General features: G+C 40.4%; 2 protein-coding genes and 1 pseudogene across 6 annotated transcripts; 1 reads left to right on the plus strand and 2 right to left on the minus strand.

Moving 5' to 3' along the window:
- Positions 1–14041: 14041 nt before the first annotated feature.
- On the minus strand, positions 14042–30359 carry LOC142448181 (iron-sulfur cluster assembly 1 homolog, mitochondrial). Its single transcript, XM_075549779.1, has 4 exons — positions 30182–30359; positions 20757–20810; positions 17993–18098; positions 14042–15700 (listed from the first exon to the last, which is right to left on the minus strand). Exons 1-4 carry the CDS (start codon positions 30260–30262, stop codon positions 15552–15554), a joined length of 390 nt encoding a protein of 129 aa, XP_075405894.1. The 5' UTR covers positions 30263–30359; the 3' UTR covers positions 14042–15551.
- Positions 30360–35373: 5014 nt separating this feature from the next.
- On the plus strand, positions 35374–36131 carry LOC142448870 (cbp/p300-interacting transactivator 1 pseudogene; annotated as a pseudogene).
- Positions 36132–36907: 776 nt separating this feature from the next.
- On the minus strand, positions 36908–108519 carry TUT7 (terminal uridylyl transferase 7). Of its 5 annotated transcripts, none has more exons than XM_075549780.1 (29): positions 108395–108519; positions 106777–107327; positions 103265–103446; positions 102805–102921; positions 101939–102116; positions 92444–92532; positions 89984–90035; positions 87923–87992; positions 87186–87312; positions 84664–84783; positions 80216–80377; positions 76735–76915; positions 74056–75113; positions 73557–73707; positions 71990–72076; positions 71340–71440; positions 62479–62536; positions 59855–59958; positions 59325–59414; positions 58170–58283; positions 57929–58006; positions 56752–56929; positions 55121–55168; positions 54947–55038; positions 54363–54478; positions 50029–50354; positions 47933–48009; positions 47487–47550; positions 36908–37918 (listed from the first exon to the last, which is right to left on the minus strand). In XM_075549780.1, exons 2-29 carry the CDS (start codon positions 107294–107296, stop codon positions 37851–37853), a joined length of 4608 nt encoding a protein of 1535 aa, XP_075405895.1. In that variant the 5' UTR covers positions 107297–107327; positions 108395–108519; the 3' UTR covers positions 36908–37850. The 5 variants fall into 5 exon arrangements, with proteins under 5 accessions (XP_075405895.1, XP_075405896.1, XP_075405897.1 ...); XM_075549781.1 differs by having other exon boundaries at positions 108285–108416; XM_075549782.1 differs by lacking the exon at positions 108395–108519 and adding an exon at positions 107854–108000.
- Positions 108520–144179: the final 35660 nt, after the last annotated feature.

The following is a 144179-nucleotide window of genomic DNA, read 5'->3' on the forward strand; positions in this document are numbered from 1 at the left end:
AGCCAGGGGGTGACCTAGAATAAAGGCAGGGAACACTTTCTGGCCCCTGAGCTCTTTACCCTGTTACTGGTCAGTGGCAGGTCAGAGGGTGGGGGTGCATACATGCTACCTGGGTGTGCCCCCTCAGACTCACAGCCTCTCTTGCCCCTTGGTCCCTCCATCCCTGAGTCCCTGGGATTCCCTCCCCACCCCCCAGTTCCTCATGTGTGGGTGCTCTTTTCCACGAGGTTGCTCATGCCCACTTGTTTGAGACTGTAAAACCTGAAACTTGTCCTGTCCTTCACAAAAACCCACTTGGATTACAAAATGGGCTTCAGCGTTAATTCTTTCATCCTGCGAAACCAAGAACTGAAGTATTACCCACTCGAGAAACCGAACAGAATCTTCATTCCAGTTGGAAATTTGAGTATCTGAAGCCATAAGGAAATCAGACAACACACCAAGGTTGGCCTTCTTTTTGCTGACAATTTGAGCTTCTGCATTATCTCTTTCCATCATCTCTCTTGGGATGCTGTTATTTCAGAGTTCAACCTTTATCGGCATTGGTAGTCTAGGCTAGTTTTTCTCCTGAGCAGTGGTATTTCATTCTGTATCAGAGCTATTGAAATTACTAAGCAGACCGTTGTTTGCTCACTGATGTATAGAAGTACGGGAACCCAACGCTACTTCTGCTACACGTGTATTCAATTCCTGTGTGTTTCACGTGATGATGTCCAGGGGTATCGTCACCATTTAGGTTGTTGAAGAGGTATAGGCAGTGAAGAAGTCACTGCTTTTGCAAAGTTCTGTAATGCAATCTGCAGCTTCTTTTCTATCCAAGGACATATCTTCCAACTACTGTTTCATTTTCTTTATTGCCACCTTTTTCATTCCAATCTTAATTGCATGTATTATCAATGTCAGACTGAAGAAATTAGTAGAATTCTTCAATATCTTCATTACTGGCTTGAGAGGCTGGTGTGTAATTCTGAGAAACAGTTAATACAACTGGGTATATTTGTAGGTGTATTGATATTATCTCAGACAGCATTGTACTTCAAAATAAATCTTGAAACGTTCTTTTTTACAATGAATGCTATGCCATTCCTCTTGCATTTGTCATTCCTGTGATTGCAAACCACATAATATCCAACTCAAAATGACCCTTATCAGTCCATTTAAGCTCAGTAATGCATAGTGTATTCATCTTTATGAGTTCCATTTCATTTTTCACAATTTCCGATTTTCCTATGTTCATACTTGACACATTCCATGTTCTGATAATTAATGGACATCTGCATTCTCATTTTGAGTCCTGAAGGTGCCCAAAGCTTTACTCCATTCATGTCATTAAAGTTAGCTCTACTCTGAGGAGGCAGCTCTTCCTTGGTCACATTTTGAGTGCTTTCCAAACTGAGGGCTCATTTTCAAGCACTATATCTGACAATATCCTGTTGCTATTCATAAGATTTTTGAGGGGGGAGTTAATCCTTCAAAATTGGACAACCTATTCCTTCTCTGTAATCTGTTGTTAGTCTGGAAGTTCCAGTGAAACCTGTCCACCACCACCCCGGGTGATCCTGCTGGCATTTGAAATACCAGTGGTATCATCATAGCCTCATAGAAACATGCAAGCCACTAAAGAGTACAACAAAGTGATAGATGACTGGTTGAGTATAAACCATGTTCAACACCTAGGAGATAAGCCTGTGCTCCCCACATGTGCCTGGAAAAACAGAGGTAGAAGAAGACTTGATAGAAAAGTGTGAAGAAATCAGATGGTGCGTGGCTATCAGAAAGAATAGTGTCTGAAGTCTTAAAGGCCTGTCTTAAAACAAGCAATAACTTAAGCGAGGTGACAACTAAGTTCACACCAAAGGAGCACAGCAGCCTGTGTGATCCAAAGGTTGTAAATAATAAAAGCCAAGACTGGAGGAGCCTATTTGAGCTTAAATTCTGAACACCTGGTTGTCAGAAGGTTGTGGATGACAGTGCAGGCACATAATCCATTGGTAGCATATCCACATATTGAAGCCTCTGTAGTCCCCTCTGTGGTAGTTACATAATCTGGTGTCAATTTGGGACTTGGAGGGTTAAGAGTGAAGCGGTGTAGTCTAGTCTGTCAATCAGGTCATAGCCAATGAGGGTTCTGTGTGGGCATGGCCTTCTGAGAATTCCTGTATTTCCTCCTTGGAGGCAGGAGACTGTCTCTCTTTGCTCGCTCCCTGAGAGATGCTCCAATGACAAGACACATGGCGCTATGCGCTGGGATTTGGAGAAGCCACATGGACCTACTCTGATGCAACCAGAGCTCTGGTGCCGGAGAAGCCATGTAGACACCCCTGCCAGAGCTGAGGTGCTTACGCCACTGGAGCCATAAGACTTCTAACCCACTCGCCTGTGATCCTCCTGCATTCGGCATCACTGCATGTGTTTCATCAGTCTGAAGAGGACTTTGTAGATGGGTATTGGACATATGGGCTAGTATTGGACTTATGGACTTGATCTGGACTGGGATGTTTTCTCAATATTCAATTGAACATTGTATATAAACATCTTTCTTATATACACATGAATGTCTATGAATTTGTTTCTTTTTTCATTTTCAAAATCTTTTTTTAATAAATCATTTTATTGGGGCTCATACAACTCTTATCACAATCCATACACACATCAATTGAGTAAAGCACCCTTATACATTCGTTGCCCTCATCATTCTCAAAATTTGCCTTCCACTTGGGTTCCTGGAATCAGCTCATTTTCCCTTTTTTCCCTTCCCCTCCCTCCCCGCTTCCCCCTGAACTTGTTTCTTTAGTCTACCCGGACTAACACACCTCTGACCATTGACCAGGGATGTAATAGCCTTGCTATTTGACAGAATACATAGAAAAGTGGATTAAGGCTGGTGTTAGGTTAAAATATAACACTGTATCATTTGTTTTCCATTCTGACACATCTTAAAATTGTGCTAATATTTGTTTTCTTTCTTTTGGTTTGATGACTGCATTTTATTTTATAATTGGTGGGGAAGGTGTGTGTGTGGGGGGGAGGCATTTATGTGAAATACAGGATACATAAATCTAGAGATACAGGAACTGGGCAAAGTGTTCCTTAGAGTTGTGGTGGGGAAGTTTGGGAGGAGATGAAGAGCTAATAATAAGCACAAGAATGAAAAACAGATTCTAAAATTGATTGTGGTGATGATTACATACACAACTCTTTAATTTGCTTAAATCACTGAAATGTATGGCATCGGAATATGTCAAAAGTGAAAGGAAAAACATTCCTGATAAATTCAATATTAAAGACAGGTTGGGGTTGCATGGCCATTAGCATTTTCTACCTTGAGCTGTGCAGCCACCTCTGGAATCTCAGGAATCCTTGCAGCAATCACAGAAACCTTTGCTGAAGCAACCCTTTCTCTAGAATGGAACCTGGGTAATTGAGAACTCCTATTTTTAAATAGAATCCAGCAGATACAGGAAATCTTGTATGCATGTTGATAATGATGCAGTTTTCAGAAGGGTTGCCATACAATTTATCGGCTAAATGAAGCCACTTCTTTTAAAAGATATAGCATCTGGGGTCTTAAAGGCTGGAAGTTAAACAAGCGACCATCTAACAGTGAAGCAACAAGCCCACATAGAAGAAACACACCAGTCAGTGGAATCATGAGGTGTCTTCGGGACTGGGCAATGGGCATCAGAAGATTCACAACAAACAACAAACAAAAATGCAGTGGTGAGAATGAGGGGGGTTGGAGCGGAGACCCAAAACCCATCTGTGGCCAATGGAACATCCTCCTACAGAGGGGTTGCAGGGAGGGGGTGAGTCAATCAGAGTGCAGTAGAGAGCACCAATGGATCATGCAATAGATCTCTGACCCCTTGAGGCTTCCTCACCCCCACTATCATGACCCCAGCGCTGCTTCCCACTCTAGACTAGACAGGAGCATGTACATAGGTGTAGGTAAGAGACAAAACTCATCACCCAGGACAGGAATGGGAGTATCGATACCAAATAGGGGGTAAGGTGAGAGAGGTGGGGAGGGAAGGGGTACTGATTGTAATGAAAGGCAATTAGCCACACACCCCCATCCAGGGGGAAGAACAACCGAAACCAGAGGGGAAGGGAGACAGCTGTCGGGTGAGATATAAAAATAATAATCTATAATCTATCAAGGGGCCACAAGGGGTGTGTGTGGAAAGAGGAACTGATTCCAAGGGCTCAATGGAAAGTAAATGTCTAGAAAAGGACGGCAATATATGTACTAATATGTCAGATACAATTGATGTGTGGATTGTAACAAGAGTTGTAAGAGCCCCCAATGATCTGAATTTTAAAAAAATGAAGACACTTGTGAGCCACTGTGAACAATTTATCTTGTATATAAACCTCTTTCTTAGTCCCTGTTGGGACTAAGATTCTGAATGACAACAAAGACTCATCCTCACTTATTGGGATGCAGAGGACACATTTTGGTTCTCAATAGTGAAATATAGTCATTAGGCTACAGGCAAGAATGTGCTGGATACAAGTGGTCTTTCCATTTGTGTGGATATGCCTAAGTTGTTATTATGGAATTTTAGTTTTCATTGTGATAAGATATATAACAAAACAGCTCAACTATTTTAATGTATAATTTATTACTATTAATTACTATGACTAGCAATTATCTTTTTTTCCCAGTATCGAGTTGACACATTGTTTTCCTCTAAAAGGTGGGGAAAATACCTGTCTCTTGAATTTTTGTCGTATTTTTTAGTATAAGACATAAAAATTAGCTATGTTGTAAGTAAAGCAGCATACATTCCAAAAACAACCTAGATTTCTATCCCTGAGATAACTGAATGGTAAGTTGCTTTGTTTTTAATACACGCTATCTTTCTCTACCCTGAAAAAATTATCTTTTTAAAAATCATTTTATTGGGGGCTCATACAACCCTTATCACAATCCATACATATATCCATTGTGTCAAGCACATTTGTACATTTGTTGCCATCGCCATTCTCAAAACATTTTCTTTCTACTTAGGTCTTTGGTATCAAATTCCTATTTTTTCTCCTCCCTCCCCGGTCCTTCCCTCACAAACTCTTGATAATTTATAAATTATTATTATTTTGTCATGGCTTACACGGACCAACCTCTCCCTTCACCCACTTTTCTGTTGTCTGTCCCCCAGGGAGGGGGTTATATGTAGATCCTTGTGATTGGTTCCCCCTTTCTACACCACCTTCCCCATCCCTTCTAGTATTGTTACTCTCATTATTGGTCTTGAGGGGTTTATCTGTCCTGGATTCCCTGTCTCCAGTTCTATTTTTAAACTTAATTTTAGCGGCTTTATTGACATATAATTCATATATCATACAATTCAATGGTTTAAGCGTATTAAAAAGAATTGTGCAATCATCACCGTGAACCACTTTAGAACATTTTCTTCCTTTTTAAAAAATTAGGTGTTTTCTTTAAAAAATCATTTTATTGGGGACTCATATAACTCTTTTTAAAAATTTTTTATTAGGGGCTCGTTTCTAGTTCTTATCTGTACCAGTGTACATTCTCTGGTCTAGCCAGATTTGTAAGGTAGAATTGGAATCATGATATTTAGGAGGAAGCATTAAAGAACTAGAGGAAAGTTGTTTGTTTCATCAGTGCTAAACTGCACCCTGACTGACTCACCTCCTCCCTGCGACCCTTCTGTAAGTGAATGTCCAATGGCCTACAGATGGGCTTTGGGTCTCCTCTCCACACTTTCTCCTCATTCACAATGATAAGAATTTTTGTTCTTTGATGCCTGAAACCTGATCCCATTGACACTTTGTGATCACACAGGCTGGTGTGCTTCTTCCATGTGGGCTTTGTCGCTTCTCAGCTAGCTGCCCGCTTGTTTATCTTCAAGCCTTTAAGACCCCAGACGCTATATCTTTTGATAGCTTGGCATCATCGGCTTTCTTCACCATATTTGCTTATGCACGCACTTTGCCTCCAGCGATCATGTTCAGAAGGTGAGCATCATGGAATGCCAGTTTAACAGAACATGGTGTTCTTGCATTGAGGGAGTCCTTGAGTGGAGGCCCAATGTCCATCTGCTACCTTAATACTAAACCTATAAATATATGCACATAGATCTATTTCCCCATCGTCATATATATTTTCATATGTACATGCCTGCATTTAGACCTCTATAAATGCCTTTCCCCTCCTAGTGCTTTCCTCTATTTCCTTTTACTTTCCTCTTGTCCCACTATCATGTTCAGCCTTCATTTGGGTTTCAGTAATTCCTCTCAGTTATATTGCCTTTGATCAAGCCCCACCAGGCCTCCTTTCCTATCTCTTGTTGTTCCCTTGTACCTGGGTTTGTTAACATCCACTTCCTTTCCACCGCCTCCCCCTCACTCATGTCCCCCCAGAACCATCGGGTCCTGTTGTTTTCTACTCCAGATTGTTTATCTCACCTATCTTATCTAGAAAGATCTGCAGAGATAGTAATATGCACAAAAATCAAGAATGAGAAAAACAACTAACACCAAAAAGCCAATGACCCCAAAAAAAGAGAAAAAGCCTGTAAATAGTTCAGGGTTTGTTTGTTGACCTTTAGGAGGAGTGTTTTCCCAGTGAATCTGATGGCGTACCATGCCCTGGCCCCAAAGCCTATCCTTGCTCTGCTCCCCTTGCTGCTGTGTTACACACCCTTAATGTTTTGCCTCGGTGTGGTGGGGTCAGAGTGGGCACAATTCCCACAGTCTCTCCAGTGTTGTCCCCCATAGGGCTATGGGTCAGTGAGGGATATCATGTCTCACTGTGGGGCCAGCCATATGGGGGGCCTCTCTGTGCATTGGCTGCTCTAAGCAGGGATATCGTCTTCTAGGCTTGATGGTCCAGGATGTGCTCCACTCTCTCTTCCTCCTCCTTAATTTGCTCCCGTGTGCTCTGATCAGACATGTCCCTCTCCCTGAGCTGTCCTCTGAGGTAACTTCTTCTGGGGGGAGAAAATTATCTTTTAAACCGGAAATTTCCAAATAATTAAAAAATGATAGGATTGGTAAAATCTTACCCTGCTTTCATTATGTATCAATTTCTTCTGAAATAGCTGCTAAGTCCACTCAATCACTGCTTGAAATGCCTCTGAGATTCATCTGGCGACCAACCTAACTTACTGCAAATGTTTTAATCTGCTTTCAAAGGATTGAGAATTATGAGCGCAAGAAGGCTAACATTAACTTCTCATCACATTGTTTTTGTTGTTGCTGATTTTTAGTAAATCCCACTTGTGGAATCCAAAAACCTTAGTGCTTTCATCAACTCTTGAATCTCCAGAGTTTCAAGAAGCTCTAGCACAAAGTAATCATGGAATGAGTTAGGATGAATGGAAGATTGTTAGGATGAATGGAAGATTGGATTAAGTATTGGAAAATGAGGGAATAAGAAAAATCTGTTGTAGTACCAAAGTAGTGAGCTTGCCTTACCATTCTGTCAAGAAAGTTGGTGAAAAGATGTTCCTAAAAATATTGTGTATATCCAAGAGAAATAAAATCTGTGACAATATGTGCACACCTGTGTTCACAGCAGCATCATTCACAATAACAAAAACAGGGGAACAATCTAAATGCCCACCAATGGAAGAACGAATATATAAAGGACATGTAAAATGGAATGTTATGCAACATTAATGAATAATGATGAATAACGACTTGGATGAACCTGGAGGACATTCTGCTGAATGAAATAAGTCAATCACAAAAGGGCAAATATTGCATGGCTTCACTTTTATGACAAGGCAAATACAGAAAGGCCAAAGTTTATTAGTAGTTATCAGAGGCTGGAGGGAGAAGGCAAAAGAAGGGGCTACTGCTATGGAGTACTAAGTTTCAGTTTACAGCGATGGGAAAAATCACATGGATAAGTGGAAGGGTACAGTCAATTATTGTAAGCACCCTTAACCAGTTATATACCTAAAAAAAGTTGAACTGGCCAATGTTGTGTGAGGTACCTATTTTCAACAACAAGGGCAGCTGAGGTTGCTAATAGTCAACCAAGTGGTTGCTTGGTTTGGAGATTTAAGTTCAGTTTATTGGAACATCCCTAATGGCTCTCATAATGTGCTCAGTGCCACTCTTATACTTCCTAGAATGTTGTGTAGTATCTGGGGTCTTAAAAGCTTTCAAACAGGTGCCTAAAGCTCACCATCAGTCTCTATTCATTTGGACTATTTTAAGAAAGGAAGAAGAGTCAGAAACAGTTAAAGGGTATGGAATGTGTGGCTAAGTCCCTCGACTTGCCACTTTTGCCAAGAGACCTGAGTGATTGGAATAGCATCAACCTACCATTGCTACATTTGCCATGAGACCAGTATTGGATGCTGCTTGCTATTACTGAATATTTTCATCAAAGATTCTATAGAAAAATCCTGATCAAAGGGGGAAATATAGAACAGAAATTCAAGTTTTCAGATTACAGACATCCTGGAGTAACAAAGGTGGGTGGAAACCCTGAAACTATTGCCTGAGATAATCTTTAAACGATAAACATATACCAGGGATAAAGGAACAACAAGCGAACTAAAATCAATGGAAGGAAGGTCGTAGGATGCCTAGTGAGGCTTAATCAAGGGCAATGTAACAGCAAGAAATTACTAAACCCGATTGAAGGCAGAACATGATGGTGGGACAAGATGGAAGTAAAACGGAAATAGAGGAAAGAACCAGGAGACAAAGAACATTTATAGAGGCCTAAATACAGGCATGTGCATATGTAAATACATATATAATGAGAGGGAAATAGAACTATGTACTCATACCTATATATTAAGAATCCCCTCATAGAGGGGTTTAGGAGAGGAGATGGGTTAATTAGGGTGTGAGGTAGTATCGATGAAGAACACAGCTTTCCCCCAGATCCTGGATGCTTCCTCCCCCCAACTACCATGATCCGAATTCTACCTTGCAGGGCTGGATAGGACAGAGGCTGTACACTGGTACATATGAGGGCTGGAGGTACAGGGAATCCAGGGTGGATGATACCTTCAGGACCAAGGGTGTGAGGGACGATGCTGGGAGAGTGGAGGGTGAGTGGGTTGGAAAGGGGGAACTGATTACAAGGATCCACATGTGACCTCTTCCCTGGGAGAGGGACAGCAGAGAAGGGGGGAAGGGAGACTCCGGATAGGGCAAGATATGACAAAATAACGATGTATAAATTACCAAGGGCATATGAGGGAGGGGGGAATGGGGAGGGAGGGGGGAAAAAAAGAGGACCTGATGCAAGGGGCTTAAGTGGAGAGCAAATGCCTTGAGAATGATTGGGGCAGGGAATGTATGGATGTGCTTTATACAATTGATGTATGTATATGTATGGATTGTGGTAAGAGCTGTATGAGTCCCTAATAAAATGTAAACGAAGAAAAGAGAAAAAAAATGATTAGGGCAAAGACTGTACAGATGTGCTTTATACAATTGATGTATGTATATGTATGAACTGTGAAAAGAATTGTATCAGCCCCAATAAATTGTTAAAATAAATAAATAAATTTTAAAAAAAGAAGAAAAAAAAAAGAATTGAGGTTGCAGATGGATATTGCCCCTCAATTCAAGTACTCCCTTACCACAAGAATACTTTTTTTTCTAACAATCTGGCATTCTGTGATGCTCACCTTCCAGACACAATCACTGAAGACAAAATGGGTGCATAAGCAAATGTGGTGAAGAAAGCTGTTGGTGCCTGGCTATCAAGAGATATTGCATCTAGGGTCTTAAAGGCTTGAAGATAAACAAGCAGCCAGCCAACTGAGAAGCAACAAAACCCAAATGGAAGAAGCACACCAGCCTGTGTATACATGAAGTGTCAATGGGATCAGGTATCAGGCATCTAAGACCCAGAATAAAACCACACCCAAGGTGAATGGGGGGGGGGGCGGGTACGGAGAGGAGACCCAATGCCCATATGTACACAATTGGACATCCCCTCACAGAGGGGTCACAGGAAAGAGATGAGCCAGTCAGGGTGCAGTATAGTACTGATGAAACATATAACTTTCCTCTAGCTCTTTGGTCCTTCCTTCACCCCACTATCATGACCTCAATTCTACCTTACAAATTGGATTAGACCAGAACATGCACAGTGCTACAGATAAGAACCTGCAACACAGGGAATCCAGGAGAGATAAATCCCACAGGGCCAACAAGGAGAGTATAGATACCAGGATTAGGAGAGGGTTGGCGAAGAAAGGAGGAATTGATCACAAGGATCAACCCAGAACCTCCTCTCAGTGGGACAAATCACAGAAAAGTGGGTGAGGCGCGACGGAGGAAGATATGGAAAAAAGTATCTGTAACTTATCGACGGTTTGTGAGGGAGGGCGGGCAGGGGAGGGAAGGGAGAAGAAATGGGGAGCTGATATCAGCAGCTCAAGTGGGAAGAGAATGCTTTGAAAATGATGATGCTGGCCTATATGCAAATGTGCTTGACACATCGGAGGGATATATGTATGGATTGTGATGAGATGTAAGAGCTCCCAATAAAAGTATTTTAAAAAATAGTAAAAATAAAAATAAGGATGCAAAAAAAAAAATCCCAAACTCCATCCCATAAACCTAATATCCCTGAAGCCATCTTATAACATAACAATAGTTTAGCTAAATGAGTGAAAAATGTCTACCTTGTGGATTGTTTTAAGAACTGCATGGGATAAAACACATCAGCAACTTGAAAGATTAAATCCCAAATTTAGGAGGCAGTGAGTTTATATTAATAGGGGAGAAACAATATGAAAAAGATGGTGAGAATCATTGCACAATTTGAAGAATGTGATCAATGCCATTGAATCGTATGGGCAGAGACAGCTAAATTACTGTCTGTTTTTCTGGGCATTCTCCACAACACAAACAATCCATTAATGTGGATTCAACCCAAGTGTTGATGGCAACAGATGAGTGAATAAATGAAACACAAACAATGGAACATTACTCAGTCATAAAAAACGAAGCTCTGATATATGTTATGCTATGGATGAGCCCCGAAAACATGCTGAGCGATCAAGGCAGATACAAAAGGGTAAATATTGTTGGATGGCAATGACCAGAGCAAGTATAAAAAGTAATTTTATAAAATACAGAAAGCTTTATTAAGCAAAATTATCAAAATGTGATGTTGTTTCTCAACATAGCTTCTAGTCAGGACTATAGTGTTCTGAAGGCATGTTTCCAGTTAACCTTTCCCCCACAGAATCCTGCTCTCTTCAATTTCAACATCAAAACACCAGTTGTGACCTCCTCGGGAGATTCAGACTGTGTTCTTTTTAAAACTCTCTGAGGTTGGGGAACTAAAGAAGTCTGCAGGAGCAAAGCGGGGACTGTAGGGTGAATGGAGGAGGTGTCCAGTGAAACTCTCATAGGACGGTCCTCTCTTGTCTTTGAAGGATAAGCAGGTGCTTTGTCTGATGGGAAAAACAAACAAACCAAAAAACATTCCTCAGCACAATTTTGTTGGCCTTTCCTCACCAAAGGAGTTCTCAATTTTGTTAACATTTCTTCCTAATACACTCTGTGTCCTTCATGAAAACCTGTCTAGTTTGACCCTTCTGGATTCCCCCCAGAAATTAACCTGGCTGACCTCTGTGCTTTGACTATTCACTACCCTAGCAGACCTCAGAACGTCACCGTCTTAGACCTCTTTGTAGGAAGGCACTCTATAGTGAGACGGAGGCAAGCATACGAGAGGGAATGTCTGCAGCCATCCCGATTGGGACACACTTAAATACTTTTTGATTGGACTAAATCGATTCATGTGTGAACTGGCTCTAGTAGCAACATTTTTCACTTACCCTTGTAAGGGTTGTTAGCTCATCAAACTTCCCCAAATTCTGATTGTTCCTCAGAAGGGAAAAGGAGCTCAGAGAAATCCCTAACCTACACTAGAGCAGAGGAGTATACAATGAGCATCAGGATTTCGATCTTCAAATCTTGGCACTCAAGCACCACCACAGCGTCTTGCAGACCATGCCATGTCTTGTCTGAGGCTCAAAGCGGCCAGAGTGAGAGAATTTGGGGACTAGGAAGGCCCTTTCAGCTGTTAGATGGTGTGGGAACTTTTAGGCAGCCTAACATCACACACTTGTGTTTCCTGAAATCTCAGGCTCAAAATGTTTAGTTTTGTTTTAGACATTTCCTGTTGAATGAACCCAGGAAACACTAGTAGTCTTGTAGGAATATTTGATCTTGTAGGGAGTTTTCCAAGGCCAATCCTACTTCCTGTTTAAGGATAAACTCATTTGCACTTGTCCAATGGCTGACAAGCTGAAGCATGGCAGGCTTCCTCAAATTCTCCGAGGAGTATTTGCAATCATCTCAAGTCAAGCCATTCATCTTCATGTGGAATGATGGGCTTCTAAGCTTCATATGAACAAGCAGATGTGACTCTGCTGTTGGCCCCTTTGAGGTGGGACATGCCTCCGTAACACACAGAAACCTCATGCACACTTTGGGTGTGGGAGCATAGCTTGAAGGAGTCTGGGGCAGCATGGATCAAACCTTCCTAGCTGTGGCTCCAGCTTGTATAACACAGCACTGATAGAGATTCAGGAGAGACAATTTGCCAAAACCTCTTATAAAATGCTCAGTGCTATGCAAGCAGAGATGCCTTAGAACTAGTACCCTAAGAAACTGTTGTGGAGACAAATACCCAAGAACCTCTGCATGCAAATACTATGGGGGGCGGGGCGCTATTAGCCCAAGCTGCACAAGAAACCTGTTTCAGGTCAGTCTGCTTTTCAGTCCAGCCAATTTCACCTAATAAGTCAACCTCTCACTGTCTCCTTCCTTCCTTATGACCAATGAGAAGTTCTTCAGGTTTCCTCCCGTTCTTATTATCCCAGCTACTCCACAGTTCATAGTGCAGCCAAGTTAGCAACCCCTCTATGCTATCATTTCCTAGGGACTCCTTTAAGGACAAGAATGACTCAGCCACAGCGGGACCTCCACACAGAACTGAAGCACTGTTTTGTGTTGATCTTCCCACTTCAGATTTCAGCTCCATATCCTGTATTGTCTCAAACCTCTGCGGACTCATCTCCCCTATTCCCACACTTTTTGGATGTGCACTTCTCTGCATGCCCAGCTGTTCTTGGGGTGTGTAGGATGGCAGAACCACTGAGAACATGGGGCCTGGGATTCAACCTTGGTCACATTGTGAGAACTTTGGCAACATATTTCCCCAGGCTGTACTTGGGTGTTCTGATTTAGAAAAGATAGCAGTCAGACCAACTTGCTAAGATTGTTGTGATGATTGACTCTTCAAGAGTTCCTGGCACAGAGTAAGTATTCAGCAAGTGCTATTAAACACCACACACCACATCGATAATCTCCTTCGATGTCTCATCTGCCACCCTCAGCTCTCTGCTGTCAAGGAGCCCCAGATACGGTGTAGGACAGGCTGTTTGAGCCCTGAGAGCTTGGAGGGATCAACTTGATAAATCTGGGTCTGGCTGGTTCACAAGAACCAGGAGGTATGAAAACCAGGAAGACAGCTGGGGCAGGGTGGGAGGCCAGAGGAAGCAGGCAGGATGGATAAAGCTTGCAGTGAAACAAGGGAAAGCGAATGTGGAAGGATGCAAGGACAACTCTGAAGGCAGAAACTAAAAAGCCCTGCATGCAACAGAACTGGGTGGGTGACTGGCTAGAATAATAAAGCAATCAGTCAAAAGGTTGTCTTTCAAACCCACCAGTCACCCCACAGATGGGAATCCTAAGCGGTGGTTGCATTCTGTCCTTTACGGTCTGAGTCAGAATCCACTAGACAGACATAGATTAATAGCTGCTCCTGAGAGTTCCTAAGTGGTGCAAAAGGTTAAGTATTCAGCTACTGTGATAGGTAGGTTTATTTGCATCCACTTGAGGGCACCTTGGAATTGAGGCCTAATTGGTGATCTACTTCTGAAAAGTCAGTGACTGAAAATGCAGTGGTGCACAGCTGTCCTGTCACACCTGGGATTGACATGAGACAGTTGTCCTCCTCCTACTTCTGCAATGGCTTGACTAGAAACCCTCTCCCCTCAAAAACAAAAGGCAATTTTACAATCACCAAGAAGCCACATTTCTTTTTTATTGATAACTCAATCTCTCCATGATAAGGTACTGCACCCATTTTAAGTGGGCCATACAATTACGTTCATGAAACCAACTCACGAGCAAACGTATAAAGCTGCTACACCCGTGCCAGGTACTAGAGTGAACAGTAGCAAACATGAAGGTTCACAACACGACTTCAATTCAGTGGAATCAATGCTCTAAAAAAGTATACTTGGCAATTCACAGTACGATTCTATGCCAATCTCAGGAAAATTAAGAACTAAATGACAAAATGAACTAAGTGAAAACTGTAAAGGAAAGTTGGGAACAAAAACGTTAGGTTTGAACTTTTGCAGTAGATGTTAAGCACGCTGCGAAGTTGTGGAAAGCACTCCACGTTCTGCTTTGTAATAATCGATACACTCCAAAAGAACTAACTGGACTGCTAGGTCTTGCTTGTGGCATAAACCGTTGCTTATAGTTCTAAAAAGAAGGCAATAATTCACATAAATGGGTTTTACAATAAAATCCTTCCAACTCGGAATAAAACAATTAATACAATCTATATCAAATTACTAAGAAATTTTATAAAAATGTGGACGAGAGCAAGCAGCCAGGCCATCCAATTAATTCCCTTACTTGCCTGAGAGCACAGGGCACAGGCACTTACAAGGGGATGTCTTGGAGAGTTGGCCTCTGGTCAGGACTTGCAACCCAAGGAAGGGTGGTCAAGCCCTCAGCTCCCTGGGCTTCAGTTTTTGCTATTGAACGAACTCCTAAAGGCCACCTTGCCCTGCCCTTGGTTTTTTGGTCAAGGAAGCCAATGGTGATGAGAGGAATGGATGAAAAGCAGACAAGTGGGGTGATGTTTTTTTCCTTTCAATACCAACACCCAGAACTATTTTGCACAACAGTTCTAGGAAGTCTTTGTCCAATGGTTCCATCTAACTGGCAATAAATGAGAAATCAGCAATTACATTTTTGATAAAAATGTAAAAAGGCTGGGCCAAGTTTGGGTAGAAAACAATTCCTTGTCACATTCAGACCTGCAGTCAGGAGAGTTCTTGCTCTTCAATCTTAAGGGCCACCAAACTGGTCAGGAAATGCTAAAAGGTTGCACATTTCATGTCATTCAAGAAAGGCCTAATGTGTGGACACAAAGCAAGAATGGGTTTCCAGAAATCCTACCATGAAGGCAACTCAGATGAAACTGGTTAACAGAAAGGATGCAAGAGTTAATTGTAGGGTAGGATTTCTTTTTTCCTTTCCTTTACAGAACAGAAAATTATCCCAAAAGAGTAATGACTTCTCATTCTCTGTCCCTTAAAAATGCAAGTATCTCTTCTTCTTGAATTCAGCACACTGGCTTCATTTTCAAAAGCATTACTTTTATTTTCCTTGTAAGGCAGCCAGACATTGTGAATCTACGCTCGTGACAGTCAGTGATTTCCTTCTCTGCCCGAGGTTCCCATGAACATCCCTGGAGCTCACAGACGCAGAGTCCTGAGGTTTCACATATTAAAGCTCTCTCCACAGCCACACGTTCCTTTGATGTTTGGGTTATTGAACACAAACTCACTGGATAATTTATCTTCTACAAAGTCCATTTCTGTTCCTAAAAGGGTGAGTTGTGCTTTCTTTTCGATGAACACTTTGACACCTTGGGAGAAAGAAAACACGCGTCAGATAAAGCCTGCATGCTTTATGGAGCTCCCCAGCCAAGTCAGGGTACAGGGGAACCAACTATCACCAAATGCTGCTCCATACAAGGCAGAAAGGAAGCTTCTGGATGTTTCGCCATTTCCTGTAAAGGATTAAGTGTTCAATTTAACACCTGCCCCTTTCTCACACCAATTTATTGTCCAGAACAATGAAAGTAGGGTAGGCAGTTTCACAAAAGTAAACTTCCATGCCAATTCTGTACAGAGCTTGACTTTTCCTTTTATTACAACTTATCCAGTTTTTCTAGTTTGCAACATGTTAGAAAACATTTATTTTTCAGTGACAAAGTTTCAAAGATGGAATGAACGAATATATGACAACCTTGTGACAGGTTCATATACACAAGCACACTATGCCAAGCCGAGAGGTATGCAAAGGACTGAGACACAATGAGGCCATTTTAATACAGCAAGTCAGTCAGTGCAGGGCACTAGTTCCTGCTGTGGCCCAGAAAACTGGTCACTATACTGTATCTTTGGAAACACAATCAGGCTAACTATAAAAGCAACAAGACGAAGTGCCTAAAGAGAGTTTTCTTCAAAGAAATTCAGCCATAATTTGAATACAAACTATTGACAATTCTTGGATGCCCTCTTCTTTGAGGGTAAAAATCTTAAGATACTTGATAGTTTGAGTTATTAGTTTAAAAATAACATCTTAAAAGGTCACTTCATCAGTCAGTATAAAACATAAAAAAATATTAACAAATTATAAATTATCAAGGGTTCATGAGGGAGGAAGGGGAAAAATGAGGAGCTGATACCAAAGGCTCAAGTATAAAGAAAATGTTTAGAAAATGAGGGCAACAAAAGTACAAATGTGCTTGCCACAATGGATGTATGTATGGATTTTGATAAGAGTTGTACGAGCCCCCAATAAAATGATTTTTAAAAATGTCTCTTTTAGCACATGATGGAGTGGTTATGCGTTGGGCTCCTAACCTCAAGGTCAGCAGTTTGAAATCACCAGCCTCTCCAAGGAAGAAAAAAGAGACTTTTTACTCCTGTAAGGAGTTAGTATTGGAGTTAGGTTGCTATGAGTCAAAATGTCTCGATGGCAGTGAATTTGGCTTTTTGTTGTTGATTTTGTCCTTGGTTGGTTACCTTTAGTTATTAACATGAAAGGACTTAAGACTCTCACAGCCCTCACAGAGGCAAGGGCTGCTAACTGGTCAGTATCCCACCTCACCTTTAAGGCAAACACTGGCCCTGCAAGACCACAAAGACCCTCTGATAACTGTTGTACCATGTGTCTTGTTTTAAATAGGTTTCTATCAGACTGAGAGGAAGTGGTTTGGCAAATAAGTAATTAAGGCACTGGCATTTTTATTAAAACTAGAAATACAAAATTCCTTAAAAGCATGTTACCATACCTTTTAAAAAATAGTTTTAATGGAAAACAATTCACATATCATGCAGTTTAACCACTCAGTCATATTAAGAAGAGCTCTGCCATCATCGTCACAATCAATTTCAGAACTTCTTCTTCTCCAACTCTTTGTTATAAGTCCTCCAATCCTTCCCAACCTACCCTCACCATGCTCCATAGGCAATTATCAACCCCCTTACTGTCTCCATGGATCTCCCTCTCCTGGATTTCATAGACAGAAAATCTCACAAAACATAAACTGGAAGCAAACATACATAACAAGGAAACAATAGTGATAAGCAAAACAAAGAACCTCCTCAAATGAAAACAAAGCAGAAAAAATTAAAAATCAAACCAACTTCAAAATGGAGACCAAATGATAAGGTATTAATTACATCTTAACCCACCTGCATTCTCCATGGCATTATTTTTTTTTGACAAAAATGTAAAACTGCTAATTTAAACAGAAATAATCGATTGGTTCATTTTAAAGTTTTAGCATCTTAAAAAACTTTCTGGGAAGGAAAAGGAACAAGATGACTTTTTTTTTTTTCAAGATGACTTTTTAAAATGAAAGCAAAACAAGCAAATTTGTCCAATAATCTATCACTAAGTTATAAGAAGCAGTTGCTGGGACCAACTTGGTTGGATTCAAATTTTTACTAGTTCCCTAACTGGCTGCAAGACCAAGGTAACATATGTCCTCTCTGTGCCTCAGTTTCTTCACCTGCAAAGTGGGGATAATACAATACCAACTCCACTCCTTTGGAGAGCCTAGCACAATGCCTTTCCAACTTTTACTGTGACCATTTTCTTCATGCCACGCAAAACAGTATCCTGGAAAAGTGTGCTAAATACTTACCATCTTGAACTACTTCTTCATCAGAATCTCCTTTGGTCTTTGTATATTCTAAAGTATAAGAAAGGCCATTGCAACCCCTGGTTCGAACACCAACTTTCAAACCTACCTGGAAGAGAATGTAAATATGCACTTACTTTTTCGGCGTTAAATAATAAACAATTGATATGATTAAAAATATATTTATCATTGTTCATGTTTCACATGCTTTATTAGGCATATAGTATTAGATTTCTGATTACAAATTGTCTCAGCAGGTATCTTTCACATCCCAGGAACCACATTTCAGCCAAACAACAGAGAGACTTATCAAGTAAACAATATGCCCCTAAGGAAGGCAATCCTCCGAACAAGCAACTGTAATAGATCAAAAGAGCATTATTTGCTTCAAAACAAAGCCCAGATGGCAGGAAGGGGCAGGAGGGACCCCAGGGAGGATGTCTGCATTGAGGGGGATTCACAACTCATGTCCCAAAACCAAATGCTGAATGGAAAATTATTTGCTCTGTCAATTTTCACCTACCAGGGGTCCTCAAACTTTTTAAACAGGGGGCCAGTTAGTTCACTATCCCTCAGATCCATTGAAGGGATGCTAACGACCTGCATTCTGAGCAGTATCTTCTGTCCTTATACAACAAGGAGCTAAATGGCAAATTATCAATATGCAATTTTATTTCACTCTGTAAACAGGAAGCCCTGAAGCAAGTCAAAAGTCCAAATATTAGGAATGGACATAAGTATTTAAAATGAACCTGAAATAAGGTTTACAAAAGTCTGGTAATGAGAACAGAGTAAACCTAAGAACAAAGGATAACAGCTTTCAGTAATTGGAGCCAACACTTCATGAGGCTTCCTTTATTACACAAGCAGTCCCCTTTCAAAGGAGCGTATCTCAAAATCTAAGAAGCTAAGTCTTACTTCATTTACTCAATTTACAGTCTACCGAAATTGAGTCAGAAGACTGATACCCCCTTTTAGGGAGGGAGGTGCTAGTACTTCTATTACAATATAATGTGCGTTATATTAAGTAGAACTTAGAAAGTGGTCAGCAGCCTAATCATTAAATATTAATAGTCTAATTATTACTCAGAGCAGTTTGTACGTACTCCACAGGCAAATAGGAGCCCTAAGAGTGCAGCAATTAAAATATTACCCGCTAAGGCAAAAGTTGGCAGTTCGAGTCCACTAGTCACTCTGTGAGGTGGGGGAATGACCACCTCTCTGAAGATTTACTGCCTTGGAAACTACGGGGCAGCTCTACCCAGCTCCATGGGGTCACGATGAGTAGGAACTAACTGATCAGAGAGCAGTGGAGTTTGTGGGGGTATGGATCCCCAACAGTCGAACAGGTCTCCTTATGGGCAACTTTGTGATTATGGAAAATAATAAAGGCAGACAGACGGACAGCGAGGTATATGGGTTCCTTGTCCCTATGTCAGGACCAAAACCATAAATGTAGTTGCCAAAAGGTATATAAAATGGGGCTTACAGATCTTTCAGAAAGCATACACATCATATGGTGAAAACCTAACATAATCAATGGGTAATCAAAGTGGCTAACATAATAAATAGGCAAAGCAATTGACTCAGCGGCTTGACCCAGTGCTAGTTTACCTCAAACTCCCCCGAGCCTTCCCCAGGGGAACAAGCTAGGATTCATATCAGAAGAGGATGTCAGAATAGAGTTTGACACATTTTACGGTGGGTTGGGTTATAGAACCTGTTTGCCTTTAGCTACAGATAACATTCAGGCACAGTGGACTACTAGACAGGAATGATTCATCTTTTATGGTAGCTCCTTTATGGAGACTATTTTGGGGGGCACATTTTCAGCCTAGAGAGTGTGTATTTGAAAACATTTCCATCCTGGAACAATGGAGCTCTTTCTCCAATTAGTGCCAGTTTTCCAGGCCTGTGGTTGCAAGTGCAGAAGTAAGGCCAAATATACTCATCCAAGTCCTCGGTTTACTTGTTTTGGGTTTCCAAAGGGAGCTCCTCTTCAGATCATGCCCACAACTCCACACCCAGACAAATGCCCAGGTAGGAGCATCGCCTCTGCAGTAGACACACTACGGCCTGCTCACAATCCATGATGACACGCCTGGCACACTGCAGACACTAACAGATGATGCTCATGGCCGCACTACACGGCACCTCAAAGGGGCTTTAAAATGAAAGATAGCTTAAACAATAAAACCTGCTCCTTAATGTCATGTCCTCAACTGCAGCATTCTGACAGATTTTAGGCAGCTTTCTGAACTAACATGGAAAAATACTTAAGATACATCATTAGAGGTAAAAGGTAAAGTAAAATAAGCACTGACCCCTGCTATGCCCTCCAATGAGCAGGAAATGGGCAACATGACACAGAAGCTGATTTCAGTTGTCACATTTGGTCTGGAGGACAAAGGCCAGAGATGCTGAAAAATACCAACAATTCACCCCCAACAAAGACTTCTCTGACCCCAAATGTCACTAGTCCCGAGGCTGAGCGGCCCTGGTCTGGACAAAGCTGGTACAAATGATCTCTGGAAGGGACCTGTGAGCTGCCACTTGGATGGAAGAATGAGGATGGAAAGTTCGGGGGGAGAAAGATTTCCCGTTTATTCAATACCCTTTTATAGTATTGGAACTTTTCAAAAAGCATGGGCATACATCACTTTAAAAAGTAAAACTCTCCAATTAATGAAAGTATACAATTTACCACAAGGTATATTTACTCTGATAATACAACTTTTTTTCATTATGAAATATTTGGTTTACTTACATGTTCAGGCTTATCTTTAAGAAGCTGTTTAATCTTGTGTACTGCTGAAGGTGTCTAAAAAAACAAACCACATCTCTTTTGTTACAAAAAATCTGCGTTCAAGTTCAAAGGCTGTTCAAGTATAGTGTTAGAACATTTATTTGACAAACTTATGTTCCAATCTTGCCAGATTACCTGAGGTTTCATAGAAAATCACACAATAATTTCTATTCAAGTCACACACACACACACACACACACACACACACACATTTTAAAGCATATGATAGCAAAGTCTTTTTAATCTTGCTTTTCAAGGCCCGGCTGAACTCAGCCATAACCTCTGCTACACTTCCCATCACAGGTATAATGTTTTCTTCTTGCATCATCTATTTTAAATGCCCTGCAACAGGTACACTGTCCGACATACATAAGGTCCCCCCAAATAATCAATAAATGAGCAAAACGCCTCATCAAAAAAGTGACCAGACAAGTTTTTACCTGGCTTAATATTTGAGAATAGCTGAGGGGCAGAATTTAGTGAGTCAACAACATAAACAGGCATCTTTTTCTTCTTTTTTTTCCTTCTTCCCCCGGGGTTTGCTTCTCCTACTTTGCTGGGAAGGAGGCTGCTAAAACCAGGATTTGTTTGCATTCCTGATCCACTTCTTCCCAGTGTCTCAAAGGCAGTCCTGCTTACTCCAGCCCGTTCCTTGTAAATGGCAACAATAGTCCTGATGATTCTTGCAGGGATGGAATAAACTAATTCCAAGAAGAGGGGTCAGAATTTACCAGCTACTACTGTTACTATGGAGACATGATAAGAGGACAAAAGAGAGAAGATACCTCTTCCTTTTATTTGCTCACTAACTCCTTCAAAGGGCAATGTGATGCTGGTCCTCCAGCTTCCTATGGTGACATTTTACAGGTTCAGGAAACCCTAGGGTTGGGAAGACTATGGACCATTACTTGGGAGTAGTTGTAACCACAACTCAAGTCAGCTGAGGGAGGTGAGATTAAACGTTTTAAAAAAGAGCCTGGACCCTTTTTAGAAATGTCATGAAGGAGAGAAAACACTAACACAGTGTACTTAACAAAGGTAAGCTCTGTTTACTCAAAGATTATTACTATATGGGGAGAGCCTACGGATATTTACTTACCGTATATACTCGAGTATAAGCCGTTTTCCAGCACATTTTAAACGCAGTTTCTGTGGTACAATTAGGTGCCTTGGCTGATATTTGGATTGGCTTATACTCAAATATATATGGTAATGTATGTCACCCTGAAAGAAAACAAAAAGGACACTGAAAGAACAATCAGTAGGTGAATGTGTCTCTCAAGGCCTTTACCCACAATTCTTTCAAAAAAGGAGTCCAACAGCCTGACAACACAGGGAAGGAAGAAATGTTGTAAAGCAGCATTCTGTGCCTTACCTTTTGAAATGACAGAGTATCATCCTCAAATAATGGAAATACAAAAACTTGTCCTGTAACATGTTCATTTACTCTTCTAAACGACAGTTTTAAAGTGTTTTGTTTTGAAACTAAACTTTAGGTTTCTTATTGCCAGTGGTAAACATTCCTAGTCACATTTTCTATGAATGCTGATGCGATTTAATGACAAAGAAAAAGATTTCTTCTAAGTTAAAAATCGGCAGAATTCTGTACCCCCCCACCAAAAAAAATAATAGACAGAACCATAGGAAAATTATTTGTAGGTTCAATTCTAGTGGGTTCAAAGCTGCAAATGGGGCCTGTGCAATGATCCAACCGAGTCAGGGCTGCACAGACATAGGTGCCACAGGGATATGACCTCTTCAAAGTGCAAGGATAGCAGAGAAATACTACCTTGGTCCGTTTTCTTACATATCCAGGCTGTTTTGTTGTTAAAATGGGAAAAGCATCACACATAAGTCTCAGTAATAACTACTTTAGAGCAACATACTTTTCCTTTATCCAAAAGACCATTCATTTCATCCTCAATAAGGTATTCCTTTACATAACTCCAAGTAAAGTACAAAGTTGTTATCTTGTTAATTCAATCATTTCTATGATTATATAGAATGGGTCAATAGCTACAGCCCATTTTCAATACAAAGCCAGCACTTTATTATTCTTAAGATGGTAGATGAATGAAAAGCTATAATACTATTTTCTCTAACTCTAAACAATCAGTACTGGCAATGTGTTTTCTTCAAACCTTGTACTTTCTTTCTCTCGCTCACACACACACATATCTGTAATCGCAGTGTATATACAGTATACACTTCCTTAAGAAATCTAGTTGTCATGCTTCTCATTTGATGTATGGGAATAAGTACACACCTATCATTTATTAAGCACCTTATTAGTAAAGGAGTCCTAGTGGTACAGGGTCGCTATGAGTTGTTAGCGAATTGATGACAGTGCTTTGTTGTTTTTTTAGTGGTGCTGTGGGTTAAATACTGGGATGCTAACTTAACTGCAAGTTCAGTGGCTCAGACCCAGCAACCTCTCTGTGGAAGAACACTGAGTCTGGTTGCTCCCATAAACATTTATACTCTTAGAAATCCAAAGGAACGTGAAGTTAGTCAATCACAAAACAACAAATACTTTATGAGTCTACTACTATAAGATGAAACATCAATTAAGCAAATCGTAAAGACTAATTCCCAAAGGGGTAGAAAGATTACCTACTGGCCAGAAACCATACATCACCCCCCCCTTAAGTGCACATCATGAGAACCACCTTAAAAGAGGAGACTTCACATTGCCTGTGGCCACTCCTTCAACAATGGGGGAAGGGGAGAAGACCTTCCATTTGATGCTACACAACATTGAGAGAAGGCTGTGCCGAACCAACAGGACCTCCACAGGAATGAGAAGAGAACCTTACTGGAAAATCAAGTTTTGACCAGGGAAGGGGAGTACCTACATTTCAGAGGCGGCACTGACATTTCTGTGGGTGGCATGGTAGATAAATGGGGAAGGGATGCTAAGCAATAATTGTAATAGGGAACCTAAGGAGAATAAATCCTATTTTATGTTCCTGAGTAGACACTAAGACTGTTTCTATCCAACCCATGGTGAACCACACCATGGACTATGATGGCCTTAGATGCTGGCCTTAAAGGCAACAACACAGCATCCAAGTACCACACCAGGATTCAACATGGAAGCCTGACTGGATAAACTGGGCCCTACTTTAAAACTACCTGTATGTACCCTTGGACTTAAGACTGGAATAATCTCTAATGGGAGTGTACGCAAAGGATGGCCACCCCAAGACTGTGGAAACGGCAGTCATTGGACCTTAGGTGGGACCCCTAGTTTAGTGGGTATCCAATGAAAGGGGACGCAGAACCATCATATATTTTAGTACCTCAATGCTCTCCTTTAATCTGATAGGCAAGGATCTGCACGTGTAAGAAATGATACAGGGCAAATTTCCCTAGAACCAACCCCCGTGTTTAGTGTGCAAAGAAATCAAGCTGTACAAAGCAAAAACTCATGGATTGCAGCTTGAAGTTGGAATATGCTCAAATAAATGCTTTAGGGCAACAGTATGTTAAATTCTTATGTCATTGGATAAATATTGATGTGATCATTGCAATTGCCTTATACACCAGGGGGATGACTGACAATGTTTTTCATTTTTGTTTTTCTGTCTTTTATATATATTTTTGCTCTTGTTGGTTCTTGTTTTTGTCCTATGACTGCCAAAGGAAACCAGTCATTCAAAACCCATGAACAAGCATATGGTTTCTGGGCTCCTATTTAATTCTAGCTCTAGACGAAGAACAGTTAGGTCTTATAACAGTGGTTCTCAACCTAATGCTGTGACCCTTTCCTACAGTTCCTCATGTTGTGGTGACCCTCCCCAGCCATAACATTATTTCTGTTCCTACTTCGTAACTGTAACTGTGCTACTGTTATGAATTGGGCGACCCCTGTGAAAGGGTTGTTCGACCCCCCCAAAGGGGTCTTGACCCACAGGCTGAGAACCACCGTCTTATAACATAGCCCTGCTCAACGCTCACCTTCCTGAAAATATCACAGAAGGGTATTATAGCAAAGTGAGAAAAAAGCAGACGGTCCCCCACTATCAATTGGAATAGTGCATGGAGTCTTAAAGGCTTGTATTCAAACAAACAGTCATCTAAGTGAGGCGTCAACTACAAAGAAGCACTGGCGCCTGTGTGTCATCCAAAGATAACGGGAACAGAATCCACATATGATGTAGGGGAAAGGATCAGCTTAAATTGGAAACATCCAATTTGTAAAAGGTTATGGAGAACAGTAGGCGCCCCAAATCCATCTGCAGATTATCTAGTAAGATCAAGCCTCAGGCAGATCCTTTCTAGCCACAGGTGAGGGACTCGAACAGCTTTACTGTCAGACAGATTATTGTATATTTGAATTTCTTAAGTGGAGAGCAAATGCCTTGAGAATGATTGGGGCAGGGAATGTATGGATGTGCTTTATACAATTGATGTATGTATATGTATGGATTGTGGTAAGAGTTGTTTGAGTCCCTAATAAAATGTAAAAGAAGAAAAGAGAAAAAAATGATTAGGGCAAAGACTGTACAGATGTGCTTTATACAATTGATGTATGTATATGTATGAACTGTGAAAAGAATTGTATCAGCCCCAATAAATTGTTAAAATAAAAATAAAAATTTGAATTTCGTAGGTCAAATCATGGTATGACACTTGGTCAGGTGACCTCCCTCTTGATCCAAACTGAATTTGCTCTGAGCCTTGTTCCATGACACATTTTTTTCTGTGGCTTTTTAAATATTGGTGGTGGTCTTTTCGTTCTTACTTAAACAAAACTATCTTTCTATAATTATTCTTTTCTTCTTGTTGTTTCACTGTTTCCTATTGTTTCTGTTGGGCTTCCCAGTTTGTGAAGCACAGGAGTGGATTTATAGACACAGTAAATATTGCAATGGTTTACCAGGGACATAGGGTGTGTGGAGGGTGAGTGGATTGGGGAAGCAAACAATGAATACAGAAGGGAACATTAGAACTGATTGTGATTTTATATATATGTATATATACACACACACATATATATATACATATATACAGCTTATTTTAAAACAATTTAACTACCTAAGTGTATGACGTAAATATTATATGAAGAAAATTACTGATAACAAGGATCTTCATATAATCCCCTCCCTGGGGTCGGACAACAGAAAAGTGAAGGGAGACGTTGGACAGTGCAAGACATGACAAAATAATAATTTATAAATTATCAAGGGTTTGTGAGGGAGGGGGGCAGGGAAGGAAAAATGAGGAACTAATACCAAGGGCTCAAGTAGAAAGCAAACGTTTTGAGAATGATGATGGCAACAAATATACAAATGTTCTTGCCACAATGGATGGATGTATGGATTGTGATAAGAGTTGTACGAGCCCCCAATAAAATGATTTGAAAAAGAAAAATAAAAGGAAAAAATTCAAATGAGTTCTACTTTGTTTAATACATGGGGTTTGCTGTCAGATCTGATGGCAGTAAGTAGGTGTTTACTCAGCAGTGCTAGCAGCCTACTGGTTAAATAGTGTGCAGCTGACCAAATGGCTATTGGTTGGAACCCACTTAGTTTGCTTCTTCAGGAAAAAGACACGGTGAACTTCTCTCTGTAAAAGGGTCAAGCCAAGAGAAATCCACAGGACAGCTTCTGGCTGTTGCAACTGTTGTTAGGAGCTGAAGTTGACACCATGATACAGAGAAAAGGACACCTGTAAAAGACCCCAAAACAAATGCTGAATGGCTGTTTTTAAAACTCTGCAATTTAGACATCGAAGTAATCTGCACAGGATAATTGATCTAATAAATGAAACAAGTCATGATTTCAAAATCTTAAATTATCTGCAATGATTACATAGTATCTCACTAACACAATTTACTTAACCAGTCCCTCCTTGTTAAGTCATTTAGTGGTGCAACTGGGTAGGTAAGTGTTCGCCTGCTAGTGGGTTGGCAGTTCAAATCCATTAAGAAGGCATCTCAGAAGACAGGCTGGTGATCTGCTTCTGAAAGTTAACAGCTTTGAAAACCCTATGGAGTTTAACTCTGCACAAGGGGGTTGGGGGGGGCGGGGGAGGAGGAATGGGTGTCACTCTGAGTTGGAACTGACTTGACCAAAACTGACAGCAATAACAGCAAGGTCGCCTTAGGTCCTTGGGTAGTTTGTGCTCAACTCCAACACAAAGCTTGGTGATCTGCTTCTGTAAAGATCATAGCTCTGAAAACCCTATGACGGCAATTCTCCTCTGTATTAGGTTGCTCTGAGTTTGGTTTTAGTTAGCAGCACCTTAAATTGCCTTCAGAGGCTTGGTAACACACTTTGGGACACTAGTCCAAAGGTTTTCTGGCACTGGCCTTTCTATGAATTCATTAATGGGCCTCATTGTATTTAACATTGTATTAAGCATTTCCTTCCTAGGCCTTCTCAACTGAGTTCCCCAAGACAGGTAAGCCCTCCTGCCCCAAGGCATCCTATGTACTTAAGAAGTAACTTCTCTGCAGTGCATTAGGATCAAACTGGGAATGATTGAAATAGTAACTCATTTTCTAGACTAAAGGGCTCAATTTTGTCACAGATCTTTGGTTGAGAAAGGCTGCATTAAAAAAAAATTTATTGGCACTTCATCTACATATCATACAATTTAATAGTTCAACCATATGAAGAAGAGTTGTATGCTAATTACCACAATCAATTTTAGAACACTTTTTCTTTCTTGTACTGATTGTTATTTGTGTACTTTAAATTGTGCCAAAAATGTTTGCCAATTCAACGACTTCTACATGTATAATTCAATGCCACTGATTATACTCTGTGCTGTACAACCATTATTGATATCCTTTTCCAAATTATTCTCCCACCATTAACATAAACTCACTGCTCCCTAAGCAAAGACTCTTCCTCCTTCACTCATGGTAACAGCGGTCAAGTTTGGTTTCTTTCTTTGTCAGGAGTTTTCTTGATATAATATTCACTTATCATACACTTTCATAGTTAATTACTTTTTAAAAGTTGTATATGCATCATCACCATCAGTTCTAATGCTCCCTCCTCTCAACTGCATTCAATGTTTACTCCTCAACCCCCCTCATCCTACCCATAAACCATTGTATCAGTTATTATTATCTCTGTGCATCCATTCCTTCTGTGCTGTGTAAACTGGGAAACCTAAAAGAAATGAATGAAAAGAAAATAATAATATGAAGATAAAAATAGTGTGAGAAAGAAAAGATCACCATTAGTATTCAAAAAGTCAGAGAGAAAATTTCTGTCAGGGAACAAGTGAGAAATATTTGAGCCTAGAGCAAATTCAGTTTGGGTCAAGAGGGCAGTCACCTGACCAAGTATCATATTATTCCATGGTTTGACACACCAAACTCAAGTTTGCAATAATCTCTGACAGTAAAGCTGTTCGAGTCCCTCACCTGTGGCTAGAAGGGATCTGCCAGGGGCTTAATCTGACTAGATAGCCTGCAGATGGATTGGGGACTCCCAATATGCTCCATAAACATCTACAAATTGGGTGCTCCCAGTTTAGCTGATACTTTTTCCTACATCATATTTGGATTGTTATCGTTATCTTTGGATCACACAGACTTGTGTGCTTCTTCCATGTGGACTTGGATAATGAGAAAGACTATGCTAGGGATTAAAAAACCACCACCACCACCAAAAAAGGTATAGTTGCTAGGTTACAAAAATGTTTACATGTGGACATTTCAAAGAGCAAGTGGTGCACAGTGCGTAGTAGTGAACTATAAATCAAATTGGGGGGAGGGGAGGATAGGAATTGACTTTGGTGAGAAATGAAATCAGAGTATATGCCTGTGAGAAATCATTTCCCATGTGAGGGATGAGAAAGAATAGCAGGGCCTTTATGTTTGGCATAACAACTTGAAGCAGATGCGATCATGAGGGTGAGTATCAACTCAATAGAAAACTTCCTTAATTTCACCTGTAGCCTAAAGTGACACTTTTTTAAAAAAATTACTAGGGTTAAAACATATATTAGTTCATGGAGAAGTCTAAGAGAATATTCTTTTAGACATGAAAAGGAATTTGCTGGCACAGAAAAGAGGGAGCAAAAGATATCAGGACATCCTTATTCTTGAAATAATAACAGTTATCCATTTTGCTGCAACTCGTTTTTTTCAGTTTTAGGTGCTAGATGCTTGCAGAAATTGTCTTCTCCCTGTGTGTGAAGAACGTTGATGACTTTCCTATGGAATACATTTTTCAAAATTACAACTACAAGTGGCTGTTTTAAGGGTATGAAGCTTCCTCTAGACGAAAATGCTTTAAAAGGAGGGAAAAGTGATGGTTGCACCACAGTATGCATGTACTACATGGCAACCACTGACGTGGATGTTAGTGGCTAGTTTTATGTTTACATGAGGCTTTCTACTGGGGTGGGGATGGGGGTTAAGTCTCTGAAACCCACAGGGCCAGTTCTACCAGGTCCTACTGGGTCGCTAAGAGTCGGAATCCACTGGATAGCAGTGAGGCTTTTTTGTTTTGGGGGTTCTTATAGAAATTATAACACAATAAAAACGAACATTGCAAATAAAAGTAGATTACCATGTGCCCTGCGCAGAGCTGACTTTTCACCTAGAAAACGCTGTCAATTCCCTCAGCGGAGCTCATCCTATTTTCCTTTGTCTTTTGGTGAGCCTGGCACAGACATTGGCTTACAAAGCATCGCAAGACAACGGGAAAGTAACCCTTAGGCACAGTACTGGGGGGTGGGGGTTGTTATCCTGAACTCCCTCCCCTTTGACACTCCCGCAACCCCAGGCTGTCATTAGAGGAGCTTCTCTCTTTAAGCACGCTAAGGGATGCCATTGGTTAGTCATGTGTCGCCAGACCAAGGCCACCCCACGTGCATACACAGCTGCTCTATTAAGTTCCCTAAGTGGTGACTTTCCGAAAGCAGATCTCCAGGTCCGTGTTCCAGGAGACTCAGGGAACGTTCAAACCACCAACTTAGGTCTAAGACAGCGATTAAGCGCGTCTGCGCCTCGCAGGAAGTCCTGTTATTCACCGAGCTATCCTTGGCACTTAGCACAGTCGCTACTTTAACGAAGCCAGACTTCAAGTAACTGCACCCAGCAAAAGGAGGAAGAAGTTTCCGGATTACTTCTGGGCCCTAAGTACGGTGCGGAGGGCGCAGCCCCCATCAAGAACTGGAGCACCGCCCTCCCCCACGTGACCTGGAGAGCGGTGGGCGCACAGCCTGCTGGGTAATGTAGTTCCCACTGCGCCCCGGGTTTACTCGTCCCCGCAGGGAGCCGAGAGAAACCTTGCTGACGGGCGTCCGGTCGCTAGGCCGCGCCCTCGGCGTCCCCACACTCCGTCGTCGTGGCCACTCTCGCCAGGGGCGGAGGTGAAACAATGTCATGGGCTGAGCCGAGCGGCCGGCGCACTCACCAGGGTGAGGGCGGCCCGGGTGGCCTGCAGTTTCCTCTTGCTCACAGCCCGGACGGTGGCTCGGACTAATGAAGCCGACATCTTCGCGGCCCTGGTGCCTCCGGCAGGAGATCGAACTGTTCAACCTCTCTCCATGGACACGGCCGCACGCACTGACGCCACAAGCTCCGGCGCACTGCGCACGGCGCCTAGGCCCCGCCCCACGAGTGCACGTCCCTGCGCCGCCCACCGACTCTATTGGCTAGGCCATGTGAGTGATGGCCGGTTGGTGAGCACAGGGCCCTGGAGGAATGGCTTCTGGAAGTCACGTGGGGGTAGCAGTTAGGGGACATGGAGTGACCTTCTGAACACTGACTGTGGTGTCTCTAGGGATGTTGTCACCCAGCGTGGTAACTCACAGCGTCACACTCCCTGGGATCTCCGTACCAAAGCATTCAGAACCCTTTAGTGATAATTACTATTGACTTTGACCACAGAATAAGTGATGGATTTGTAAATATCTTGAATGCAATATGAATACAACAGAATGGTTTTGTAAAGCCTTTCTAGATTGAAATACAACTTTTTATTTACAACGCTTAAAGCTGCAGAAAATTTACCCTTGATTATTATTGCCCTTATCTTAAAAATTATTGATAGTTCACAAATACTGCTTACTCCGATATTGTAGCTAAAACAGCAGGAAATTGGCAAATCAGTCTGTAAAAATACCAGCAACAACAAAAACAACAACCCATGTTTGTAGCACAGTGCAAATGAAACGATATGATTAAGCATCGTTGTAATTATTAATGACAACGCTGACAAGCAAGTATTACCCGTTTATCCAATCATTCTAACGCATCTGTCGCTTTTAAAACCATAGAATTATCCCATAGGAGTTCCAAGATTGTAATCTTTATTAGAATACTGACTTTTAATCGCTGTGTCACCAGGCTCCTTGACTAGAAAGGTTTTTAACATAGTATAGCATCATAGCATTGTAGCTATATTAATGCTTGTTAGACTTACAAAAATGTTTGTTGTTACAACTACCCCCAATTACCTCTATCATGTAATTTCAACTCAACAGTGACTCTAGAGGGGGTTTCCAAGACTATATTTTCCTAAGAGCAGACAGTCTCATCCTTCACTCACCGAACAGCTAGTGGTTTTGAAGAGCAGACTCTTTGGTTAGCAGTCCAACACCCAACACATAGCACTATCAGAGTTCTGTTACTTTGTGTCACCCTTTGACCAGTGTCACCAGAGCCCGCTCTGCAGCCCCCATCTCCTTGCTGATGCAGTGCTTTGCGACCTCCTGGCTCCAGAGGCACTGCTGTGCTTCAAGGCCTCAAGGAGGCAGGCAGGGGGCAGCGTGGTCTCCTCCTTTAATCTTCACAAAACCAAAAGCATTCATGGACGTGTAAAAGGTGACCTACTTCCAAAAATCAAGTCATGAAAATCCTATAGATCACAATATGAAAAACCTAGGGATCATAGCATTGATTAACTCCTCTTGAGGGGACAGAATTGAGAATTGTGAGTAGATATATTAGGTTATGTAAGAGATATCGATAAAACTCTTATTACCACAAAAAGAGAGACCAACCTGTAACTGGCCGTAGGGATGGCACAGGAGCAGGCAGCACTTTGTTCCGTTTCTGTGAATATGGGGTGGCTTGAGGGTATTTAAGAACAGAGGCTGAAGAACATAGAAGGGGGGATGGGGACTTAGCTGATACCAAGGACTCAAGTAGAAAGAAAATGTTTTGAAAATGATGTGATAAGAGCTATAAGAGCCCCCAATAAAATGAAAACAAAACAAAACAAAAAAACATTAGAAGTCAACCCAGCAAAGGAAGCTGGTAAAGCTCAAAGAACAAATGTTTCCAATGTCCAGACACCTACATATATGTCCATTCTTCCTTTCAGTTCAGCCAGCGAGTTTTCCAAAGGTTAGAAATGCCAGAGTTGTCAAACGAACAAATGCCTGCCTTCTCACCCAAACTGCAAGCATATTGTATTGCATGGGATGATGAAGGATTGGTTGTGATTCCAAAGCACTGAATACTCACATTGCTAGTGAGTGGCAGTGTGGGTTAAGCATCGAGCTGCTAAATGTAATGTCAATGGTTCAAACCAACCAGCTACTCCACAGGAGAAAGATGAAAATCATCTGTAATGATACAAAGCTATGGAAGCTCCAGGGAGCAGTTCTATCCACCCTAAAGGGTTCCTCTGAGTTGGAATCAACTTCATGAGCAGTGTGTTTGTGCATAAAAAAATGTCAGATCTTTTCCTGATTATTCTGGATACAAATAAAATGGGGGCTATTTTGTTAGTTCTGCAAATATTCCTGAGCACCCACTACCCACCAAGCACTGGCCACCAGGTTCAAGCAGAAGAGGAAGCCCAGCAAACCAGAGGATCCAGGGACAATTCAGAGGTCCAGCTGGGAGGCCAGAAGCACAGCAGGGTTAGCTGTTGGCAAGAACATCAGGGCAGGCAGCATTTCTTCTGGAAATTTGCAAGTTGAGAAAGGAAGCATGGGGTTCTGTGGAGATGACTTGCTTGGTGCTTTTGCTTTCACATCAAAACAGAACAAAGCCTGAAAGTTTTTAGTCTTTTTTTTCTTTCTTTCAGCCCGTCTACAAGGTTGGAAAGGGAAGTTCAAAATGCCTGTCAGCCTCTCTGGTAAGGTAACTGCATTTACATTGTCTGTGAAAGGATGGGTACTCCCATTCCAGCTGTACAGTAGGAAAAACTGTGGCACTGAGTTGGTAGCGTGCAGGTTTCTGTGTGATTCAGGACCAGGTATATTACTTCTCAAGCCATTCCTCACACAGTTACTGCGGAAGACAAAATACATGAAAAGCCCTGTATGGGACCTAGGGACCCTCAACAACACTGCTTCTAGTTAATGGCTGTTTAAAGATACTTTATGTCATTTCTTCAGTTATTAAAACAGTATATTCTAAAGGCTTCAAAAGAACCTTGAACTCAGTACATCACATTAGCTTCTTAGCCTTAAGGTAAACTTGGTAGGAGTATTAGCCTGGCTATTTTATAACAAAAACTCACTGCCATCAAGTAGGTTTTGATTCTCAGCAGCCTTCTAGGACAGAGTAGAGCTGCCCCTATGGGTTTCCGAGGATGTAATTCTTTACAGGAGCACCAGCTTTCTCTTACAAAACCACTGCTACCTTGGCTATTAGAAGCCCACTGACTTTACTCACTATAGCCACCAGGCCTCCCTGATTATTTTACAAATGAGGCTTAAATTTAAATGTCCTATCTTGGACAATGCTGCTAGAGATTTACCTCCTTGGTTTTCGAATTTAGCATCCGGTGTATTCTCAAAGAAATGAGTCAGAATCAGCTAGATGGTAGTGCCAGTGCCTAACACAAAACTTAAACTTGTTAACAGAACCTTGGTAGTATATTGGTTATGTCCTAGGGTGCTAACCACAAGGTGGGCAGTTCAAAGCCATTGCAACTTCTAGGGTGAAAGACTTCCTACTCCTGTAGTTAAGTCTCAGAAGCCCATGTTCTACCCTGTCCTGTACGGCTGCTGAGTCACAATTGACTCGGTGGCAGTGACTTTGAGCTTTTAAATTTGAAATTTGGCTAGTGGTTTTGCAGGTCCACAAAATTATGTGGTATGTTAAGGAGACAAGATTATCAAGCAATGCGTGTGCTCCTTTATCTCGGGGCAACAGCTGCCCTGTGGCATGGAAACGGGTTGGGCGGAGTTGTCCTTGAAGTTTGTAGGCTGTAACAGCTTTCAGATTCCTATTAATGTGGTTAAAAACTTAGCATAGGAAATGTCCAACACTCTACTTCAGGATTTAGTTTTAGTTCCAAACGTTTTTAAAAATGTGTTCTGACTTTTTAGAGCCTTGAAGTTGGATGGATTCCTGAAACTTTCCCTGCGGTAATCTGCAAACAATAAACCCAACATATGCCCTTATATCTTCTTAAAACCATTTTTAACGAGTAGAAAATACATGCCTTGTAAGATCTATGTAAAATCAACCTGACACAGCAAGGCCAAAGACTGGATAGGAACCTGGGGGGGCCATGAGTCTGTTAGTGGGGGAGAAAAAAACCCAGAGGTGAGGGTTGTGCCCCCAATGAATACAATCACGTCTCTGAACTGCACTTGTAGAAACTTCAAGTGGTGTATGCTTTGCTGTATTTTTCCTCAACAACAGAATTAATACAATTGTTTTCCTAGTAATACCTACCATGATTCTCATGACTCGGTGAAAGTACTGGTGTGATTACTATGTACAGACAAGAAACTGAACTGCCAAGAAGCTGCTTGCCACAAGCAGAGCTTGAAAATCAACAGCCAGAACCCTAAGTCTAAAATGTCACTCAGTGAAAAGTGTGCTCAAGTTCTTGACTGCCGCCGCCCAAACAGAACTCCTCTCAAAGGAAGATACTGAGGCACCTTTTTTTTTTTTTTTGGCAATATTAATGGGGTAGGTTAAATGCTTTATTTTAAACTTTCACTAAAGTCACCCGTGGAACACATTTCAAAATCAAAAAGCAAATGTGCATCTTGCTTGTACTGTACACACTGAGCAAGGGACTAAGAAGGTGTAGAATGGGGCCGCTAGCTAACCACTAGCTTGTTCCTGGAAGAGGAAGAACCTTGGCGGTGGGGCTCCAAGTTTCAGAAACACCAGCTGTATGTACAAGATAACAAAGTCCTGGAAATTGGACCAAGTGTAGAGTAGGCGTTGGCTAAGTGCGCGATGGGGCTTTGATCCATACCAAATGAAGGGAACAAGGAACCAAGGAAATCCATGGATGAGGTACACCAGAAAACACTGGTCATTTCCTGTTTGAGCCAATGGGAGAGAACTGAAAATCCAACAAAAACTCCCAATAGGCAGAAAGGCAGTAAGGAAAACTGATTTTGAAGGTTCAGAAGCTCATCTTAAAAAAAAAAAAATCTACTATCAAGAAAAGATTAAAATTTAATATTATCAAAAGAACACATTAAAATAGTTTCTATTAAAAGGAAGCAGATATAAAAAATAAGAAGGTGGCCGGAAAAGGAAAATTGGAAGTGCAAAACATTCCCATTAGAAACAGAGAAGACTGGAATAACACGCAAAAACTGAGCTAGTGAAGACTAGATTAAGAAAAGGAAAGCTACTGGGAGAAATCATGAGAAAAGACAAGGGGGGAGCCCAGTCCTTGCCTAGCGGAGTTCGTGTGCGGAACTTGGAGACCGAAGGCGTAATCCTGGACCCGCCACTTCCCACCGCTGTTGACCTTGCCCAACCGCTCCAGCGGGCGACATCACCACCCACCAGTTCATCCAACTTCTGCCAAGGCTCTGAAATGCCAACTATGTCGAGGCCTGCACTTGATGTAAATGGTGGCACCGCACCTGTGAAGGAGGATCCCAAGATGAGCTCTGTGGCTTACCCTAACCTGGGAGTGAAAGACCACAAAGCAGTGGCCACTCTGCAGTACCCTGGGGCAGCATCAAATGGAACCAAGGCCAGTGAGGCTCCCACTAGCTCCTCAGGATCTCCATCTCCAATAAGTTCTCTGACCACCCCTCTTCCTAATAAATCCCCATCCTTCAACCTGCACTCTGCCCCACACCTGCTGGCCAGTATGCAGCTGCAGAAGCTTAATAGCCAGTATCAAGGGATGGATACCACACCTCCAGGTCAACTGGAGGAAGCAGAGTCCCTGCCAAACTAGGGTTTGGGGGCTTTGGTGGGAGGGGTGGAGTCACTCTCTTCTTCTGTCATTGCCCAAAGCCCTGCTATCATCGATTCAGACCCAGTGGATGAGGAGGTGCTAATGTCGCTGGTGGTGGAGCTGGGCCTGGACCAGATCAGTGAGCTTCCAGAGCTGTGGCTTGGGCAGAATGAATTTGACTTCACAGCAGACTTCTCATCTGACTGTTGATGTCATGTATCCCTAAAGATGGAGGAATAAAGCCACCAATTGTATTGTAAATAAAGAAATTAATAAATGTTCATTGCAAAATATAAAAAAGACAAGGGGGTGGATTTATGCAGGAAAACACATTGGATCTCTTTTGTTCAGACAAAGTGACAGAGGAGATATAAGTTGAGAATGGCAATTTCTCCCCTTACTTAGAAAGACAGATACAAAACATCTGTATCTAGGCAGAAAATTGCATCTGTAAGGGAAGAAGAATCTAGGCAGAAAATTGACTTGTAAGGGAACAAAAATTAAGCTGGTCTCAGATGGTAGAAAACAAAACAGCATTATTAGACTGTTCAAAACAAGTGTGGCATTAAGTGTCTGCTTAGTCAAGGTTACACTCATGAAAAAATCCAGAGTAAATCTGGCAGAGCCAGATTTCAATCCAGGTTGCACAATTAAACTTGTGATTCATGTGTTTGTGTTCAAAGTGAGTAAAGGAAAAAAATCCCTTGCTTTAACATTTGATATTATTCCTTCTTTCGCTGGGATGTCCTCTTGTTATAAAAGGACAGATTGCTCTACACTTTGAGTCTTCATATCTAAGAGTTCTCACCTGGCTTGCCCCTTGGCAGCCCTCCCAGATCCCTCATCCTTTCCCGGCCCACAGGGCTACACACTATGGCTGTCTGTTGCCAAAGTGTGGGAACTCAAGAGCCCAAGGCACAGGGGCTGTGTGTGCACTGTCATTAAAGGGGGCAGACCTGTCCTGTCCTTACCCAGGGAATGTTGGACTCTCACTAGAAAAGAATGTGGATAAAATTACAGGCTGAAAATTTGATTTTATTTCAAAATGATAAATAAACCGAGGCAGCATTCTGGTCACATACACCTTCAGAAGGGAGCTGTGAAATTACAGAAACAGTTCCAGGAGGGCTCCCGCCACCCCAAAATGACTCCAACCAAACTTGAGATGGGCAGAGAGTCCTCTGTAATTTTCTGGGATTTGAAAAGTTCTCCACCCTAATTTGTGAATACATAAAAAATAAAAAGCACTTTTATGTTGTCATTTCTACATTGAGAAAAAGAGTAATTTTAGTGGTAAGCAGGACCACCTGTCCTCATTTCATTTTTTTTAATGGGCATAGTAGCTATGTTCAACTGACAAAATTAGAGAGGGAAAAAAAATCAAAAACCCTCATCCGTTGAAGGCTCACATAAATACGTACTCAAGTTCATGTTTCCACTTTTTCTACAAATAGCATTAAATTTTTTGTAAATATAGTCGTAGCAGTTCACACGTATTTGATACATGTCCACATAAGGATTCTGCAGACAATAAATATAATTTCCCCTCTTCTAAAGAAAAAAGGGATCTCTGCGGGGAAAGGTTAATTTACTGGGGTTCATCAGCACACATTTTAGTGTACTCTGAAGGAATTAAAAACCATCCAACTGTATTCACTGAATACCGGCGCATAGTTACATCCTAGTTTTCTTTCTTTCTTTCTTTTTTTTTTTTTTTTAAAAACCTGGCTTAAAGACATACATCATGACTTTCTATTAAAATCTTGAAATCTATGGGAATCTGTGGTAGATAAGGTCCTATTAAAAATTTTTTTCCTCATTAACAATTTCATTAAATTAAAAATAATTTTGACATTTTCCTTCAATGAAATTGAAGCCTGATCTATGTTGCTGTGTCCTGTGAAGTGAACCTAATTTTCAGATGCCTGAACAGTCAGAGTGCTTCATTTTCGGTCCCTCATGATTCCTGCTGGGTCCTCTTCGGTGAGGCTTTTCCCTGAGTCATATATTTACTGGAAAGGCTACCTAGAGGAAGGGAAAAAACAAAACAAAAAACCAAAAATAAATAAAATATGCCTGGCTTTATCTAGAAAGCTATGCAATTTATTCTTATTGTTAATTATAATGGAAACATTGTTACATGGTTGGTCATTTGTCAAATATTAGTCTAGATAGGAAAGTGAACAAGCTTGGTCAAAATTCTTTGTCAGTGTAGACCAGTTGCTGCACTAGTTATCAACCCAGCTATCAGTACATCTCTATGTTCACCCTTGCCACGTTAGGATTGACAGTGTGGCTGCAGCAATGGGCTTCACCACAGCAATGGCTGTCAGGATGGTGCAGGACTGCAAAGCATTCTGTGCTGTTGAAAATAAGCTTGCTATAAGTTGGAGCCAACGAGATGACACCCAGCTACATCTACTTCCATGGTGTGCTGTGGGCTGCTGAACCTGATTTTTCAAATTCTGCTTTGCATCGATCAGTATCTCACTGGCAACAACAGAGAACTGCTAAAAGAGTGTTTAGCTGGAAACTGCAGTGTAGCATCATTACTCTGCAGATATGGTGGGTGGTTACTCATTATAAGGGAAAAAAAGGAAATTTATTACATTTACGAGTGTAGGACATGAATGAGAGTTGCCAATTAGAGACATACTAGAGAACAATGCACAAATCTTGGCTCTGAATAGATCAATGAAAGTAGAAGAGCGTTGAGAAATTCTGAAGTGATTTTAGGAAAATGGAATATACAGGGATTTTACAAAGAATTTCTTCATCTTTTCATTCTATTTTTTCCCCATTAACTTTCTGAAGCTCCTCGTTATTATAAAGATGCCATTTCAAGGCAACGGATGAAAGTAGGAATAATGAATTATTCAATAACCCACATTATGTCGAATAACTAATTTGGGAGTGGTGGTAAAGTTTCCTTACTAAAACCCGACCTTTCTTGCCTAAGCAATTACCAAAAAAAATGACTGATTTAAATATAAGTGGAGCCATCGAAGTACAAGAAATAGTGAATCTTGGGGTGAGGAAGTTTCCTACGTACCTCAGAATGTGCTTTATTTGTTCAGTATACTCAGTATGTAAAACTTCACAATCAATGAAACAGAGAAGAATGGATAGCTATGTAAAGAAGGAGTAGACATAGAGAAAGGAAAATGGTGTGTCTGTGTAGATGAGAAAATGCTCACTATCAATGAGTAACCAAAGAAATTCAAACAAGTTATCAATTTTGTAGTGTTACGTTGTTAGAGAAAGATGATTCAGGACAGGGAGGAATCTAGAAACTTTGCTTAAGAAATATTCATATAAATCTTATTAACAATAATTTAAAAATGCAACTGGAAATGTCCAAAAAGTATTGCTGTTAAGTTTCAGTTCATATGTGCATGGGTTTATTCCCATGTTCAAACAGGTCTCTGTAATCAGATGGTGGCTGCAGACAAGTTCTCTCAGTAATATGTTTGACTCTGCCTCCTTTGGGTGCCCTCAGAAAACAGGTCCAATCAAAATTGTCTTCTGAAGGGATCTGCTGGGCCAGTTAAATTCAAGACAAAGATGTCAATTCAGAAGTCAATGACAACTATTTTTTGAAATCCAACAGGGTGATCCTGATACAATTCCTCAAAGGACACTGGATAATCATAGGGGTTTACTCGGAAGAGGTTGTTTGTTTGTTTTGTTAACATTGGGAAACTGCATTGGTAAGGAAAAGGCCAGGGAAGTTGCACTGAGCACATTTCTATCACAATCTATCTGCCTGCTCAGTGTTCGCAGACAGCAAAGGTTTTCCCATGAGAATTTCATTAAGAAACCTTACCACACCCACACTATACTCCTGATCTTGCCCCTTCAGATTTCTTTTTTTCCCCCAAATGCAACATTTTAAGCATTTCAAAGAAACATGATTTGGGTCCCTCACGGATGTCAACACTGCCTTTTTAAGTGAAATAATGCAGAATTCATTGGGGGAAGGGTGAGAGAGATAGAAATACTACCTTCCAAAGTGTACAGATGTACATGGAGGATATATGAAATAGTTTCACATTTTGGTATTTCTATTTAATGAAGGTTTCTATGATTTTATAGCAATACTTCTTGACTCACCCTCACATTAAAGGACCATATTGTTTGTACCTTTCTATAGTTTCTAATGGAAAGATAGTAAAATAGTACAAAGGCATAGAAGAATATTACAGAGTGAGTTATAAAACAATAGCAATTGAATTAGAAACCAATAATTAAGAACAAACAAAATATACTCCACTAATCATATTTTCCTCATCTGTAAAGTGAGGGCAATAATCATACTCCCTTGGAGCTATTGTGAGGATTAAATGAATTAATACACATACAGCAACTGGAACAGTAGCTGGCAGAGATTACCCAGTAAGTATTAATGATGATTATTACATTCATGTAAAAAGTCAGAAAGAAGTTATCTCCAAAACCTCAACAGTGGTTAATACTAGAATGTAGGAGTTGATGGATGGCGACTTTGGTTTTCATTTTAATTGCACTTTCTAAATTTTCTAAAACAAATGTATTAAGTAAATAAAGACCACCAATGCACCAAAAAACAAAAACATCACAATACTTTTCAAAGCAAAACATCTAATCAACTCATAGTTAAAAATGAGTGGTAAGAGCCAGGAAGAAACCCACCCATCTATGGTAATATTATGAGTACCTACAAGTTCACATCTTTGATATTCTGAGCTGAATCAACTATTGAGAATAGACTTTGGGGGACAAGGATTCAATTCCCACCTCATAATTCAACAGAAAAACAAAGCTTTAAAGCTTTTAAAGGAAAATAAAGAAGCACACTTTTATAACCTCAGGTTACATGGGGAGATGAAACCTGAATCATGCACACAATCATGAAAATTACCCATAAAAATGTCACTAATGGCTGAGTCCACATGGAAAAGTAAATTGTGGACATTCTATTTAGAAAGTATGATATGTAATTTAGTTAAAGAAATTCAAGGATACGTGTTAAGCAAAATATATATGTGTTAAGAGTTTATAAAAAGAATTGGAACATACTTGAACTGCCTGTAGGTTTGAGGGGGACAAGACTGGTCTAGATATGGTAGTGAAAGGGACACTTCTGCCATCATAAAGTGCCAATACATTGAGGAAACGGACAGACTGTGGGCCTCTGCTCAAACCTTCCCTCAACGCAAGAACACTTTGTTCTAACAACCTGACACTCTGTGATGCTCACCCTCCCGGCATGATCGCTGAAGACAATAGGGGGCGCATAAGCAAATGTGGTGAATAAAGCTGATGGCGTCCGTCTATCAAAAGATATAATGGCTGGAGTCTTAAAGGCTTGACGTTAAACAAGCAACCATCTAGCTGAGAAGCAACAAGCCCACATGGAAGAAGCACACCAGCCTGTGCAACCATGCATGAGGTGTCAATGGAATCAGGGAGCAGGCACCAGAAGAACCCCCCAAAACTAAAAACATACTGTTGAGAGTGAGGTGGCGGTCAAAGCAAAGACCCCAAATCCATCTATAGACAACAGGACATTCCCCCACAGAAGAGTCACAGGAAAGGATGACTTAACCAGGGTGCAATATAGCACAGATGAAACACACAATATTCCTTGGGTTCCTTGAGGCTTCCTAACCCCCCACTATCCTGACTCCAGTCCTGCCTTTCACTGCAGGCTAGACTGGAGCATGTGCACAGGTACGGCTAGGAGATAGGGTTCATGACACATGGAATCCAGTAACAGGATGAACAACCGAAACCATGGGAGAAGAGAGACAGAGGTTGGTGTAAAATATGGAAATAATAATAATTTATAAATTATCAAAGGGTCACAAGGGTGGTGTGGGTGGGGAGAGAGGAGCTGATACCAAGGGCTCAATAGGAAGTAAATGTTTAGAAAATAATGATGGCAACATATGTATAAATATGCTTGATACAACTGATGTATGGATTGTTAAAGAGCTGTAAGAGCCCCCAATAAAATGATCTTTCAATAATAAAAGAGTACGCAACCACAAAGTTTTAAAGATACTACTATAACAAATGAACAGAAGCACTGAAATTTCCACTTTGTAAGGATTGATTAAATAAATAACAGTGTACCTATTTACTAGAAGACCAAGAAAGTATCAGGAAGAATGATCTATTTAATTGACAATCAGATCTTGCCACGATGCCCCCATCCCCACCAATTGTTTTTGGTAGTGGGGTGATCAAGAGCATTTAACATTATGTACATATATGCCATAATGAGGGAGGGAAGACATCTACCGATCTCTTACAGCTTCACCAGCTTTTAAGATTTTAAGCTATGGAATTAAACAATAATGCATTTTTAACAGTAATTTACTTTGCTCAAAAAAAGGGGAGGATAATTAAAGGATGGGGAAAAAATCTAGGATTCTTATGCTAAATAAGTTACTGTATATAAAGCAGAATATTAGTTTATGCATAAAGACCAGTTATGACAATAGTAGTTTATATACATTCTAATTTCTATACACTTCCATTATGTATTTACCCTGTAAGGTAGAAGAAGTAGTAAGTTAGTTACAGCAAGGTTGGAAACCTTCTGTTAAGTACAATAAGGGTAGTGGATCATCTGTTCAGTGACAGTATATACCAGATGCTATGCTTTAAGTCTACGAAGTGAATTCTCTTACGAGCTCACATTATAAAGAAAGAAAATGATAGAGAAGTTAAATAACTTGATAGAGCTCACACAGCTAGTGAGTGGCTGGGCTGCAAGCAAAGCAGAGCTGATTCTATAGTTTTTGTTCTTGGGCATCCCCTTAGTCTTGATTCCTTCAAAGTACGTACACGTCTCATCAATGAAAGTTGAATGCACTGTGTTAGCTTGGCAGGAGAAGAGCAGGGAGGGATTAATGAAAAGGAAATTTATGGCATTGGAGTTTCTCCAAGTTGAAATAGAGTAAACAGACGACGATGGGTACTTGGTTATGATCTAGTTTGCAAGTTAAGGCTTGTATGTATCAGAAGTAGAGAGAGAATCTGTGTTTACTATGCTGGATGTTTTGATCCTCTCGGCACCCTATGACATGGATGTAGTCTTACCCATGTTCTCTGGAGGTTAGAGAAACCCATTCTTTAACCTAAGGCTGAGAGAGGGAATGTGTCAGTAGGGCTGTGCTTGTCCCTTAGGCTCTCTTTAGGGAGCTACCAGTGGGTCACAGACAAACTCAGTACTGCGGACAGAAAGGAAGAGCTCTGGAATTTTCAATATTGCTTATAACTGATACACAGTTCTCATTTAAAATAAATGGAAGGAAATATGGGGTGAATAAGCAATCACTTATTCTAAGTAAAGTGGACAGTCAGAACAACTGTCATATACTTACGTGAAAAGCTTAATTATTTGGTAAGGGTAGATTATAAGCACCCACAGATGCTTTCTTATTGTGTGTGTGTATGTGTGTAGGGGCGTGTTCCACTCTGTCCTATGGAGTTGCTATGAGTAAACATGACTTGACAACAACCAGTAATGACATGCCCAGGTTTATGTTAACATCATACCTTCCACCACCTTTTCTCGGTTCTCACGATTACATGCATAGATAATGTTAAATGCTTTTATGCGGATTTCTCAATAACCAAATATTAGGTATTATTAGTATCTCCTTTCTACATATGGGGAAGCTAAGGCATGTGGAGGATACGAATAAGGATCACAAATCTAGTCACGCCTGGGCAATCGGCCTTCAGAGCTCATGCTCTGAAGTATACATCCTATCTTGCCTTCCTTATCCTTGGCAATGGAACATTTCAATGAAGATGAGATGTTTTTCCCATATAAAATGTTACAGTTGCTCTCATTAGCAATCACCTCACGACAGTCTACTTTCTCTTCTATTTGATATGATTTCCCTAGTACAGCTTTTCTTAATTGTACATAATTTTCCACCCTTATTTGTTTACATTTTGGTTGCAGGCAGATTCAAAAGTTTTCTTCAATCACTTAACAAAATACCAACTATAAAATACACATACCATCAAAACAAATGCCTAGTTCTCATTAGATCATTTTTTGTGCTTGAGAATCCATCTCATTACTGACAAGGCGCTTAAATTCACTTGCTCTTCTCCTTTTACAATATTAAAAAGAGAGAAAAACAGATCTAGCTGGAAATTTTTGGTGTTTTAGCTTTCCCTGTTGAGGTACCTGAGACCTATGAACATAAAGATTTGGCTACATGAAAGTACAAATAGAGTTCTACTCCGGGATGTGGGAAGCGGCTTTGAATCCAAGACCGGTATTTTTCAGTAACTGACAATGAATAAAGAGAGATGGCAAGAGCACCTAGGATTGGGTATACTCTCTGACAGAAGACATTTCTCCAGTTGGAAGGAAAACAGTGGTCCTTCACTAGAAATACAATCAAAATGTGCAAAAGATGAGTGTAAGCTTACCTTAAATCAATACAATGAAATAGAATGAAGTTTCAAAATATCAAAATTTAACTCTTCTCAAACTACAGTAAAAAAAAAATACCCATATTCTATTTGCTTACATCATTTCCCTCCTAGAACTCCATTTTATTGAACATGGTTGAAAGAACAAAGGAGGGCAGGATAGGAGAGGAGAAGGGAGGGAGACAGATATATTGATTGGTTGAGAGATTTAGCAGGTATTAAGGGTGTCTGTAGACTAGCAAACAGATGTTCACATTTTACAGTTTCATTCCTAAAAAGAGTTTAAAAATTTACTTAATACATTGAAGTTTCCTGGCTCCCTTCCTCCCATTTCTCCATTCCCTTTCAGGACTGACAAGTGCTCAGCACACACCAGTAGAAAGTCTTCAGGACATCAATTCAGTCCCTATGGTTCTTCCTCTAGGCTCTAGCACTACACCTAAAAATGAAGTGATCCATATTTGCTCTCCTTTTATTTCCTGAACTCATGGCTATCAGGGTTTTCTTGGCTTCTACTCCGAGGAAACGGCTCTTTTCAGTCTCCAGTGACTTCTGCATTGCCCAATCCAATGTTTAATCTATCGTAACCTAAGGGCAACAATCCACAAAAGTTATATCCCTGTTCTTTGAAGCATTTTCTTCTTCATTTGGATTCCAAGATCCTATTCTGGATTCTTCTACCACACAAATCCTTTTTTCCATTTCCTTCCTTCACTCCCTCACCCACTCTCTAAATGTTTCTCTTTTCTCTCTGCACTTAAGGCCAATTGATCTCATCCCAGTGCAAAGCTTTGAATACACTCCACACATTGGTAACAGTCACATGTACACTGCTGGGTCAAGGTGGCGATTCTTTAATATACACTAGGCTTATATATTCAACTAGTTACTCATAATCTCTGCCTGGGTGTCTACCAGTTGTCTTAAACATTGTGTCTGAAACAGAACTTATATTAATCCCCAAGTTGTTCCTCCTAACTCTTCTCCCAGTCAAGTTAGTTTATCTCCATACTTCTCAGGACACCAATAATTGAGCTATCTTGAACTCACTTCTCTCTGCCTCATGCCTTCCCAGGCATCAAACAAATTTTGTTGACTCTTCAGGATAGCCTACTCGTTGCTTCCTTCACCACTTTCACTACATGCAGGTGGCTTAGGAGTGTCCAATCACACATCCATTGGTAGCCATACTCAGAATCCTCCAAGTAGCTTCCCATCTCACATAAAGAACACATTCCTTACCACTGAAACAAGGTGCTTCATGATTCAGGTCCAACCATGCCACCTTTTATCACTCCGCCCTTTGTTAATGCCAGTCCGGTTACACTGGTCTCAAGTGTTTGTGTGTGAGTGTTTGGGGGGGCGAGGGGAGCACAACAAACAGTTATTAGATCTGTGTACAATAGCCCAACAAACTTTCCCATTGGACATTTTGTATTATATACAACGAGGGGGAAATAGATCTATGTACATATACTTATAGGTTTAGTATTAAGAAAACAGATGGACAGTGGGACCCTGCACAAGTACTCCCTCAACACAAGAACACTTTGTTCTAACAATTCGGCAGTCTGAGATGCACCTTCCTGGCACAATAGGTGAAGACAATGGGTGCCCAAGCAAATGTGGAGAAAGCTAATGGTGCCCAGCTACCAAAAGATATAGCACCTGAAGTCGCTGAAGACAATGGGTGCACAAGCAAATGGGGTGAAGAAAGTTGAGGGTTCCCAGCTACCAAAAGATATAGCACCTGAAGTCTTTAGACCTGAAGATAAACAAGCAGCCATCTAGGTGAGAGACAACATACCCCACATGGAAGAAGCCCACACGGAAGAAGCACACCAGCCTGTGAGATCATAAGGCCTCAAAGGGACCAGGTATCAGGCATCAAAGACCAAAAAAAAAAAAAAAATAGCATTGTGAATGAGGGGGAGTGCGGAGTGGGGACCGAGGGCCCATCTGTGGGAAATTGGACATCCCCTTATAGAAGGGCTGTGGGGAGGAGACGAGTCAGTCAGAGTGCAGTGTAGCACGATGAAATATACAATCTTCCTCTAGTTCTTGAATGCTTCCTCCCCTCCCCACCCCCCACTATATATGATTCCAATTCTACCTTACAGATAGGAACTGGAAATACAGGGAATCCAGGACAGATGAACACCTCAGGACCAGTGGTGAGAGTGGTGATATTGGGAGGGTGGAGGGAAGGTGAGGGAGGAAGGGGCACAGATTACAAGGTCGACATATAATAAACTCCTCCCTGGGGAAGGGCAGTGGAGAAGTTGGTGAGGGAGATGTCCGATGGTGTAAGATATGATAAAATAATAATTATTTATAAATTATCAAGGGGGAGGGGGAAGCAGAGAGGGAGGGGAAAAATGAGAGGCTGATACCAAGGGCTCAAGTAGAAAGCAGGTGTTTTGAGAATGATGATGGCAACACATGTACGAATGTGCTGGACATACCTGATGTATGTATGGATTGTGAAAACAGTTGTATGAGCCCCTAATAAAATTATTTTAAAAAATGTTACTTTATCAAAGGCTTCATTCCATCCAACATTCTTTTCCTGCTTTATATTTCTTTAAAATACCTAGAGCCACATGACACATTTATATATCTTTCTTGTCTCTCTCTTCTGACTAGCATGCTGAGTAAACAAGAAAAGAAACTTTGCTTGTTCACAGCTATGTCCTCAGTATGTAGACTGGTAGCTAACACTTAGCAAGGAAGGCTTAATAAATACCTGCTGAATGAATGAATGAAGTGGCAAAGAAAGAAACAGAAGAGTTCAGGCTAATAATTATTTCTTTACTTTGGTGAATGGCAAATTCCCTGAAGAGAATACCTTGCTGGGGAGATGGTGGCAATTTCAAAGCAGAAACGAAAAACATGGTTGAGAAACAAATCTCTAATGACTATGACACGTACTCACGGGAGAATACAAATCATTTGAAGCATTAAAAAAAACTCAGCCTCATCCAAATTTAACTACTGATGAATCAGATTTATAAAATGAATGTGGGAACACATTTTAAAGCTTCTCAAGTGATTCTGATGCCCAATTACTAAGGACATGTGTCAAAGGCATGTGGTGAACGATGCAGCAACGATCATAACAACACATTTGCATTTAAAACCCACATACCTGACTGGGGACTCAAAAATATTGCTGTTTTTTGTTTCTTTTTTTCTTCCTGTAAAAGCACTGCCTAAAAAATGAAATAGACTGGTTTACAAAATCGAAAAGGATAGCATCTGAAACAGCCTTAAAATAGTAGCCATATCCAAGGACAGCTGAAGTTAGTGATCTCACTGAGTGGCAAAATTCTGCAAGCAAATTATAAGCAAGACTCAGACAGATGCCCAGGTACATGGAGAGCTGCCCTGCTGCCCAGTGCGCACCAAGCGTCGCCACCCAGCATCCAGGGAACACAGCGGGAAGGAGCAGTGAGGGCCAGCTGGAAGGAGTCGGGCTGCAGCTGCCCCTGCATCTATTGGAGGACCTGGCTCAGAACCACCAGCACGCAGTGAGGGTTTCCTGAGGAAACAAGTGACAGAAAGGCTTCTTTCTGGTTTTGGAGCTTATTTTACCTGAGAAAAGGTGCCAGCTGGCCTCAAAGAGCTAGGTGAAGAAGGGATTCCAAATACACAACCTGAATTTGACAAACCTAAAGAGAAAAATTAGCACTTTTTTGTTCTTACTTTAAATTGGAAGCAATAGCCCTGATTTCAAATTCTCACATATTACTAATGGCAGAAGCTCCACTTAGTAGAGATATTGTGTGGACAAAACAATTCATTTGAAGGAACAACAAGGAGCAGCATCATTTTGAAGGAAGAAGCTGATAGTTTCTACTAAATCAGTACTGAAAGAAATTCACTATGACATGAGTCCTCCTGTTCCCTTCTTTTGCTTTTGTGGTTTGATAATGACTTCCTGTGTAAACAGTGCATTTTGCGGTAATCAAGACTGCAGGTGAGCACTTTTCCTCAGGTCTGTGAGTCTAGAGGACACTTCTACCATAAAGCTGTTGGCCCTGAGCCCCTTAGCACCACTTTCTTAACTAGTTTGAGGACTTCTACTCATAAAAAACTTCAAATTTGCTCCCAGATAGCAAGAAAAAAAATATCCAAGAGGGGGAGTGCCCAGGGCCTTCTCTAACTGTTTTGTCTTCCTCTCAAAGCAAGACTATATCAGCTTCTTTTTTGCTACTCGCAGAGACCTTGAGCTCTGATGAAGGGTAGCCTATGAAAAAGAATTTTGATGAAAGGATATTAAATCTTATCTATACTGCAGTTTCCTCATCTGTAATCTAGGGCTAGTAATATTAACACTATGCTTTAAAGCACCATATGAATGCTGTGAAAATTAAGTGACATCATTCATGGAAAAGTGCTTACAAGAGTCCTTGACCATTGTAAATGCTCATTGAACTACTGCTTTTATTTTAACTTCTTTGAAGTAAAATCTCCTTTTATAATCATAAGAGAAAAATTTATGTTGGTATATGGCCCATGTAAGGGTAAAAAATATGAATTTACCCGAGTTCCTTAGAACTGTGTATTCCTTAGAAGTAATACACACTGTGATTTTTAAAGGAAATTGCTAAACAGCATTGACTTAAAATAAAAGTTTCACAAATATTTGAAAGTGAAGATGGCAATACAGTTACTATTTCAGTTCTGGGTTAATCTGAAGAATCAAAGAAAATGCCTTTCTAAGGATTCTTTTCTATGCTTATGAAATTTCATCCACTTGTATAGGTCCGTTCTGAGAAGAGTGTATGTAAATTGCTTTCTAAATTATACTTTATTAAATACCTATCAGGCCCATTACTTTTGATAATTTGTTTAAGATATGCCCATAATGTACACTCATCCATTCAACAGAAATGGCCAACTCATGTTCAACAATTCAGAATCAAGATTCATGAATTATTCTGAACTACTTACTGATACAATTTTCCCTCATAAGAAGTTATGCTCCCTGAAGAAACCTAATAAAATCCTCCATAAATCCCCCTGGAGTTAAGAACACTATTAATAGTATATTTCCAGGGTGGAACAATGTAAATATTCTCAGCTAACTGAAAAGTTAATGGTTCAAGCCCACTGAGGCACCTCAAAGGAAAACCTGGTTAAAAACCTTATGCGGCACACTCTACTCGGACACATATGGGATCCCTTGCATTAGGGTTGTCAACAATTTCCATCTGCTCCCTTTGCTATGCTTATGAAATATGTACTAGAACACCCAATCTGCTTATCTGCATACCAGGGATGGTGTCCTAAGTTCACTTCATCCCGTCTCTTATCTATGGCCCAGGAGAGCTATGGTATGTCTTCGCTAGGAAACTTGTCATTTCAGAATAATCTTAAAAAGTCAACCAAATGACTTTCTTTGGAGTCTAAACAAAAGTAGACGTATGTATTTAAGACATACAGATTCAGAATTAACGAGGGGCATTTTCTTAAAAACAAAATGTCCTTAAAAAAAAAAAAGTACACATGCACTCAAAAGCACAAGGCTCTTCAAAAAGTTCATGGAAAAACTCCGTTAGCTTTCAATTCCATTTTGTTTATCAACTTTGTGAAGCCCTCATATATTATCATCACTATAACACATTAAAGAGAAGATTTCCCTTAAGATGGGCATGCAAACAGCGAGGTGTGGTGGGTGTCCATACCTGAGGAGCCTTTAAGCTGTGGGCACTCTTTTTTAAGGTGCCCCTCTCTTCCACAAATAAAGCAACGCTTTTCTCTTAAGTCTCTGTCATCCTGTCTCTTCCACTTCTCTACTGGAGGTCTGAGAAGCTTCTCTCTCCCCATGTCCACGGTGGCCCTGACTGGCGCGGCTGTCTGAGGTACGCACTGCAAGGGCTTGTCTTCTTTTGCCGACACTTCCCTTTCTGTGCACTTGTTTTGGATTTCTTTGTCCTCTTTGCTTCTTTTCTCTTTGCTCTCAGGGTATCTTTGGTTGAGAGTGTCTTCCTGATCTCGCCGTCGTCTCACTCTAAGAGAAGACATAATATTTGTTAGAAAAGTCTAACGAGAAGCCTAACAAGATCTCAAGACACCTCTGGCTCCAGAACACGAGCACACACTGAAGGCATCAGAGGGAAAACAGGAATTTAAGACATGGACGTCATCATCTCAGCTCAGAAGATACATACCCAAGAGGCTAATGATAGCCTGTTTTGGTTTTTAAAATTCACATAATTGTTCTTGTGTTACAAAACCTGTTTTCCAATTTGTGGAACTCCTTGGTTAAATACTTAGGTTGATGGTGACATATCCAAACTCAAAATCACCCCAGCTTGTGTTGGTTTCTTTTAATTTTGTAAAAACCATTTTATTAGTGGCTCTTACAGCTCTTAGAACATTCCATACATCAATGTGTTGATTTCTTGAGTAATCTTGTCAGTGTTAGCAGTTTTCACAAGGCATTGGGACTTGAGGCATGAAATTTTAAGTTCCATAAAGTATAACAGTGGCTATAAGCAGATTTATGCTTTTAACACCACTTCTTCCTTGCATTATGTGGTAAGGGACTGCGACTTGAATAAACAAAAATAAAGTTCTAAAAAAAAGAGCTTGTCAAATTCCAGATGACATATTTTGAACATGCTTTTCATTAAGATACTACTGTAGACTGAATTATCTATTACCACCACCATCCCAAACAACAATAAACCACACAAAGCACACCCCACCCACAAAGAAATGTACAAAAGAAAACAAACTGACCAAAGTAAGCAATTACCCATTCACAGTATTTACTAAAAAACAAACAAACAGATGCTATTGGTAATCCCATGTACAACTGAGTGGGGCTGTCTCATGGGGTTTCTCTTTTTCTTTAAAATGTTTTTGTTGTTGTTGAAAACATGCACAGCAAAAACGTATACAATTCAAATTTCTACAAAAACTTTTCAGTGACACCCAGTGCAGTCTTCCAGTTGTACCGCCATTCTTACCTTCCTCTTCTCAGTTGCTCTTACCCTTTTAATAAAAACTCTCTCTCCTTCAACATTCCTATCTAATCTCTCGAGTTACTCTAGTCACATCTTCAAAGAGCCGGACGCTCAGGAAGTATATTCTTTTTTAAATTTTTAAAAATCATTTTATTGAGGGCTCGTACAACTCTTATCACAATGGATCCATCCATTGTGTCAACATTTGTTGCCATCATCGTTTCCAAAGCATTTTCTTTCTACTTGAGCCCTTGGTATCAGGCCCTCGTTCCCCCCCCCTCCCTTCCCTACTCATGAACCCTTGTTAATTTATAAATTATTTTCTCATGTCTTGCGCTGTCTAATGTCTCCCTTTACCCCCTTGTCTGTTGTCTATCCCCCTGGGAGGGGGTTATAGGTAGGTCATTGTGATCGGTTCCCCCTTTCTCCCTCACCTTCTCCCTACCCTCCTGGTATGGCTACTCTCAATATTGGTCCCGAGGAGTTTATCTGTCCTGTATTCCCTGTGTTTCGAGCTCTTATCTGTACCCATGTACATGCTCTGGTCTAGCCAGATTTAGGGTCATGATAGTGGTGGGGAGGAAGCTGAATGTTTCATTGATTCTATACTGCACCCTGACTGGCCCATCTTCTTCACACGACCCTTCTGTAAGGGGATGTCCAATTGCTTACAGACTGGCTTTGGGCCTCCACTCCACACTACCCCCACCTCATTCATATTATGATTTTTTGCCCTTGGTCTCTGATGCCTGATACCTGATCCATCGACACCTTGTGATCACACAGGCTGGTGTGCTACTTCCAAGTGGCCTTTGTTGCTTCTCAACTAGATGGATGCTTGTTTATCTTCAAGCCTTTAAGACCCCAGACACTATATCTTTTGAAAGTCGAGCACCATCAGCTTTCTTCACATTTGCTTATGCACCCACTTTGTATTCAGCGATCCTGTCGGGAAGGTGAGCATCTCAGAGTGCTAGATTATTATAACAAAGTGTTCTTGTGTTGAGGGAGTACTTGAGTAGAGGCCCAATAGTACAGACATTCTTTACTACTGGCTCAGACCACTTTAGGGGATATTTGGGGTTCAAAATAATCTTAGGACAATCGTTTCAGGGGTTTATCCATTCTCCATGTCTACAAAAAGTAGGGATTCCATTTGAATTTGAAAATCTGTTCTGCATTTCTCCCCTTTGCTCATGATTCTGTTATGGAATCTTTGATCAAAATACTCAGTAGTGTTTGTTGAGGACTGTCCAGTTCTTCTGGTCTCATGGCAGGGGAGGCAGTTGTTCATAGAGGCAACCAGCCACATATTATGTACCTTCCTCCTATTGCTGACTGGCTTCCTCCCTCTGTTGCTCCAGGCAAGTACAGACCAATTGTTGTGCCTTAGATAGCTCTTTGCAAGCTTTTAAAACTCTAAGCACTACCTCACAAATTAGGAGGTAGATTAGAAGCACTAAAAACATTTATTAAGCCAATTAACTGGGATGTCCTATGAAAACTATGGCCATATACTTCCAAATCAAGAAATCAAATTCCATGAGGCATTTGGTTGTCCATAATCCAGAGAATGTTCGATGGCTAAGTTCTCAGATGTAGATCAAAAGGTTTTTTTTTCCTAACATACCCATACGGACTTGAACCTCTGACCTTTTTGTGCACAGCTGAAATGTTAGCCATTTTTACCACCCAGGGTTCTCCATAACATTTAGTGTTGCAAAGGTATAAAGAGTCCTATATACTAGTAAATTGGTATAAATCCTAACATTGTACAACTTCGACAAAGAAATGTAACTGCCATTTAAAACACATTTTGTTTTCACTGATCGAAATGATTGTGAACTTTAAATTTCTGACAAAAAGAATATTTTAATCTCCCTTTTCCCTTCCATTCCTGTTGGAAGGCTCATGATTTGAATCATGATCAAAATTAGGGAAGGAGAACCTATACATCCGAGTCAAACCTAGTCACCTGCCCTTACAAATGGGATCATGGAGTAGAGACTGCAGTAAAGCCCATCTGTAGACAACTGGACACCCCCTTACAGAAGGGTCGCAGTGAGGAAATGAGCCAGTTAGGGTGCAGTATAGCAACGATGAAACATACAACTTTCCTCTAGTTCGTTAAGGTTTCCTCCCCCGAAACAATCATGATCCCAATTTTACCTTACAAATCCAGCTAGACCAGAGCATGTACTGGTATAGATAAGAGCTGGCAACACAGGGAATAAACCCCTTAGGACCAATAATGACAACAGAGATACCAGGAGGGTAAGGTGGGGGGAAAAAGGGGAAATCGATCACTATGATCTACATATAGCCCCTTCCCAGGAGGATGCACAACAGAAAAGTGGGTGAAGGGAGACAGTGGTCGGAGTAAGACATGGAAAAAATTTTTTATAAATTTTCACATGTTCATGAGGGAGGGGAGGGGAGGGGAGGAGGGAAATGAGGAGTTGATATTAAGGGCTCAAGTAGAAAGAAAATGATTTGAGGGCGATACAGGGGACTGCACCGGAGACACAGTGTAGGAATTGCACCTGACCTGATCCCACCACACCGGGCAAATCACTGGGGGAGTGCAGCGGAACAGCAAGGAAATGGAGTGGCAAGGTCCCCAGGGAATGCTGAAAGTGGACTTTGGGGCCAGGGCGTGGTGCCCCAACAGACTGGACTGGAAAACGCTCCTAAGGGCCAAAAAACGATCCCTGAACTAACTACAAAAAAAAAAAAAAATATTTGAAAATGATGATGGCAACATATGTGTAAATGTGCTTGATATAAAGGATGTATGTAAGGACTGTGGTAAGAACTGTAAGAGTATTCAACAAAATGATACATACATATATAATATATATATATATATATATATATATATATATATATATATATACACAGAGAGAGAGAGAGAATGAGCGTGTGCGTGCGCGCATTCTGGCCACTTTATTTCCACTAAAATAAAAAATCATCCAAAAAAACCCAGCTAGATTTTAAATAAATTAAGAAAATAAAAACAAAACCACCCATTTTCCACATTAACTTACTTTCTCCTCAAAGGACAGTCCTTCATAAAGTGTCCTATTTTCCCACAAATTCTGCAACATCTATCATTTGGTGCCAGCTCTCCTTCCGTTAGGACATCTGGATCAAAAAAATACTCCTAGAAGAACACAGAAATGAATGTGTGATAATCAGTGTTAAGATCAAAACACAAAAACTATGACGATACCAAGCTACTTCTCCCTGTTCTCTTCAACAACTCACTGCTGTAGAGTCGATGCTGGCTCAGTGACCCCGTATGATAGGTTAGAATTACCCCTTTAAGTTTCTGAGACTGTAACTGTTAATGGTAGAAGCATTTCTCCTGCAGTGGTTGGTGTTTGGAACTGCTGATCTTAGGGATCACAACCCAACGTGTAACCATCATGCCATCAGGGCTCTCTGGTTTCCTCCTAGATAGTCCCAAAAGAGGGATATGAGAAAAAGAAACCTTTAGGAATCCTTGTTTTTACAGTAATTGTGGCTACATGCACTAGGCTTCCGGATCAGCAATGCTCACAAAGTGCTTCATAATGTTTCTTCAGAATTATTTTGTATCCTCAAAAAGATTTTCAGTACACACACTTACCATTTTGGAGGGATAGTCCTTTGGAAATCCTTTGACTGGACTACCAAATACTCTTCTTCCATTGATAAAAGCTTTCATTATAAAATTTGTCACTAGGAGAAAACAGTAAGAGGTCAATAGGTTTTCCTTAAAAGGAAAAGAGAAGATCTAATTAAAATTTATAACGTTACCTACTTTTCCTTGATAACCCAGCTCCGAGATTATGATTCAAATCAAAAGGATCTAAGTAAAGAAAATCACGGATATCAAGTAAGATATTAAAATAGTAAATGCCACTATTCATTTAGTTACTGAATATACTCGAGTGTAAGTTGACCCTAAGCAGCTGAGGCACCTAATTTTACCACAAAAACTGCATAAAAATTGTGCTTAGAAACTCGGCTTATACACGAGTATATACGGTAAATGAAATATATCTGACAAAGAGAAAATCCCAAATCACTTGCCTGTAAGTAGTGAAAGAAATGGCTGTCCTATTCATTTACATGTACATATAACAAATTGGAACTTATGTGGCTGTCTAAATAAACATTTCTTTCATTTCTTAAAAAAAATTGTAATTTGATAGAAAGTTCAGAGAGCAAATTGGTTTAGCATACACATTTTGTTTGGTGACTTTGATTGCAGCCCCATTTCTCTTCCTTCTCTTTTTCCTCTCTCTTCTGCCTTCTCATGACTGCTGGACAAATGCTGCCCTTTTGATCTCTTCTGGTTGACTGCTCTAGTGAGTGCTACCACTCTGGTACAGGCCTGTCGACTAAGTTAAAATGAGTTCAGATTCTGTAAGCCAGCTAAAAAACAACTCAACAACCAACTAACACCCAAACTCACAGGCCAACGCATAACCACTGCACCACCGGGGGGCTGCATGGCCACTATGTATGAAGATATTTATGTAGTACAGATACCACAGTATGTTCATTAATAGATTGATGAACTAAAATACTAACGTAACTACTACTGAAATTATTCTGATTTTTATCACAAATGGTAAGGCAGTTTTTCTCAATTAGTGTATTATTAAGGGCTATTCCGAAAGGAATGTAAACATTCAAAGCAAAAGATAAGGTTTCAAAAATTAAAATTGACATTACCACCTGGTCAGACCATAAGAAATATAACTAAGCTCTGTGTTTTTGATGGTGGAGATTCTAGAAACTTAATGTGCCATATATTTTCACATTGCCAATAGATAGAAGAAACAACAAAGCATAGGACAGAGAAACACATATTATATGATTCAGGCAATCTGAGTCTATTTTGAAAATACCACTGAATTTAACAAAATATTTAAGCCATTTCTCAGATCACTTAAAGTTATTTTGGCTCCATTTTCTTCTTTTCCATTTAAAACACCACAAATTGCCAATTAGCTGTCAACCATAAACATTAATGGCTCAGAGCAACCCTGTATTCAGGTAGAAAAAGAAAAGGCCTCAATACTGCCAACATTTATATATAACTACTAGTAGATAAGTTCTTCTTTCAATAGCAAATAAAGACCTTAAAGTTTTTATTAATGTCATTTAAAAAAATCCTCAACCAAGCAGCTTTAAAGTGAAAATCCTCCTGGATGGAAGCTGCCTTCTCCCCACTACTACCTTATTCTCCAGCACGCGTCATCAGGATTGACCACAGAGATGTCCTGACGTATGCGAGGCCCACCAGAGGGCCCCAGTCATTGAAAAGTATCCCTGAGGTTGTGGCAAGAGGTAAGCACACAGAGCTCTGCTACCTTGAAGAGCAGTGCCTTCACAGTGAAATCTGCATGTCTGCAGCATGTTTTACATGGATTTGATTTGTACCTTCAATAACAATGTATTTCGAGGTCCACTGTTTCTTAAAAGTTGTAAGCAGACTTTTTCTCCTGATGCAAATTACATATTCTTTAAAATCAAATTCCTCTGTGTAGAAACGAAGCAGTCCTAACCACAGCTGCCCAACAGATTCTGTATTTTTTCCACATTCTGGCCAATAAGTGGGCTAGAAATAAACCAAAACAAGAGACATCATGCTTTATACTTAATATTTATTCATCTTAGGGAATAAATTAAACTTTATTTCTAACTAAGAATTTAAGTACATAAAATATATAATTAGAAAACTTAGGGGGCAAAAAGGGTTTTCTTTTTAAATGCAGATAAACAAAACAAACAAACAAACAAACATGTTGAGAACGAAAGGGGGTCATAGCAGACCCAAAACCCATCTGTACACAATGGGACATCCATTCACAGAAGGGTCACAAGGAAGGGATGAATCAACCAAGGTGTAATACAGCACAAATGAAACACACAATATTCCTCTGGTTCCTTAAGGCTTCCTCACCCTCCACTATAATGACCCCAGTCCTGCCTTTCAGTTCTGTCTAGACTGGAGCATGTATACTGATACAGATAAGAGCTCACAACACACAAAACCAAGGTCAGATAAACCCCTCAGGAACAGAAATTGGAGTAGGGATACCAAGAGAAGAGGAGGAAGGTGGGAAGACGAGGGGAGGAAGGGGAAAACGACTGCAATGATTGACACATAACCGTACCTCTACACCGCCCCCCATTGATGTATAGATTGTTAGAAGAGCTTTAAGAGCCCCCAATAAAATAATCTTTTAAAAAAATGCAGGGGATATATGAATTCACTCATCTCTACTTCGTGACTTGGAGCTAGGGAATTCTCAGGTTTTAAATTGCTATGCATTACATCACTAAGTCTGTTTAAGAAAGAAACAAAGTAAATTCATAGGTCCAAGTATTTCTAAACTCCTTGAACAAAATTCTAAGTGCAAACATCCAATCATTCTTAACAAATCTACCTAACCACGTGGAACTGTTAGGCATTTAAGAAATCCCTAGAAACCTCCCTGACTTACTATTAAGGTTCAGATTTTAAAGGAAAGTTCTATCATAATACAATAAAAACAACACGCAGCTAACTCTTAGTCAAAGATTTAAGAAAATGGTTATTCTTTATAAAACATACCAGCTCTTCGATTTGATCAAAAAAATAAGTATTCCAGCCATCGACAAATATTTCAGGTTTTGTTTCATCTTTGTATATCTGAAATTAACATACAAAATATTAGTATAAACAATGTACTGAAACAGAAACTTATAAGAAAACAATGGAAAACTTAACTACAGAAGCACAGGATTTCAGAGCAGAGAGAGGCTCAGAGACAGAAGCAATTTACAGATGAGAAATATACTATTTTTACTAATACCTCTTGAAGGACTGGAATGACGGGTGGATTTCTCTGCTGGAGAAAATATAGCACCATCAGAGTGTACGCATATGAGGATAAGCTGCCTCTAGACGCATCACCAATATCACACATCTACAAGGAAGGAAGACCAGGACGAGGAAAAGCATCAGCAATGTTTCCTGCTACACAGGTAACTATTCTATTATCACTATGAGGAAAGGAACAACCCCGTAGAATGGATTTTATTTAGGGAGCTAAGACAAAACACAACAAAATCACATCTTCCAATGCTACACTATGCCACCAAATCCAACCAAGTCAACAAGACAAAAATCAATCAGCAAATCAGCCTCCAAATAACAACAAAGCAGTGAAACATCAAGAGGAAATTATTATGTAAAATTTAAAAACAACAAAATTTTAGCTAATTGAGTTAGCTTTAAGGAGGTATGGTGGCCCAGTGGGTTAAATATAGGGTTGGCAACAACACAGTTTGGGCAGTTTAAGCACACGAGCTGCTCTGAGGGACAAAGATGGGTTGTCTGTTCCCATAGATTTAGTCTCAAAAGCCCAATGGGGCTGTTCAACTCTGTCCAACAGGATGGCTTTGAGTCAGAATAACCTCACTGGCAGTGGTGGGAGTCAGGCCTATTAAATAAAGGAAGAACTGACATGGCTATGGGTCTTTGAAGAAGTCTTGGTGGCCCAGTGACGAAGCGCTTGGCTGTTAGCTAAGTATCAGTGGTCTGATTCCACCAGATAGCTATTCTGCAAGAAAAAGATGTAGCCATTTGCTTTTGGGTGGGACAAGAAAGACTTCCTTAGGTATAAAGGCAAAGATTTAAGAAGAGGTGGTTTTAGAAAATAAAAAAGAATTGAGGCTGTTGCAGTAGATATATACTATTTGTACTTGCCAGAACACATTGATAGCGCGCGCGCGCACACACACACACACACACACACACACACACACACACACACACAAAGATTATAGCCTTAGAAATCTTATGGGATCGTTCTATTGCGGCATACAGCCTCGCTATAAAGTGAAATTTGACTTGACAGCAATGTGTTCGGTTTTGGGTACAGTTCTTTAAAAAACCGGCATGTTTTCAACAAAGTCTGTAGGTGCAATACAATTTCCTGATAAATCACAATGGGAAGTATACTTACCTTTGTAAATACTTTCATAGTATAGCACAAGTATTTCACTCTGGGGTCAATGGCTGAGTAAGCGGATAAGAGCCTTGTATTGTGAAGGGCCTGTGAAAAGAGGAAAAATTAGACTAGTAATTCAAAGAAAAAAAACTAAACTGGAATAGTCTGACAATCCATGGTTTACATTGTGATTCACTGCAAGAAGAAATTAAGACAGAAGTTCATATTTTCATCTCCGAAGATAAGCTCCATAATTTACTAGATGACAACCAAGAATCCTAAGTAATGTCTGCTTTCATGACTTGTATTCTATACATGTACTCTTGATATGGGCATTTCCTAGAAACAAAGGGCTGAAAGAATGAATGTAAGCATTAAATTGTTAAATATCCAGTCTGCGAACACGCCTAACACAGCACATACTCACTAAATAACTACTGAAGGAATGAGTAAGAGGAAATGAATGACTCATTCCACTTCCAATTTTCAAAGAGACATTTGTACTCCTTAGCCGCCCTAAAGAAAAAGCCTGAAGGAAATCTTACCAATGTGTTATATAGGCTGATATCCACTTCCAGACCACTTCTTGAATGGAAGAATTTTACAATTGGCACCTTTGCTGTCGTAATAGGTAAGATGTTTCTCAGACCTAGTTGGGAGATGAGACTGAATCATTAAATACAGCAGCAGGGCAGGTATAGCTGGCTTGTACTATTAATGTTCTAACAAAGTATTATAAATTTACTTTTGGTTGAATCATGGCATTCACTAAAGCCTAATAAAATAATGTTCTGTTATTAACAAAGACATAGGAAGACATCTGGTGATGTTTACAATTTGTTAAGAACATGGACACCTGAACAAAGTCTTTGTTGCCTTCCAGAAATTTATTAGAAAGTGTGTGTGTGAGTCTATATATGTGAAGGGGTGTCAGTGTGATAAACACCAAAACAGAGTCTGGACCAAATGGTGCCTGCCCATTATCACCATATGAGTGTATTTAATTTAGAGAAAAGCCAATGGCATAATCATCTGAATCATTTAAACAAGTTACTTAGCATGGAATTATAAAGAAAGAGAACAGAAATCAACATCAAGGGAAGAGGAAAAAATTGTTTGAGCTAGCTCCGTCACACTTACCCACTCTCCCCCACATGGGATAGTTTTGGAAAAGAAATAAAACAACAGACAAATGTGGAGGTGGGAGGGGCTTAGTAGGCAGAGAACTGCGAGGAGAAGGTGCATGCTTGAAGGGAAATGGCACATTCAAGGGTATGACTAGACGATCGAAAAGACTTGAGGGAAAGGTGTGAACAGTAACACATTCAGCAGAACCTGAATAAAGAATGTACGCATCTTGCTAAAGAAGACTCCGTAGAATCAAGGACAAGCCGATTAGCTGGCATAAGATAGGGAGACTCCCTGTATATTCAGAGAATGTCACAGGCAATGGGCAGATTGGAGGCAAAGGAATAGAGGCAGAATGACTGACTACTTATGAAAAACGATTACACTTAAATTATTGTGGTGTCCTGACTGCACGACTCATTTTAAAAGGATTCAACCATGGGGTCAGGGAATACACTAAGATAAATGTGGTGGTAATTGTACAACTCCCCTTGATATGATTGAATGACTGAACTATTCAGTTATATGAGATATAAATTATGTGCCAATAAAACTGTTGGGGGAAAATTATCATGGTGGCAGTGTAACAAATGTATGCAAAGACTCTTTTAATGGAAGAAATATAAGTCCCAGAAAATTAAGTAAACCTGCTTAAAAACACATAGCTAGGATTCAAATTGTAAGTATGACTGGCTACATACTTCTATTGCACTTCACCAAAAACATGCTAATTTCCACTTGACTGATTGGGGATGTAATTGCTAAGTATAAAGGAGTCTTGTTGGCGTAGTGGTTACCTATTGGGCTGTGCTCAGCAAGGTCAAAAGTTAAAAGCCACCCGGCTGCTCCCGTCTCAGAAACTCACAGGGGCAGTTCTCTCCTATACTATAAGGTGGCTATGAGTTGGTACCAACTCCAAGGCAGTGAGTAACAACTCAGCATGTGGTTTCAGAAAGAAAAGCAGGAACAAGTGGTGGTAGAAGAAGAGGTGGTAATGGGAACGATGAGCTCATTCTGTAATGACTGAGTGTGAGCTACTGCTAAGAGTTACATGTGACATTTCAAAGGCAGATAATACTCCAGAATGAGGGGTAATGTCCATGCAGAAGATAGAAGAAATTTCAAAGAACAAATTTGTAGAAGATAAGGGAACGTTAACCTGTCCTGATAGGAGGAAGGAAAGGAAGTACATCATTGATTTGTGATGATTAGGCCAAACCATTTCCAAAACGGACTGCTTGACTGGTATATGCTGTCTTGACCTAAAACTTCAAGTCCTTCATGGTAGGGAAACATTACTCTGTTCTCCCTGGGAAGGTTACTTGAGTACAAAGACTTTGATTAAAACTCTGAATGAGTTGACTGTTCAAATGTGCCAGGAACTTGGTGCAAACACTTAGTGAAACGGAGATTCCTCATTGCAAACAACAGGAATGCTCCCTTCAACCAGAATGTTCTTAAGTACAAGAATGTTTTTGATAGTTGGAGGGCATCGTGAGTCTGAAGGAGTTGTGCCCTAGTGTAGCTCCCACATTTTACACTTTGTTAACCTCCTCCTTTGGCGTGTTAATCAAATCAGCAAGCAGAGAGGCTCAGGTCTTCTCTCCCTTAAGTTCCTCTCCCATTCCCTCAGGACTCAATCCTGTGTCTTAAGTAGTTATTCCATCATCTCTGGTAGCTCCCAGTTGGCTGGAGTGCTACACTTCACATGCATTTATGAAAGACCTTTTTAAAAATTTAACTAATGCTGCAAATAGGACCCCTGGTGGCACTGCCAATTAAGCACTTGGCTACTGCCCAGAAGGTCAATAGTTCAGATGGAGAAAGATGAGGTTACTGTAAATACTCGAGTATAAGCCGACTGGAATATTAGCCGAGGCACCTAATTTTACCACCAAAACTGCATTAAAAATGTGCTAAAAAATGCAGCTTATACACTAGTACATACAGGAATAGGCTATACTTTAGTATTATACCATTTCACTGGCACTGAAAAGTATAAGTATCCAAAACACTAATAAGAAAAAGTTTATAAAGGTACCTGAATGCTTTCTGAGGAATCTTGCTAATTCTTCAATAGTTCTTACACAGTCCAAACCCTACAACAAAGATGGCATAAGGTAAAAAATTAGAACAAAAGACAGGTTTTTAAATAGGTCCCATTATCTTCAGAAAGAATAGAATTAATTTCAACTAATTCTAAGTACTTTCCCTTTTAGGCAAACATCAGATCAGCAGTTATAGACAATATTTCAATGCTATAAAAACACCCTATTGAAGATGGCACCAAGGTAAGCAGCCCATTAGGGGATATCTGGTGAGTCTGGTGTCTGGGAGGTCAAGTGGAAGTGTTCTGGTGAGTGGAAAGGTCCCTACAAGGGGTCCTCCTTGTCCCAGAGGGGACCCTGCCCCACATCTGCTTTATTTCTAGCCCCAGAGAGCTGGGTCCTTATTATCAGGGATTTCCTGCCGGCTGTGCAATCCTTGTGTGCCTTGCCACCAGCAGTGCGTCCCCCATCCACCCTCTAGCCTGGTCGCTGTCCCAGGAACAGGACGGCTATTCAGTAGAGCTCCCCAAGGCCGGGCCTGACCACCACATAGCAGCTATCCACTAGAGGCTCCCAACTGGGGCAGCTGCGCCCGTCTCCCACGGGGCTATCAGTGATTCCCCCTAAAAGTTCTGGTCCCCCAGGAAGCTTCCCAGGGCCCCAGGGCCTAACCCACAGCAGGTTTGCATGCCTGTGGCTGGGTGAACCCAGCACCAGTGCCTGGGCCCCTGCAGAGTTGCGCCTGCACAGTCAGCGGGGCCCAGCCCCTGTCATTTCAAGGGTGCCTCTGCTCAGTGTAGTCCCAGCATCTCACCAGCCACAGGGAGCGGAACTGCACTTCCCGCCCACCATTTCCCTTGCACGGCAACATCTGGCAGCCCCTGCATCTCCTAGCCCAGCAAACTGTGCCTTACCCTGCCTCCACCTGTCCAAGTAGCCCACTGCACGAACTCGCCCGGAGCACGGAAAGTGCTTCTGGAGACTGGAATCAGAGCTTTTAGAGTTCGCCGCCTGCAGCCTCTGTGCTTGGTCCCTGTAGCATGAACTCGCTAGATGAGGGAAGCTACACAGACTAAGAATGCAATGGTAGAAGGAACGAAGGCCACGATAGAGTGGATGAAGGCTATGACAGAGGCAATAAAGTCCATGCACCAAAGGGAAATACAGGAGCTAACGGATGAAGTAGCAGAAGCTTCACACAAGATCACCGATTTTGTGAACAGATTAGAGGAGGGTGAGAAACGTATCAGTGATCTTGAAAACAATCAGGCAGACCTCAGCAAAAGAGGAAGACAATCAAACAAGATAATAAAAGAGGTAGAAGAAAACCTGAGATTAATGTCAGATGTTATGCAAAGGAACAACATCCAAATTATTGGCCTACCAGAACAAGACTCATCGAAGAAGTCAACAGCTAAATTAACTAGGGAATTTTCACTCACACAGGAAGCAGAGAGGACACCAAGTAGATTAAACCTCAGGAAGAGCTTACCAAGGCATATAATAGTTAAACTATCCAACTTTGAGGAAAAAGAGAAAATGCTAAGAGCAGCAAGAGAAAGGAAGCCAGTCACATACAGTGGTTCTCAGTTAAGAATATGCTCAGACCTATCAACAGAAACCATGAAGAGCAGCAGAGAGTGGACTAATATCTTCCAAAAGTTGAAAGAAAACAACACCTCCCCTGGAATCCTTTACCCTGCCAAATTATCTATTCAGGTAGGGGAGATAAGGGCTTTCAAGGACAAGGAAAAATTTAAAAGAATATGCTGCAAGACACTCAACCCCGAGGAAGATACTTGCCAACTCACTATGGCCAGAAGACCAACGTCCACCAAGCACAAACAACAAGAGAATATCATATAGCTCAACTCCAACCAGAAGCCAATGAGCCAACAGCAATCACCCAAGATAACATGGCGACAGAGAGAAAAAATAGCAATAAAAAAGCCCCCCACAAAGACACAGCACAGCGGTAAGAAGGGTGACAGGAAAACACACAAATCAAAAGGCACGAAATGTCAGCAATGAATCCAATCCACAGATCATGTTAACGCTAAATGTCAACGGCCTTAACTCCTATGTTAAAATAAAATGGCTTGCAGAGTGGCTTGGAAAACATAGCCCATCAATCTGTTGCCTGCAGGAAACACATCTTAGGCTCGCAGACAAGAATAAAAAGCTGGAGGAAGATATACCAGGCAAATGGCGACTCAAAAAAAGCAGGAGTCACAATCCTAATCTCAGACAAAACTGATCTCAAGGTTCAAACCATAAAAAGAGATGAGGGGCACTTTATAATGCTCAAAGGATTACTTTACCAGGAAGCTGTGAGTATAATAAATATATATGTGCCAAATGAGAGACCCGTGAAATCTGTCAAACTATTCAGAAAATGAAAAAAGATATCACAGACTCAACAATTATAGCAGGAGACTTTAATACATCACACTCAGAGAAAGATAGATCATTGGGAAGTAAACTCATCAAAGCGACTATAGAGTTAACACAACAATTAAGCAACTAGATCTGATAGACATATTTAGAGCTTTCCATCCAAATGCAAAAATACACATTCTTCTCAATTATGCATGGCACATTTTCAAAAACAGACCACATGTTGGGACACAAGTCAAGCCTGAGTAAATTCAAACACATAGAGATTATACACACATCCTTCTCCGATTACTGTGCCATAAAGCTGGAGATCAATAAAAGGAGAGCCAGGAAAACAAGGGCAAACAATTGGAGGATGAATAATGATTTTCTGTGACATGAGTGGGTACCGACCCAGATTAGAGGGAAGATAAAAAAATTTCTAGAAGCTAATGAGAATGAGAATACTTTGTATCAAAACCTATGGATACAGCGAAGGCAGTCATCAGAGGTAGCTTGATTGAAATAGGAATATATGAAAAAGGCAGAGAGACATGATGGATATGCTCTCACAAAACCTCCAGCAACTAGAACAGTCATTAGAACAATCCTTCCAAGAGCAAAAGAAATAATAAAAACCAGGGCAGAATTGAACAGAACTGATAGACCACTGGTAAATCAAACCAAAGAAAGAAAATAGCAAACAACAATAGACAGGATGAGGAATTAAACAAGGGTAATCACAACAGACCCCAATGAGATTAAAAGAATAATCATAAAGTACTAAGAAAGTCTGTACTCTAATGAGTTCAACAATGTGGAAGACATGGACAAATACTTGGAAAAACAATCCCTCCTTAGACTATCACAGATAGAGGTCAAGAGCCAAAACGAACCCATAGCAAAAGAAGAAATAGATATGGTTATGAAGAAGCTATCTACAAAAAAGCTCCCGGACCAGATGGCTGCAGTAGGAAATTCTACAAAGCATTCAGGGAAGAGCTGACACCAATCCTCCATAAAGTATTTCAGAGAGTAGAAAAGAATGGCGAAATTAAAAACTCATTTTACAAAGCCAGTATAACTTTGATATCCAAATGGGGCAAGGGTCCCACAGGAATAGAGAACCATAGACCTATATCTCTAATGAACATAGATGCAAAAATCTTCAAGATATTGGCCAACAGAATACAAAATGCATCAAATATCAGGATCCGGCAGGATTCATCCCAGGGATGCAGTGATGGTTTAACATCAGAAAATCCATTAATCTTATACACCACATTGATAAGGAAAAGTATAAGAACCACATGATAATATGTATAGATGCAGAAAAAGCATCTGACAACATCTAGCACCGATTCCTAATTAAGACGCTCAGGAGGATAGGAATGGATGGGCAGTTCCTTAAGTTAATACAAGCTATGTATGAAAAGCCGACAGCTAGCATCATAGACAATGGAGAAAAGACTATATAAATCCCGCTGAAAAAGGGTGCTAGATAAGGATGTCCCTTGTCCCCACTTCTATTCAATATCGTACTGGAGGTCCTAGCTAACAACATAAGACAACGGAAGGACAAAGGTATCCAACTGGGAGAGGAAGAGGTAAAATTATCGTTATTTGCAGATGACATGATTCTGTATATTGAAAATCCCCAAAGTTCCACAATCGGAGTACTGACAGTAATAGAGGAATATGGAAGAGTGGCAGGATACAAGGTTAACAAAGAGAAGTCGATTGGACCCTACTACAAGACCTATAAGACCCTACTACATAAAACCAAAAGCGACCTCCACAAATGGAGGAATATCCCATGTTCGGAAGACTCAATACAGTAAAGATGTCTACTCAGGGCACTTTTGTAAGTTCAATGCTATCCGGATTCAAATACCAACAGTCTTCTTCAGAGAATTGGAAAAACTGACCACTAATTTCATATGGAGAGGGAAGAAGCCCAGAATTAGCAGAGAACTCCTCAAGAAGAAGAGCATAATCAGAGGGCTCGCTTTACCTGACTTTCACACCTACTACTAAAGGCACAGTGGTCAAAACAGCATGGTACTGGCATAATGACAGATACACAGACCAATGGAAAAGAATAGAAAACCCAGAAAGAAAACCATCAGCATACAGACAACTGATCTTTGACAAGGGCCCCAAAAGCATCAAACGGGAGGGCGATGCCCAATTTAACAAGTGGTGCTGAAAACAATGGAAATCCATTGTAGAAAAATGAAACAGGTTGTTTACCTCACCCCATGCACAAGAACAAACTCAAGGTGGATCACGAACCTAGAAGTAAAACCACAAACCATGAAGACCATTATCGAAGGAATCAGGACAAACCTAAAAAACCTTGGCCCAGGGAATACAAAGGCAATAGGGCAGGGTACACATGCAGGGGAACCTGAAATTGAAAAATGGGATTTACTAAGGATAAAGCACCTGTGTGCATCAAAAGACTTTACTAAGAAGGCAACAAAGCAACCCAAAGACTGGGAGAGGATTTTGAGCAATGACACAACGAAGGGCTTATTACAAAAATCTACAATACTCTCCTTGCCTGCAAAAAGAGGAATACAGTTAACCCTATGAAGAAGTGGGAAAAAGAACTGAAAAGAAGTTTCACTAGGGAGGAGACCCATAGGGCCAATAAACATGAGAAAATGCTCCTGATCATGAGCCATCAGAAAATGCAAATCAAAACAACCATGAGATACAATTTAACACCTTTGAGGCTAGCTCAAATCAGAGAGCAACAAATGTTGGAGGGGATGTGGCCAGATGGGAACTCTCCTACATTGCTGGTGGTCCTGTAGACATGTACAGCTGCTATGGAAAGCAGTCTGGTGATACTTAAAGAAGACGGAATTTGAGTTACCTTATGACCCAGCTATCCCTCTACTGGGTATATACCCAGAAGAGGTAAGAAATAAACCAAGACCAGCTGTATGCACGCCATGAAGCACATCTTTTCATGGGAAGATTTGGAGGAAATTATGCTAAGGGAAGTCAGCCAATCACAAAAGGAGAAGTACAGCATGAGTCCCCTGAGGTAAGTGTAATCAGCATGGCAGGTATAGAAGAGAAGCCACCTATATCATAACATTTGGGTTGAGATACAAGGAAGTGGGAGGAGGTTGGACCAAACTTAAGGAGGCACATGTTGGTCCAACACAATAATGGAAAAAGGATGGAGGGGGGATGGAGAAAAATGGGGGGGGGGGCTTGACAGTGAAATAATGGAGGGAGCAGGGCACTAATCCACCCAAGGTGAGAGTACTGGTCTTGTCTCCAAAGAACCTGGAAGAGGCATGCAGACCCTACCATGAAGCACCAAACCATGAGGACAGCGTGGCCACATAGAAGAATGAATGAAGAGAGAAAGCTACAGGGATGGCCCCAACTAGAGCAAAACTGACCTCCTCCCTGGAAGTGGGTTGTAGGAAGCCTGGTACGGCTTGAGCAAGTGTCATGTAACCGAGAGGAAATGCTGACACCCAAATGAAGGCTGAGCATGATAATGCGACAAGAGGAAAGTAAAAGGAAATAGAGGAAAGAACTAGGGGGTAAAGGGCATTTATAGAGGTCTAAATATAGGCATGCACATATATAAATATATTTATTTATGATGACGAGGAAACAAATCTAAGTGCATATATTAATAGGTTTACTACTAAGGTACCAGATAGACGTTGGGCCTCCACTCAAGTACTCTCTCAATGCAAGAATACTTTGTTCTATTAAACTGGCATTCCATGCTGCTCCCCTTCCGAACATGATAGCTGAAGACAAATGGGTGCATAAGTAAATGTGATGATGAAAGCTGAGGGTGCCTAGCTAATAAAGGATACAGCGTCTGGGGTCTTAATGGCTTGAAGATAAACAAATGACCATCTTGCTGAGAAGCAGAGAAGCTCACAGGGAAGAAGCACACCAGTCTGTGTGATCATAAGGTGTCAAAAGGATCATGTTTCAGGCATCAAAGAAGGAAAAATCATATCATTATGTGATCTCCTTCAAGATATGATTGCTGAGGACTAATGGGTACATAAGCAAGTGTGGTGAAGATAGCTGATGGTGCCCTACTATCTAAAGATATCACGTCTGGGGTCTTAAAGGCTTGAGGGTGAGAAGCAACCAAGCCCACACAGAAGCAGCACACCAGCATGTGTGATCACGAGGTGTTGAAAGGATCAGGTATCAAGCATCAAGGAACAAAAATCACATCACTGTGAATGAGAGGGAGTGCAAAGTAGGAACCCAAAGAATATTTATGGACAACTGGGCATCCCCTTACAGAAGGGTCTCAGGGAGGAGACAAGCCGGTCAGGGGGCATTGTAGCAATGATGAAACATGCAACTTTCCTCTAAATAATTCCTCCCTCCAAGTAGTATGGTCCCAATTCTACCTTACAAGTCCAGCTGGACCGGAGGATGTACACTGGTACAGATGGGAACTGAAAACACAGAGAATATAGGACAGAACCCTTCAGGTCCAGCGGTGAGAGGGGTGATACCCAGAGGGTGGAGGGAAGGTGGGGTAGAAAGGGGGAACTGATTACAAGGATCTACATATAACCTCCTCTCTGGAGATGGATCAACAGAAGAGTGGGTGAAGGGAGACATTGGACAGTGCAAGATATGACAAAATAATAATGACTTCTAAATTATCAAAGGTTTATGAGAGAGTGGGGAATGGGGAAGGAGGGGGAAAATGAGAAGCTGATGCCAGGGCCTCAAGTGGAAAGCAGGTGTTTTGAGAATGATGATGGCGACAAATGTGCAAATGTGCTTGACATAATGGATGGATGTATGGATTGTGATAAGCGTTGTATGAGTCCCCAGTAAAATAATTTTTTTAAAAATTGTTGAAAAGGCAAATGCTTTGTTATATGCTTTTATTTTACCACAATACGATTTATACTACATAAAACTGCATATCCCGGAGAGCAAATGCTTTGAAAATGATTAGGGCAAAGAAAGTACAGATGTGCTTTATACAATTGATGTATGTATATATATGAATTGTGATAAGAGTTGTATGAGCCCCTAATAAAATGTAAAAAAAAAAACCCAAAACTGCATATCCCCAAGATCCCTAAATACAAGAAGCAAATTGCAATTAAAAAAACACCCTATTCATTAATTGCTTTCAGAGATGCAACAGAAGTTGGACTTGGACAGAAATCCTAAAGGCCTAGAGCACCTGCAAAGTCTTGGAAGCCTGTGCAAGAACCTCATTCTTATTCATTATGTAATCACATCCCTCTAACACCCTGGGCACCAGAGTAAGTTGATGGGCTTCGGTGCTCCAAAATACTCACTCTACGCAGACCTCCACTATAGTTTAAGTACGAGCGATGAGTAGCTGTGGAAAGTGGTTATTTCCATCTAGGAGTAGGTAAAAGTATAATCCGCACATAGAAATATGACGGATATTTTTAAAATCATGCTTAAATACACTTTGATGGTTCTATTTAAATATGTTTTAATAGTTCCACATGCCCCAGAACACAATTGGAAGTTTCCTTCAGAAATAACCTCAAAGCTCATATGTCATGTTAAAAAAAAATAAATCAATCGTAAGGAGGTATAATAGGTAATTCCACTCATGCGAGCCATGCTTGCTTATTCACACTTGAATCATGAAACTTGGTCTAGATCATTTTTGCTATTTGCCCAAATTTGATATATTTTCATGAGAAAAAGATTTGAGACTAAGAAAAGGTGTAAAAATGGACAGAAACAACATTCTTTTGCATATATATCAATGAATTATTAAAAGTTAAAAAAATAGATTCTTTCTCAGACTTTATGTAGTACGTCATGTTTTATCAACTCTTTCACATACATGCCAGCACACATTTCTGTAAAGGACCAGAGAGTAAAATATTTTAGCTTTGTAGGCCACCTGGCTTCTTTTAAAATGACTGAGTTCTATGGTAACGAGGCAAAATGTGGGTGTGGTTGTATTCTAAATCTGATCCACGAGAGTCTCCTTTTCTGACTCCTGGACTCAAGATTCAAAGTGATATGGACAGCAATTTTCTGAAGAAAAAAATTATTTCCCACAATCACATGTTCAGGCACTGAGGAAAAGAAACTAATTCTGTTTCAATACAGGTCTCTTGACTTGAGCACCATCGTCTCTGGACCACATTGCCCGTTAAAAAATATCAACAGAAACCCGTGTGATTGTATGCCTCAAAGTCAGCCAACTGGTCATGCCAAAAGGACACTGGAAAAGCTGTTCTGACTGAAGCATTGCCAGATGTTGCTTTCATATCTGTTTTGTACTACAGGTTGAAGAATTAAGTGTCTTTCAATTCCTTACATTCACCTATAAGCTTCTTAATGTATTTGGCCAGACTGGTACTCTCTGAGAAAGTTGGAAAACACCAAGCTGTTCTGTCAGTCAAAGATGGTTCGATCTTGCTGCCACAGCAAATGAAGTTTTAAGTGGACACCTTACCTCAGCAGTCTCAAGTCCATTAATTGTCATACAGACATCAAGGTCACTTTGCTTGAACCCAAATCCATTTTTTGAAGAGCCAAACAAGCTCAATTTAGTTCCTGTTAGAGATATAAGAAAAATAATAAATTACCTGAGCACATTTCATTTTCTGATCAAATGGTCCCCTCATGAATTAATATATAGCCAGTTGATAATAACTCTATTTTCATCTTACAATGGTGTTTTATTAATCGAAGTTGACCTCAGATAAATGTTGTCAAACCTGTCTTTAGATACACACAGGAAAAAACATCACATGCCACTTTATTCATAAATGTGGACATTTCAAGAAAAATGCTTACTACCTCAACACATTTACTAAAAGCTTACTATTTTCTAAGTAAATTTTGAGGCTATAAACTTGAACTAAATATAACGCTAGCTAAAATTCATTTGTAATACCTGCTAGTAGTGAGCATCCATCTGCCACGGTTTGTGTTGGTAAACGAGGATATAGCATACCAAAGAGAATCCTAAGTAAATCATAAGGAACCACCAAAACCCTACACCCACCATCACAGGTCTATCTTCTCAAAAGTGCTAGGCTTGTAACTCAGGGACTCTGAAGAGAAGTCACACTACCTTTCTTAAAGTAAAAGATTATTTACCTGGAAACTCCTGTCTTATGAAACTCTCTAGGTTTTGCCGGATATGCTCACGAGCCTGATCTTCTAAAATGGTTGGAGAAAAATCCTCTGTTAAAAATAAACAGACATGTTTAGGGGGAAAAAGACTGCTGACATTCTTAGAAAAGCTGAAACAAACGTTATCTTCTAAAAAATATGCTTAAAACAAAATACCTAAATTTTATCTCTCTTGGTAGATATAGCATTAGCACTGCAAAGTAAAAAAGATGCCTTTTTCTCAAAGAAAACTATTCTTGAGCTGGCAACTAACCTGAACAAGATATTTACTGACCTGGATTCCACAGACACCCCCAGGTGGGTTCAGGGAACACAGAGGTTAGTACATATGTATGTACACAGAGGAAAAGCTGTGAGAGCTAGAGCCTGTACCAAGGCAAAAAGCTGGCAGAGAAGCAAACTCCAAGTACTTGTCACTACACTGAGATGTAGAAAAGTGGTAAGATGCAGCACTCATGGCATCTACTTTTGTCTAGATCTGACAGCTTCTTTCATAGCTTATAACCTCCGAACTGTTGTTGTTTCAAACCCTTATTTACTGGTTTAAAACAGGGGTGTCAAACTGGTGGCCTGCGGGCCACATGTGGCCCCTAAGGTAATTTTTGGTGACCCGCGATATTCTGAAATAAAATGAAAATAAAAAATTGTTATGAAGAAAATAGTGCTTAGGGGAGATCGAGGTAATACTGTACACACAATTTCCTTGTTAATCCTCTAACTACTGGACTCAGTTCCGGCGACGTTTGGAAGCGATATGTCTGCCACTCTCAGTGTCACGTAATATAAACAGACCCCAATAGCGAAGAGATTAAAAAGAGCGTTCTGGGTTGTGCTGTTATGAATCATATCTAGCTGCAGCACTAGTTAACATTCTTAGAAACCATTACAACTGTGCATCACATTTGTCAGTGTCTAACATTTTGTGTTTTTTATTAGTTACTTTGTAATATTTTTTGGTCACAACATAAGAGGCAAGTGAGAACTAGTAGGAGGAAAGAGCCGGCAAGTTTCAGGTAAAAAAAGAATAATTTTAGTTTTATATATACATTTCTTCTTCCTTTTTAGAACTTTTAAATATTCTGCATACCAATGCATCCCCAGACTGGGCTACTAATTGTGTTACTTAAACATATTTTATGTGCAAAATGTAGAAACAGTGAATTCGGAATGACATGGGATTTTAAAATGAGAATATTTCTAAGAGGTCTTTATGATGCTAATATGCCAAAAAAAAATCTCTAAGGCAGGGGCAGTGTGCAGAATTATTTCCTATTTGGCCTGTAAAATCTTTGTGATAAGGAGTATTATTAACTTCACCTAAGAAGAATTTCAAGGCACAACAGCTGGGAATTTCTTACCATAAAAGATTCTCCTCCCCTCCCTTCTTCAACAATGACTGAGTGCATGTGTCAAATGTGACAGACAATAAAAGATCACTGTGGATACACTGGAGAATGGAACAGACTTAGTTCTTAAGGGTTTAAGAGAGGCTCTAGGATAATGAATCAGATGACATGAGTTAAAAACTTACTGTAACACTGGATGCAAACTTGATCTAATATACTTGAGAATTTGGGTGTCAGTGGTGGCAAAGGTTCCAGCTGGATCCTTTTAAAGTCTTCGGGACAGTCCTTTTTCCGATGACCCTCTCGTTTGCATAAACTGCACACCACAGTCGGAGACTTTGGGAACATGGAACAATAAAACAAGACTTAATGTTTAAACTTGGCCAAACCAACGAAGGTCTTGAACCCTTTCTCAAAAACTGAAAGAATATGCAGCTACCCTATGCGATGAGAGAGAGGCTGCCTGTAGGGTCCGCTCAAGAGAAAAAGGCAGTTATTTCCACTGCTGACAGTAATGACTCCCTTGCTCTTATTCCACTTCCCATGAGTTTGAAATAGGAAGTGTAATGGTTGTATTAGGAGGGAACATCAGCTTAACCACCACCCAAACCAGAGGAAGCCTCTATGAAAATTATAATGCCACACATTAGTCTCTTGGCCATGTCTAGTAGTGGAGCCAATTACCTTGCCTTTGGTGAAGATCTGTTTACTGAACTCATAGAAGAGATCTGACTGGTCCTCAGTTGAATTTTCCTCACATACATTTTCTTCTTTAATACTTATTTTATTCAGTTCCATTAGTAGAGTTCCATCTTCTTGTTTCCTACATTCTTTCAAGTCTTCAGAGCTGGCCAGCTCACCCAATTCCTCCTCCTCTTCAGACATGGCCTCCTCCTCCCCTGATCCAGTCAGAGGCTTGTCTAACTCATTTTCGTTAACCATGTCTTCATCTTCCCTTTCCATAATGGTGAGCCTGGGCTCTTCTTCTTCCTCCTCATCTGAGTGAGTGATTTCTGATGTGTGGCTCTGTACTGAAGGAGCACAATGGCTGAGAGAGTCTTCTAGTTTATCAGGACTGTGTAAGCTTTCTTTATCAATATCAGCCTTGACCACTAGAGTGATAAATCCATCTCGCCCTTGGACTGTAAGATTTCGGAAACCTTCTAAATCCAAAGTCCTGTCAGTCTCCTGTGTGTTGTCACCAATTGCAAGTTGTATGAGCTTGTCACTGTTTATATCTTGGTCACAATCAGCCAAATGATGGGAGGCATCCCTTTCATTTTTTAACTTTTCTTCTTCTTCTTTTGTTTCTTGCACAGCAACACCCTCACAGTCATCACCACTGGGCTCTGCTTTAGCACAGTCTGAGCGGTCCCGGTTTACACTGATGCTTCCTGTTTCCTCTGTGGGTGCGTCTCCACAGGGATCAGCAGGCTGTTTGAGAGAGAGTGGCTGTATCTTGTGGGTGGTCAATGCTGGGCTGATAGCACCAGATGCCTGAGCCAGAACGGAGCTTTTTAAGTTGTTCTCCTTAGCTTGGACACTCGAATCGTGACTTATTACATCTTTAGAATGTTCTGAAGTACCTGGAACTATACCCACGGGGTTTGGAAGGCTAGATTTTGTCATTTTGTGTGGAAGAGCAAAATATTTATACGTTGTTCTTAGACAATGAAGTAAGTATTCAAAGACAGGTTGATTGTTTAGGGTCCTCGCCACATTCCTCTTAACAGAGTAGGGATCTGCAAGAAAAGAAAACCCGCTGCATCAGGTATTTGCATTTTGTGGTTTAATAATTAAATAGCTACAGATAAGTCAGTCAATAAGCAACCAAGTACACATTGTCATGTATCTTATAACCTTAAAAAAAAATCAGGGATGGGAAGCACCAAACACATAGTTGAAGACTAAAAAAGAGACATGTTTTCTTAAGGATCTTCTCTAGGAAGAGATTCTGGTCTTCTCAGAACCGGTACCCCTGCCCTAGTCTGCTCTGTGGCTGTGGAGCTAGAACAGATGGCACCACTGTGGCTCTGGTGCCCGCGGGAAGGGAGGTCTTCCCAAGGGACATGGCTGAAGGTGCTGCCTCCCCCTCAGCCAGGTCCTGTGCTGTGTAGAGCTTACCTCCACTCTTCTGCCCTGAGGAGCCCCATCACTGAAATGGCTGGACTGAATTTCAGGGGTGAGAGGGAGGCACCAGTTCTCTCAATCTTTTCTCTTCCCCTAGAACTCCAGCAGGTAAGGCTTTTGGCCAGAAGAGCTGAGCCAGAGAAACTGCAGGGGAGGGTTTAAAAATGTGAGATTCCCCATGACAGCATACAGATTTTATACCAAAAAAAAAAACTCCTCTTATGAACAGAAGAGCTTGGGGGTGGGGTGGCGGGGAGAAATCAAGCAAACATATAAGAGAATTCCATTGTGGAAGTTCTTTAAATAACTTAAAGAGAGAGAATTAAGATTTTTAGAGGGATTTCAGTCCCCTACCTTGAAAAGCTGAGAACTAAGAACTAGTCCTGTTAACGAAGTCTACAGAGCTTACTGATGGGTCATTTATACAGAGGCTGCTTTGAAATTAGCCTTCACTATGGAAATTCAATTATGAATAGCTCTAAATGTCACTGCAGACCTTTCAAAAATAACAATTTTCTTCTATGGAGAGGAATCCAGCTAAGAGTTAAGTTTAACTATCCAAGTGATCTAGGTGATTAGTTTTTATTAAAGTATTTTCCTCATCTTTTACAAAACTAAACAACATCAGCAAACACCCATGAAAGAAATGAATTTAAAATCCACATGTGAGAACAGTAAAGAGAAAAATGGGTGCCACACATCTCTGCATGGGGTTGGGGGGGTGGGGGGGGTGGCGGTGGATATTTTTAAGTTGTTAAGAGCAATTTACAAAGAACACAAGACTCAACCAAGCCATTCTTTTTGTTGGTTAAGTAATTAAGATGTTTTAAGGATTCCCCCCGGTGGTACTATGAATTCGGTGTTGGACTGCTGGAACCCTAAGACCAGCACTTCAAACCGAGGAAGATGAGGATGTCTGCTCCTGTAAGGATTTATAGTTTTGGAAACCGTACACAGGGTCACTATGGGTCAGAAGTGACTAGACGGCACTGAGTTTGGTTTACGGTTTGACTACTGTAGAATTTAGAAACCCCCAGGATGCAATGTTTAGATTTTTGGAATTATCCACTGGTAATACATGCAAAATTCTGAGTATTTAGTTCACCTGTGAGACCAGGCCTACCTTACATGCAGGAGCTGAAAGAGACTGACATAAAAGGGATGCTGGTTAGACTGGTACCTTTACAAATAAAAAGAAGGGAGAGGGATTTAAAGTAAATATTTTGAGATTACCTTCGATGGCAATACGCTTTTTGGGCCAATCCTTTGATTCACGAGACACAGGTTCTTTGACACGAATACTTATCACCAAATCAGCCAAATTAAATTCTAAAGCATAGAATCGAAGCAGTTCCACCCAGAGTTGCCCAACTGGTACTGAAAGTTGATGCTTTAACTCAAATATTAATGGTACCTTTCAATGACAAAGAGAAAACATACAGGTTATCTCAAGATCAGCACACTTTGAAAAACCAAAGATGAGTCTAGTATCAAATTTACAAAGTTGAAAAACCTCAAAAACATTCTAGGTTTGATTTGGCTTGCTAGTAGCATTGTATTGCTTCATTGCGCCCTGGAGATTACAGTATGCTTAAACAGTCATTATAAATAGAATTATCAGAGGTAGCTTTTACTTAACCTGAGCGCTCACTGTGAAATAGCAATAATGAGGAGGAGGGATGTTTGGGGGTTGCTGTGACTCTGCACACTGAGCTTTTCCCATTACTGCTGCTGGGAGGCCCCTCTGACCAGTTACAGACTCACAGAAATGGACAGCAGCGGCAGGTGCAGAGGAAAAGGGAAGCCCTGGCAATCTACACAAACACCATGAATCTGCTAATGGCCATTCATTTTAAAACTAACTGACATCACAAACTGATCCTGGTTATAATGAATAGGATTAGTTTGACCATCTCGTAAGTCCTATTATTGCCATAAATCTCAAATAAGAACACAAACTAATGTAATAGGTTACAAAGTATACAGGACTCAGAATAGGAAAAAAAAGGGTGTGTGTGGGGGGTGTCCCTAACAGTGACTCTTGTCACTTTACAGTGACTTAACTTCTTCATTTATCTAAGTTGGCACCACAGACACAGTAGCTAAGAGAATTGACTTCAGAACAGACAAGCTTAGATTAGCAATCCAGCTAGTTGTATATGATCCTAGTCGTGATTTCCTCATCTGAAAATTATGGGTAATAGAACCCACCTCATAGAGTTGTGGGTAGGATTTACTGACACAGCACCTGCAAAGTGCTTAGCTGGCTAATACCACTCACTCAGAAACAAGGAAAAGCAGCTGGTAGACTTGGTCTTGTTGTTTTCTCACTTAGGCTTATTCTTTTCACACACACAAAACCACATGTCATGGAAAGAGGATGTTAGAACGGTGAGATGCTCTTATGAGGTACTCTAGTTCCACTGCCCTGTTTACAAGGAGAGGGGACTAGAGCCCGTCGAGGTTGGAAAGCTTGTGCGATAGTTTATTGTGCCAGCCTGGCCGATAAACACAAGTAGGATTAACTGAAGGGCAGAGGGATAAATGGCTCGGTGAGCCTCACCTTGCTTGTTCTGTGCCTCAGTTTAAAGGGGTACACTACCTGTGGGATGCCTAGCCTGTGGACTGTGTCGCTGTAAGTTGAGGTCCCTTTAAGCCCACATGATTGGAATGTTCATCTCTGGAGCTGGGGACCGACAGTTGATGACAGTTGGGGACCTGCCTTGCTGTTTGCTGCCTGGATATAATAAGCCCAGCTCTCTCTACAGTAGGGAACTGGCAACTGGCGGCTCTCAAGCCTTAAAGGACTGCAAGTGTCTCACTGCTTTATAATTTAACTGTTAATTTCTTGTATTATCTATCTGGATATAATTTAACGTTTCATTTCTTGTATTATATATCTATCTTTATAAATATATTTATATATAATTACTAGCAATCTGGTTTGTCTCTCTAGAGAACCCTGTCCAACACAGCTTGTCTGAAGGCCACACCCTATGATCTTACACAATGGCTACCTCTCTCTTATCAACTTCTCCAAACAGCAGAAAACATAAACCAATAGGTTTGTTTTCACCTTATTCCTATAATTTCTCCCCTCTAAGATATGCAAATTGCTTGCAATCTCACTACATAATTTCACACTTCAAAACTAGGAGTATGGTGTTACATTAATTATTAAACACCAACCCCAAAGTTTTCATCAAATAAGATCGTTTCATCTGATGGATTTACAAAGCAGCACAGGTTGAAAATGGAAGTTGTTCAGGTCCCAAGTACTACAGAGGAAGTAGCAAAGAAAATCTCCAGAAGTGGAAAGTCTTTTTTAATCCACACACCTTTCAGAATGACTAATAATTTTAAGCATCTCATTGAGGCACGATAATACCATAACAAGAAACTAAAGACCCTGGCAATATTTCAAGCTCCTGGTATTTGAATGTTCTATTTATTAGTTCTTAAGTAGACAACACTTTCTTTGAACAACACGACACGTAAGCACTAACATTTACTAAGTGCTTACCATACCCTGGGCACTGAGCTAAGCATTGTACAAATCAGTGACCCTCTGAGAAGGTACAGATGTTATCTCCATTTATAGTTGAGGAAACTGGAGCACAGGAAGGGTAAGTAAGTTGCCCAAGGACAAGCTAGTAAATGCGAGTGCTGGGAAACATACACTTGTATTCTGCCTCTGCACTTGCATCCACGATTGAACCTCAAAGCCGGAACCAGATAAAAAGGTGCTGCTCTGGCGGTTACAGGGGTAGGATGGCACCACCTCTCTCCTCTCCCCCATCTTCAAGGACTCTTGTATGACACAATTAAAAAAAATAGGATTTACCATAATCTCCTTGTAGGCATCAGTAAACTATGGACTGGAGGAGTGACAAGACTTTGTTTGTGGGCAGTCTGCCTGTAAATCCTAGTCTCCTGAGTATTTTGTGGCTATTATTGTCAATTTATCCCAAAAGGCATGCCTAAGACATCGTTCACAAATTTGGGGTCGACTTCTATTCGTCTTACTAGTCTAATTACAAAGCTCAGGTTTTTATTTGAAATTCTACTGGTAATTATTTTCTCATTCACAAATAAAATCCCCCTCCTCCTCCCCACAAACCCATCCCCCGCCCCCAGGGTCTAGATGAGGATAAGGTAAGGACAAGTATATCAAATCATACTTAATGATTATCGAATCACATACTTTTAACCTTATGACTTTATAAATTTGAGGAGGCCTGGTGGTATAGTGGGCTACATGTTGCGCTATTAACCAAATGGTAAGCAGTTCATTACCACTAACTACTGTAAAGGATGAGCCTTTCTACTCCCATAAATATTGTTAATCTCAGAAACCCATGGGCATTTCTACCCTGTCCTGTACGGTCACTATCAGTGAGAACTGACTTGATGACAATTGAGAATTTGAGAGAACTTCGCAATTTGAGGTTAGTTAACTTTTCATATATTTAAACCTTATAAAACCATCTTTTTGAAGTTTTTTGAGGAAAGGGTTTATCTTTCAATTTGTGCCGTAGAACCATAGAAACATGTGTGGATTGAAATGACCTGAATTTTACCTTCTCTTACGACTTGTCTACTCAAGAGTCCACCAGGAAATAAAATTGCCAAGAAAACAAGCAAAGACATCCACGCCACAATCAACATCTGAATGAGAGTCAGATATTAAGACCAGAGAAGAGGGTGTGCACACCTGTCCCCTTTTCAGGGCCATGTCTCTGGACTCTCCAGTTGACTCTGCTTTAGCTGAGTCTTTATCCCCTGTGGTGGATTCAGCATACTCCCACACGACAACATCTCGGGTGACATCTTTAAGGGAGAAGTTCCCTAGTTTATTTAATGAAAATTCTTCAATCTAGGAAAAAATAAAATACCAGAGATTATTAATCTTAGAAAAAAAATCATCACTGAGAAGACAACATACTCAGTTCATTCAAAATACACAAGCTATAACTGATGAAATTCCTCAGCGACATCTTTAAAACTTCCTCCAGTAAAAAACAAGGCTGTACTTTGCAAAAGAGAGCGTAGCCTTATGATATACTCCTTTAGTAAATAGCCTTAAAAAGTCATTGTGACCTAGGGGCTATGGTGATGGGTTCTGGAATAAAACTGTCTTAGCCCAATCTCACATCCTTCAAAGTACCAGTTGTGTGACTTTAGGTAAAGTATTCTTTCCTTTAAGCCTCAATTTGTGTAAAACCAGGTAACACTAACACCACCTTCACAGGACAGTTGTGAAATTAGGAAATAAAGGACAGAGGGCATTCAGATAGAGTCTGGCATATCGTAAATGCTCAACTAACTTAAGCAACATTTACTAATGATGTTTTTGAGACTCAAAAATTGTAAAATCTAGAACCTCTGAAGTAGAAAATTCCTAAATTTAATTGTTTTAAAAGGACATTTTGAAAGCATACACTACAGGCTATCAATAGATATTAATGGACAAAATAATAATTATTTATAAATTATCAAGGGTTCAGAGGGAGAAGGGAACGGGGGGGAGGGGAAAATGAGGAGCTGATACCAAGGGCTCAAGTAGAAAGCAGGTGTTTTGAGAATGATAATGGCAACACATGTACCAATGTGCCGGATACACCTGATATATGTATGGCTTGTGAAAAGAGTTGTATAAGCCCCTAATAAAATGACTTAAAAAATAGATGTTAATGGTTTGGAGTTCAGAAGCCAGGGGGTGGGGGAAAAAAGTTGCACAGGTTTCTTTATTGTACACCAGGACTTTTATCACAGCCACTGAAAAGATTCATTGGGGAGCATCTGTGTCATCCTATTTTCAAAAAAATATTACTCCTCTGCTTTGCACATGCCCTGCTCATACTCTCTTACTCAAGATGGAATTAAAGTCCTTTTTAAGACTTCAAAAGACTCAGTATAATCTGGCCCCTCCCATCTCCTCATTCAGGGGTGACATTTACTATTCTCTGCTTGGAATGTAGCCCTGATTGTGCCATGGTTTCGTGTTGGACTACAATCTTCATTATCAGCAGTTTGAAGCCACCAGCAGCTTCATAGGAGAAACACTGGGCTTTCTACTTCTGCAAACAGTTACAGCCACAATACCCAAAGGGGGTTGCTATGAGTGAGCACTGATTAGATGGCAGTGAGACTCTGCTTGGAATGCACTTCTCTCAAATAATCAGATGTCACTTCTTTGAAGCTCTGCTTAAATGACTTTCTAAAAATAGCTCTCCCTCCCCCCTCTTCTAATTTTTTTCTTTCTTTCTTCCTTCCTTTCGTTTTTTTTTTTTTAACCTTTTATTAGGGACTCATACAACTCTTATCACAATCCATACATAAACCAATTGTGTAAAGCACCCTTGTACATTCATTGCCCTCATCATTTTCAAAGCATTTGTTCTCCACTTAAACTCTTGGCATCAGGTTCTCTTTTTTTCCCTCCCTCCCCGCTCCCTCCTCCCTCATGAGTCCTTGATAATTCATAAATTATTATTTTGTCACATCCTGCCATGTCTGATGTCTCCCTTCACCCCTTTTCTATAGTCCGTCCCTCAGGGAGGAGGTCACATGCAGATCCCTGTAATCGGTTTCCTCTTTCCAAAGCACTCTCCCTCTACCCTCCCAGTATTGCCACTCACACCCCACGTCCTGAAGGTATAATCCGCCCTGGATTCCATGTGCCTCCAGCTCCCATCTGCACCAGTTTACATCCTCTGGTCTAGCCAGACTTGCAAGGTAGAATTCGGATAATGATAGTGGGGAGGGGGGGTCATTTAGGAACTAGAGGAAAGCTGTATTCTTCATCGGTGCTACATCGCACCCTGAAAGACTCATCTCCTCCCCTTGATCCCTCTGCAAGGGGATCTCCAGTGGCTGACAAATGGGCTTTGGGTCTCCACTCTGCACTTCCCCCTTCATTCACTATGGTAAGATTTTTTTTGTTCTGATGCTGCCTTATACCTGATCCCTTCGACACCTTGTGATCACACAGGCTGGTGTGCTTCTTCCATGTGGGCTTTGTTGCTTCTGAGCTAGATGGCCGCTTGTTTATCTTCAAACTAAGACCCCAGACGCTATCTCTTTTCATAACCGAGCACCATCAGCTTTCTTCACATTTGTTTATTCACCCGCTTACTCTTCAGCGGTTGTGTCGGGAGGGTGAGCATCATAGAATGCCAATTTAATAGAAGAAAGTATTCTTGCATTGAGGGAGTCCTTGAGTGGAGGCCCAATGTCCTTCCGCCACCTTAATGCTACACCTATAAATATATGCACATAGATTTATTTCCCCATCCTCATATATATTTGCATATGTACATGTCTTTTTCTAGAGCTCTATAAATGCCCTTTGCCTCCCAGCTCTTTCCTCTATTTCCCTTGACTTTCCTCCTGTCCCACTATAATGCTCTGTCCCCACCTGAGTTTCAGCAATACCTCTTCATTACATTACCCTTGATCAGGCCCTACCAGGCCTCCCACACCCACCTCACCACCAATTTGGATCACTTGTTGTTCCCTTGTCCCTGGGTTTGTTAACACCACTTCTTTACCACCCACCTCCCCCGATCCCACTTCCCCCCGGAACTGTTGGTCCCATTGTTTTACCCTCAGATTGTTTATCCAGCCGATCTTATTTAGACAGATCTGCTGAGATAATAAAATGCACAAAAACAAGACAGAGCAAAATCAAGCAACACTCCTAAAGGCCAACAAACGATCCTTGAACTAACTACCAGCTTTTCTTCCTTGTGTTTTGTTTTGTTCTTTGTCAGTGGTTTGTTTTTGTTGTTGTTTTATTGTACATTGTTGCTTGGTTTTGCTCTTTCTTCCTTTCTTACTCAGGTTTACTTTTCCTCAGATAAATGACCACCACTGGACGGGAAAGTACTTCTACCTCGCTGTTATCAACGGATCTCTATGTGGCTTATCCTATGGTAGGCTTTATTCTCAAGGTCTGCACATAAAAGATCCCTGCTTCATTTTCAGTATTAAGAAAGAAAGAAAGTATTAAGTATTACCAAAGAAAGAAAGAAAGAAAGAAAAATCCCCGATGGCTGTATTTTTGGGGCATGCACTCCTAATTAAGAACCATTGATCTGGAACAGACATTTTCCTTGAATGAGCGAAACCCAGGTACAGAAAGGAAAGGTGTTAGATACACAATGTGCCAAAGGAAACTGCTCATCATGTAGGTCTTTCCATGAGGTATATATGCTAGAGGACATTTAAAATTGAGATAGAAAATGAGGGTCCTCAGAGATTGAACATAATTTTGACTCTCTGAAGACTGCTTCTCCTTATATCTTATTATTGTGAACAAACAGCCAAGAGCTGAATTTTTATTTATCCAGAAAAAAGGAGGGATGTTTAATTCATCTTAAAGGCAATCAAACCAATAAAATGATTAAAGATAAATATACAAACGACCCTTGACTGCCCCCCACCCCCTCCCCCCAAAAAATAAAATCAAATCCATTGCCACTGACTCGATTCTAATTCAGAAGCAACCCCACAGGACAGAGCAGAACCACCCCATTGCATGTTTAAGGCTGTCACGTTTAGAGAAGCAGACACCATATCTTTCTCTTGAGGAACCACAGTGGGGTTTGAACTGCTGACCTTTTGGTTAGCACTGAGTGCTTAACCATTACATCACCAGGCTCCTCTTAGACCCAACACTAAATATTATTCTGGAGGTGATTATTAATGCTCTGGAGCTGTGGTTAATGTAGGGATCTGAGTGTTTACATTGTCTTTTACTTTCCTGGGTATAACGAATAAGGAGAAATAAAAGATTAGAAATAGAAAGTTATAGGGAACTACATGCTTCCTGCAGTTTGGAGAGTATATGCACATTAAAGCTTTCAACTAGAAAACTGTACCCAGACAGTGTATCAAACGATATATTTAACATAGGTTCACATTCTCTTATTTGACACCCTCAGGACCACAGTTGTTTCAAACACCCTAGCAATATACCAGGCAGTCTCCGGTAAACACATATTTATATTTCCGCAATGAAATGTATGAATATTTTGCTTAGTAGGATAAGTAAATGCATGCTAGTTCTGGTTAGACTCTTTAGATTTTAAATTCATGGACCTGCAATAAAATCACTGAGATTTTAAATAATAAAAATAAATTTAAAAAGCTTTATACCCATGATCCTAGGTAGACAGGCAGAAGAGGCTCTTTTCTCTGTTGAAGAAAGAAAATGGCCAACAGGGAAAACACATATGGTGGCAAGCCACCTTCTTCGGGGCGATCTATACTGCATAGCTGTAGATGAGAGAAAACATTATAATTTTTATTTTTGGTACACCAATTTATTATGTATAAACTTTAGCCTAAAACCCTGTATTTTATTTCCACATACTACTCAATTTATAGCAACTCCTCAAAACAAAACAAAGCAGTAAAACAGAACACTTCCTTACATTTTTGTAACAGCCTCATGTCATGGTTCTATGGGACAGTTTCGATCTCAGATATTTAATCCTGCTACATGCACAAGTACATTAAACTTACTCATGGAAAGCCCTAAGAGCTTTTCTCTTTTTTCTCCCAACAGTTCTATTGGCAAGTAATTTACATATAATTCAATGGTTCAATCACTCAGTCAGATCCAGGAGAATTGTACAATCACCCCCACATCAATTTGAGAGCACTCCCAATGGTTCAATCCCCTTTAAAATGAGCTATGCACAGTCCATTCCAGTGCTTCCTCCCCCTCCCGGCTTCATGATTCACTCCCCAAATCCCCTTCCCTCCCTATCACCCACAACCCACCAATGTATTCCCTAGATTATCTTCTATCAGGTATTATCATTATGAATTCGCTACTCCTGTGCTCCATAACTGGGAAGCCCCACAGACAATTTAAAAACATATGCTACGGTGGAAAGGATAAAAACATAATAGACAAAAATACAAATAATGTGTAAGAGCAACATTCAAAACACCAGGAAAGAAATTTGTCACGGAACCTGCATGACATATCTACCAGAGATACCTGCGTCCAGAACAAATTCAAGTTGGGTCTATAGAGAGTATTGGGTTTGATCCAGCATAACATGATTATAATGGTCTCTTCCTGATAGTAAGGCTGTTCAAGACCCTTGTCTGTGGCTAGAGGGGATCTGCCAATGGCTCAGTCTGACTAGATGGGGTTTGGGCTCCGCTGTCCTCCATAGCCTTTTACAAATTGGGAATTCATAATTTTAGCTCTGATTCTTTTCCCTTCTCCATTTTCAAAGTTTGTACTTGTCATTTTTGGACCACACAAGCTGGTGTGCTTCTTCTGTGTGGACTTAGTGGACTCATCATTAAGATGACTGCTTGTTTGAATGCAAGTCTTTAAGACCCCAGACCCTATGCCAATTGATAGGCAGGTACCATCTACTTTTGTCACTCTGTTGTAACACCATTATTTTAGTGATCATTTCATGAAGATGAGTATCAAACAGGGCCATGATGTACGAACTGACTGTTGACCTAAGATGGAGCTAGGATTTAGTGTAAGCCCCAAACCCATTCCTGGATTTATACCTTTTTTTTTTTTTTTAATTTCCTGTAACTTGGGAGCCAACACATTGCATAGTTCAGTCATGTCCTTATTTCATTTTTGGATAATCCTTGTCAGCCCATTCATTTGCTGAGGCACACGGTAATGACATGAACATGATGGTTCAATTCAAAGTACAAGCCCTGCTCAGTGTAATGGGCTTTGCATCCTAACTACTCCTGGCTTCTATGTATGTGCATATTCTGCAAGCCAAGGCAGTGGGAGAAAATGTGCACAGATAATCAGGGCTAACAGAAGTAACAAAAAAGTATGGCCAACTTGGTGAGATAACATGAAGTAACTTTCAAAACATTGAATATTGTAAGCCATCAGTTCACCAAATCAGTTCACCAGTGAGGCATCCTCTATTCATTCTGGACACGAAACAACTCACTGCCATTGACTCAAAGCATTGACCTAAAGGGCAGAGTAAACTGCCCCAATGGATTTCTGAGAGACTAATACTTTACAGGAGTAGAGCTGCTAGTAGTTTCAAATAGTTCACCTTGCAGTTATCAGCCCAAAGTATAAACCACTGAACCACACAAGTAACAGAAATGATACATTGTTACTACTACATCTTAATCAGTCAAGCCAGCTCTGGTCTCTCTGAAAGGAACTTACAAAGAATCCCAATTTTATAATCATGACTTGTTGATACATTTCAGGGAATGCTAAGTGGAATCCAATTTGGGTCTTCTGCGTTACATAAATGTAAGGAAGATCAGAGAAGAGTCTTGCACTGGTTGAAGAGTCTTCAGGTTTATTATTAGAAATGGTATGTGACACTTTGGTGCTTTACTTCACAAACTTTTCTTATGCTTACAAAATAGCTCTCACCCTTAAGAAACAGGTCTCAGCCCTTGGATTTGGCCCCAGAATAGGATTTTTTAAAAGCACTATGAGCCAATCTTATCTTTTGGGAAATATTGCTACAGTGAAACAGAAGCACGGGTGTTTCCTTTCTTTAAACCTTAAGAAGTTTGCTCTACTACTCAGATACTAAACTCCCAATGTCTACAAAATGCCAACAAACATTTACAATTAATTGATTGAAAATCAAAGCACAGTGCTCACACATAGAATATAACCATGCATTTGAAGAACTCTAACTTACTTTTGCCCAGTACCTAAATGCAATCACCAAAGGAACCAATTTTGGTTCTAGTTTTCCAAGGGCAGTTAAGTGATTGGTTGTCAGACAAGCATTTTCATTTCCTGCACTCACTGTACAAAGAAGACCACTGTTGGGGGAGAGAGAAAGGAAGAGACAGAAGGGAAAAAGCATTACTCAGATATATTTTGCAGAACTAAAATTTTGTGGCTTTACATAGTTCAGGTATTGGGTGGGTAGGGAAAATAAGAAAACGTATTGTAAAATGTTTCAAATGAGAGAGTGATTATTCTATGCAATAATGCAAGTGTTTTCCTGAGAGTAGGAGGGCTCTGTCTAATTCATTACAGCCTACAAGCCACCCAGTTAGTGTTGACAGCAATGCTTCCGGATGGAGGGAGAGATACATGGTGGAAGTCACACTGTCACACAGCATGGGCACACATGCTGCCAAAAAGGAGGGCAAATATATCAGATGGGAGCAAGTGGCCATGCATTTTACCTACTGGAAATAGGTCAAAATGCTTTCCTTTTCAGTACTTTCACACGTTTAAAAAGAAAACACTCTTTTACGTACTGCATCAAATGCCAAACGTGCAGGGAGAGCGCTCGTAAAGATGCATATGTAAAGAACTTTGTAAGGCTTTTCTAATTCTACAACTTGGACATTAAGGTCTGCACCAAAACATGTGCTTTGCGCAACTGATATTTAAATTATAAACAACATAAAGAGCGGAGACCTCTGCTTTTCTCTGCAAACCACCACTGGCACTCGGGCATGGAAATCTGCATCAATATCAATAAAAGAATCTGTGGAGAAAGAAGTAAATATTAAGGAAGTTAATTAACCTTTGTTTAAAAACCAGAGAGACACAAGTACCCATGATGACCTATTTGGCCTTTTGAAAGACTACTACACTTTAAATAAGATCTCAAATGACTGGAATCGGGAGACAAAAATACAGTATTCAAGAATCAAGAAATCAAATTCACTTAAAATTCTCTTGCAAAGCTGATGCTTCATTAGAAATGATTATATAATTAGATCAAAACATTGAAATGTAATGTAACATGGCTAAGAGAATTTGAAATATGAATAGGGCATTTAAAAACAAAATTGTCTCAAATGCTAACTAAAATGTTCATGGTCAAATATCCACTGAGCAAAGAAGAAAAATATGTTTTATTTAACCCAACCAAGAAAATTGTGTGGTAATCACCTAATCTGGTGTTAATTTAAGGACTAAAAGTGTAGGGGTGGAGTCTAGACTGTCAATCTGAAGATAACCAATTAAGACTTCTGTGTGGGCATGGCCTCCTCCTGAGAATTCTGGGAAATCTGGTACTTCCTCCATTGGAGGTGGATGACAACTTCGCTCTCTCTCCTACTCCCTGGGAGACACTGCAGAAGACAAGCCACATGGATGCAACCAGACCTCTAAAGCTGGAGAAGTCACAGAGAGACTCCTGTCAGCCCAGAGATGCTTAGAACACCACTGGACCCAAAGACTTTCTACCCACTGACTTGTGATTGTCCTGCATTTGGCTTCATTATATGTGTTTCGTGAGTCTGAAGAGGACTCTATAGATTGGTATCGGACATATGGGCTAATATCACACTTATGGCCTTGGACTGGATTGGGATATTTTCTCAATGTTCAATTCCTCTTGTATATAAAAGTCTTTCTTATACACATATGTGTCTTCATGGATTTGTTTCTCTAGTCCACCCGACTAGCAGAATGAAAACAAGATCTGGTGGCTCGGGGGTTAAGGACTCAGCTACTAACTAAAGGTGAGTGATTCAAATCTATCAGTTTGCTTCTCCAAAGATTACCAAAAAAAAGCAAACTCACTGCCATTGAGTCCATTCCTTGCAGGGCAGGGTAGAACTGCCCCCATGGGTTTCTGAGATTGTAACTCTGTGGAAAGAGAAAATCTCATCTTTCTCCCAAGGAACAGCTGATGGTTTCAAACTGCTGACCTAGCATTGAGCAGCCCAGAGAGTACCCACTACATCACCTATAAAGATTACAGCTTAAGAAACCCTCTGGGGCAGCAGATCTACTCTGTTCTGCATGATTGGAATTGATTTGAGAACGGGTTTCGGTTGTAACCATATGAAGCCAGAAGGGTCTCAGCTGGCCAACTAACTGAATTGGGCCCAACTATTTATTTTGTCATTAATCTGGAGGGGCCATACCTAGCTACCTTTTGTAAAATATTAATTTGAAAAGTAAATTTACATTCATAGAGGTGTAGTGGTTTGCTTACATGTTGGGGTGATAATGGCATGGTAAGCAGTTCAAAACCACCAGCCAACTCCATGGGAGTTTTACCCTGTCTTATAGGGTTGCACTGGAATTGACTTGAAGGCAAGAAGCTTGGTTTTTTTTTTTTGTTTTTTTTTTAAAGAAGCTTGGTTTTTAGTTTTAGTCTTGGTCTCATTCATCTAATCTTTAAAAATAATGATATTATTAAGCTAAAAACCTTCCTAAGAAATGGCTAAAATGATGATGGCGACATACATACAAATGTGCTTGACCCAATTGATGTATGGATTGTTACAAGAGCTGCCAAGAAAATGATTTATTTAAAAAAATTGAAAAGGTTAGTCTGTATAATACATCTACTAAAAAGACTAATCACCTTACTAATGATTCATGGCCATTTGCTTGAGGTATCATTTCCATAAATACTTAAAACCACCATTATTCCTATTTTCAAAGTTTGAGAAATAAGATATACTGAAGTTATAGACAAAAGAAAAATGTTAAGGGTAAAAACAGATTTAGACTTACCACTATTCTTTAAACACTCTTGAACAAGTAAGAGGACATCTGGTTGAGACATCTAGGAAAGAAATCAATATGTCAAGTACACTGTAAGTAATTTAGCTTCACTGACATAGGCATGGGTATCTCAAGTTTCCCAAATTATTTTTCATATCCAAAGAGCTCCCTGCTCCCAGAGTAAAGAACTAATCAAGGTGCTGTGCATGTAAATTGGCACTAAAACAGAGGAGTCCCAAACAAGGAGTGAGTGTGGGCAGAAGATATACACTATTCTGAATGATGAATTCCTGAGGTGATCAGCATATTAGCGTATCTCAAAGCTGTAGCAATAAGTTACCAAATTGCTAACATTAACACCTGTAACTAAGCTACTTCCACAGGTTATTTACTGATGTCTTTATTCTTGACTTTCTGTAGTCATTGCTCCACCTATGAATCCAAATCATCTAAAAGGATGGGTATGACCCCCTGAAAACCTGCCACTGACTAATGACAGCACTTGGGTCAAAGCCCAAATCCTTACAAGACCTTGCAATTTGGGCCCCACCCACTTCTCCATTTGAATCATCACATGCTTTCTTTTCTCTGGGCTCTTTACACTATTCTACCTATCCTTCTACTCCATGAGTAGTGAAGATTCTTGGTGATTTAAGGTGTCTGTAAATGCTGCACCCTCTGCCTCAAACATTCTTTTGCCGTCCCTCTCCCCCCAGGGCTAGCTCCTTTACATCTTTTAGAGCTCAGTCTAAATGTTACTTTCACAAAGAGTCTTTCATAATTGATCTACCTATCATTTCCCTGATTATTTTTTCATAAGCTTGTTCTTTGCACAGCTCTCATGATAGCAGGGGGCTTCAAAAGAGCTACTGGAAAAATTTCATTACCTTTTATTTCCATTTTCCCATAAACTTGTTGACGCCCCTTATAATTAAGTGTATGGTTATTATGTATGTTTAGCAGCTAATCCAGAAAGAGGTCTAGTGCAAAATCCTATCTGTTTTGTGCTACAGAATCTGGAATTGTGCCTGGCACGTAAAAGAAACTCAGTAATTTTTTGCTAAATAAGTGAATGAGGCCAGGTAAAAATAATTCCTATGCTTGGTAATAAAAAAAAGAAAAGAGATTATGAAACAGTACATGTGGGGTGGGGAAGTCAATAATCTGTATTTTTTAATAGACACCCCAAATAAATGAACAATGACCATTTATACAGCTAATCCATGGATCAATGGAGGCGATCTAATAACTGTTCTGGCCAGTTTTACAATCTGACTCACTGACATCACACCTGTGGTTACGCATGGTTCTTTGAAAACATAATTGTTTTTGAGCAAAGGAGATAGGTCAAAGAAGAAACAAAGGAGTAAAATGAGTTTTCAGTAATAAAAAATGCTTTGATACTTACAGTGTTTAAAATCAGAAACACTTTCCTGACATTGGAAATTTCATTTTATCAAGAGATCTTATTATTTTCAAGTTACTAGAACTCAAAGGTCTCATAGACATATATGGTGAGAAAAACAGCATCTGAATTATGTATAAAAGTAGCTCAAGGTCATACTGCGGTTCCTACTTGCTGTGCCTGGGGCGTGGTGCCAGAGAAGCGCCAGCAGCCTGAGCACTGTGTAGTAGGTGCGCCCAGCAAGGGCCAACCTGACTTAAGCTCTCCCGAGATGGACAAGCTGTCAGACTACAACCTGGAGAAATTGACAACAAAGCAGAACCCACTGTAGACATGCTTCTCAGTTACCTGCAAGCTTTCAAGAAGGCCCTGGACCTGGTCATGCAGGTGCAAAAGCGGACCAACAAAGAAACCAGAAAAAGCCCCAGTGATGACTCCAAACAAATCTGAAAACAATGGAAGTTTCCCACAAACTTTTTGAAGCCCCCTTGTATCTATCTCACAACTTTTGCCTGTTCACAGTTACTTACAGGTTTAAGCCTTATTGACAGCAATTATAAAAATCTGGTGAAAGCTAACATTCCATGATCCTTGTAGTTTTTCCATCCCCTCTACCTTCCACCCCCCACTTTCTGCATACTGACCCTATTAACCACCAATAAACTTTGATATCTCAAAAATAAAAAAGTAGCTCAACCCATAAAACTGTTAAAAATGCCTCGAAACCAGTGTTTGAAATTATGTATAAAAGTAACTCAATCCATACAACTATTAAAAATCCCTCAAAACTGGAGACAGCAAAGGCAGAAAGATGGAATTTTAGAGAAAAGTACCATTAAACTTAAAAGATCTTAATTACCATATATACTCGACTATAAGCCAACCCGAACATCTGCAAAGGCACCTAATTTTACAACAAAAACTGCATTAAAAATGTGCTGAAAAACTCAGCTTATACACTAGCATATGCGGTATCTAAAATATGTTTGTATGCCGCTCATTTGTGAAAGAGAATATTTTCCATATCAGTCTATGAAAATTCAGAAATTTCACATTCTACTCACAATAACTGGAAATTGGACGTCAATGTTTACATCTGAATCTTTAAAACCAAATCGGCTACAGGATGACCCATATAATCTTAGAGAACAATCTACAAAAAAGTAAATTAATAAAAATAAGTCATTCAAATAACAGTTTCAAAAGTAATAAGCATTGTTACTTCACAAAACCATACATTAAAGAAAAACTGTATTCAAGTCTGGAAGATTGGAATGGACAGCTTACCCTCTTACCTTCATTTTATTTAACAGGGAAGATTGTGTTAATTACAGTCTAGCTAATAGACAACCATTTAATGTCAGTTTCCAAACATTTTAAAATTCCTGTTTTCTCAAGCTCACACTTTATGCTAAATATAATACTTCAGGAACTGAGAAGCAACAAAGCCCAGTGGACGTAGTACACCAGCCTGTGTAATCATGAGGTGTTGACGGGATCAGGTATCAAAAACCCAGAACAAAAAATCATGTCAATGTGAATGGTGGGGGAGTGTGGAGTGGAGGCCCAAAGCCAATTTGTAGGCAACTGGACATCCCCTTATAGAAGGGTCGTGTGAAGAAGACAGGCCAGTCAGAGCGCATTACAGCACCAATGAAACATATACCTTTCCTCTGGTTCTTTAATGCTTCCTCAGCCCCAATATCTTAATGCTAATTCTACCTTACAAATCTGGCCAGACCCAGAGCATGTACATGGGTACAGATAAGAGCTGGAAACACAGGGAATACAAGTTAGATAAACTCCTTGGGACCAATATTGAGAGTAGCCATACCAGGAGAGAAAGGGGAATGTGGGGGGAGAAAGGGGAAACCGATCACAATAGACAATAGATAAGGGGGTAAAGACATTGGACTGTGCAAGACATGGAAAAATAATAGTAACATAAATTATCAAGGGTTCATGAGGGAAGGAGGTAAAAAATGAGGAGCTGATACTAAGGGCCCAAGTAGTAAGAAAATGATGATGGCAGCAATTGTATAAATATGCTTGACACAATGGATGTAGGTATGGATTGTGATAAAAGTTGTATGAGTCTCCAGTAAAATGATTTAAACAAAAACCAAAATATCTGAGGAGGCTTTAAAATGTTCATGGAAATATGTAACTAAAGATAATGGAATTTGCCCATAAACTTTTTGAAGCCTATATATCTGAAGCTACTGCACACATTTCTTTTCACCTTTTGAAAACATGAAGAAACACATTTCAATATAAAGAATGTGTTTCAGTAAAATGGTAAACATAAAAACCATCTTTAGCATAAAACTCCTTTCCAATATGAATAATTTAATTACTTTAGGAAAGGTTTAAAGAATTAAAATATCACTGATATAATTTAAGTTATGGACAGATTTTCAAGCTTCAGAGGAAGGCATTTATTTATATATATTAAGTACCTACATTTATATATGTTTATGTTCTTTATTTGTAAATGAAATTATTTTAAGAATTATATTGCTAATGTGCCAAAAAATGTATCGCTTCGCATCAGAGGTTTTTTTTTTAAAAAGTGCTTTTTGAGATTTAACAGGTTTCTAAGCAAAGACCCTCACATTTACAATGGAAAAATGTATGGTGAAAATCATTAAAATGGTAGACTTCTGGGAAGATGGTGACTGAGTAACACCAGAGGGACTCCACAGAAATCAGCCCAGGTGAGTGACTAAGAGGGAAATTCAACACTGCTGGATCACACAGGAGGAGCATCATAAAGCTAAATAGGCACAGATCCATACGGTTTTGAGGGACTGGGGGCTTTTGGCTTACCACAGTAGAGGCCGTCTCAGCCGGAGCCGGGACCATTTGGAGCTGGTATAGGGGATTAATCTCAACACAGCCACATTGCCTCTGCCTGGGGGCAAGGATTAAAATCTTGCAGCCCCATGGGCAGGGATTGGGGCTCAGCTATATTGTTACTTTTGTTTCCCTCTCTTCTCTCTATCCCCCCACACCCCCAGTCTCAGCTAGCTTAGTTTTGGTTTTTTCCCCGTTTGTCTCTTCCCTGTGCTCTCACACTCCACTGCCCGCTTCCAGACCACTCAGCTTAGGCTAGGGCATTCATGTCTGTCTTCCACCCAGTTAGGTGAAATCTACCCTGTGCAGCATAGCCCGAGGCTGGGGAAAGTCTGGTCAACCTCCACCAGGGGATACTCTGACCAACTTCTTAGCAGTGAATTCCTGCCTGTGTGGCTGGGAGAGCTCCTATTTTTCCTCTGCTGTCCCACATGACCAAGGGAACTTCCTCCTGCCTACCTTAGTGCCTCAGGCACTAAGGCAGTTCAGACACCACTCGCCAACATTCCAAGCTGCTGCAGGAACCTCTGCCCAACCTCCACAGTGATCTACCAGGCCAAGGCAATTCTGCCCACCATTCGCAGTGTTCTACACCAAAGCAGGCTACCCACCAGCCTTCTGGGGCACTTCCCTGAGAGGGAAGCACGGACAATAAAGTGGTAGGATAATTCCATAGAGAAATTAGCAGTAGGAAGTTCAAAGAAGCTTTGCTACAAGTCTCCCAGAGTGAGCCAGTGCTCTTTGACTCGATGGAAAATAGCACCTGGCTAAAACAACACAACACAAATAGCCATCAGCTCCAACGATCTCAATGAAAAAAACAGGAGAAACAAAAGGCAATGGCAGATGTCCTGAACCTAATGACATTCATAGAAGCAGACATTGATTGAGCTGCCACAAAAAGAAATTTTCAGAATGCTGTTTGGAGTCAGACAGGATATGAGGGAAACAATACAGAAAAAGGATGAAATGATAAGGCAGATAAAGTCCATACACCAAAGAGAAATACAGGAGCTTAGGGATGAGATAAGAAAAACCAGTAGCAGTCTCAGGACTTCGAGAATCGACTGGAGGAAACAGAGAATCACACCAGTGACTTGGAGGACAGTCAAGCAGACTTTAACAAATGCGAACAAAAATCCAGTAAGACCATCAGAGAAGCTGAAGAAAACCTGATGCTATGAAGAGGCAAACCTAACCAAAGAAAGGAGGGAACAGATTTCGTAGCAAGAATGAGGGTGGAAAGGGAACATTACAGCACAAACTAATGGAATCAAAAGGATAATTACACAGTACTATGAAGGACTGTACTCCAATGCATGCAACTACTTGGAAGACATAGACACATTTTTAGAAAAACAATCTCTCACTAGACTATCCCCAATGGACACCCAGAATCTCAACAGACGTACAGTAATAGAAGATATAGACAAGGCTAACAAGGGATTACCAACAAAAGAGTCCCCTGGTTTCACAGGAGAATTTTACCAAGCATTTAAGAAAGAACATGAATCCTACACAAACTTTTCCAGAACACAGAAAAAGACGGCAAACTCCTGAACTCCTTCTATGAAGCTAGTATAACTCTGATACCAAAACCGGGCAAGGATCCCACAAGAAGAAAACTACAGACCATTATCCCTAATAAACATTGATGCAAAAATCCTTAAAAAATATTGGCCAACAGAATACAAAAGTATATAAAACAAATAATTCACCATGACCAAGTGGGATTCACACCAGGGATGCAGGGATGGCTCAACATACAAAAGACCATTAGTATCATTCACCACATTGACATGCAAAACTATTAGAACCACATGGTAATATCGATAGATGCGGAAAAAGCATTCAATAACATCCAACACCAATTCCTGTTTAAGACACTCAAAAAGATAGGAATGGAAGGAAATTTCCGCAAGACAATACAAGCTATATATGAAAAACCAACAGCTAACATGGTAGTCAATAAAGAAAAACCAACACAATCCCACTGAAAAAAGAGACCAGACAAGAATGCCCTCGTCCCCACTCTTATTTAATATCGTGCTGGAGGTTTTAGCTAACAGTATAAGGCAAAGAAAAGACATCAAAGGTATTCGTCTGGTGGAGGAAGAGGTGAAAACAGTTGCTATTTGCTGATATGATTTTATATATGGAAAATCCCCTAAGCTCCACAAAGGTAGTACTGGAAGCAATAGAGGAGTTTGGCAGAGTGGCAGGATACAAGATCAACACACAGAAACCCATCAGACTGCTATACACAATGGATAAGACCACAATGAGGAGTTCAAAAAGGTGGTACCCTTCACAATAGCCAAGCACAAATTGAAATATCTAGGGATACACCTGACTAAAAGAACAAAAGATCTATATGAGGAAAACTATAGAACACTATTACAAGAAACCTCAACAAATGGAAGAATATCCCATGCTCATGGATTGGAAGACTCAATAATATAGTAAAGATGTCTGTTCTGTCCAAGGCACTAAATAAGTTTAATGCAATCCTGATACAATTACCCTCATCTTTCATCTTTCTTCAAAGAAATGGAAAAACTAATTACCAACTTCATATGGAGAGGGAAGAAGCCTGGAATTAGCAGAGAACTCTTAAATGATCTTTGATAAAGGTCCCAAAAATATCAAATGGGAAGCAGATGCCCACTTCATCAAATGGTGCTGGAAAAACTGGATATCTACCTGCAGAGAAAATGAAGCAAACTCCTTATCTCACTCCATGCTCAAGAACAAACTCACGGTGGATCACAGACCTTGAAGTTAACCCCAAAAGTATTAGGGCCATCAATGAGGGAACTGGACCAACTTGAGAACTTTGGCACAGGGAATAAATAGACTGTCAGAAATAGGGAAGGACTGAAACACAGAGGAGACACAAATTGACAAATGGGATATGCTGAAAATAAAACACCTGTGTACATAGAAAGAATTTACCAAGAAAGTAGTAAAGAGAGTCCACGGACTGGAAAATCATCTTTAGCAATGACACATCAGACAAAGGTCTTATTATTAAAATCTACAGTACTCTGCTAGTTTCCAAAAAGAAAAACCTAATTGCTCATTGAGATGGGCAAAGGACCTGAATAGAAGTTTCACAGGGGCAGAAATCCGAAAGGCCAATAAACATGAGAAAAGGTTACCAATCATTAGCCATAAGATACACACAAATTAAGACAACAATAAGGTACAACCTAACACCCTTAAAGATAGCCCAATTCAAAAAATCAGAAAGCAACAATGTTGTGGGGACTGTGGGGAGACAGAAACTCTTATCCACTACTGGTGGACTTATAAGTATGTACAGCCACTATGGAAATTGATCTGGTGATATCGAGTTACAAAATGCCCCAGCAATCCCCCTACTCGGCATATACCCAGAAGAGGCAAGAAACAAACCATAGCCATGACATCTGTGCTCCAATGTTCATCGCGGCACAGTTCACAATTGAAAAGAGTTGGAAACAACCCACATTTCCATCAACTGATGAGTGGATTAAAAAACTGGTACATACATACAATGGAGTACTACGCATCGCTAACAAGCAGTGATGAATGAATGAAGCACATCGCTGCATGGGAAGAAGTGGAGGAAATCATGCTAAGCAAAGTAAGCCAAGCACATAAGGACAAGCATAACATGAGTCCACTGAAGTGAGCTTTAAAAAAAAAAAAAAAGCAAAAGGGGCATAGGGAAAAAGCTACTGTATACATACATTCCTGGGGTGAGGTCCAGGTAGTATGGCAGGGGCCAGACCAAATCCAGGGATACATATGGTATCTAACTAAAAAGGAGCTGGGGGAAGGAAATAAATAAATAGATAAATGGGTAGTGGGGGCACAGGGCACTAACTCACTCAAGGAGGATATTGTTTATATCTCCACAGGGAAAAAGGGACCAGACTTCCACCCAGTGCTCCAGGATGGGAATGCAACATGCTGGCACAGAGTAGGGAACTAGTGGAGGTCTGTGGGGCCGGTCCCAATCCCAACTATGTGGACAGCTGCCCCTTGCCCCATAAGCATTTATTTTAGAGGACGACACTGAAGCTGCAGCTCAGAGGGAGGGACATATCTGATCAGAGCACACTGGAGCAAGTATATCCTGACCCACCAAGGTTTGAGGACGATACCCCGGCTCAGAGCAGCCAATCCACAGAGAAGACCCTATGGCTGGCCCCACTATGAGACAAGACATCCCTCACTGACCCATAGCCCTACAGGGGACAACACTGGGGAGACAGTGTGGGAATTGAGCCCGATCTGATCCCATCGTACCGAGGCAAAACACTAAGGGTGTGCAACAGAATAGCAAGGGGAACAGAGCAACCAAGTCCCCAGGGAATACCAAAAATAGACTTTAGGGCCAGGGCTTGGCGCTCCATTAGACTCGACAGGAAAACACTCCTAAAGGCCAACAAACAGTCCTTGAACTAACTACAAGCATTTTTTTCTTGTTGTGTTTTGTTTTCTTTGTCATTGGCTTGCTCGTAGTGATGTTGTTTCGTTTCGTTTTGTTGCTTGGTTTTGCTCTGTCTTATTTTTGTGCATGTTATTATCTTCGAAGGTCTGTCTAAATAAGATAGGCTGGATGAACAATGTAGAGGAAAAACAACAGATCCGATAGTTTGGGGATACATGAGAGAGGGAGAGGTGGAGGGAAAGAAAGTGGTGTTAACAAACCCAGGGACAAGGGAACAACAAGTGATCCAAATCAGTGGGGAGGAGGGTGTAGGAGGCCTGGTAGGGCGTGACCAAGGGTAATGTAACTGAGAGGAATTACTAAAGCTCAAATGATGGCTGAACATCATAGTGGGAATAAGAGGAAAGTAAAAGGAAACAGAGGAAAGAGCTAGGAGGAAAAGGCCATTTACAGAGGTCTAATTAAGGGCAGGTACATATGTAAATATTTATGAGGATGTGGAAATAGATCTATGTGCATATATGTATAGGTTTAGTATTTAGGTAGCAGATGGAAATCGGTCTCCACTCAAGTACTCCTTCAATGCAAGAATACTTGGTTCTATTAAACTGGCATTCTATGATGCTCACCTTCCCGACACAATCGCTGAAGACAAAGTGGGTACATAAGCAAATGTGGTGAAGAAAGCTGATGGTGCCCAGCTATCAAAAGATATAGCGTGTTGGGTCTTAAAGGCTTGAAGGTAAACAAGCAGTCATCTAGCTCAGAAGCAACAAAGCCCACATGGAAGAAGCACACCAGCCTGCGTGATCACAAAGTGCCAAATGGAGCACTTATCAGGCATCATCAGAAGAAAAAATCCTATCATTGTCAATAAGGGGGAGTGCAGAATGGAGACCCAAAGCCCATCTGTAGGCAACTTGACATCCTGTTATGGAAGGGTCGTGAGGAGGAGACAAGCCTGTCAGGGTATAGTGAAGCAACGATGAAACATACAACTTTCCTCTAGTTCCTAAATGCCACCCCCCCCACCTATCCTGATCCTAGTTCTACCTTACAAATCTGGCTAGACCAGAGGATGGACACTGGTAGATAGTAACTGGAAACACAGGGAATCCAGGCAGATGACCTCTTCAGGACCAGTAGTGAAAGTGGTGATACCAGGAGGGTGGAAGGAGGGTGGAGTGGAAAGGGGAAACCAATTATAAGGATCTAAATATAACCTCCTCCCTGGTGGATGGACAACAGAAAAGTGGGTGAAGGGAGACGTCGGACAGTGCAAGATATGACAAAACAATAACTTGTAAATTATCAAGGGTTTATGAGGGAGGGGAGAGTGGAGAGGCAGGGGGTAAAAATGAGGAGGTGATGCCAGGGGCCTAAGTGGAGAGCAAATGTTTTGAGAATGATGATAGCAATGAATGTACAAATGTGTTTTACACAATTGATGTACATATGGATTTTGATAAGAGTTGTATGAGCCCCTAATAAAATAATTTTTAAAAATCATTAAAATCACAAGCAACTTTTATGGAACATTTCTATAACATTAAAGATTGATCCATATAAGGGAATACCATCATGCCCCCTGCTACCATTCTTCTCAGAGGATGCACACTGTTGACCCATGAACAATACTGTAGGGGGGTGTACTTACTTTTAAGTGAATTATTTTTCCCTATTGCTACTGTACTGAGCTCTAGTAGCTGCTTAAAATGCTGATGCTAATCAACTCAGCCTGAGCATTTCATCCCTCCAGTAACTACAGATACTTGGGTAAGCATATATTCAAGTTCACAACTACAACAGCAACAAACACAAAAAAATCCACGTTTAAGTGAGTCCACATGTTCAAACCTGTGTTGTTCAAGGGTCAATTGTAAATTATATATGGATTTTTCAACTGTGTGCAAGGCTAACCCTGTGTTTTTGAAGATCAACTGTGCCCATCTAAGAATATTACAGAAATCTTTCAGGTGGTAAACTTAAATGGTGAATCCAACCCAAGCTGTGGATCATAATCATTTGTGAACTTTCTAAAATTAGTGTTCATGGCTCCACAGGTGCTTCTAACATACAGCCAGGCTGGAGAATGATTAAGCTACTCTAATCACTTACCCCAAGAGAACATGTAAAAAAGTTTCAGATACTGTTCAGGATTTTCAGCAGTTGGGTCAGACATTTGCCATACCTAGCTAGCCTTACATGGTTCAAATACCCCAGTTGCTCCCTATCCCCAAGACCTAGACGTAAATATAGGCAGAATACAGTAAATATTTCTAATATTAACCTAGAAAGTAAGTTGTTCAATAATACACAAACTATATTAGCAGTTAGTTTTCAAAGCTCATTTTAGATATAATTCTTTTAAAATTTGCCTAAAATAAAATCTGTTTAGATGTTCAAAACTGACCCTAAAGGTGTTTTTTAGGTTAAAAAAAAAGTGTCAATTTAGACAGGTAAAAGATAGTAGTTCCAAACGGTTCCAACAATATGAGGAGTTATCTAATAGTGGAAAGTACAGGGTCAGCAGTTTGCAGTTGGAAGCCACCAGCCACTCCCCAAGAGAAAGATGAGGCTTTCTACTCCTACACAGTTTCATAAACCCAAAGAGCTGTCTACTCTGCCCAATGGCAGTGAGTTTGACTTTAAAAAAAAAAAAGTGTCCAGACAGCACTGTCAAGTAATGTCGGACTGCTACCATCAAAGTTGCTATTCAAACACATCAGCCACTCTGAGGGGAAAGGGAAGTTATCTGCTCCCAGAAAGAGCCTGTGAAACCCTAGAGAGTGTGATTATGGGCTAGATTACCCCAGTGGCAGCGTAGCAGGTTGGGAAATTGCAGTATAAAGGGCCATGTGGCGCAGTGGTTAAAGCAAGCCAAATGTAAACTGAAAAGTTGCCAGTTCAAACCCACCAACTGCTCCATTGGAGACTGATGTGGCAGCTGGCTTTCATGAAGATTTTAGCCTTGCAAACTCTGAGGCAGCTCCATTCTGTCCTATCAGGTCACTGGAGTTGGACAGTAATGGCTTTTGGTTTTACTAGCAGCTTCAATTAAAGCCCATGCACATAATAACATTTAATAACACTGTATTTAAATCTTTGTTATCTTGAAGGAGATCCCAGAAAAACCAAAGTAAAGAGCTAAGATCTTCAGGTCATGCCAAATCAATTTTTAGAAAGTGAAAATTAACACCAGTGGCTAAAATGAAGTAGGCACTTTTGGGGAAATAAAGAGAAAATACAATCCTAAAAATACCTGGTAACTTGTGCTGGAATACATTTTCCATGATCTGTTTAATTCCTAGTCTCTTTTCCAGGTTCTCATTGTGCAAGCCAAACTCTTGTACCACTGTGTCAATGGCAATGCCGATTGCATTTATCTGAGAGTGTGTTGGTGGGGGTAATGTGGTAAGTAACTCTTCTTCTTGCTTTTCCTATTAAGACAAACAGTGAGACTAGAAACTGGCCTCCACTTTGTTTTTTTTAACTTCTATTATTTCATTGAGACAAAACTCTATGATTTCTGGAATCTTTCCTTAACCCTCTCATCTTAGCTTTATAATACCATCAACATACATATTTTTAACAAGCATAACGTCATAATAATGAATACATAAGAACAGATGGAAGTACAACCAAATGCTAACAATAGCAATGTCAACAAATGACGGCTTACTTTTCCTAGTCTCAGGAGCGCTGGTGGGATGGTGGGCTAAACGCTGGGGCTCCTAACAGAAAGGCAGCTGATGCAAGCCAACTAGTCACTCAACAGAAAGAGGATGAGGCAGCCTCAGGAACCCTCCAGCGAACAGTTCTACTCTATCCTGTAGGGCTGCAATGACAGAATGGACTTGATGGCAGTGGGTTGGCATACACCCAGGTTCAATCACTGGCTTCAAACACTTCTGTTATATAAGACTGCTGAGCACGACAAGTATGAAGTATTCTGGCTAAAATCAATCAGTATATGCTTTAAAGTAAATATAAGTATTAAATATTGGGGGTCACATAAATCAATAAATATAATTAGCAAAGCTGTTAGGATCACAGCCTTAAGAGAGAAGAAAAGGATGACAGGAATAACAAATGGCAAGGTATTTGTTTGGATGACATTAAACTTACCTTAATGTTTTTCTTGTGTCTTTTCTCTTTGATATGCTTATGGGCAAATGCAATGGAATCAACTAAAACATCACAGAGTTTGCAGGTGTATTTTGCTGTAGGGTAGTTTCGAAGTCGCTGTAATTTGAAGAGATTTACAGACAAGTAATCTCCAAATCTACAAGTAAACATTAGCTAGAAATCCATTTCCCCTTTATGCTTGAAATTGTTCATGTACTATTGTCTCCCTTTACCCCTATTCTCAATAGTCATTTTGATTTAAATAGAATAGCAAGTATTAATTCTACTAAATCCAACTGAATATAATTTTTAACTTGTGGTATATATAAATTAATAACCAACTTTGGATACCCAGCTCGCCAATACACCTACTCCAAATTACCAACAAAGTGCCAACAAAAATAAAGACTTTATAATACGATAGACACAAAGATAGAAAAAAGAGACACAGAGACATTACCCTTTTCAGTCTCTCAATGTAGTCTCTTCTCAGTCGCTCTTCAGCCTGCTGTAACCCCAGGAGCTCCTTCATGGAAAGGGCTGATTCGTCAATCACAGGGCCTTCCAAATCTTCGTCCTGTTCATTTTCCTCATTTCTCGTTCTCCTGAGTTTCTTTGGTCTGGACCTCTGCTTCTTGTTTTCTGCAGTCAAGGAAAAAAAAATCATTGAAAATAATGAATAATGTCACTCCTAAGTAAAAAGTCAAACTTCCATATTTCATTTTAAAGACAAGACTTAGACGATATGGTAGCTCTCCCATGGCCAAAGAGCCGGAATGTTCATTACACTTCTCTACTGCATATATCAATCCACACAAATAATCTTCTTTTTTGGAAAGGATTAAAAAGTTTTTTTCAAGTACTCAATGTAATTTTATCATCTCTCCCTGGTATGCTGCTGAGCATACTTGTGCAAGTCAAAATTATCATCTTCTAGAGGCAAGTTATCCTTATAATCTGATATCGTCCACTACACCTGTTATTTAAAATAAAATCATCCACATTTGTTTTCAGATCTTAATGGGGCAAAAATGGACACTACAGCTGTAGAAAACTCAGAAATGAAGCATGCCCAAATCAACCATGTAGTTGCAAAGTTTACTTCTCATAACAAATAGAAACTGGGAGGCTCTCTCCTCTCAACTAAGCACAAATACCAAGAAATTCAGGCCAACATGATACACTCTTAGGATAACTATTGCCCATTTTATCTTCACTTTCTTTAAATTCATTTTAATTTCATCTCAAAAGATAAAAATCACAGTTGAAATAAAAGTTTTATCTAAGTATAAACTAACACAAGTAATTAATATCTTAATAATAATAACTTCTGTTGTTAGTTCTACAATTCTTATAACTCATAAGTATATCTGTTCATTTTTGGAACAAAACTTGTCATTTGATAGCACTGAAGGTAACTATGGGACTAGATTATAATACTTATTTTTAATTAGTTTTGAAGCTACTTGTTATACTAAGATTAAAGTCAAATTTGTTTTCCAAATTAGAATTTTGATGTAAAGATTAAAGTTTAAAATGGCTTATTATAAACTAGTCTTTGGAAATATAAACCTATTGAAATGCCTTGAGGCGATTTCTGTATGTAATGTTTTCAGTTAATTATAAGTAACTATTTGATTGAAGAAAAAACTATTGCCATGAGCAATAATCCTATATTACAGATGCAACTGTCCCTATTATAAAGTTGGGGGAAAGAATAGAATATGAGAATAACTTGCTCAGAAACACATAGATGGAATTCTGAGAATCAAGCTTTTCTTTTATAATGTAAGATTTGAAAAATAAGTTACCTATTTTTTTTAATATTCTACTTCTTATCTACAATAGAAGAAAACTCAAAATACAATATAACCTTTTGATCAATGTTTCATAGTCCTGTACGGCATAAAACAGTCAAATAAAATTTCAGAGAATGGCATCTTGGAAGACCAAGTGGCTAAAAAATTCTCGTCGTTACTCAGAGGAAGATTACATGGCTCTTCCTATATTTAATGTAATACGAATTCTCTATAGTCAACACATTACTTCATGAAGACTTTTAAGGGACAGATGCTGCACAGCTATGTAGCCACTGTGAGAGCATGTTTCTAATTCATTTAGATAAAGCACGCTCACTTTCAATTAGAGGACAGTAAAAATACCTTCCATTAAATGACAGAAAAATGTACTTCTTTTGAAAAGCTCTTAAAAATAATTTATTACTTTTGAAAAACAAAGAATACAATGGAGTTGTCGATCATCTATGGTCACTGTTAATATCTGTCTAGTTCCACTTATCCATAAATCTTTCTTTTTACAATGCTTTTCAATGCCAAGATTTTTTCTAAAGACCAATAAATTAAACTGTACATCTGACTTGCACGCAGTAATATAACAATATTCAGAAACTTTTCCTTTATAAAACACAATTTCCCTCACTAATTCCTGAGTTAATAGCAAGAAAAGCAGAGGACAAGACTTCAGTGAGTTTTACTTCCTCAGATACCACTCTGCATGGCAAAATTAGATTTCAATTTAGCCTCTCCTGACCTGCACCTCTTGACTTATACAACTGCTATTCCACCTTTGCAATATGAAGACAGTAAGTGGGGAGCATAATCCCTTCAAGTTCTTTTTTCACTAAAAATTATTTGATTCCTTTACAACATCTCATTTTGCTTAAATATTAAAAACACAAAATAATGATGTTAGAACATTTGAGCATAATCGCTGCCATTCAACTGTCCAGGTGAAAACTGTAGAAATGACAATTATTTTGCTACCTATATATTTACCACAATAAGACAGCACTGGTCCCTTGCTTTAATGCTAACAAACAGTTGAGATTTTTATCTAAAGATTTATAATTGACTTACACTTTTAAGAATTCTATGCAAAGGAAAAAAGGTATTCTATATGGTCAAGGTGACAAACACAAATGCTTACACACATACACACACATAAAGACTGATCACTGTGAGGTAACAAGAACATGAGGGAATCTGGAGCCTTGAACAATGTCCACCTCATCTACAAACCTTGAAATTTAACAAAAGTTTAAATGTGCTGGTCAGTTTGGATGGCATTTCATACAGCCACTAACCAAGGGCTTTTGCCAATAAACTCAAAAGCCCAATTTTCCAAGTATAATTTGTAAGTTTAGATGAAATATTAGCTTGTTTTAAATCATTACTTTATTTCATTTCAGCATTCCTATTAGATAAACATAACTTTACTATTTATAGGAACCACTGGAACAAAATGCATTTGCTTTTTACATCTATAAAGGGGCAGCATTTACCCAAGGACAAAATTCAAAAGGCAGGAAGGAAGGTTTAGGGAACAAGGAAAAACAGAATTGGAAAGCACAGGGAGAAAACTGGGTAAGTAATTCTACATTGTGGGTATTGAAGTGAACTGATGTAAAATAAAATTTTTAACTTCCTAAACTTATTTTTCTCAGCCTTTGTTTGTTATGCACCTTTTGAGGGATGGGTGTGGGAATATTGGACCTTGCTAAAGCTCTCTCTCACGTGGCAGGATATATTTGCAAGCCACAAAATTTATTGTATTTTATTATATAAAATCAATTTTTTTGGTTTTGCCTATCTATATCCACAGACACATTCACTATTCAAACCAAAATTATAATCGTTTTCAAAACACATACATAAAACTCAAAAATTATTATATGGCTCCCAGGGGAACATAGTTATAGTCTCTTCTGTAAAAAGCACCAATTAAAAAAAAAAAACCTAACTAAAGTGAGCGTCAGCGCAAAAATAAACTTTTAAAGAGACCAAAACTGTGTTCAAGTTGAAACACATGAAATAAGTTGACTACTTTTGTAAAGCAGAAGCAATGAAAACTGGAACTGCCCAGCTTAAAACAGAACTCCAAAGTTCTGTTACTGACATTACTGTCACATTACTGACTTCAGGATTGTAACCTGAAAAATTATGGACATATTACCAGGGCTTCCTGCTTCAATTTCTGACATAGCTTCTAGGTTCACTGGCTCCTTATGAAACAGTTGTCTCACAGTTCTGCAGCCTCTTCCATCTTGCCATCTATATCCATCTTCACTTTCTTGAAAGGGGTCTTTTCTTGGTCGGCTAGTAACTGGAATTCTTGGTCCGGGTTTACTTTCTCTCCAATTGTCCGAATTACCAGAAAGTTCATCGGAAAGCCATCTCCTACTCTGATCTTTATGGCTGTCATTCATCCAGGTCGGCTGGCTGTAAATGGGGTTTTTAAATGCATATGGACTGTTGGAAACAGCATATGGTCCTTTTCTGGGAGTATTCCCATAGTTCCCTGGTGACACTTTTTTTTTTGGAAGGCCTTTTTCAATTTTACCAATATGGCCTTTAGCATAATCATCCATTATTAAATAATCTTGTTGTGGGTGACTCCTTCGGAAGTCGTCATCATCTAAAGCCCCTCGGTCTTTAGCCCGTTTCACAAAATATGGTTTTGCAGCATCTCCCATGGTCGTTTACTTCAATTTTCTTACTCTGTACCTGAAAGAAGGCATTTTGGATTAAATCAAATACTTTACACCACCAGGAATAGATTTATTGCAGGGGAATCCAAAAGCCTACCAGAAAAATTTACTTTCCTACTTCCTCTTTCAACAACCATTTCCATCATACTCTCAATAAACAATACTAAAAGAGGAGGCTCAAGTCTGTAACAGTGTTCACGAAAATTAGTTCTTACTCCAAAACACGATTAAAGTCTGTGAACCAGGAAAGCTCCCCTACAAATGTTTCTTTTCAAAGAAAACCGCATCCCAAGCCCATACGATTACAAAACTAACCAGTCTTATTTATTTTTAGTTGGCAATTATCTATCGCTCTTATACAAAGTAACCGAAACTTCAAGAGAAACGACTACATCTCATAACTTCACTTTTTGGCCTCTTCGCTTTCTTCCCAGCGTCACCCTCCCACCCCCACCCATTCACAACAGACTGGTTCCCAGCGCCACGGCTTCGGTGGGATCCCAACAAGGTATCGATAGAGTTAAAGGGACAAGGTTTCCGACCGAGGAACAGCTCCAGCTAACTTCCCCGTCCCTCATCCTCTGGTCCCAAACAAGTGCAGCTGTGTGCAACACAACTCTCCGCGTAAGGACGACCTCGACGACTGCCGCCCCCAACCCGCCTCTATTTCCACCCTCTCCGGGGTCGGAGGTGGTAGAGTAGGCGTTCCTGCACTCCCAGCCAGGAAGCCACCGCAGCGACCAGAAAGCAGGAAGTGACTTGCCACCCCGTAAAGGTTCCGGGGTCCCGCTCGGCGGTCCAGGGAGCCAGAGCCCAGGACCTAAACCTAAACCCTTCTAATCCTGCCCCCGCAGGATCTGACACAAAGTAAAAGCGCGGACTAGAATCCAAGATTCCAGTACCCGCTGGCACGGGGAGTCCCCGGGACAAAAAACCAACACGACTGAGGCTGCGGAGGATGGAGCCAACGTACCTCCAGGGACAGGCCCGCCTTCGGTTCTGGGAGACCGGGGAACCCCCTGGAGACCCAGCACGGAGGACAGTGCAGAGAGACGCCCATTGGAGGTACCCGGTAACACTTACCACCTCCGTCGCGGCCCGCCGCTTCCTCCTGTCCCGGCCGGGCTCCCTTTCCGTGTTTTCTTTCGGCCCCACTTCCGGCGCTCAGCTCAGTCTCATTGTGCGCGATTGGCAGCTGCCGGTGTCCCAACCCCAGCGCTTCCTTGCGCGCGCCGGAAACGCGCGCCGCACCCGGGAGGCCCGCCCCCAGCCTCGGGCCAGCCCCGCCCCCCGTCTCGGGCTAGTCCCGCCCCCAGCCTCGGGCCAGTCCCGCCCCCCGTCTCGGGCTAGCCCCGCCCCCAGCCTCGGGCCAGCCCCGCCCCAGTTCCGCTTGCTTCCTCTGGGGTTCGGGCTTGGGGCCTGGTGTTCGTAGATGCAGATGCTGTGTAACCGGCGGTCCTGCTCTTTCCTGCTACACCGCCTCTTCCCGCTTGAGCAACGTTAGGTATTGAGAGCGCAGAAGAGGCGCGGAGGGAAAGCCAACTGCTCGGAGAGTCGAGGAAGGAGCCGTCCGCGCAGCAGCGCTCTCCACCCTGGAAGAGGCTGGACTCGGCCTCTGCGCGCTCCTAAATCGTTTTCGGAGAAATCAAGTCTTAGTCTGAAGCGTCGAAGCGCTACTCTATTTCTCTAATAATTAAGTCGTACTTACTAACCATGCCGAAATGCTAGCGTTTAAGCATCCACTTTTCACCCAGCCTTCTAGGTGGTCAAGGGACACGCTGTTTTATTTTAGGTCAGGATTCGTTTATTAAAAAAAAGTTTTACATGTTTTGAAAAATATGTGTAATCGTAAAGGGTGGCCAGAGAGGGTAAAACTTCATCCTTCAATTTGCAAACCCCCTAGGATTGCTATTTTTTGTGTGTGTTTTTTAATCATTTTATGGGATGGGGGTCTTACAGCTTGTATAACATGGATTGTATCAAGCATATTGGTACACATGTTGCCATCATGATTTTGAAAACATTTTCTACTTGAGCCCTTGGTATAAGCTCCTCTTTTTTCCCCTCCCATCTACCTGAATCCTTGTTTCTTTTTAACTGTATTTTCTTTTTGTGTGTGTGTGAAATTCTAAGTAGTTTGAAAGCATTAAGCAACTAATAAGATTAAGGAGTGTTGACCTATTTTGACAGTCTGTTTTCTCTGGTTTATTTTTAATAATTCATAATAATAATTAATTCACGTTATGAATTGGGTGAATGTTTACAGGGCAAATCGGTTTTCCATCAAAACAAACATGCATATTTTTTTACATTTCATTGTTGTAATCCTTACTATAATGTTGTTTGCAATGTCACGCTTCCTCCTTAATTCCTATTTCTTAATCCTGAATTTTGTCCTTGATAAACGCTGTTCTTTTGATCTCAAATTGTTGATTAGTATTAAGGTGCGAGTACCTCTTTAGTTACTTCCTCCCTTAAAGAAGTTTCTCTTTTTAAAAAAAGTAGTTTTAACTCCACAAGATTCTGAGGGACAATATTCTTAGAATAATACTGAACACATAGCATTTGCAAATTGCTAGGCATTGTTCTAAAGGCTTTTCTAATGTAATCCTCACAGAGCCATTTTAAAGATGGGGAATTCTTTTCATTACAGTGAAGTGAAAAATAGCAAAAGTGAAATGAAAACCCAGTCAGTCAAGCAGTGCTGTTCTAAAGGTGATTAAAACACATTTGTACAACCTTTGTGCAATTTCTTATTTAATACCTTGGTTTTGAACTAGCATAGAGTTAAGCTAATTAGTTTGACAGTCAGGTAGTATCCTTTCAAATAAATTCTGAAGTAAGTGTGATCATGCATGATGATGTATGTAATCATCTTTATGTGCCTGTGGGATCACCACATCCACCCAGCAGAGTGATTCTTGTATGAAAGAGCTGCTTTAGGAAAAGTGGACTATAGTTTTAAAGGAGCTGCAGGGGATAGATCATTTTAAGTGATTGAAAGTCTGTTATTACATCCTCTTGACTGTGTTTTCCAAAATCTGACTTCCAAATTAGTTCTTTTCAGGTCCATTTGAAGGGAAAAACAAGCTCTTCTAAAACAAAATGCTGCCCTCAGAGTTGCACAGTGGCAGGGGCAGTCTGATTTTTCACCTGCCTATCACAATGTCCAGCAGGAGAGAAGGTAGCTTCCAGAAGCTAGGAAGAACTTTCCAAGAGTCTTGCAAACTTCATTTTACATTTTAGTATCCTCGTTGTTATCTGCTATTGACCGGTTTCAATGTGCTCCCATTTAAGATGGAACAAGACACTGCCTGTTCCTGTGGGAACCATCCTCATGATTGATTGCAGACCAAATTATTGTAATTCATATGGATTTTCATTGGCTGACTTTCAAAATTTGATGTCCAAGCTTTTCTTCCTACTATGTTTTACTCTGGAAACTCTGAGTCTGAAAGCCTGAATCTTGTTCAGTAGTTGAGCTGATGCAGATGGTATGTTGCCAAAATTGACCCATATCTATGTTAGGGTTTCTCACACCTTATTTGTATGTTTGCACCTAGTCATTTGAGGTAAGTTCCAATGACTATGGCTATAAGAGTCATGTAAAATAATTCACCACACCACAACTTTTTTACTTCAGTCATAAACAGATCGTAAGTACAGTTTGTGAGTTTCTTGTGACCTTGTGAATTGTTTACCCAAATGGAGAAGGAAAAAGTACTGAAAAGAGGGAGAGTGGTGTCAGAGATGGAGGGATGCAGTATGTTGGAGAGTGTAGAAATCTGGTATGTATTTGACCCCTGCCTCGTAGGAATTGGCTTTGTGCTGCTGCGTACAAGAAAGAAAAAAAAAGGACTCCAAAATGTTTGTGGAAAAATGGAGTTCAAAGATAATAGACCTTTCCCACAAACTTATATTTGAAGTTTCTTTTCAGAATAACTTTCACTGATGTCTAGTTGTTTCTTCCTGATTGCATTTAGGTTCAACATTTTTGGCATGAAGTCTGCATAGGAGATCTGTCCCCCTCAGAGGATATATGGGGCATAAGAGAGAACTGGTAATAGGAATTTGTGCTTTTATTGATAATAAGTTTGATTATTTGGTTAAGGTGGCATCCACCAGATGTCTCTGTTTGTTTGCCTTCCTTTTGTGGAGTGATAAATTAAGACTGTGACTATCCTGTTCTCTCTTCTCAATGATTCTAGAGTCCATGGATAATTCTCTCTAGAATCAGATATTAATAGAATAACTGTAAAATGATGATTTTCTGTTTAACACTTCTTCTATAATTATTGGTTGGCACTCTTCTTGAAAGAAGGGTTTTCCTTTGTTCTCCTAATTCCTTAAAAAAAGATTTTTTTAAATATCAGTAAGGAGTCACAAATTCTATTTTATGCAGTGTGTAATATTCATTCCTGTCATTGCCTATTTTCATCTTCTAATTAATCCAAATTGGCCAGAAGCCTTAAATTGGTTCTTGAGTCTTTTGATGTCTTTCTCATCTTTTGAGTACTTCCTTTAATGCTGGCACAAGACGTTCCAAGCCTGCCTTGAAATTAACCATTTTCCAGAACACCTGGAAGGTTATGTTTAGAAAGCTAATGTGTGCTCTAGGACAAAACTTTTATTAGGTTCTTTGAAAAGAAATGACTAGGAAACTTTTTTTTACTGAAATCATGAGTTAATACTGGTACCTCTAATTAACACTCTATCCATTAGTATATGGTTCTTCTCTGTTTCCCAATTTATATATGTATCTTCCTTTTCCCATTGTGACACCCCTATTTCCTCAAAACAACATATAAGTATTAACTCATTTCCTGTCAGCCGTGCCATTGGTGAAATTGTTTCAGAATTGTTTCTTAAGTCTTACTGGGAAGTAAATCTACCAAGTGAGTGTCCCGCTTTCACTGTTGTCTTTGAGAGACAATTTTTCTGTGCATCCGTTTCTTGATTGACAATCCTTGAATACAACAGCTAAAGTAGGGCATTTCCAGACAAATATAACTTAAAATAACTTGTTTAAAAAATACCTACCCTATTATATTAAGAAATACTCCAAACAGAAAACCAATATAGCAAACAAAAACTCTGAGATAAAAAATAATTTAAGTCTATAAGAGTGAAATTTTGTTGTTGTTTGGTGCCATCAAGTCAGTTCCAACCCAGAGCCAGCCTAAGTTCAACAGAGCAAAACTGTGCCATCTTCACAATTGTTTGTAATGCCTGAGCTCAGTATTGTGGTCACTGTGTTACTCCATCTCATTGAGGGCCTTCCTCTTTTTCACTGCCTCACTTCTTTACTACACTTGATGCCCTTCTCCAGAGTGTGATCTCTCCTGACAACATGTCCAAAGTATGTAAGATGAAGTCTTGCCATCTTTGCCTCTAAGGAGCACTCTATCCAAACTTCCAGACTGAAGATAGTTGTGATGAAGTAAACTTTCTTAATATGGCTCCTCTATACATGTCACAGGAGCTGGAGCCATAGTGGTACTGTGGTTAGGAGTTGTGCTGCTAATCTTGAGGTCAGCATTTGGAAACCAGCAGCTCTGTAGGAGGAAGATAAGATTTCTATTCTTGTAAAGAGTTATATATAGTCTCTGAAGCCTTCGGGCAATTCTAATGATGGCAATGATTTCCTGAAATCTCAGTATCCTTCCTGATTTCTATTTGTTGTTTTTGTATGGTTTCTAATCTTTATGTTGTCATTTTTTTCTTTGAGCATTTTCTTAAATTCCTCAAAAGTTTTCCTCAATTTGTTGAAGGATCTTAAATATAATTTAAATTTTTTTCTTATCAGGTATTTCCAATGACATTTACTCATCAGAGTTTGGGTTTTGTTCGGTTCTGTTTTGGTCACCTGTTTGAGTCACTTTTATTTCCATGTATGAACTGATTATTGTCTATATATTTGAGCTATTATAATGTGGTTATATTTGTATTTAATTAATGATTGTATGGTGATGGAGCTTATGCTGCTACCACCTGCATCCTGGTGGGTGTGGTAGGGACAGTGAGTGTGAACAGTAATCTGTTCATGTAGTACAGTTGACGTCAGTTTGGGCTAGCGTTAGCTGTTGTTTATGACTGATCAGGTGGTACAGGAGGTGAAGTAACTTACATCTGGTAGATGGGGTTGTAGGAGGTATGGGTACAGGTGGGCATGTGGACTTTTTTCCCTCCTGTTAGATGAGACAAGAAAAAACAAAATCAGAAAATAAAGGGTAAATACAAATAAGGAAAAAGAGGCAATCAACAGTAAAAAAATTAATAACTAAAAGGGAAAATAAAGGCACATGAAGAAGAAAACAAAAAACAAAGGAAATTAGGAGACAAAAACAACAACACTAGAAAAGAGAATAAAGAAAAATTAAGAAAAGAAAAAAGATTGAAAGGAAAAGAGAAATGTAAGAAAAAGAAAGCAGAGAAAGGGTTACACACAAAGGAAGAGTTGGGAAAGGAGGGAAAAAAGGAAAACCAAGAAAGTGAAAATGATGGGAGCCAGGCGCCCATGATGGATCCGTTTTCTCTGTCAGCGAAGGAGCACATGAGGCTGGAGGGATTGGAAAGGGGCTGGAACACCTGGTTCTGTGTGGAGCTCCACATGGCCTCTACATCCTTTGAGATCAGGGCACCTATCTCCAAGTTCTTCACACTGGTTTAGACAGTGGCTGAGGTCAGGGTGCTTCTTCCCAGAAGGAACTCTTTCGGTCCCGGAGGGCAGCTCAGCTACAGCCAAAGCAGGAAGTTATGAAAGGTGTTTTGGCCTATCCAGTGGTGGTCCAGGACCCTGTACTGTGTGCTGTGTTCTGTGTTCACATACACCAGACACAGAAGTGATGCTCCCAGTACCTTATCAGCCATGTTGTGGATCTGACCTCAAGCACGTCAGAGGTTATGTAGGGGATGGTGCCACAACTGTTGAGTGGGAGGGTGAGTGAGAATTCTCCATGCTTCTAGTCACCAAGAGGGGAACTAGGAGAATCCTGCCTGTCCAATTGCCAGGTGCCAGTGTGCCAGGCTATGTTTCAATTCAACGCTGCCTGCAAAAGTTCAAGATGGTTGCATCAGGCCAATAATTCACTCATATATCTCCTCTTCTCATCAGCATTTTATCCACTTCTCTAATTTTTCCTAGGTCATGGCTGGTGACAAGGTATGGTGTTATTCTTACGACCCCCAAAGTAAATATCAGTCAAGTCAGTGGACAAAGCCATCGTCACCTCACCCAAAAATAAGCTCTGTAAATAAAATCAAAGATCAAGACGATGCTCATTTGTTTTTGTTTTGTTTTTTATGTGAGGGGGATAGTGCATTTGGAGTTCATTCTACCAGGTCAGACTCTTAACCAAGCTTTCTATTTAGAGGTTCTGAAAAAAATGTGTAACAGTGTGCAACAACAACAAAAGGTCTGATTTGTGGCAGATGGGCGACTGGTTTTGCCACCACAACAATGCACCTGCTCACACAGCCATCTCAGTGTGCCAATTTTTGGAAGAAAAAAACCAGCATGCCTCTCTTGACCCATGCACCTGACTCACCTGAACTCTCTCCACGTGACTTCTTTTTGTTTCCGAAAATGCAGAGGGAAATCAAAGGACAGCGATTTGAAGATATAGAAGAGGTAAAGAAAAAAAAATGAGGAAGGTGATATTAACTATCTAAACAGATGAGTTTTAAAAATGTTTCCAGGAATGGAATCTCAGATGGACAAATGTATTAAGTGTAATGGAGAATACGTTGAAGGTGACAAGGTTGTTTTGTAAAAAAGTTTAAATATATAGCTTTGAGAAAACAAATTCTGTTTCTGGAGGGTGGCACCCCCTTGTAGTTAAGTTAAATTTTAACACCTTATAATTTGTTTTCTCTCTTAATAAATTTTAAATTTACTCTAGTTTTTATTATTTTTTTCTTTTCTTTTGGATTGAAGTTTTTTCTGTATTTATTTTGTTGTTGTGACTGGTGGGGTACTGTTGAATAATATTCAAAGGTAACTAGAGAGAGAATAATAGTTTTTTAAGATTATGGCTGTGGAGGTTGGGTGAAAATGTGGAGCTAATAATAATGAGTACAGCAATGAAGAAAATGTTCTAAAATTAATTGTGATAATCATGCACCACTTTCTGTGATTATGATTGTACAGCCTTTCTACAATATTCAAACTACTGAATTGTATGCTATGCAAATTATATATTAATAAAATATTTTAAAGCAATTGGTTCTTTGAAAGGATTCATCTAAAAAAAAAAGGAAAGGATTCATCTAATTGATAAACCACTGGCAAACATAACAAAGGAGAAAAATTCAATGCAATGAATAAGAAATGAAATGGGCAACATCATAACTGAAAAAACTGAATAAAAACTATACAATATTATGAAAAATTATATTCCAACAAATTTGAAAACCTAGAAATAATGAACAGATCTCTCCAAACACATATAAGTGGAGAACAGAAGACCTATAAAGAAAATTATAAATCACTTCTACAGGAAACCAGTAGAGAAATAAATGAAAGCATGTCCCATGACCATGGGTAAGATTTAATATAGTGAATATGTCAATAGAAGATAAAGCACTCAATAAATCCAGTACAATTCCTGATCTAAATCCTAGCACAAGTATTCAAAGAAATGGGAAAAAACCTAATAATCAACTTCCTATCAGAAGAAAAGAAACTGAGAATAAACAAAATAATAGTTTAACACAGTTTTAGGAGGTCTCTCCTTAGTTTCAAACCTACTTTAAATCCATGGTAATAAATCCTGGTATTTGTACAATGAAAGATGTAGACAAATGGATTAGAAGAGAAAATGTAGAAATATAAGCACCTACAGACATCTGAGCACTGACATAGGATTAAAACATTAAATGAGGAAAAGAATCTTTTCAACAATGGTACTGGAAAAACTGGATCAATCTGTGCGAAAGATAAAACTGGGTCCATTTGTCATACCACATACAAAAATGAGCTCAGGTAGATGAAAAACCTAAGTATAAACCCTAGTAGTACAGTGATCATAACTGAAAACATAGGGACAAACTTAAGGGCCTTAATTGAGTGTCCTTATAAATACACCACTGAACATACTGGGGGGGGAACCCACAAACCCAATAGAAGACAAAATAGACTGGGACCTCCTAAAAACATCACATTCAGATACTTCAAAAGACTCCATCAAAAGAGTAAAAGAATAACCCACATGCGTTAGGCAGGGTTCTCTAGAGAAATAAACCCAGGCACTTATGATTATAATTATATTAGAAGATAGGTTTATACAGCAAGAAGGAAGATAACTGCTAATTAGTCCACACAGCAATACAGAGGGCTCAGTTCTTGAGCTCACTTTCTTGGATCAGTTAATATGTAAGTCCTTCAACTCATGGGTTGCCAGGTGTAGGGTCAAGGAAGCAGACAGCAGAGTCTTCCCTCAGGCAAGGGAGGCAGAGACTGCCCATAGACAGCAGGGTGAGTCAGCAACAACAGGCCCTTATGGGATCTCTAACTCAAGCCTGATGACAGGATCCACAAGCCTCATGCTCAAGCGATGTACAAACCTGCAGCGTGGTGAAGCAGGTCTCGGAGGAGTCTCAAACTCTAGTGATAGGATTCATGGGTTGGCTTGGTCCACAGATAGTATAGCACACAGGTTAGGCAGAGAACTAGCTAAAGCAGCAGCACACTGGTCCACTTTCCAGGGAGCAATAGGGAGATAGGATGCTGGCTATCTTTATTTATTTCAGTCATTCCCCAAGCTGTAGCCTGATTAAACTCCACCCATGTGTTCATAATGGCCTAGTTGCCACAATAAACAAAGGTATCACACCACTTATTGAGAAAAAAATATACATTGCGTCAACAATATAGCAGATTAAGGGTTAATCTTAAAAATCTATAGAAAACTCCAACACTTTAATAAGAAAAACAAAAAATCAAATTAAAATATGTGCATGTGGAGGAAACATGAATAGACAATTCACCAAAGAAGAAAGGTGGTCAGCAGTCATATGGAGGAATCCTCTTGGTCATGAGCTATGCAAGAAATACAAATTAAAACAACAAATACCAGTTTGTCCCAATACTGATAGCAAGATTCAGAAAAACAAAACAAATGCTGGAGAGACTCAGAGAGATTCTAACACTCATATGTTGCTGATGGAATTGCAGAATTATAAGCCGCCATGGAAATCAGGATGGCACTTTCTTAAACAAATGCAAATAAAAATAACATAACACTTTGTAATCACTTTACTCAGTATACACTCCAAAGGAATAAATCAAATAAGAAAAGATATATGCACACTTATGTATATTGTGTATATACACACAATAGAATATTATGCATCTCCAAAAAACTGTAATGAAACTGTCAAACATGTCCTGACATGGTGAATTTGGAAGACATTGTGCTCAGCAAAGTTCATAAATTTCATAAAGAAATACATCATTACACCATTATTATAAAGATCATTTCCTCTGGAAAACACATTGGGAAACTTGGGACTAATTTTCACTAATCAGTGTCTTAAACTTTTCTTTTGCTCTCATCTTTTACATTGTTATTAGGTGCCATCGAGTTGGTTCCAATTCATAGTGGCCTGATGTACAACAGAAAGAAACACTGCCTACTCGTATAGCATCCTCACAGTCATGAGTATGTTTGAGTTCATTGTTGTAACCACTCTGTTAACCCATCTTATTGAGTGAAGGTCCTCTTGGTCATTGACATGATATCCTTTTCCAGGCACTGGTCCCTGTTGATAATATGTTCAAGTATGTTAGATAACATCTCACCATTCTAGATGCTAAGGAATATTCTGGTTATACTTCTTCCAAGACAGATATGTTTGCTCTTTCGTAGACCATTGTATATTCAATATTCTTTGTTATTGTTGTTGTTAGGTGTCATTGAGTCATCTTTGACCCATAGTCACCTTATGCATAACAATGAAATACTTCAAGGTTCTGCACCATCCTCACAATTGATCCTATGCCTGAGCCCATTGACGTAGCCACTTTGTCAATCCATCTCGTCAAGGGCCTTCTTCCTCTTTTTCACTGCCCCTCCACTTTACCAAACCTTAACTCCTTCTCCAGGCACTGGTCTCTACTGACAACATGTCCAAAGTATATAAGATGACGTCTTCTCATCGTTACCTCTAAGGAGCACTCTAGATTTACGTCTTCCTACGCAGAACAGTTTGTTCTTTTAGCAGTCAGTAATCTTCTCTGGCTCTACAATTCAAATGAGTTTTTCTTCTGCAGTCTTCCTTATTCAATGTCCAACTTTCACATGCACGTGATGCAATGGAGAATACCATGGCTTGGGTCAGGCAAGCCTTAGTCCTCAAAATAACATTCTCATTCTTCAACTCTATAAAGAAGTCTTGTGCAGCAGATTTACCTAATAAAATACACTTTTAAAAAATGTCTGGTTTCTTTTTTCCCCCCTTCATTTTATTGGAAGTTCTTACGAATGTCATAAAATTCCACAGTTATCACATCAAGTGATATTATATTATTGCCACCACATTCAGTTTCAAAACTTCTTTCTTCTTGAGCTCCTTGATATTGCCTCCTCTTTTCCTCTGTTTCCCCAATAACTCCAAGATACCCTTCTTCTCCTTTTTTTTCTATAATAGTTTTTTTGTGTGCCATATCTTACACAATCCAATCTAACCATTCACATACAATTCTGTTGTTCGGTCCTATCGAGTAGGGTTATACAGTTATCAAAGCTCTTAGCTCCCCCACCGACCCACACACACACACTTTGTTTGATTTCTTGACTTCTGGTTCTAAGAGCACTGATTGTGGAACTAAGTAAAACAAAATCCTGGAAACTTCATTATTTCTCCATTTATCATGATGGTCCCTATTGGTTCAGTTGTGAGAATTTAGGTCTTCCTTACATTGAGTTGTAATCCCTTCTGAAGGGCTATAATCCTTGATTTTCTTCAGCACGTGCTTCAATCCTTTCAGCAAGCAAGGTTATGTCATCTGCATACTGGAGGCTGTTAATAAACTTCCCTCAAATTCTGATGCTGCACTCTTCATGTAATCTAACTTCTCTGATGATTTGCTCAGCATATAGATGGAAACAAGCATGGTAAGAGGATACAACCCCGATGCAAACTCTTCCTGATTTTAAACCATGTGGTATCTCTTTCTTCAATATTCTTTACCAGCACCTACCATATATACTCGAATATAAGCCAACACAAGTATAAGCCACGGTTCCTAATTATTACCTGGGAAACCAGGAAAACGGATTGACTCAAGTATAAGCCTAGGTTGGAAAATGCAGAGGCTATTGGTGAGTTTCAATAATCAAAGCAAATGGAAATAAAATGACTAAACATTGAGACATCAGTGGGGTAATGTATTTAAATATTTATTTTAAATGAAAAAAAACATAAATAAAAGGGCAAGTCATTTAACATTAGTAAACCGGCAAAATAAGTGGAAAATAGGTTCAACAAAAACAATAAGATATCAACAATGATACCTTAAGAGTACTATTCCCTGCGCCTGGGTGATCCCACCACACCGAGGCAAAGCATTGAGGGAGTGGAGCGGAACATCAAGGGAAAGGAGTGGCAAGGTCCCCAGGGAATCCTGAAAGTGGACTTTGGGGCCAGGGCGTGGTGCCCCAACAGACTGGACTAGAAAACACTCCTAAGGGCCAACAAACGATCCTTGAACTAACTACAAGCTTTTCTTTCTTGATGTGTTTTGTTTTGTTCTTTGTCAGTGGTTTGTTGTTGTTGTTTTGTTGTCTGGTTGTATACTGTTGCTTTGTTTTCCTCGGTCTTGTTTTCATGCATGTTATTATCTCCACAGGACTGTCTAAATAAGACAGACTGGATGAACTATCTGGAGGAAAAACAACTGGACTTGGCATAGGGGGAAGTGGGCAGGGGGGTGGGAGGGGGTAAGGAAGTGGTGTTAGCAAACACAGGGACAAGGGAACAACATGGGACCCAAAATGGTAGTGAGGGGGGGGGGGAGTGTCAGACCTGGTAGGGAATGATCAAGGGTAAGGTTACATAAAGAAGAAGTATAGCTGTAACCCAGGTGGGGACGGAGCATGGTAGTAGGGCAGGAGGGAAGTCAAGGGAGATGGAGGAAAGAGCTAGGAGTCAAAGGGCATTTATAGAGGTCTAGACAAAGACATGTGCATGCAAATATATATATGAGGATGGGGAAATAGATCTATGTGTCTATATTTATAGGTTTAGTATTAAGGTGGCAGAAGGACCTTGGGCCTCTACTCAAGCATTCCCTCAATGCATGAATATTTCCTTTTATTAAATTGGCACTCTGCGGTGCTCACCCTCCCGACACAACTGCTGAAGCCAAAGCGGGTGAACAAGTAAATGTGGTGAAGAAAGCTGATGGTGCCCAGCTATCAAAAGAGACAGTGTCTGGGGTCTTAAAGGCTTGAAGATAAACAAGCGGCCATCTAGCTCAGAAGCAACAAAGTCCACATGGAAGAACACACCAGCCACTGTGATCACGTGGTCCCAAAGGGATCAGTTATCAGGCATCAAAGAACAAAAAAATCATATCATTGGCTGCATTCCTCCATGATACGATCGCCAAAGACAAACAGGTGCATAAGCAAATGTGGCGAGAGAAGCTGGTGTCTAGCTATCAAAAGAGCTAGTGTATGGGGTCTTAAAGGCTTGAAGGTGAACAAGCGGCCATCTAGCTCAGAAGCAATAAAGCCCACATGGAAGATGCACACCAGCCTGTGCGATCACGAGGTGCCAAAGGGACCAGGTATAAGGCATCATGCAATATATATAAATATATATATATATTTATATATACCATAGTGAATGAAGGGGAAAGTGCAGAGTGGAGACCCAAAGCCCATTTGTCGGCCACTGGAGATCCCCTGATAGAGGGGTTTAGGAGAGGAGATGGATCAGTCAGGGTGCGATGTAGTACTGATGAAGAACACAGCTTTCCCCCAGATCCTGGATGCTTCTTCCCCCAAACTACCATGATCCGAATTCTACCTTGCAGGACTGGATAGGGCAGAGGTTGTACACTGGTGCATATGGGAGCTGGAGGCACAGGGAATCCAGGGTGGATGATACCTTCAGGACCAGGGGTGTGAGGGGCGATACTGGGAGAGTGGAGGGTGAGTGGGTTGGAAAGGGAGAACTGATTACAAGGATCCACATGTGACCTTCTCCCTGGGAGACGGACGGCAGAGAAGTGGGGGAAGGGAGACATCGGATAGGGCAAGATATGACAAAATAACAATCTATAACTTATCAAGGGCTCATGAGGGAGGAGGGAGCGGGGAGGGAGGGGAAAAAAAGAGGACCTGATACAAAGGGCTTAAGTGGAGAGCAAATGCTTTGAAAATGATTAGGGCAAAGAATGTATGGATGTGCTTTATACAATTGATGTATGTATATGTATGGATTGTGATAAGAGTTGTACAAGCCCCTAATAAAATGTATAAAAAAAGAAGAAAAAAATGAGTACTATTCCCTGAGCTCAATCAGCAACCAAGCTAAAATATAAAGAGTTAAAATCCTTCAAAACTGGATTCCTCATCATCATCCATATCCCAATGCAGAGCTTCACCTGGTGTGAGGTCATCATAGACGCTGTCCTCACTGAGATTGCAGTCATCAACATCACTGCTGTCATTTTCATACAAAGCACAGTCTTCACTGCCATCCATAGCATTACTAATACTACATTTCTGGAAGGCACGTCGCACCATGTCTTCTGGAATGTCTTCCCATGCATCTCCAACCCACTTTGCTATTAACTCTATGTCAGGCTTCATGAGATTTCCTCCTTTTGTTAGTTGGGATTGACCAGATGACATCCATTCATGGCACATCCTTCGCACACGGTCTTTAAGAGGCTTATGCAAAGATAAGAGGCTGCAGTTCAGATGTAAGCCCACCTGGAATAATGGCTAAAGTAACTTTACTAGATTTTGCCAATTTTGTTTTTTGTGTCATCTGATAGGTGGGCTCTGAACATATCCCAAACAATTAATGATGGCTTTTTCCTTAAGGCTGCTCCTGGTCGTCGGTTCCAAATTTCTTCCAGCCATTTTTGTGTTCCATCTTCACCCATCCAGCCTTTAACATGTGCATGCACAGTAATTCTTGATAGGAAATTGATCTTTTTAGGCAAGTCTTTCTTTTAAAAATAATGACAGGATGCAGCTTAGTTCCATTAGCCAAACATGATAGAACAACTGTAAAGTGTTTTGTTTTTTTCATTTCATGTGGTTTTGAGAAAAAAATGTTTTTTTCTCCTAAACTTGCCACAGTTCTATTGCTTGGAAGATCAAAAGTCATGGCCGTTTCATCCATATTCCCAATATCTGCCAGGTCCTAATTATAAATCCTTCTTTGTCTTATAATAAATGACTGGAATGACATAATTTTTCTTCAAGGTCTTGTGGCAATTTCTGGGAAATCTTTGTTCTTTGTCTCAAACATACAAGGCCAAACCTATTCATGAAGCGGATACACCATCCTGCTGATGCAGCACATTTTTAATGTCTGGTGCTTTATATTTGTCACTCTTAGCCATTTGTAGAGCACATATGCGGATCCCCATGCATGTTATGCAGTAACCATTTTGACGACACTCCATAACCCATTTATGCAATTCACTCTCTAGAGCCCCATAAAAAGACATTAAACCATGATGAGCTTTTTTAGCTTTTGGAATCCGTTCCAAGTCAGCCTTCATTTTCCGCCACTCCCTCATTTGCTTTTTGTCAACACAGAATTCCCTACTTGCAATACTGTTATTGCTCTCTTCTGCTCTTGACACAACCTTCATTTTGAAACCAGCCTCATATGACAGGCGTTTTTGTTTTGGTTCAAGAGTATCGATTTCTAATAGGATAAAAAAAACAAGAGTTTGAAAAAGAACTTTCATGGTAACACCTCCTCCCCCCCCCCACCCCAGCACGTTATCCGGGAAGCGGGGGTGGGGTGGAAAGTCTGTGTGGGTGGGGCATGGGATGCAGGATGTGAATTAACACAGAGACCAGAGGGGAGAAATGGAGCGCAGCACATACACATCCTTACCAGTTCAGCTGCCGGAGTAAGTGAATCACTACAGGTGCTTCTGCGAAATGGAGCCGTCCATGTCATAGGACAGCTCTGATTGGTTAGATGTGAGTAAACAAACAATCAAAGCCCTGCAGTGTCAGTGGGCCTTTGAATGAACAGTGGAGAAATGGCAATCACCCCCGAGATAACAGGCACTCGTCCCGTTACCTCATGGGGGGGTGTGGGGGGAGGGCAGCGAGATGCTACACCTCGCTGCAGTACCACTGACCCGTGCATAAGCCAACCTCCAGTTTTTCAGCACATTTTTTGTGCTGGAAAAACTTGCCTTATACACGAATATATACAGTAATTCAAAAGCATCAGTTCTTTGATTTTCTTTTTCAGTTATCTTTCTGGTTACTCATTAATTTTTAAAAAGTTTCAACTAGCTCTCCTGTGGATTAATTAATTTTTATTATTTTCCAGAAAAAGTTACTCTCCTCTGTTATATAGCACTGCTTTCCACCCAAAGTCATAGCTTTCAATTTATATTATTTTAGGTATTAGAGATCTAAGGCAAGGAACATGAATAGGTTTTTAGGTGGGTGCTTATATTTTTTGCACCTATCTTTTTATGGTGGTAAAATATTTTTATAATATATTTGTGATTTTAACCATTTTAAGTGCACACTTCAGTGGCATTGATCACATTCACAATGTTGTGGAACTATAACAACCATTACAACATAACAATTCAAAAAATTTTCTATCACCTCAAATAGCAATTCTTTATCCTTTACGCCTAATTTCTCCATAGTGGATGTCCTCAGCCCATTGTAACTTCTAGTGTGTTTGCATACAATTGCCTATTCTAGACATTTCATATACTGAGATTATATAATGTTTGCTCTTTTGTTTTGAATTTTTTTTACCTTTTTTGGGCAGCATGATGGTTTCAAAGTTCATGTAATAACATCTACTCTTATTTAATTTCATACTTTTTAATAGAACCAAGGTTAGATTATGTAGCACAATGCTTTAGAAATCCTTAATATTTCTCCTCAGCTACTGAATTATCTGTATCCTCATTCAACATTAATTACAGGACTTTAAGGTTCTTTACCTCTTCCTCCCCCAAATGCACACAGATGTTGCTCATACTTAGTCATTATTCAAATTATAGTACTTAATTTTGATTTTGGTTTTTCTTTCTTTCTTAAATATCTTTAGGTTTCAGGCAGTCAATAATGAAGTAAGAGGATGTCAAGATACACTGAATTTGCATGAAACTGGGGAGGTGTCTTTTGCAATCTCAAAGGTTTATCCAGCAGAGGACTAATGGCATTCTTCTAGAAAAATGAGGTGACTCAGAATACAGATGTTCCACCTACTCCTGTGGTTGTAATTATGAACTGACTGTTGCAGGGCCTAGGGAATCTTTGAATGATCTGTTTTTATATTTTTGCATTATACAATCCTTTTAGAACAATCTACCATGTGTCAGCTGAAAAACACACCAGTTGCTTGCAAAGGCAGGGTGTTTTTTTAAATATGGGAGTTGGTAACACAGAGAATCTTTTTTCTCCTTCTCTGGTAGGCAGAATGAACTAATACTTCTTAGAGGGACACATTTATTCTGATGGACTCGGTTATCTGGAGAACATAAAGAAGTGAAATCAACCTAATGAACCTTTTAAATTCAGTCCTAGTGTGTATAAAATAAGGGCAAGAGCTCCAGTGGGACACAATAGTTTCATGGTAATAAATAAATATGAACACAAAGGAGATGAGCCAGAGAAACTGGAATTTGAGGGCAGATTCATGTAGTAAAAATAAATTGACTACACATTATGAAATCAGTTTTTGGTGCTTCTTGCCTTAGGGATGTGTCCCTTCTGGTATTTTATTTTTTCACAAAGGTGCCCCAGAGTCCAGACAGATTCTGAAAAGATGGAATTCTAGGTCAGAAGAATCTCTGTGTCACTGCACCACAAGATAGCAGATATTGGCCTTTTAAAAAAATTGTCAAATATTTATCAGTGAAAAGCATTCTGTTGGGCCAGTGGTGCTCAACTTGTGGGTCGTAACCCCTTTGGGGGGGTGTCGAATAACCTTTTAACAGGGGTCCCCTAAGACCATAATAAAAAATATTTCCGATGGTCATAGGAACTGAAACACTGCTCCTCTATCTGTCTCCTAGTAGGTCTGCCCATGTTCAGATATGCCTACATATGAGTACCCTGGTGTGATGACTTCATGTGCTAACCCCATCACATATACTCCCATACAAATACAGGTGCCTGTGACAGGGTTGGTGCCATAGTGTACTTATGTGGCCCAGCCACATGTGTAGAGAGCAGCTACTGTGTAAAAAGCAACTGCTGTGTTGAAAGCAGCTGCTCTGTTAAAAGCAGCTACTGTGTTGAAAGCAGCAGTATTGGGGGTAAAACAACACTTCATGAATTATAATTACTGGGTAAATATAAAGTCATGTACTATAAAATCATCTACTGCAAAAAAATATCTGTACCATGGGAACTTAATCTAGATGATGGTTGATCTATTTATATTCAGCTGTGGTGAATGTGAATACTGCCCACTTGTGATAGTAACAGCTATGTAGAAAGCAACAACAACACAGAATGGTAAAACATAGGAAACTTTAATGATGTATATTGACTTAACTATGCCATGTTTCATCTTTTGTATTATTAAAGCTATTGTTATATATTATTTCCATTAGCAAACCATCTCATGACAAAGAACGTTAAGAAAAGAAAATATAGGGAAGATTTTTTTCCTTTTTAACAAAAGTATGTGAAGATTTTTTTTATGGTTGTTTCGTTTTTTTTCTTTTCTTCTTTTACATTTTATTAGGGACTCATACAACTCTTACCACAATCCATACATATACATACATCAATTGTATAAAGCACATCCATACATTCCCTGCCCCAATCATTCTCAAGGCATTTGCTCTCCACTTAAGCCCCTTGCATCAGGTCCTCTTGTGAAGATTTTTTTACAGTATGGTTTTACCTTCATAATTACAGCAGGAATTGAGAAACCACAGTGTGCTATTTGTTGTGAAGTTCTATCAGTCAAATCTATGAAGCCAAACAAGCTAAAATGCTTTTGATAGCAAATAGCTTTGCTGGCAAGGATACCAACTATTTTAGAAGCAAAGCTGATGGACTCAAGAAAGCCAGACTTGACACTGGTGACAAGTACTCAAACAAAATGTAGCAGCCATTGAAGCTTCTTATTTGGTGGCACCCAGAGATATGAAACTTCACACCATTGCTGAGGATTTACTGTTGCAAGTGGCCAAAGACATTGTTCAAGTTATGATCAGAGATGAATTTGTTACAAAATTGAGTACAATTTCCTTATCTATTGACACTGTTCGCAGAAGAATAGATGACATGTCTGCTGATATTCTTGATCAGGTAATCCAGGAAATTAAATCTGCTCCACTTCCAATATTTACCATCCAGCTTGATGAGTCTACAAACGTTGCAAACTGTTCACAGTTACTGGTTTACGTGAGGTATATTAAAAATGAGTTTCCTTTTTGCAAACCTTTTGAAACAACAACTACTGCACATAATGTATTTGACACAGTTGGTTCATTTCTGAAAGAGCATAAGATCTCTTGGGAAAAGGTTTGTGGTGTTTACACAGATGGTGCATCAGCAATGCTAGAATGTCGATCTGGATTTCAACGTTTGGTACTGACTGAGTCACCAAAAGTCATCAGAACTCACTGTATGATTCATCGGCAAATATTAGCAATGAAGATGCTGCCACAAGAGTTACAAGAAGTATGAAAAGCATCATAAGTTCTGTCAATTTTGTAAAGGCGAGCACTTTAAACAGTCCACTGTTTTCGCAACTGTGCAACGAGTTGAATACGCCAAATAATGCTCTGCCATTTCACACTGAAGTGAGATGGTTGTCAAGAGGAATTGTTTCAAAATATTTTGAGCTTCGTGATGAACTCAAAATGTTTTTTTAAGCAGAAAACAAGACTGCAGTTTGAAGCATTTTTCAGTGATAAAAGTGAACTGCAGAAAATAGCTTACTTGGTTGCCATCTTAAATGAGTCAAATTTATCACTGCAAGGAGCAAATGCAACATGCCTTGATTTGTCTGAAGAGATCTGATCATTCCAAATGAAACTTCATCTTTGGTAAAAGAAAAAAAATGGATGAAAGTAAAATTTACATGTTGCCTACCTTATCTGCTTTCTTTGAGGAACATGACATTGAACCAGACCAAAGGATTATGATGATAATTTACAATGATAAAGTGAAAACACACTTGTACATGCTTGCAGACAAAAATTCATGGTACTTTCCAAATCTACCTGACACTCCATTTGCACTTGTCAGAAGCCCATTCACAGTCAAAGTTGAAGATGTTCCTGAGACAGCACAAGAGGAGTTCATGGAACTTACTAATAGCAATATCAGCAAGAACTGATTTCTCTACCATACCAGTTACAAAATTCTGGATCAAGTGTTTGCATTCATATCCTGTTCTGTCTGAGACTGTATTGTACCTTCTTCTATTTCTGACAGCAGATTTTTGTGAAGCAGGGTTTTCCAGCTTGTTGGTTATCAAGTCTAAATACAGAAGTAGACTAGTTGTGGAAGATGATCTTTGTTGTGCTCTTGCAAAGACTGCCCCGAGAATTTCTGATCTGGTGAGAAAGAAGCTATCTCAACCTTCTCACTGACGATGGCTTTTACACATACTGTCTCCAAGTGTAGCAATGTAGTTTACTGGTGTTATATTAAGATCGTTACCCATGCTTCAAGACAAAATTTCATTTATTTGTAATTGGAAATAAATAGTTCACAATATATAATTATGTCTTGTTTTGTTATTAATCACTATTCTTTTTTTAACATTTTTTTAAATTTCAAAATGTCTAGCATAGCCCCTCACTAAATGTGATTTCATTCCTCACCGCCGTGGAGCTCCTTCATTCTAATCCTGACACTGGATGGGGGCGGGGGGCGAATTACAAACAATCGGCTAAAGAAGGGCCTGCATCAGGTAATAAACGTTGTGTATCTGCTCTGCCTCCAACTTCACGTTTGGCTACGGCCCCTCGGCTTCTGTAAAACGAAGGACGCGATCTACACAATTTCAGCAGCACGCAGCCACACTGCCTCTCCTCCAGGGAAAGCCTTAATCACTATTCTTATGTTCAATTTGTAACAATGAAAATATATCCTGCATATCAGATATTTACATTGTGATTCATAACAGTTGCAAAATTACAGTTATGAATTAGCAACATTAAAAAAAAGTTATGGTTGGGGGTCACCACAACATGAGGAACTGTATTAAAGGGTCACGCATTATGATGTTTGAGAACCACTGTGTTAGGCATTCAGTCCCAGCCTTCACTGGACTCTTTGATTCCCTCTTTCTGAGGCCAGGGTATTGAATGGTGCTGGAAGAATCAAAAGAAGATCGAAAGAATACAGTGTCACTCTACCAAAAGGAACAAGTTGACAGTTTACTATTTCAGGAGTAAGAACCAATGATGCTGAAAGAAAAGTTCAAACTCTATTGAAGATTTCCAAAAACAAGTGTCCAGGAATTGATGGAATATGAGTTGAAATGTTTCAATAAGCTGAAGAAGTAAGTACTAGAAGCACTCACTCATGTAGTCCAGGAAATTTGGAAGACAGCTATTTGACCAACTGACTGTGAGAGATCCATATTGTTTCAAACAAAGGAGACCCAACAGAATGCTCAAAGTATAGAACACGATGACTGATATCATATGCAAGTGAATTTTTGCTGAAGATCATCCAACAGTAGCTGATGCAGCATGTTACCAGGGAGCTTCCAGATGTTCAGGCCAGATTCAGAAGAGAATGTGGAACAAGGGATAGCATTGCTGATGTCAGGTGGATCTTGACTGAAACCAGAGAACACCAGAGAGTTATTTACTTATGTTTCATTGACTATGATCCGTAACAAACTATGGATAACCTTGAGAAGAATGGAAAGTCCAGAATACTTCATTTTGCTCGTTCAGAACTTGTACATGGATCAAAAGCAGCTGTATGAACAAAACAAGAACAAGGATTGTAGCCTTCTGCATGAATTGCAAGTCAATGTAAAGAAAACCAGAATCCTTACAGCTGGACCAACGGGTTGAAGTTGTCAAGGATTTTATCTTGCTTGGATCCATAACCAAAGCTTATGGAAGTAGCAGTCGGGAGAGTAAAAGATGAATTGCATCCTTAAATCTGCTATGCCACACCATTTTAGAGCATTGAAAAGCAAGAATGTTACTAAGATATACCTGATCTGAGCCATGATGTTTTTAATAGCCTCATATGCTTGTGAAATTTGGACATCGAATAAGGAAGACTGGATAAGAATTGATGCATTTGAATCAAGGTGCTGTTGAAGAATATTGAAAATGCCATAGAACGCTAAATGACTAAACTGATCTGTTTGGGAAGAAGTATGATCACAGTGCTCCTTAGAAGTAAGGATGGCAAGATTTAGTCTTACATGTTTTGGACATGTTGTCAGGAAAGCCCAGTCCGCAGAGAAAGACACCATGTTTGGTAAAGTAGAGATGCACTGATAAAAAGGAAAAGGCTCAAAGAGATGGCTTGATGCAGTGAGATTAAAATAATTTAATTAGCGGTTCATTGCCCTAATGACCATGTTAAATATTAAGAAAACAGTATACAGAAAGGTAAGTATATACTTGAGCATAAGACGACCTGAATATCAGCTGAGGCACCTAATTGTACCACAAAAACGGCATTAAATATGCTGAAAAACTTGGCTCATACACGAGTATATACTGTAGTTTATTATTTCATACAGCTAATACTTAAGTGCATCAGAAACATAGTCCTTACATGCACAAGTGCCAAGGAACAACAAAAAGAAACAAGATAGTGAATTTTGTCTTCCCTTTACTAATAATTCCACACAGCGCCTTCCCCTCCATTTTTTCTCATTAAACGTCCATTTAATAGTGATTTGGACTCTAAACTCAACTTTTATTTTTGTCCCTTTTCTTCCAGAAGAAAATAAAAGAGACTTAAGAAACAGATATCATTGGGGAATCAGCATATCCATTTTGTACTGGGTTAGGCAAGGGTCCCAGGATACTCTGAGTCCAGCCCACTCTTCTAACTTGAATTGAGTTTGACTAGGGAGGGAGACTCCTCTTCTTTCCCCAGGTCGAGTTCAGCAAAGTCTACAAAGTCAATCTGACTCAGGCCTTGTCACAGGCAGGAGGGGGAGCAAGAAGAGAATGAATGGATTTGCTGTATTGGTCTGGCCTCTTCTGTTTATCACACAGAGATAAGGACCGCTAACCTCTGGCTGATAGTGACTCATATAGAAATGTCCGCTTTAATCCACCAAATAAGGTGGATCTCTTCCTTTGAAAGGGCAACAAAGTCAGCATTTTCCTACTGGTGGAAATTTTGGGCAGGACCGTCCCTGCACAGACCAAAAGAAACATGCAGGCAAGACTGGGGAGCCTCCAGATTCCTTAGTGGTTCCATTGTAATTGGGTATGTCATTGGATAGCTAGGTTTGGAGAGAATCAAAGAATGATGCTTTTAGTCCTGTAAATCAAGCTAAGAGAGATTTTGAAATACTGTGAACTCTGAGATTGGCTGATTGGGAACCGTGGGAGTGAGGCACTCTGAAATCATCTCTGGGACCAGTCTGATAAACTGGGTGGGGGGCTCCATCTTAATGTCTTAGTGCTGTATTAGAGGTTAAATGTCTTAGAAGTTAAATTCTGAGCACCCCAGTTTTCAAAAGGTCTTGGATGACAATGACAGCCCAAAATCCATATACAGAGTCCCTACATAGATGAAGCCTCCATTGAATTCTTTCTGATGTAGATGGTGCCCTCAGGCAGAATGCTTTAGAAAGTGGATTATTTCTACCCCTCTCCAGAGATCCCATGGAGAAGCAGTCTCTTTCTTAGAGGCTTACATGGGTATGTCCTTGATGGAGATCTCCATGTGGGGTGTTAGGTGTCGAAAGTCGATATCACTTGGCTTTTCTTCTTTGGAGAGAAACTAGGAAGTTTCTCCAGAGAGGTGTACTACCATAGCAGGAGAGCCACAAACACAAGACATCAAAATAAGACAGTATGACAGGACAGTGGGCAAAGTGAAGATTTAATAAGCAAGGTACACGAAGTTGGTCTCCACTCGATTTGAGAAAGCCAATGACGTATGGCACTGAATTTTATCGGGGCTGGGTAGCAGTACCCCATTGGCTCACCTCAGATCCTATCCTGCTTTCCCATTGACCCTTATTCTTGCATCCTGATTGGTACTTATTCCAGCATAACAGTTAGTCTCTTAACCCACAGTTTGTGCATCTCATTATCATGTGGGCAGTGTTAGTCCATAGGTTATCTGGGCATGATTTCTGGAATAGATCATGTGAGGCAATTTGGGATGTATCATCCAGGTTCTTTAGTTGTTTGCTGTGATTGATGGAATGATTCAGGTGAAGTGTTGGGATGAGTCATCTGCGCATGGCTGGTGGATGGGTCAGGTGAGGTAATTTGGGATAGGTCATTCAGGCCTATAGCTGACACTGACACTGGGAACGGTTCAGGGGGTTGTGTAGTCCTGAGTCATGCCCTATCGGTTATTCCCTGATGGCCTTGGTCAGAAGACCCTGGACCTGAGAGGTAAATGGAGGCATGAGGAAAAACAAACAAAGAAACAGTTAAGAGGTTGCAATAGCTCTTTATTAGAAAAGAAGCTCCTAGAGGAGGTTCCATGGGCTAGCAAGTAGCCCAGGGAAGTGGTGCCCAGCAGCCAGGGACACAGGTTTTTAAAGAGGTGGTGAAGAATATCCAGAATGTGTGGCAATCAGCAGATGGGGTCTGGCCACGTGGATAATTGTTTGTCGAATTTTGGCGGTTTCCCTTGTGCCCAGAGATTCTGGTCTCACTTCCTGGTGTCAGCTGTACTATCTTGCACCATCTGTTCTGGCTTGCTTTTGGTCTTGTGGGGATGTTCAGTCCTTGCTTTCCTGCTCTCATCCAGCCAGGACAGATCTTGTAAACCCTTCTATGTAGCAGGGATCATGTCCCAATCATGGTCCATTTCCTGCTTCTGTATCTCCTCTTGTAACTGCGGAGATTTGTACATTTGTGACAGTTTCCTTTGTTCCATACTCTATCAAGCATCCTAATTGAGAATCCTGAGCCAACATTTAGATTTTGTGCTTACCTCCCTCATCTGAATGATATGTCTATGTTCATGTCCTTTTTAAGATTTAATAAATGTTCTCAAATTATATTTGAGATTTGGGTTCCTTTTTTACCATGAAATAAACAGAAATGACAAGTACATGACTTAAAAAAATTAATTCCTCATAGTTGGGGGTCTCTAACTCATTGTCATTGAATAGATTCTGACTTATAATGACCCTATAAGACAGAGTAGAACTGAGCCCATCTCCAGCCTGGGTTTCCAAGACTATAAATGCTTATGAGAGCAGAAAGCCCCATCTTTCTACTGAGGAGTTGCTGGTATTTTCAAACTGTTGACCTTGAAGTTAGAAGCCCAACGTGCAATCCATCACAACACCAGGGCTCGGGTTAAGGGTCTAGAAGTGTACACTCAGAGATCAGGCTTCAGGAGAAAGCTCTCTGTGTGGACCTTGGAGGAAGGTCCTAGTGTCTTTTCAGTTCCTGTGATCAGATCCTTCATATGGTATGACATCTATCTTCCTCATCTATGCTTGCTTCTGTGCTTCATCTGTTCTTTTCTGTCTCTAAAGTGTTTGGCTTAACATAAAACCTATGCTGAAGACAAATGGGTGCTTAACCAAATATGGCGAAAAAAGCTAATGTTGCCGAGCTATCAAAAGATATAGCATCTAGGGTCTTAAAGCCTTGAAGGTAACCAAGTGGCCATCTAGCTCAGAAGCAAGAAAGCCCACATGGAGGAAGCACACCAGACTGTGCGATCATGAGGTGTCAAAGGGATCAGGTATCAGGCATCATCAGAACAAAAAAAATCATATCATAAAGAATGTGGGGGAGAGTGTGAAGTGGAGACCCAAAGCCCATTTGTAGACCACTGGACATCCCTTTACCGAAGGGTCTTGGGGAGGAGATGAGTCAGTCAGGGTGCGATGTACCAACAATGAAAAATGCATCTTTCCTCTAGTTCCTAAATGCTTCCTCCCCACCCACTATCATTATCTCAATTCTACCTTGCAAGTCTGGCTAGACCAGAGGATATACACTGGTACATATAGGAACTGGAAACACAGGGAATTCAGGATGGATGATCCCTTCAGGACTAGTGGTGTGAGTGGTGATACTGGGAGGGTAGGTTGGAAAGGGAGAACCGATGGCAGGGATCTGCATGTGACCTCCTCCCTGGGGAATGGACAGCAGAGAGGTGGGTGGGCAAGATGTTGGACAGGGAAAGATATGACAAAATAATAATTTATGAATTTTCAAGGGTTCCTGAGGGAGGGGTAGCGGGGCTGGAGGGGAAAAAGTGGGGACCAGGTGCCGGGGCTTAAGTGGGGAGCGGGTGTTTTGAGAAGGATGAGGGCAATGGGTGTGCAAATGTGCTTTACACACTTAATGTCTGTATAGATTGTGATAAGAGTTGTATGAGCCCCTAATAAAACTATTAAAAATACCTATGCTGATATGACAACATTAATATAACAAATAAAACTCCGATTCTTAGTGACCTTATATATATCAAAATCTAACACCACCCGGTCCTGTGTCATTCTCACAATTGATTTATATTTGAGGAGTCCATTACACAGGTATAGTGATTAGGATTTAGAATGATTTTTCTGAGTGGCACAATTCAGTCCATAGCAGGGACCTTTTATAAATAGATGATTGAGTTGGTGTCAAGCACATCCCCTTGACCATTAGGGGATATTTGACCTTTACTAATGGAAGGGGGTTCTACAGGACATTCCCTAGGATATTTCATTTGTGGAAGCATTTCTGGTGCATTTCATACCCTAAAATAAGTACTATTGCATAGGCTAATAATCCTGTCACTCTTCTATTTGAGACCTGAGCCATGGCAACTTGACATTGCTGGACACAAAAGCTACAAGAGGTATGTTGTATGGTATTACCTACATGAGATGCAGCAGGTCCTACCTATGGAAGCAATACTCTACAAACCTATTAAACAGAAATTCTCCTACTTGGGTAAGAATAGAAGTATAGATTATTTTGATTCAATAGGATAGAGTGGGCTACAAGATCTAAATTTTTAACAAGAAACTATGGCAATTTTGGTCCAAATTGTCCATGAACTAAACTCTGGGAAACCCTGCTATTGGTCTCATTGGAATTGTAGAGTTTGTAGATTGTAGAGTGTAGAAACTGTGGATTGGAGTAACATCACTTTGAGAAAACCTTGCTAATATAAGAGCCTGCTATATACAGAACCCTACTTCTACATGGCCCACATAAATCTGTCCCAGTTGCCTGAAGTGAATATGCCTTTGGATCAAATGTCACAATTTTCCTAAACCTACATATTGATTATTTAATTTGGTAATCATAAGTCCACAATGGTCAGAAGATTAGACATAACTAATTTTGCTGGGTTTTGGCTTTTAATTGGTAAACTGGACTTCTTCGATTTCCCCTCTCCATTTCAGCCTCCCTTGGATGTGCTACTTGAATTAACATGGGTCCAGAGGTCCCCCCTGTTTTCTATCAAATCATGGTGAATCCTGGAATAAATTTCACACTGCTGGAATCCTAAGGGTAAATACAGTGGGAGTCATGGATTTATTTGGGGCTTCTAAACAGATCACTGGAAATAGCTCACATCTTTGTATGTGACTTGATTAAATTTTGTGTGAACTTAATGCATGAAATACACTCTCTGGACTGTATTCCTTATTTGTTAAGTACATGTGCAGCTCTTTAAGGTGGTGTATGCCAAATTAGTGGATAAATTTTAAAATTTTATTTTTGGGGCTTTACATGGTATTGACAAATTTTTATTATTGGAAATAAATGAGAGAAAATGATAACTATAACCATTTACTTTCCAGTGGAAAAATGACACAGAAAAACCAAGAAAAACCATTCATTGGGTGGGTACATAAATGTTATGGGAGCACATTTGAACCTTCTGGCTTCCCTAGTGTCATGAGGCAGAAGTCAGACACATCTCCATGCTCCATCCTTCTGCACCTATCTGACACCAACCTTTCCTCTCACGACACTCTATATTGGGCTCGCCAATTCATTACATAGGCCACACAGAACGTACAAACAATCGGGGATTTATTATGGAAGTTAGCAGGTTACAACAAGCTGGTCTCCAAAAACATTAAGTATACAGTCATTGGTCCAGGGCAACACCTCTCCTCAGGAAGCAGCCAAGTCCCTCTCTAGTCTTTAGGCTCTCAGCCACATAAGCTTCTGCCTCCATGGGCTAGGAAGACATCATGCTGCTCTGTTCCACAATCTCATAGTCTTGGTGTTGCTCCTCTGTTCTGTTTCATGGTCTCCTTGCTTCAAGGGGTAGAAATTCCCAACCAGCCTGAGATAGTTAATTGTGCCAGTCTGGCTGATAAATACAAGTGGGATTAATTGAAGGGTGGAGAGATAAATGGCTCGGTGAGCCTCACCTTTCTGGTCTCTCGCTTTTTGATCATTAGACCAGTGTGCCACTGGCTTGCTTGTTCTGTTCCTCAATTTGCAGGCTACACTACCTGTGGGATGTCTAGTGTGTGAACTGTGTCGCTGTAAGTTGAGGTCCCTTTAAGACCACACAATTGGAATGTACATCTCTAGAGCTGGGGACTGGTGGTTGGTGACCTGGCTGACAGTTGGTGACCTGCCTTGCTGTTTGCTGCCTGTGCTGATATAACCTAGCTCTCTCTACAGATGACTAACTGGCAGCCCTCAAGACTTAAAAGACTGCCAGTGTCTCACAATTCACTCACGGGAGTGAGTTGCACTGAGCCATTTGTACTGCTCTATAATTTAACTCTTCATTTCTTGTATTCTATCTATCTATCTATCTATCTATCTATCTATCTATCTATCTATCTATCTATCTGTCTATCTATCTATCTATAACTTATCAGTTCATTTCTTGTGTTACATATCTATATTTATCTCTATCTATCTATCTATCTATCTATCTATCTATCTATCTATCTATCTATCAATAATTACTAGCAATCTGGTTTTGTTTCTCTAGAGAACCCTGTCTGACACATTTTGGTACCAGGAGTGTTTCTAGAGAAATAAAACCATAAATATGGATTTCTTAAATTGGCTCTCCAGCCTGATTAGTCTTTTTTTTTTTACATTTTATTAGGGGCTCATACAATTCTTATCACAATCCATACATGTACATACATCAATTGTATAAAGCACATCCATACATTCCCCGCCCCAATCATTCTCAAAGCATTCGCTCTCCACTTAAGCCCTTTGCATCAGGTCCTCTTTTTTTCCCCTCCCTCCCCGCTCCCCCATCCCAATGTGCCCTTGGTAATTTATACATCGTTATTTTGTCATATCTTGCCCTAACCGGAGTTTCCCTCCACCCCCCCTTCTCTGCCGTCCCTCTCCCAGTGAGGAGGTCACACGTGGACCCCTGTAATCAGTTCCCCCTTTCCAACCCACTCGCCCTCCACTTTCCCAGCATTGCCCCTCTCACCCCTGGTCCTGAAAGTATCATCCACCCTGGATTCCCTGTGCCTCCAGCCCCCATATGCAGCAGTGTACAACCTCTGCCCTATCCAGCCCTGCAAGGTAGAATTCGGATCATGGTAGTTTGGGGGAGGAAGCATCCAGGACCCGGGGGAAAGCTGTGTTCTTCATCGGTACGACCGCGCACTCTCATTGACCCATCTCCTCTCCTGAACCCCTCTGTGAGGGGATCTCCATTGACCGACACTTGGGCCTTGGGTCTCCACTCTGCACTTCCCCCTTCATTCAATATGGTATATATATATACACATACACACACACACACACATATATATACATATACACACATATATCTTTTTTTTTTTTGCATGATGCCTTTATGCCTGGTCCCTTTGGCACCTTGTGATCGCACAGGCTGGTGTGCTTCTTCCATGTGGGCTTTTTTGCTTCTGAGCTAGATGGCCGCTTGTTCACCTTCAAGCCTTCTGATTAGTCTTAACAGCACTAATAATGCTACTTTAACACCCCGAAAGAATGGATAAGTCTGCTACTCTAACTAATTCATGGTGTTAAATAGCAAAGATAATACCTAAAGTAGCACCACTGATAGATGAGATGCTGGTTAAAGGAGAGGCTCTGAGTGACCGTACGTTTGATATTTTCCAGGAGTTTTGTAAGGATGACAAGTATAGGGACGTTGGTTAGTTGGTCCTTTTTACAATGTAATCCTTACACATGATTAAGGAGAGGGATGATTTCAGAGCCTCAAAAGCATGACTCAGGTGCAGAATAATGGATTTGAAAACTTCCATCTGTGCCACAAAGGAGAGCCTCTAGTAAAAGAGCTGACATTGCTGAGAACCAGGTCCAGAGTCTCATTATATGAGTGGCTGAATTACAATGGCAGCTGAATTACAGATCTAGAGCAATGTCTGAAACCAAAGTAAGGACATTAATTGGGAAAAGTTGGGACCCTGAAAGATGAGATGGGAACATATGGGCTGATGATACAGGAGGATATTGAGCCCTTAGAAACACCCAAGCAGATTAGCCAAACCATTCAAGTTAATATGCCAGGTGGGACTGCATCAGTAACCTTGCCTGAGGGAGATGCCTTACAAGATATTGCTGAGGGCACCCAGGAAATACCCTCACCACCCATTATTTCCGTGAGACCTGTCACTAAAATTAAGTCTCAGAAAGCTTCTAAAGGTGAGGTTGAGATGATTATCCAAGAAGAAGTGCACTATACTCATTGAGATCTGCTCGAGTTTTCAAATATGTATAAGCAGAAGCCTGGGGAATATCCCTGGGGATGGTTACTAAGAGTGTGGGATACTGGTGCACACAATGTAATATTAGACTGATCTGAGTTTCTGGATATGGGACCCCTAAGCACAGACACTTCTTTCAATATCTCTGCGAGAGAGGCTAAAGGAGGATCTAATTATTTATTTGGTTGGTTCAATGAAGCATGGACTGCCAGATGGCCTAGATTAGACCAACTTGAAGTACCTGACCTACCTTGGTACACTGTAGAGGAAGGCATCTAAAAGCTTAGAGAAATTGGTATGTTAGAATGGATCTATCTGGATATTCCCACAGACCCAAAAAGGGGGTGTCCTGAGGACATACCCTTTACCACAACCATAAAGAACAAGTTTGTGAAGTGGGCACTGTCCTAAATGAACCCTGATATTTGCCCATAATGGAGCTGATTGGTCCCCGTGATGGTAGAGGGCAGGTGTCAGCACTGAATCAACAGAGACAGGGTGGGCGTGGTTATAATAGACCAAAAGGTTTCAGCAGTAATCAAAGCAACCAGTCTCATGTGGAATTATGGCATTGGCTACTTAGCCACGGTGTCCCTAGGAATGAAATTGATGGGAAACCTACTAAATATTTATGTGATCTATTCAGGCGGAAGAATGGTAGAACAGGTGAACAGCAGAATAGACAGGCACGATCACTCAACCAATTCCCAGACCTGAGCCATTTTACAGACCCATAACCCCTTGAATGAGAGGGAGGCCGGGTCCCTTTGAAGGAGGACCCTACTACAGCACCAAAGGTCTATATTCTTAGTCTTTCTTCTAGCCTTCCCCAAAAGGACCTGCGGCCCTTCACAACAGTGTCTGTTCATTGGGGGAAAGGAAATAATCAAACTTTTTGGGATCACTGGACACTGGCTTGGAACGGACACTGATTCCAGGAGACCCAAAATATTTCGAAGGCCCACCATTCACAGTAGGGGCTTATGGAGGTCAAGTTATCAATGAAGTTTTAGCTCAGGTATGCCTCACTGTGGGTCCAATGGGCCCCCTGACCCATCCTGTGGTTATTTCGCCAGTTCCATAATGCATCATTGAAATAGACATATTAGTTACTGGCAGAATCCCCATATTGGATACCTGAAATGTGGAATAAGGGCTATCATGGTAGGAAAGGCCAAATGGATACCATTAGAATGGCCATTACCTAGGAAAACAGTAAACCAAATGTAGTACCACATTCCTGAAGGGATTGCAGAGATCAGTGCCACCATCAAAGACTTGAAAGATGCAGGGGTGGTGATTCCTACTACATTCCCATTTAACTCACCTATTTGGCCTGTATAGAAGACAGATGGATCCTGGAGAATGACAGTGGATTATCGTAATCACCACCACAAGGTGGTGGCTCCAATTGCAGCTGCCGTTCCAGATGCGATTTCATTGCTTAAGCAAATTAGTACTTCTCCTGGTACTTGGTGTGCAGCTATTGATTTGGCTAATGCCTTCCTCTCAATACCAGTCTCAAAGGACCACCAGAAGCAGTTTGCCTTCACCTGATAGGGACAACAATATACTTTCACAACTCTCCCCCAGGGGTACATCAACTCTTCTGCCCTGTACCATAATTTAGTCTGAATGGACCTTGATCACCTGTCTATTCCACAAAATGTCAAACTGGCCCATTATATTGATGACATTATGGTGATTGGACCCATTAAGGAGGATTTATCAAAGACTCTAGATTCATTGGTACAATATCTGCGTACAAGAGATTGGGAAATTAACCCAATGAAGATTCAGGTACCCACCACCTCAGTAAAATTTCTAGGGGTCCAGTGGTGTGGGGCATGTTGAGATGTTCCTACTAAAGTGAAGGATAAGCTATTGCATTTAGCACACCCAACGACTAAAAAAGTGGCACAATGCCTAGTGGGCCTCTTCAGATTTTGGAGGCAACATATCCCTCACTTGGGTGTTCTACTTCGACCTATTTATCAAGTGACATGAAAAGCCTCTAATTTTGAGTGGGATCCAGAACAAGAAAAGGCTCTTCAACAGGTTCAGGCTGCCATGCCAGCTGATTTGCCACTGGGACCATATGATCCAGCTGACCCAATGGTGCTAGAGGTGTCTGTCAGTTGTTGATAAAGATGCAGTGTGGAGTCTTAATCACAACATAGACCATTGGGATTTTGGAGTAAAGTCCTGTCATCCTCTGCAGACAACTACTCCCACTTTGAAAAACAGCTGTTGGCCTGTTACTGGGCCTTGGTAGAGACTGAACACCTCACCATGGGCCAACAAGTCACCATGAGGCCTGAACTACGTATCATGAACTGGGTATTGTCTGGCCCACAGAATCATAAAGTTGGACGTGCGCAGCAACACTTCATTGTTAAATGGAAGTGGTATATAAGAGATCAGGTCAAAGCAGGACCTGAAGGGACAAGTAAGTTACATGAAGAAGTGGCCCAAATGCCCAGTCTCCATTCCTATCACATTAACTTCTTTCTCCCAGTCTGCACCTATGGCCTCCTGGGGAGTTCCTTACCATACTTTAACTGAAGACCAAAAAAGTCATGCTTGGTTTACGGATGTCTCTGCACAATATGCAGTTGCCACTCATAAGTGGACAGTAGCAGCACTACAGCCCCTTTCTGGGATCTCCCTAAAGGACAGTGGTAAAGGGAAATCTTCCCAATGGACAGAACTTTGAGCAGTGCACCTGGCCATTCAGTTTACATATAAGGAAAAATGGCCAGATGTGATTCATGGGTTGTGGCTAATGGTTTGGCTGGATGGTCAGGGAATTGGAAGGACCCTGATTGGAAAATTGGTGACAAGGAGGTGTTGGAAAGAGGTATGTGGATAGACCTCTGTGAATGGGCCAAGAAAGTAAAGGTAATTGTATCTCATATGAATGCTCACCAAAGGGTTACTTCTAAAGAGGAGGACTTTAACAATCAGGTGGATAAGATGACATGCGCTGTGGAGACTGGTTCTCCTCTTTCCTCTGCCACTCCTGTTATCACCCAATGGGCACATGAACAAAGTGGACATGGTGGCAGAGATGGAGGTTATGCACGGGCACAGCAATATGGACTTCCACTTAACAAGGCTGAGTGCCCCATTTGCCAGCAATAGAAACCAACATTAAGTCCAAAATATGGGACCATTCCTCTGGGAGATCAGCCAGCAACTTGGTGGCAGGACCGCTTCCATCGTGGAGGGGACAGCATTTTGTTCTTACTGGAATAGACACCTACTCTGGATATGGATTTGCCTTCCCTGCATGCGATGCTTCTGCCAAAACTACTACATGTGGACTTACAGAATGCCTCAACCACCGGCATGGTATCCCATACAACACTGCTTCAGATCAAGGAACTCACTTCACAGCAAATGCAGTGTGGCTATGGGCCCATTCCCATGTAATCCACTGGTCGTATCATATTTCTCATCATCCTGAAGCTGCTCGTTTGTTAGAATGATGGATTGGGCTTCTAAAGACACAATTATGCTGCCAACTAGGTGGCAACAACTTTCAGGGTTAGGAAAATGTTCTGTAAGAAGGTGTATATGCTCTAAACCAGCGGCCAGTATATGGTGCTGTGTCTCCAGTAGGAACCAAGGGGTGGAAGCTGGGGTGGCACTACTCACTATTACTCCTAGTGATCCACTTGCAGCACTTTTGCTTCCTGTCCCAGGAACCCTTTTGTTCCTCAGGCCTGGAGGTCCTGGTCCTGAAGGAAGTCACTCTCCCACCTGGAAACACAGCACGGATTCCACTGAACTGGCAGCTGAGAATGCCCCTGGCCACTTTGGGCTTCTCATGCCTTTGGATCAACAGGTCAGGAAGGGTGTCACTGTACTAAGTGGTGTGATTGATCCTGATAACCAAGGAGAAATTGGACTGGTGTTACATAATGGAGGTAAAGACAATGTCTGGAATCCAGGAGATCCCATAGGCCGATTCTTAGTGCTGCCATTCCCTGTGATTTAAGTAAATGATATCCTTCAATATCCTTCTCCTTTGTGCATTTTCAAGATTTCAATGTCTTCTTGTTGATTTACCTTGTTGTTGCTAGTTGCCCTTGCTTTGGAAGCAACTCATAGTGACTCCATCCATGTACAACAAAGTGAACATTTCTCAGTTGTGCATCATTTTCATGATTGTTGGTATATGGTTGTCTACTGTTTTGACCAATGTGCATTCTTTTTGAGTACCTCCCAGTGCAGGGGACTCATCTTCCAGCACTATATTAGACAGGATTCCGTCATTTTCCATAGGGTTTTCATTGACTAAGTCTCAGAAATAGACTACCAGGCCTTTCTTCCTAGTCTGTCTTGGTCTGAAAGTTTTACAAGACCCACGAGCGATCTTGATGATGTTTGAAATATTTCTAGCATAACTTCTATCATCAGCAAAACACCAGCTACCACAGTAGGACAAAGTGACAGGTGGTGAGGATTCCTTTTACTACTAATTAAAAAAAAACAAGCAAACTTTAATTGTGATGAGAAAGTTACCTATTTATTGTGATTTGGATGAGTGTTCTCAGAGAAAATTCATTTTCCAAGTAACAATACATATGGAATTTTCTTTTGTGACATTGATTGCAATTCCCACAGTGTAACAATACACTTCCCACGTCTTGTGTTTTTTATTTTCATTTGTCTTTTCCTGCCTTCTGAGCTTTACCCATGGGCAAGTGTTGTCCTTTTGATCATGTTTGGTTGATTGTTTTAAGGAGTGCATACCTTCCTGGTGTTACTATTCATAATGTAAGTGTGTCTATCATTTGACTGAAAGCTGTCCTCCAGTAGTGTGTGAACACTGAAGTTCTAGGCCTGACCAATGTCTAAGAGCTATAATCCGGGCAATGACTTCTAAATAATTTTTTTAATGACCTCTTCAGATTTTGTTTTATAAAAAAAATCATTTTATTGGTGCTCATACAACTCTTATCACAATCCATACATACATTAATTGTGTAAAGCACTCTTATACATTTTTTGCCCTCATCATTCTCAAACTTCACTTTATGCTTGGGTTCCTGGAATCAACTCCTCATTTTCCTTTTTCCTCACCCCCTCCCTCCCCGCTCCCCTCCCTCATGAACCCTTCATAATTTATAAAGTATTATTTTATCTTATCTTACACCCCGGCGTCTCCCTTCACACACTTTTCTGTTGCCCATCCTCCAGAGAGCAGGTTATATGTAGATCCTTGTGATCGGAACCCCCTTTCTACTCCCCCTTCCCTCCCAGTATCACCACACTCACCACTGGTCCAAGGGGTTCATCTGTCCTGGATTCCCTGTGTTTCCAGTTCCAATCTGTACCGCTGTGCATCCTCTGGTCTAACCAGGTTTGCAAGGTAGAATTGGGACCATGACAGTTGGGATGAGGAAGCGTTTAAGAACTAGAGGAAGGTTGTGAGTTTCATTATTGCTATACTGAACCCTGACTGACTCATCTCCTCTCCACTACCAAAACCATCACTGTGTGATCACCCTCCCCACATAAACGTCAAAGACGAATGCGTGCATAAGTAAGTGTGGTGAAGAAGGCTGATGGTGCCCGGCTATTGAGAGATATAGCGTCTGGGGTCTTAAAGGCTTGAAAGTAAACAAGCGGCCATCTAGTCCAGAAGCAACAAAGCCCCCATGGGAGCAGCACACCAACATGTGTGATCATGAAGGGCCGAGGGGACCAGGTTTCAAGCACCAAAAGCAGGGGAGGTGGGAATCATATCATTGTGAATGAGGGGAGCACATGATGGGGACCCAATGCCCATCTGTAGACAACTGGTCAGAATTTGTTC

Source organism: Tenrec ecaudatus, chromosome 5 (genome assembly GCF_050624435.1).
Source record: "Tenrec ecaudatus isolate mTenEca1 chromosome 5, mTenEca1.hap1, whole genome shotgun sequence".
Classification (NCBI taxonomy): Eukaryota; Metazoa; Chordata; class Mammalia; order Afrosoricida; family Tenrecidae; genus Tenrec; species Tenrec ecaudatus.

Excerpts from the sequence above, each read along its gene's own strand:
- LOC142448181 (XM_075549779.1), bottom strand. The coding sequence starts at position 30,262 with ATGTCGGCTTCATTAGTCCGAGCCACCGTCCGGGCTGTGAGCAAGAGG. Across the intron at positions 20,811-30,181 it reads CCCGGGCCGCCCTCACCCTG|ACACCTTCAGCAGTACACAA; the intron begins GTGAGTGCGCCG and ends TTGTTTTTTTAG. Across the intron at positions 18,099-20,756 it reads TTAAAGATAAGCCTGAACAT|GTAGGTTTGAAAGTTGGTGT; the intron begins GTAAGTAAACCA and ends ATTCTCTTCCAG.
- TUT7 (XM_075549780.1), bottom strand. The coding sequence starts at position 107,296 with ATGGGAGATGCTGCAAAACCATATTTTGTGAAACGGGCTAAAGACCGA. Across the intron at positions 102,922-103,264 it reads ACATTGAGAGACTGAAAAGG|CGACTTCGAAACTACCCTAC; the intron begins GTAATGTCTCTG and ends TTCAAATTACAG. Across the intron at positions 62,537-71,339 it reads ATGGACTTGAGACTGCTGAG|GGTTTGGACTGTGTAAGAAC; the intron begins GTAAGGTGTCCA and ends TCTTTGTTGTAG.